This window comes from Telopea speciosissima, chromosome 4 (genome assembly GCF_018873765.1).
Source record: "Telopea speciosissima isolate NSW1024214 ecotype Mountain lineage chromosome 4, Tspe_v1, whole genome shotgun sequence".
NCBI lineage: Eukaryota > Viridiplantae > Streptophyta > Magnoliopsida > Proteales > Proteaceae > Telopea > Telopea speciosissima.
This window is the reverse complement of record NC_057919.1, coordinates 71,837,690-71,959,585: the sequence shown is the minus strand read 5'-3', so window position 1 is coordinate 71,959,585 and position 121,896 is coordinate 71,837,690. Positions and strand designations below refer to the sequence as shown.

At 42.5% G+C, this 121,896-nt stretch overlaps 1 protein-coding gene, 1 long non-coding RNA gene and 2 pseudogenes across 2 annotated transcripts; all 4 read right to left on the bottom strand.

The window, feature by feature from the left end:
• Positions 1-932: 932 nt before the first annotated feature.
• On the bottom strand, positions 933-71,712 carry LOC122658344 (DEAD-box ATP-dependent RNA helicase 3, chloroplastic-like). The gene is made up of 7 exons (XM_043853261.1): positions 71,176-71,712; positions 45,847-45,983; positions 45,344-45,758; positions 40,842-40,940; positions 29,437-29,661; positions 20,992-21,355; positions 933-1,156 (listed from the first exon to the last, which is right to left on the bottom strand). Exons 1-7 carry the CDS (start codon positions 71,623-71,625, stop codon positions 1,119-1,121), a joined length of 1,728 nt encoding a protein of 575 aa, XP_043709196.1. The 5' UTR covers positions 71,626-71,712; the 3' UTR covers positions 933-1,118.
• A 36,318-nt stretch (positions 71,713-108,030) lies between these two features.
• LOC122660668 lies at positions 108,031-108,134 on the bottom strand (annotated as a pseudogene).
• A 76-nt stretch (positions 108,135-108,210) lies between these two features.
• Positions 108,211-108,272, bottom strand: LOC122660669 (annotated as a pseudogene).
• A 3,228-nt stretch (positions 108,273-111,500) lies between these two features.
• On the bottom strand, positions 111,501-112,005 carry LOC122659752. Its single transcript, XR_006332538.1, has 2 exons — positions 111,826-112,005; positions 111,501-111,741 (listed from the first exon to the last, which is right to left on the bottom strand). It is a non-coding gene; the product is annotated as an uncharacterized LOC122659752 (long non-coding RNA).
• Positions 112,006-121,896: the final 9,891 nt, after the last annotated feature.

The window sequence follows — 121,896 nt, the reverse complement described above, 5'->3', positions numbered from 1 at the left end:
AAACATGGGGGCAGTGTTTTACATGATTTTTCATTTTTCATAGACCTGGGCATAGGGAAGCTGCAAAACTGGAGAAGTCTCATTTTGCCTAGACCTCATGGTTCTTGCATCAAATCGACAATTGATATTCATAAAAGACTACTACTAAATTTCATTAAATGTAGAGCATTGCAAAGTTTTTTATTAAAAACTGACATGCGGTTTCTTTCTAATCAGGAAATCATGGGTAAGTCACAAGAGTCTCTCAAGTCTCAACTCCAAGTAAGTTTCTCACAGAGAAGGTAGTTGAAAATGAAGGGGGCAAATGAATTTTGAGTCTCTAAGTAAGTCGATCCTCGAAGGAGATGGAGTGGGGAATGATAGTGAAGAAGAAGATGGAGTTCAAGTGTTTGACAGACTTAATCCTTGAAGGAGAAGTCCATAAAATATTAATATTGAACCAAGGGGATTCAGAGCAGCATTGGAGGACAGGAAAGGAAATTGAACTTGAAGGCAAGGATACCTATATGGCTGTATACCCGCCCTGAAAATAAGACAGCTATTCCTTTTCTATGACTTCTTTTCACATAACCTTCTTTTCCATGTATTCAGATTTGTAGGGACATTTTTAGAATCTCCTAACCATCCTCCAAAAAGCGATCAAAAGTTTTAAACATGTTTAATAAGCACAATTTTACCCCGTGAAGAGAGGCCTTTCGACTAAAAAGAAAAGGTATACGAGCCGAGCCAGACAGGTCCACAGGATTTGAATTAATTTATATAAAAGGTCTCTCTCTCTCTCTCTCTCACACACACACACACACACAAAGATATCTAGAAAATATGTATGCCAGTATCAGGGAAAGAGGCATAAATACCTTTCTCTACTCCCAAAAGATGATGAACGATTTGATTGTCTACTACTGATTAGCCAATTATCATTATTCCTTCTTGAGTTCCGAGACCAACTGTCGTCAGTTCTGTAGTTCCTGCCTTTGCGCCGGAGGACATCCTCGTCATCAGAATCCCAAGCACCTTCCAAACCACGGGAACCTCTAAATCCCGCCCTTTCTCTTGAACCTCCTCGTGAACCACGTCCTCTGTTAGAAAACCTACCATAATTATCACTAGGCATGTCATCAACTTCCAACGCAGGCAACTGCAAAAGCATGCATTAAAGATGAAAAAGACTCAGTTAGCCGCCAGTGGAAAGGTGATTTTAAGAGATGTATCATATTGTATCGGAGAGGCGCAACACAAGATACACTAAAGATACACATGCAAATGTTTAGGATACATGCGAAATACAGTTTTGAAGCATAAAACATAATAATTAAGTAATATGTAAAATATATCATGTATAAAGAGGAGAAAAAAGTACGAGACAAGTGCATTCAATTGATTATGTATAAAGGATGAAGTTTTTTACTCTGCACTAATACAAAAAAAAAAAGTCATTTTCAGTTTAGGGAAGATTTAGGGTTTAGATACACACCTCATCGCAAAAGAAAACCTTGTTTGATGCAATCATTCAGGTTGGTTTTCAATAACCTAGTGACCCATTGCAAAAAATGACAATAAAAAACAATAATGGAGCAAAAAATTCAAAGTTTTCATATAAAAATATTTTTGTGTAAAGATGATTTTGATCCTTGATTGCGAGTTGTTTAATTACCAAATGATGATGAAATCAATACTAATAGAGTTGCTTTTGGCAGTAGAAACAAGGAATCAAATTGATTTTGCCAAAACAAAATTAATTACAATGCCTTACAGGAGCTCTTGGTAAAAGTTTTGACTTTTGAGTCAATGATCGAGTCATATAGTTTATAAGAGATGTAACAAGTGTATCGACAAGTATCAACCATATCGGTTCACATATCAACCCCATACAGTTCATACTTTTTTAGGTATCGTAACGGTACCCTAAAAATAAGATACATATCGGTTAGTATCGGCGGATACGTTAAGATACTTAAAATCAACAAAGCAACCAAGGCGCCTGGACGCCTAGACGTCTCCTAGGCGACGCCTCAACAACTATGTTTAAGATGGTTAAGAGAGCCTCTGGTGGATCCATCATTAACTCATTAAAGGGTTTAGCATAGTCCAGGGATGCTCAAAAGGCATTAACATTTAGATTAGGAAAGAAGCAACTCAAAGGGGCAAAAATGCTATGTTTCCAAAGTTGGAAGTTGAAGAATGTAAAAGAACAAGGAGAAAGATGAAAGTAGAAGGTTGGAGAAGAAGAGAAAAGATGGTGCAATGTTGTGTGTTGGAGAGATATCTCCTCCACACTTATATTACTTCACTAATAACATGAAAGATATTGCATACAACTCTTCACAATGTTGTATTAAGATGGTTGCCAAAGATGTGCTAGGGGAAGCGAAGGGTAGTCGTCAGGCCCCTAGGGAAACTTGGTGGTGGAACGATGAGGTCCAAGCAGCTATTAAGACCAAGAAAGTATGTTTTAAAACATGGCAAAGGACTAAGGAAACAAAGGATAAAAAGAGGTATAATGATGCAAGAAACGAAGCTAGGAAGATTGTGGGGATGGCTAGGGCAAAGAAATATGAGGATCTCTATATCAACCTAAAAACAAAAGAAGGAGAAAACACTCTATATAAGATAGCTAAGATGAGAGAAAGGAAGAGTAGAGATTTCAATTAGGTGAAGTGTATAAAGATTGATGACAGAAGATTTTTGGTAAAGGGACGAGGACATTGTGAAGAGATGGGATGAGAATATTTGTGACCTACTAAATGGAGATAGGTCGAGTAGAAATGACCTACACGATTACATTTTTCAACAAGACACCACACGTCATAAATATGTACGAAAGGTTACTGTAGCGGAAGTTAAAGAAGCCTTAAGAAAGATGAAAGCAGGCAAAACACCAGGCCTAGATGAGATGGCAATTGAAGTATAGAAGACCCTAGGAGGTTGTGGGGTTTATTGGTTAACCAATATGTTTAACAGGATTATGAACACAAGGAAGATGCCAAATGAAAGGAGAAGTATTGCAGTCTCGATCCACAAAAATAAAGAAGATATCCAAAACTGTAATAACTATAGAAGTATAAAGCTAATGAGTCACACTATGAAACTGTGAGAAAAGGTTATTAAAGCATGTTTGAGAAGATAGACTCATATATCGACGAACCAATTTGGTTTTATGCAAGATAGATCCACTACAAAACCTATTTACTTATTAAGGAGGCTCATGGAAAAATATAGACATAGCAAGAAGGATATCCATATGGCCTTTATTGATCTGGAAAATGCCTATGACCGAGTCCCTAGAGATCTAATCCAACATGTGCTAGTGAAGAGAAGGGTGTCAAGTAAATATGTGGATGCCATTATAGATGTATGATGGCGTGGTGACTAGTGTGAGATCTGTGGGAGGTCGGGGCAAGGAATTCCCAATTTCAATTGGGTTACATCATGGTTCAGCCTTAAGTCCTTACCTATTTGCGCCTATCATGGACGATCTAACCAAGAGCATTCAAGACGAGGTCCCGTGGTGTATGCTCTTCACCGATGATATCGTTTTGGTGGATGAGACAAAAGAAGGGATTACCTATAAGTTAGAGCTTTGGAGGTTAACCTTGGAAATAAGAGGCTTTAAGATCAGTAGAAGGAAGACGCGTATATGATGTATAATTTCCGTCACTATGATGGATACTAATATGGTGCAAATTGAGGAAAGAGAGATACCGCATAGTGAGTCTAGTGACTATTTTAGATATCTGGGGTCAATCATAAATAAAGAAGGTGACATAGAGGATGATGTTTCGTAGAGAATTAAAGTGGGATGGATGAAGTGGGGAGGTGCGTCCAGAGTGCTGTGTGACCGACGTATTCCTTTAAAGCTTAAAGGAAAGTTCTATAAGACTGTTGTACGACCGGCCATGATGTATGGGGCAGAATGTTGGACAGTTAAGAAGTGTCATATTGAGAAGCTTTGTGTAGCAGAGATGAGGATGTTAAGATGGATGTATGCAAAAACAGGGATAAAGTACGAAATAACCGTATAAGAGCGGACTTGGGAGTAGCCCCGGTCAATAACAAGCTTCAAGAGAGTCGTTTAAGGTGGTATGGTCCTATCCAACGGAGGACTAGGGACGCCCCAGTAAGTAGGAGTGAAATGATTCCGATTGAAGGAGCTAAAAGAGCTAGGGGCAGGCCTAAAATGACCATAGTAGAAGTAGTGAGGAAGGACATGCATAGGCTAGGTCTTGTACCAAGTATGACCTTGGATAGAGCCTATTGGAGAGCAAGGATCCATGTAGTAGACCCCATTTAGTTGAGATTCTTATGACGTCCTGGGCTATGCCTCTTTCCTCTTACTATCTCTCATCTTTTATTTTTCTATTTATTTCCCAACTTTCATTTGTCTTTTTTCATTTCTCATCTCTATCCCCATCTTTTCTTTCCCTTTTTGGTCAGAACTCTATTTTCTCTGCTTTGTTTTGGTTGTATCCATGTAGTTGACCCCATTAAGTTCGAATAAGGATGAGTTTGTTGTTGTCATTGTTTTTAAAATTACATGCACCTCCCTAGGGATGTAAGTGGTAACAAATCAACTTACAATATAAGGCAACTAGACAACAAAGTAGTTCCTAAAGTACCCTTACAACATAAACTAACACTCCCCCTCAAACTAGAGAATAAATGTCATGCATTCCCAACTTGCATAATAGGGTCTCAAATTGAACAGAAGTCTATCCCAGCTTGCATAATAGGGTCTCAAACTAGAGAGAAGTAAGCCCTTTGGTGAACATGTGTGCCAATTAACCACCAGTCTTCACAAAAGGGGTACAAATGCAACCAAAGTCTATCTTCTCCTTGATGAAGTGCAGGTCCACTTCGATGTGCTTTGTTCTGTCATGTTGTACCGGATTCTGAGCAATGCTTATAGCTGCCTTGTTATTACAGTAGAGCCGCATAGGTCCTTCAGTGTTAAATCCCAACTCCTGGACCAATCGTCTCAACCATGAGTTCGAAAACTCCATGAGCTATATCTCAAAATTCTACTTCTGTACTGGATCTAGCTACCATAGGCTGTTTCTTGCTTCTCCATGTGACTAAGTTAAACCCCTCCCACACACACACAAATGTGCAATAACCAGATGTAGACCTTTTGTCTGAGATGGATCCAGCCCAATCGGCATCTGTGAAACCTTCGACTCTCAAGTGATTGAGCCTGGCATACAATAGTCCTTTCCCTTGAGAGGACTTCAAGTATCTAAGAATGCGGTATACAGCATCCAAGTGCTCACTCTGGGGAGCATGCATAAACTGACTCACCACTCCTACTGCATAAGAAATATCTAAGTGAGTCAGTGATTCTGCTCAATAGGAGAACTTGTTGGTTTGCAGCCTAACATCCCTATCTCTTTCAACAAATCAAGAACAAACTCCTTTGACATATGTTGATTCCTCTCTTGGATCTTGACACTTCAATTCCCAATAAATACTTCAACGGACCCAAATCTTTAATCTCAAATTGTTGAGCCAGGTAGGTCTTCAACCTAGCTATCTCAGCTCTGTCATCTCCAATCACTACAATGTCATCAACATAGACAATAAGGGTTGTAATAGTACCATTACCTCACAGGGTAAATAAGGATCAGCTTGATTCTGTGAATACCCATTCTTCAGATTAGCCTGCCTGACCCTCTCAAACCAAGCTTTGGAGACTATTTTAGACCATATAAGGCCTTCTTGAGAAGACACACCTTCCCTTCCGCTAAAGGGAACTTGAAGCCAGGAGGGGGTTGCATGTCCACTTCCTCCTGTAAGTCACCATGGAGAAAAACATTCTTCGCATCCAACTGATATAGTGGTCAATCTCTATTTGTTGCCAATGATAAGAGGACCCCTTATAGAATTATGCTTAGTTACAAGAGCAAATGTCTCTTGATAGTCAATCCCGTACAATTATAGAATTATGCTTAGCCACCAACCTTGCTTTGTACCTCTCAACCGCATCATCTGACCGATACTTCATTGTGTATATCCACCTGCATCCAATTGGAACTCTCCTCCTGGGAAGATCTACCAATTTCCAAGTACCATTCTTTTCAAGAGCCATCATTTTCTCAGACATTACTTGCTTCCGCTTTGGGTCAAACATAGCCTCTGTGACATTATTGGGAATGAAAGCAGAGGAGAGGGCAATAGTAAAAGCAAGACCTGAAGGAGAGAGGACATCATAGGAAACAAACTGGGAAATAGGATTAATGCAAACTCCCTTCCCCTTTCTAACAGCAATAGGAATGTCTAAATCAGAAGGAAGAGAAGGGATGTCACCTGACTGAGGAGGATGGAGCTCAGGATGTGGATCCAAAAAAGACTCTTGGCAGGTCTTCTTCCTCCAACAACCTCTTTTGTATACATTTAACTCCTTCGTATTGTCAAAATCAACACTTGATTGATCATCAATATCAATAACAACCCCTTCTTTGTGTTTCCCAATATCAAACAGAAATGGAGAAGTACGCAAAGGTGGAAGGAAAGGGATATCAACAGCCTCTTCATTCCCACTATTCTCCCCATAAAGAGGATGCTGATGAGAAGTAGTGAAGAAAGGTATAGATTTAAAGAAGGTAACATCTTTGGAGAGAAGTCGCCTTCGGGAAGAGGGATGGTAGCACTTATACCTCTTGATAAAGGAGGAATATCCAAGAAAAAGGCATTTGAGTGTCATGGGGTCAAGCTTAGTCCTAGCAGATTTATTGACACGGACGTAGCAGACACACCCAAATACCTTGGGAGGAAGAGAGAAAGCAGATGTCTAAGGAGAAAATGTTTCAAGACGGGATTTGGAGCCAAGAAATTTAGTGGGCATGTGGTTGATTGAAAAGGCAGTTGTAAGAAGAGCTTCAAACCAAAAACAATTTGGAACATGCATGCCAATTAAAAGACTTTTAAACTCCAATAAATGACGATTTTTCCTCTCAGCTACCCCCATTCTATTGGGGTGTGTCAACACAAGCTACCTGATGAATAATGTCAGAATCAGTGGAAAAGTTTTGGAGGCCACCACTTCTTTACCAGAACGAACAATTTTGATTTTAGTTTCAAACGAAGTACGAACCAGCTGAAAGAATATTTTCAAAGGCGTCATATACATCACTCTTATGTTTCAGCAAAAAAATTCAAGTGGACCGGGAATAATCATCAAGGAAACGAAATAACGATAACCAAATAAAGTAGTGGGAAAAATTCCCCAAACATCAATATGTACAATATAAAAGCGAACGATGAATCTATTGTCATGGTAAGGATAAGGAGAACGATAATGTTTAGCAAACAAACAAGGTTCACACTGAAATACATAGGAAGAGGGAATAGAAGAAAACAATTGTAGCAATTTGTTTCTTATAACACCAAAATAAGGGTGCCCATATGTTGATGCCACAACATCACAGAGTCAACGGAACTGTTGTCACTACACCAATACGCATAGGACTGAATAGTAGGTAGAGGGGATGTTCCTGGATCAAAAAGGTAGAGTCCATTTTCCTCGCGTCCCCTGCCAATAATCCTCTTCGTCAGCAAATCCTGAAAAGCATAATGAAATGAAAAAAAAAGTGACAACAATTCAAAGATTTGGTTAGGTGGCTCACAGATAAAAGGTTAGCGTTAAACTAAGGAACATGAACAGAGTCAAGGGAACCATCAACAACCCTAACCTTTTCCTTACCGGAACAGATAGAGTAGAAATCATAACACTGAGATATGCTATTCAAATGGTTAGTGGCTCCAGAATCAATGACCCACGTAAAGGCAGTGGAAGGAGCAGATGTAGAGGCATGTAAAGTGGAAGCTGAATACTTCAGTCATCATAGTGTGGGCTCTGGCTCCCCCTCTCCTGCTGCCATGCATACTAGGGTAACAACCATAAAGTATCCAACATCTCTCTCGAGTGTGTCCAGATTTCCCACGGTGGTCACAGTTGAATATATCTCTGTCATTCCTTTGGGGTGGAACGTGGGCTCATCCTCTAACAACTGACATAATGTAGGAATACATGAAAAAGTGGGGATGATACCTAAACCAAATGGGGAGTAACCACTCTACCCAAACAGAGACTATTCTTCCCAGGTAGGACTTCTCCAAACAACCCCTTTCAATCCACTGATCCTAGACATGATGAAGAAACAAACTTACAAAGTGGGGTTAACACCCAAAGTCAAAAAAATTCAATTGCAAATAAGGCAAACAGCTCAAAGAAATTCAATTCCACCTCAGTAATCTGTTTTCAGGATTATCAGCCTACATTGTGGATTCTGACCTGATTCTTACTGCAGGTGGGGGGAACTAAAAGGAACAAGCAACGGTTGAAATCAGCCAAAAAATTAGGTCGAGTGACCAGTATATAAAGATCTTTGAATGCCCTAAAACTTCAAATAAACTTTATTGCCAGAGCTAGGGATATTCCAAAAAAACTTCCCGCCAGAAATTTTGAGAGAACAACCCAGAAATCTGAAAAACTGAAATTAATAGTTGATGGAGCCATGGATGAGCCAGTAATTGCAGTCGAAGGATCAATATAAAGAGGGCAATAATGCCTGAGACAATTGAGATAATCAGGTGGCAAGGTTAGGATTAATTGAAGATCCAAACAGCACCAAAAAACTGTGAAAAACAGGGGAACCGCAGCTTCAATGAACAAGGGAGAAGTGAGTTGTGGCACACAAACTCTTAAAACCTGGCGCAAGGCCATAGGGGGTTAAAGTGCACCCTAGGGCGATCCAAAAGATTCTAACCACATTGATAACGGCTTCTTTATCTTCAAATTTTCTGATGAGCTTGACAAATCTCATGTTCTCGAAGGTGGTCCATGGAATGTTGGTAAGAAACCAATCTTCCTCAAGCAATGCGATCGATACCTGCAACTCAACAAACTCGACCTCAGCTCTATCCCTCTCTGGGTTTCTCTGCCACGGGCCCACGGCTTCCACTTCACTTCTAGTGTGAGGATGGACTCAGCGTGGTGGGCTCTGTCCTTGGGAAGCCTCTCTACTCAAATGAAAGAACAAAGACACAAGATAGACTCGCCTTCGCCAGAATCTACGTCGAAGTTACCGCGAATGTCCCTTTACCGTCCTCTATCACCTTCACTGATAACAAAGGATATTCCTTCCAGCAACCCGTGAACTTCGACTAGTCTGCCCCCCCCCATTGTGCTTCCAGCAAAATCTTTGGTCACTTCCCTAGCATATGCCAGCCCCTACCTTCTCCTCCTTCCATTTCCCTTACCTCTGAAACCATCCCCCAGCCTCTCTTGAACCCCTCGATCCCATCGCTCCTTCAAATTCTAGTCCCTGCCATCGCCTCCCCTAGTAACCCTATCTTAGGCTCTCATAAGTCCCTTTCATCCCTCTACCCCCCTCCCATCATCTCCTCCCTTGGTGGTGATGGTGCCCCCTCTTCTTCCCCCTCTCGAGGTCGTCGCCAGCGTCGGACTCATAAATTCTGCTCGCCACTGTGTCTCCGCCTCTTCCCCTTCCGGTCTCCTCCCCTCGATTCTCCCTCCTATCCGTTGGTCTCTGATGGCCTTAGGGCTGCTGGTCACAACCGTTTCCTCCCCTTGGAAACTTTGCCTAATTTTTCTACTGCTCCTGCCATCCCTGCTCTTCCTTCTGAGGCGTTGGCACTGAACCCTTCCATCGACATCGTGTCCTATCCCAGGCCTGACCCTTTGAGCCTGGGGATTACCAATTTCCTCAAAGAGCAAAAGAAACCCTTTTTGGCCCCTCATCCCTCTCTCCCCCCTCTCTCTTCTTCCCCTTGCGTTACCCTTTTCGTGGGCTCCACTATGGTCCCTACTTTTCTTCCCTTTCCCTCTATGCCCACACCTCTCCTCCCCCTCCTCTTTGGCTGATCCCTCTGGGCTTAATGGGCCTGCTAATTTTTCCCTTTCAGCCCATTGCTCCAACCCTCCTCTCCTTGCCCACCCTCGTTTGGGCCTTAACTACAAGACTAGATCGCTCCCCTCTGTGCCCCAGCCTATTGCCCCCCTCCCCTTCGAGTCTTTCGCCGTCGCAACCCCAGCTCCCCTCCTTTCCCTAAGAATCGCCCCTATATAGCCTACTCCCTTCCCTGCCCAGAGAAGGTTTTGCCTCTGAGCTGGGATATCAAAGAGTTGGAAATGGTGTAAGGATCGATTCAAGAGAAGAGAGGAGAAGGTAGGAGGAAAAGAGAAGATTTGGAGGGAAGAGAGAAGATGTGCAGCCAAAAGTTAGGAAGAGAAGATTCCTCTCTCATATTTGATTTTCTAACATGAAGTGAGAATTACATACATCTCCCTAGGGAGGTAAAAGGTGAAAAAGTAGAATTACAACATAAGACAATAAGATACTAAACTAGTGCCCAAACTACCCTTATTACATAAACTCTAACACTCCCCCTAAAGCTGGAGAATAAATGTCATACATCCCCAGCTTGCATAAAAGGGCACTAAACTGAATAGGGATGAGCCTCTTGGTAAAGATGTAAGCCAATTGATCGCCTGTCTTAACAAAAAGAGTACAGATGTAGCCAGAGTCAATCTTCTCCTTGATGAAATGTTTGTCCAGTGTCCACCTCAATGTGGTTTGTCCTATCATGTTGCACGAGGTTGTGTGCTATACTTATGGCAGCCTTGTTATCACAAATCACAATAGAGTCTCATAGGTGCCTCAGAATCAAATCCCAACTCTTGGACCAGCCATCTCAACTATAGGAGTTCACACATTCCTTGAGCCATAGTTAGAGTTATGTAATAAGGGTAATTTAGGAATCCATTGTATTTTAACTTCAAAGCTTCACATACTATAACCAACAACAGACAACCACTGAATAACTCACGCACAACACTGACAGTCCAAACCTGGCAGTAAAATAGAGCAGCAAAGTTTGGTGTTGCAGAGAATGAGGGATAGATATTACCAGCTGAGCCTATATAGGCTTGAAAATAGACCTTAAGGCGACTCCAAGGGACCTGTTCCAACCTCCATAGATCTCAGACGAAGGAGAAAAACTGACCCAAGCCAGTTTTTTTCAGAATTGGCGGTACTGTAGCAGTGGCAGAAAAACTGAGTTGCAGACCATGGGCTTCCCTCCTATGCAACCAAGCTTTTGGGGGCTTGAAACAGAAGCCTAAGGCGACTTCAATGAACCAAGTCCCAACTCCAACAGATGCCAGATGAGAGAGAGAGAGAGAGAGCCAATCCAACACATAAATCACTGCTCACGTGAACAGTATTTTGAGCTCCTATTGCTTTGCATACCTCCTTTTGATGTTCCTATGAACCTCTTCCAAGTTATCTCATAGTTCCTTTGAGTTTTTTCACACAATGGTCCCTTCTTTTGGAACTCCTTTGTAACCTAGGATTCCAAAGAGAGAGAAATGGAAGTAGAGTACCAGTAGGATGACTCTCAAACCAAAGACCTGCTCTGATACCAAGTTGGAAATGGTGTAAGGATCGATTCAAGAGAGGAGAGGAGAACATAGTGATTAAGGCGTCGCCATGGCGGTAAGGTGGTTTTATGAGGGTAAGGCGAGTGGACGCTTTATGGTATGTCACAAAGGCGTGCGCTTTGGTATCTAAGGCGTCACTTAGGGGTTGCCTTGGGCGCCTTAGGACGCCTAATCCTCTGGGCGGTCGCCTTAGGCTCTTCTTGTTTTATAATTTCTGTTTTTAACTTTTTTTATGTTGTTTAAGTTATTCTAATTGCCATAATGTTAGGTCTATGGTTTTGTTCCATACTCTGAGAAGCATGGAATCATATGTTTAAAAAAAAAAAACAAAACCTAAATCGATTTCACTCATGAATCACCTTCTCACTCTCACCCATAACCCATTTGATCGAAAAGAGAAAAGGAGAAAGAAGCAGCGGCGACTCCCGAGTCACGACTGTGGCGACCTCAGTCCTCAGTCCCAGAAAGTATCACTGGCGTCCAGCGACTCCGGCGAGGCGGCGACATCTCCAGCCTTGTAAGTATTGTGCTTTTATTTTTTCTTCTTTCCTTTTAAACCGAAACCCCTTCTAACCTCTCCATCCTCCATCGACGTCTCCATCTCTAGCGGTCCAGCCTCAACCTCCACCGGCGTCTAGCAAGGAGGCTACATCTCCAACCTCCGGGTAGATTCGTTCAGGTATGTTTCGGCCTCCATCTCCTTTTTTTTGTCCTTCTTCTCTGTCTGCTTCTCCTCCTCCTCCTCTGTTTCTGGCTTCTATTTTTTTGTTTCTGTTTTTCTTCTTCTTCCGGCCTCCTCGTATCTAGTTGTTCATGTTTTTTTCTTCTTCCGGTGTCCTCCTCTTCTCCTTCTAGTTCCTGGATTCTTTTCTTTTCTTTCTTTTTTCTTTTTTTCTTTTAATACTTCTTCGGATACTTGGGTGGCTCCATCTGATGGCACCCCGGTGTTCCTCCTTGAAACCCTCTCTACTCCATCTCCTCCTTGAAATCCTCTCTTCGTCTTTTCTTTTTCTTCGGACAAGAAAACCCTCTTTTGTCCGAAACCCTCCTTCTACCTGAACGTCTGAAGCTTCTTCTTCTCTGGCTGGCTTTGGCTGCTGCTGTAATTTCTGTGATTCAATGTGAATTGTGCATTTCTTAGTATAATTTATGAAATGCATCTGTTATTATAAGCTATGTAATCTGTGATTATGTAACTATTGAATAATGTAAACCAGAATACCGTGGGGGTATTCTGTCTTTTTACTGCTTTGTTTTTTATGTTTATGTACTGCCTAGCTATGCTGGCTATGTTGGGAGTATTATTGTCATTAGGGTGTAACTCTTCATATTATAAATATATGGCTTGTTTGATCATATCGATCATTCAAGCATTCTCCTATTTTTCTGTTTTTTAAACATGATATCAAAGCCAACTACTCTGATCTAGGTTTTCAAAACCCCATCCCCTCCATCGTTTTTTCTCTTCCACCCTCTTCCACTCGATCTTCTATTTCTCCCTTCTTTTTTCCTTGGTTCTCTTCATTCACTAGGGCAGCACTTATGAGGTGATCATACGATCTAGCTGCTGCCCCCAATCCAACCTCTTCAACTAATGGTTTAATCACATATCAAGCTCGAAGGCTGCTGCCCTGGGTCTCTGCTATTTTTTGGAGTTCTCCCCTTCTTGAAGATCGAGCCCCTTTTTGCATTGGAAGCTGATTTTCCCTATTGGAGATCCCTCATAGCAGTATTGGACAGAAACTATCACAGGAATTTCAAGTTATTTGCAGGCCATACCCATTATCGATCTCACTTCAGGGTTTTGAAAAACCCTGACTTTTATCGATTTTTGGGTTTCTCCTCTTTGCTTTGGCTGATCTTTGGAGATCTTCTTCACACTGCTTCAAGGAGTACTCGACAATATTATCACCTACTTTCAGATTGTTTGAAGACCCCTAGCCCCAATCGATCTCTTCTTTCAGGGTTTTCTTCAAAACCCTGAGCCTTATCGATTTTTTAGAGGAGCTGTTTGCTACTGCCTTTTTCTTCACACAAGTTACTGCTGCCAAGAGTATTATTAGCCCTATTATTCAGCTTCTATTTCTGATTTTTCTGCCAATCCTTTGCCATCATCATGCCAGACTGAGGTTACTACAGCTACTGAAGGAGATAGTCAGTCCAAGACTCGACTTCCTCCCCTATGTCGCTGCCATTAAACTTGATGGAACCAATTATCTCATGTGGACCAGATCACTCTCTTTAATCGTGGCTGGTAGAGGACTTATCGCCATCTTACCGCACCTCTAAACAGCCAATCAAGAGGGTAACCCTAAGGATCGATGGACCGCTAATGATGCTATGGTTATGTCCTTCGTTTCTACATTCTATGCAACCTAACTTCTCTAGTCAAGACTTTCCGACATCGCCACACGATATGGACTATCACAAGGCAACCTATGGCCGATTGGGTAATGGTGCTCGTGTTTATGAGATCGTGAAGACACTCCAAAACACTACTCGTAAGGAGTTGTCTGTCAAGAATATTATGCTGTCCTCAAAAGTTTATGGCAAAGAATCGATCACTATGCTCGATTTCAGCCTTCTACGATCGCCGACATCACCGCCATCGACTTATGTGGACCAATTTCGGTGTACGATTTTTTGGCTGGCCTTAATGCTGATTATGATCCCATTTGTGTGCAAGTTTTGGGTAGGGTTCCTTTCCCCACATTGGAGGAGACCTTTTCTTATGTTCACGGTGAAGAAACACGTCGGGCTGCTATGATGTTGACCCTCACGGTTGAGAGATCAGCTTTACAGGCTGCTGCAGACTCCAGCCCTATTCCTACTTTAGAGAGTACTGCTTTTGCATCTGCTGCTTCAGCAAAAGAGCCTGTGAAGTGTGAATATTACAACAACCCATATCACACTAAGGCTCAGTGCAGGAAATTGCATGGGAAACCCGCTGAATTTGAGGCCAAACGTGATCGTGCTACGACTATAAACAACGCTAATCACACTGAAAGTGTAACTACTGCGCCCACTGCTGAAAATGGTTTTTCCAAGGAAGAATTTCAGGCTCTCCGGTGTATATTACAGACCTCCGCTGCCTCTACTACATCTGCTGCCCGTTAGTCCAATCCCTCAGGTTCCCACTTTGCCCGTTCAGGTATTTCCTTTGCTGGTCATTGTGCATCAGTTGTCTCCACTCCATGGATTATCGACTCCGGTGCCACTGATCACATGACAGGTTCTTCTAGCCTTTTTCACACCTATGCCCCTACTTCTAGCAAGGATAAAGTAAAAATAGCTGATGGATCCCTCTCATCCATTTTAGGGAAAGGGTCCATTAGCTGTTCCCCATCTCTTACCTTGTCTTCTGTGTTGCATATTCCCAATTTCACTACTAATCTTCTTTCTATTAGTAGTATTACTAAAAATCTGAATTGTAAAGTGACATTTTTTCCTACCCATTGGGTCTTTCAGGAACTGGACTCGGGGAAGATGATTGGATCGGGTAAAGTGCATGGTGGACTGTACCTGCTTGATGGAGACCCTCTTGCTACGCAAGCATTACCTTCTCAGCTCTGTCACCCTGCATCTTAATCCTCTGAATTACACCAATGGCATTCCAAACTAGGACATCCCCCATTAGGAACTCTATCCCATTTATTTCCAGCATTAGTTAAAAGTTGTAATAAGGAAGATTTTTTTTGTGAGTCTTGTGTCTTGGCCAAACAGACACGTTCAAATTATCCAGTTTCTAATAAAAGATCTTCTTCCTTATTTCATTTGGTTCATATTGATGTGTGGAGTCCTAGTAGAAAAGCTTCTATTTCTGGTCATCGGTGGTATGTCACTTTTATAGATTATTATTCCAAGTTCATTTGGGTCTACCTCCAACACTCCAAAAATGAAGTTTTTTCCTGTTTTCAGCATTTTCACAAGATGGTTCAGACCCAATTCAGTGCCACTCTCCAGGTCTTGAGAAGTGACAATGAGACAGAGTATATGGAAGGTCAGTTCCAAAGATACCCTGCTGCCCATGGGATCTTGCATCAGACCAGCTATGTTGATACTCCAGCCCAAAATGGTGTGGCTGAGAGGAAAAACTGTCATCTCTTGGAGGTGGCTAGGGCACTTATGTTTGCTCGCAATGTTCCTTCTTTTTATTGGGGAGTTGTTGTCCTCACTGCAGCCTATTTGATTAATAGGCTGCCCAGTCGGGTTCTTGACTCTAAGTCTCTAAGTCCCTTGTCGAGCTCTTACTTGGCTCTTCTTCCTTTATTGTTCCCACGAAGGCGTTTGGCTGCGTTTGTCATGCCAGGGATACAAGGTCCCCTGGTAAACTTGAACCCCGTAGTCTCCGCTGCATTCTCTTAGGATAGTCCCACCCAGTTGGAGATCCGGGGCTGGTCTCTAGATCCTGTGCTAGTAGATTGGGGCGAATCCACACCAGTGGTCTAGGTACCAGCAAAAGCAAGGGCATTGGAAGCGGGAAAAGAGACAGCATGCTAAAGAGATGGCCGACAGGAAGCAAAGGTGAATTTCAAAATTGTTTTAATTTGCAGCCTGGCGGTATGCGAGCGCAACAACTGAGGGGGTTTCAGTGCCCGTGATATCCGTGCCATTTTTTGGCCCAATGGTAGAACAGTAGGAGGACCTTGAGATAAGAGATGCTATCCTTAGCACCTTAGAAGAAGTATCCTCAGATCAGCACACAAACAAGGCGATGAGCAGCCTAGCCTATGGTGCCCAGAAAGCAAGACAAAGAGTTTGAGATGGGGTGAACATTCACTGCTGAGGACGCTTTTCGGCGGGTCACCATTACTTGAGTTAGAAAGGCGAACATCTGGGCAAGGGAAAGCGTAGTGCACCCGGTGCAAATTGGCTTTTTGGTTATTCATAATCTACCAATCAGAATGGAGGGTCCTACCTACGTACATATTTGATAAAATCACTATGTAGGGGGGCGGTCAACTTGATGTGGGAGAGACATGAGTGCAGTTCGATCTTGTGGTGTATTCGTTTGTAGTGAGTAGGGCTTTTTGCTTCTCGGGTGGTGGCGAACAATGTTGCTTGCGTTGCGGGAGATGCCCGCCCGTAGGGCCCGGAATGCTTCCCGCTCGAAAGAATCGCTCACCAGCTAGCCGGACTAGTGGGAGCGGGATCCGACCAGAGAAAATCCTCCTGCCAAACGTACATTGGTCAATATGGATGTTGTTTTTCATGAGACTGTTTCTTATTATTTGTCCCCACCTCTTCAGGGGGAGAGTGTTAGTGAAGATGTATTGACCATAGAACCTCCCCTCCAATCTGTTTACAATGAGTCTGTTCCTGTTCCTCCTACTCCTAGTCCTCCCTCTGCCTTAGGGGGAGAGGTTCCTATACAGGAGGAGACCATCATAGATAATGTTGTTGACATTCCTATTCAAGGGGAGCAAACTCTGGTCTAGAAAACCATTAGTGACTTTTAGAGGAAGATTAATGAATCTAATGTGCAGACTTATACAAGGAAACAGAAGCAGCTTCAATCCATTGTTGCACCAGTACCCATTCAATTGCCGAACCTAGTTCCAGAACCTGCCTCTCCACCTGGTAATGTTTCTTCTCCTGATTTACCTATTGCTCTTAGCAAAGGTGTCAGGGCTTGCACCAAGCATCCTATATCCCATGTTGTTTCTTATGACTCCCTTTCTCCATCCTTTCGTGCTTTTGTTTCTTCTCTTTCTTCTGTTCGTATTCCTAACAATTGGCAGGAAGCTCTATCAAAAGGTAGATGGCATTGTGGATAGATACAATGCACAACTCGTGGCAAAGGGGTTCACTCAGACATACGGCATTGATTACCAGGAGACCTTTACCTCTGTTGCAAAGCTGAATACTGTTCGAGTTTTGATATCTTGTGCAGTCAATCTTGGATGGGAATTGCAACAGTTGGATGTGAAGAATGCCTTCCTAAACGGAGAATTGGATGAGGAGGTGTATATGGACATTCCACCTAGGTTCTCTTGTGACAAAAACCAACGTAAAGTGTGTAAATTAAAGCGTGCACTTTATGGGCTGAAGCAGTCACCTCGAGCATGGTTTGGCCGATTCCACAAAGCCATGATTTTTGTGGGCTATAAGTAGAGTAATGCTGATCACACTCTCTTTATAAAGAGGGTTGGTGGAAAACTCACTATTCTTATAGTCTAAGTTGATGACATAGTGGTTACTAGCAATGATGGTGATGAGATCAGTCGGTTGAAGACCTTTCTTGGGCAAGAGTTTGAGATTAAAGATCTAGGGAAGCTACGGTACTTTCGTGGGATTGGGATTGGGATTGCCAGATCCTCTAAAAGCATCTTTCTCTCCCAAAGGAAGTATGTCCTAGATTTATTGGCTGAAACTGGTTTGTAAGGATGTCACCCTTCAGATACTCCTATAGATGCTATTGTTCGTCTCAACGAAAAAGAGGGTAAACCTATTGATAAAGGTCGATACCAAAGACTAGTGGGGAAGTTGATTAATCTCTCACACACGTCCTGATATTGCTATTGTTGTGAGTACTGAGAGTCAATTTATGCATGATCCCTACTCTTCTCATATGGAGGTTGTTCTTCGTATCCTTGATAAAGGCCGATACCAAAGACTAGAGGGGAAGTTGATTTATCTCTCACACACACATCCTGATATTGCTGTTGTTGCGAGTACTGTAAGTCAATTTATGCATGATCCCTACTCTTCTCATATGGAGGCTGTTCTCCGTATCCTTCACTACCTGAAGTCAGCTCCAAGAAAAAGCATTCTCCTATCTCCTCATGGTCACCTACGAATAGCGGCATACACTGATGCTGATTGGGCTAGTTCTACAGATCACAAGTCCATCTCTGGGTATTGTTCTTTTGTAGGTGGCAATCTTGTCACTTGGCGTAGCAAGATGCAAAATGTGGTTGCTCATTCTAGTGCTAAAGCAGAATTTCATGCTATGGCACAAGGTATTTGTGAGTTACTTTGGCTCAAAGGATTGTTACAAGATCTTGGTGTTCCTCTTCATCTTCCTATGATGTTGTACTGTCAAAACAAGGCTGCAATCAGCATTGCACATAACCCGGTACATCATGATCGCACCAAGCATGTTGAAGTGGATAGGCATTTCATCAAGGAGAAATTGGAAGAATGGCTAATTTGTGTTCCCTTTGTGAAATCTACTGATCATCTTGCTGATATTGTCACCAAGGGATTATCTGGAAAGCTATTTCATCCTAGTTTAGTCAAGTTGGGCATGATTGACATTTTTGCCCCAACTTGAGGGGGAGTGTTGAATAATGTAAACCAGAATACCGTGGGGGTATGCTGGTCTTTTTACTGCTTTATTTTTTATGTTTATGTACTGCCTAGCTATGTCGGCTATGCTGGGGGTATTATTGTCATTAGAGTGTAACTCTTCATATTATAAATATATGGCTTGTTTGATCATATCGATCATTCAAGCATTCTCCTATTTTTCTATTTTGTTAACAGTAACTATTTATTCTGTGATTATGTGAGTCTGTAATTCTGTCATTATGTGAGTAAGTAATTATGTGATTCATTGATTTTGTAATTATGTGATTATGTGATTCATTGATTTTGTAATTCTGTGATTATGCTATTTTGCAATTCCTTAATTATGTACTTCAATTCTTTCATATTTATTTAGTATATAAGTAGCATTATATAAAAATTAATATGCTATTTGTGCTTAATAAAATGGTTATATAAAAAAAAAATAACACTAGAACACCTTGTTCGCCAAGGCGACGCCTTACGGCCGCCCTATTGCCAAAGCGCTTAGGAAGGCCCTCAAACACCACAGTCGCCTTGCCGCCTTGATAACTATGGAGGAGAAGGTTGGAGGTGAGAAGAGTAGAAGAGAAGATTTAGGGGGAAGAGAGAAGAAGATGTGCAGCCAAAAGTTAGAGAGAGAAGATTCCTCTACCCTATTTGATTTACTAACATGAAGTGAGAATTACATACACCTCCCTAGCAAGGTAAAAGGTGAAAAAGTAGAATTACAACATAAGACAATAAGATACTAAACTGTGCCCAAACTACCCTTATTACATAAACCCTAACACAGCGATCATGCTTTTTGCCGCGAGACTATCGACCCGGGATAGAGTGAGTTCGTCGAGGCTGCTTTGGGTGTCTTTTGGAGTCCAGAAATTTGCCCTTTCTTTAGCGCATTGTTTTTTGATGGGGCTATTGCCCTCCTTTTTTCAAGTTCTTGCCATTTTTGGTAGGGCTTTATAATTGGTTCGTGGTTCATGCTTGCTTGTATCCTCTCCCCACCCCCTTTCTTTCCTTTGGTAATGAATATTTTATTCACCCGAAAAAAACTAATTAATTTATATGGGTCACTTATCCCTCATATATGAGCTTTCAAAATAGGCCCACTTCAATAGAAAACATGAAAATTCCCAGATCATGACCCGTGTAACCCATTAGATTAGGATTTGGGCTTGTTCCAGCGTGAATACTTGTGCTGGAACCTCTATACAAGATTCTGTTGATCAGAAAAGTTCATAACAAATTATTTTAGTTATTGAAAACAAGGGTATCGCAGGTCTGATCACTTTTGGGTGTCGTGATCCTGTTATCTTGGACTGTTCTGAACTTATTAGAAGGTTAGGCCAGACTCCACTATTAACAAGTTAGAAGGTGGGATGGTAACCCAAAACCCCAGAGCCCCACCTTGTTCTGCAGAACCACAATCATTCATATTATAAACTGGTAAATGAACTAAATGCTTCTAGGGATGGGACAGATATGCATTTTATGGAGATTTATTCCATTAGCTATCACCTGTACGAAGAAATAGTGTTTGGGGGATAAAGATAAACCCTTATTTATTTGTTGTGTTACAAAAAAAATGCATACGAGTGAGATTGGTGGGATTGCTCAATGAATGATATCCTTCACCTTGTAAATTTTGTTTTGTTGAGAAAGAGAGATATTTCTTTGGCATTTGCTAGTTTGTAAAGAAACCATGCGGCAGTAATAGAGAGTGCAATAAATTTTGGCTCTAAGATTTCAGAGAAAAATAGATGAGTAAATACATTTCACTCCAGAGTCTTTAGCTTACCCTGAAATTGCAACTGTTAGTGAGTCTATGGTTAGTAGGTTAGGCAAATTTATCAAATGAAGACATTGTGCCCACATGATAATATACTCACTTAGTAATGAAAATATTAGGAGAAAGCTTCCAGAAAAGGAAAATATCAACTATCCCAAGAAGAATGTCTATAACTGGAATCCATTAGAACTGAATCAAACGTTTCGCAGTTACAATTCTAATGAATGCTTTAACATAGTTTATATACATAATTTTCAATGAATGTTCTCTACCAATCCTAGGTAAAAAGAGAGATATTCTCAACTAAGAATTGGACTACACATAACCTCCTCCCTCTTTCCTGTTTTTATTTCAAGGTATGAAGCTCTGATGACCAACTACGATCCTAAAGCATAGAAGAGATTATGTTTTTAAAATGGAAAAGTAAAGGATGATGGTCTATCACTTACCTTAAGAGACCTAGATGAAGGGGGTTGGGAAAAACCACTCAAGTGTGCCAGTGCTGCTGCAAGAGCACCTGTTCCTCGTTCTCCAATCAATTTTTCTGCAGTTGGGATGAAGAACCTTACAGATTCTGGATGAACCCCATCGAGAGTAGCTACAACTTGCTCAGCAGAAGACTCTAAAACTTCTTCAATTGCTGGCGGACTGATAAACTCAAAACTGCAGCCCACATCACGTTCAAGGGATTTGACAGTTCTCCTCTGGCTACCAGTAAACATCAGAATAACATTACCTTCCTTTCCGGCACGCCCTGTTCGACCAGAGCGATGCACAAAAGTTTCTGGATCATTGGGAAGCTCATAGTGGATAACCTGGATAAAAGGAAAACCAGCAAAGAGGGTCACAAGCTTCTCAATGTACAAAATATGAGTTTGACTTTAAGAATCTGGAAATATAAAAGAGGTCAACTCCATGTTAGCACTGAATGTTCTAAATTAATAATAGATCCAAAATATTAAATCATTAAGTTGGCAATAACCATTATACATAAACTGCTCTCTCTCTCTCTCTCTCTCTCTCTCTCCTTTTTCTGCATAACATCATGTCCAACTTTTTCCTTAAACTACCGTTCACTCAAGTCCTTTATCACATGAAGACAAATTAATCAAATAGGCTATAGTGAAGGAATAATGATGGTTTGTGAACATAGTAATCAAGGCGGAAGGCGACTCATGGCATTTTAGAGGGGAAAAATCAAGGTGACACCGCCATGGCGCCAAGGCGTCCAAGGCGACCAATGAGTCTTGACGCCATGGCGATGCCTTGGTGACACCTTGATAACTATGTTTGTGAAACCAGAGGAGTCCTACTAGCAGGAGTACATAAACTACATTTTTTGATTTAGGGGTGTAACAGTGTTAACTTGATAAATCATTGAACAAAGAGAGGAAGAAGAAGGAGAACCGAAGGGAGAAAGGAGAGAAAATAAGAGAGAGAGAGAGAGAGAGAGAAGAAGAAGAAGAAGAAACAAGTCACTCAAATGTGGTTTTGTTAAGTTTTATTGCCAAAAGACAAAAATACCCTCACTCACTTAAGTGAAGCTGGTGTTTCTACGACATTCTCCCAGAAGCATTTCTCACATACAGAAACACCAATTTGGTGTTTCTCAAATGTGGATCAAAAGTGTGCCAAGTGCCCAGTTCTTTTTTCTTTTTTTTTTTAAAAAAACAGAGAATCAAACAGGACATACCACACAGTTTTCACACCGATTATGTTCCAAAAAATAAAAACACCAGAATTGTTATACAGAGCCTCAGAGTCCAAAGATTCACAATTTTGAATCCCAATTCTACTCAATAAATCCTCATTGTGGTTCTAAAATTCAATTTGGCCTTGACAACTATGCTTAGAACAACTTCTAGAAACCTTTTTTTCCTCGTTTGCCTTGTGATAACTTGATATTTATTTTGAACATGGACACTGGAAGAATTCACCAACCGTGAGAGGATGAGCTTCTGTCTCTGACGATGACCTTCAGTCTTCGGCGTTAACCTTCTTCTTTCCTTTCGGCCTGCCTGCCTGTCCCTCCTCCTCTTTGTCTCGAGCCTTGCTGGGGGTATGCAGTCATCCCCCAGAACCTTCCACCCCCTGCCTCTCCGTCACCACCACCACCACGGCAAGCCATCCTTCTCCACCTCCGCTGTCATCAACGGCTCCCCAAACTCAAACCTTATCTGAGGCCTCTTCGACCTGGTCAGCTCTATTCACCCCCCCTCATCCTCTCACGACAGCCTGGCTCTGCACTTTATCGCCCCTTCAACTGTTGGTTCAACAAAAGTAGCCCTTTGCCCTGTGGGCTTCCTTGAAGATGAGGCGAAGCTTTGGGAAAATTGTCTGGTTGGCAATTTCCTTGGCTCTAGGCCACCGTTTCACACTATTAAGCTCTCGCTCTCCAAGCAATGGAGACCAAAAGGAAATAACGAGACTTCACTTCTAGACAATGGCTTCTTTATTTTTAAGTTCTCTGAGGAACTTGACAAGCTGCGTGCTCTGGAGGGAGGTCCTTGGCTAGTGGGAAAGAAGCCAATTTTTCTTAAGCAATGGCACCGGCATCTTCAGCTCCGGTGGCTGGACATCTCTCCTCTTCCTCTTTGGGTCTCTCTTCCCGGTCTTCCCTTGCATTACTGGTGCTCAGAAGGCCTTAGCACTGTGGGTTCAGTTCTGGGAACCCCTCTCTTTTTTCACCTTCGAACCTCCAGAAAAGATCAACTAGCCTATGCTCGTGTCTGCATAGAAGTCTCTGCTGCTGATCCGCTTCCTTCTTTCATCACGGTTCATGAAGGTAACAATTACACTTTTGAGCAAGAGGTCCACTTCGACTGGAAGCCACCTCAATGTCTCTTCTGCAAATCCTTTGGTCACGACTCTAAGATTTGCACCCCGAAAGTTGTAATCCCTAATCGTGAAGTTCAGCCCACTTAGCCTTCCTCTTCACCGCGTCCTCTGCCATCTGCGGTTCGTGCTCCTTCTCATGGTAGGACTCGAAACAGGATCAGGCGCCGGAATCCTCATCGGAAAAATTCTCTAGCGGATGCTTCTCCTGGGTCTTTACACGCTGGTCACAACAGGTTCTCTGTGCTAGCCCCTTCTGACGATGCAGCTGAAATTGATGCCTGCCCCGAGGTGCTCCAATTCCAGATATCGAATCCCAGTCGATTTCGCATGTCATCCAATCCTCACGCTATCCCCTCTGCTCAAGCTCCGTTTGATCCTAATATTGCCGACCCCCTGTCGGCGATTCAGACTGGCGATGGCGTAGGTCCTCTCGTTGGTCTCCCCTCTACGAGTTCCAATCTCTCACCTCTTTCTTCTCGACCAGGTACTTCACCAAAAAGTCCTTCGCCTTTTCCCCCTTTTGGTTCAACCCCCTCTTCTCTCCCCTCCACCTGTCAACCTGTGATCCCCACTACTTCTCAAAACCCTTCTATCCTTGGACCTGGACCTCCTATTCCCCTTCTGGGTTCTCGGGTATCCTCCCATATTCACTTGAACTGTCTTAACCAAAATTGCACACCATCGTACCACCCAATCCCGGTTCACTCCATCTCCCCTTTCAAACCCTGTGAACCAAAACCTCCCTTCCCCCTTGGCCAATTCTACCCCTGCTTGCTCTTATCGTAGGAGGCAACGAAGCTCCTCTCAGCCCCTATCTGTCCTCTCTAGGCTTTGTGAGCCTATGATGCCCTTTCCCCCTCTGTCCAAATAAATCAAGGCCTCCTCTGGAATACTAGGGGCTTAAATTCTTTGGCTAAGCAAGCTGCGGTTCGTTCCAAAATTAACCTTTCTCATGCAAGCTTCTGTTGTTTAATTGAAACTCATATCAAGGAGTCCAATTCTGCTAGTATCATGGCCTCCATTGCCCCTGGTTGGTCCTCTCTCTCCAACTATTCTCACCACCCAAATGGCAAAATTTGGCTTTTATGGGATCCTTCAAAGTTTGTTATCTCCCTCATCTCCTCTTCCTCTCAATTCCTGCACCTTAAATTCCATGATATCCTTACCCAATCTTTAATTCTTTTCATTGTTATCTATGCTTCAAACTGCCCCTCTCAAAGACTCTCTCTTTGGACTGACTTGCGCTCCATTGCAAATCTGATTGGAACTGCCCCTTGGGGGCTTGGGGGAGATTTTAATGTTATTAGATTCAGTCATGAGAAGCAGGGTGGAGTTCATCTTGACATGGATGCTATTAATTCTTTCAATGACTGCATTGAAGACATTAGGGTTAATGATCTAAGATGGACTGGCCCTCCTTACACTTGGAATAACAAAAGATCAGGCTCTGCTCGTATAACTTGTAAGTTGGACAGAATTCTGGTCAATGAAGAGTGGCTGTCTTCCCTCCCTTCATCTCTTGCCACTTTTGATACTCCAGGGATCTCGGATCGCTTCTCTATCACTCTTACCATCCAACACATTTCCTTTGGTCCTAAACCTTTCAAGTTCTTTGACATGTGGACATCAAATAACAATTTTTTGCCCACAGTTCAGGAGGCTTGGAACAAAAATGTAAATGCCTTCTCCTCCCCTCTTGTTGCTTTTGCCAGGAAAGTTCGCAATGTAAAGGATGCCCTCAAAAGTGGGAACAAGAGCTCTTTTGGCAACATCTCCCAGCAGGTCTTGCTTTGCAAAGATAAGCTCTCTACTATTCAGCTGCAGTTACAATATGATACTCTCAATGTCTCCTTGGCTGAAGAAGAAAAGGAGGTTTCCCTTGAGCTCTCATCCCTCCTCTCTCAAGAAGAATGCTTCCTTAAGCAAAAATCCAGGATCAAATGGCAGGATTTGAGTGACTCAAATTCAGCTTATTTTCATCGGTCCTTGAAAGCCAGGACAAATGCAAATTCTATCCTCATGCTAAGGGCTCCTGATGGTTCGGCTATTACTACTGTGAAATATATTAAGGACACGCCAGTCAATCACTTCAACGATATCTTCAATGGTCCATTAGATGATCCGGGCTCTTTCCCCAACAGCCTGCTTAACAAGTTCATCCCTGAGGAGCTGCTCCCTTCTCTTCGGGCTATTCCTGATAAATCAGAAATTGAAGCAGCTCTTAAAGTCAATGGGGCTCCTGGCCCAGATGGTTTCAGCATGGGCTTTTACTTAGCAGCTTGGGATATAATTAAGACAGACCTCATCAAAGCTGTTCAGAGCTTCTTCTTCAATCCGTGTCAAATCAAAGGGGTAAACCACACTTTTCTTTGCCGTATTCCCAAAAAGGAAGGGGCCTCTATGATGTCGGATTGCAGGCCCATTGCCCTTGCAATCTGATATACAAGTTTATTGCCAAAATCGTTGCCATCAGACTCATAGGTGGTGTGGATTTGCTTGTCAGCGAAAACCAGTCGGCTTTCATCCCAAGCAGATGTAGTTCGGACAATATCCTCCTTTGTAATGAGATTGTTAGAGGTTTTGAAAGATCTAGTCACTGCCAAGCAGCCCTCATGAAGATAGATACTCACAAGGCTTTTGACTCTCTAAGATGGGACTTCATTATCAATGTGATGAATAAGATGGGCTTTCCTCCTGCTTTTATTCACTGGATCCATGTTTGAATCTCCACTACAAGGCTCTCAGTTCTAGTCAATGGCAGCCCAGCAGGTCACTTCTCAACCTCAAAAGGAATCAGACAAGGGTGCCCCCTCTCCCCTTACATCTTCACTTTGGCTCTAGAAGTTCATTCAAGAGACATTTAAATATGCACGAACAAGAATCTTATATCTCCCATTCCCAAGTGCAAAGCTCTCAAGCTCTCCCACTTGGCTTTTGCTGATGACCTCATGATCCTCTCCAAGGCCCCCATCAGTTCCTTTGAAACGATTATGGCTTGTCTGCATCGCTGCAAATTGATCTCAGGGCTGTGTATCAACTCTTCTAAATCCCTTCTTTTCCTTGTTGGGGTTCCTGACTTAGACAGAGCACCCCTGATTGAGAAAGTGGGCTTTCCAGTTGGCCAGTTCCCTGTTAAATATTTGGGGCTCCCTCTGATCCTGCCAGGCTCTCAGCCCACCATTGCACTCCTATGTTGGATCTTATCAGGAAAAGACTTCAACTCTGGAAAGGAAAGCTTCTATCTTATGCAAGTCGGCTAGTTCTTATCAAATCAGTGTTGGAATCTTCCTACATCTACTGGTCGGGTATTTATGGATTGCCTCATTCTACTATCAAGGCATTGGAATCCCTTATGGCCTCCTTCCTCTGGAAGGGCACTGACTCCTCTAGATTCCTCCATCCGATCAGCTGGGCTTTAGTCTGCCTCCCAAAAGAAGAGGGTGGCTTGGGTATCCAAAGAATCAAGGAGGTTAACTTGGCCGGCATCATCAAATTGATTTGGAAGATAGTCTAAAAAAAAAGAAGTATTTAGGTTGATTGGATCTACTCAAGGCACCTTCAGCAAGACTCTATTTGGACCGTCTCCTCTTCCTCTGATGCTTCTTGGGTCTGGCGGAAGATTTCAGCCACTCGTTCCCTTGTTCAATGAGCTATATGCTCCCGCATTGGGGATGGTTCCACTACTTCCCTCTGGCTGGATTATTGGCATCCTATGGGCATCCTTCTCCATCTTGTTAGCCCTAGAGTTATCCGCAGTTCAAGCATCCCCAGAAATGCTCAGGTTGCTGATATCCTCGACCCCTCTGGTTGGGACCCGCCACCTTCTTCACATCAGACTCTCTCCAACATTTGGTCTACTCTTCCAACCATCAATCTTGGGAGAGGTAATTGTGTCATGTGGGTCGCCTTCCAAGACGGGTTCCTTCTCCGCAAAAGCTGCCTGGGATCATATTCGCATCAAAAGTTCTCCTGCTCTTTGGAGAAAGCTTCTTTGGTTCAAGCATCACATCCCCCGTCACTGCTTCACTGCCTGGCGAGCGCTCTCCAACTGTCTTCCAACTCAGTTCTTCCTTCGTCATCGCTAGATTGTTGCTTCTCCTTCTTGCTGCCTTCGCTAGAACAATGTGGAAGACACTGAGCACCTTTTCTTTGCTTGCCCCTTCTCCTTGGCTATTTGGGAGGGGATCTTAGCAAAATGTTGGCCTAGACGTCGTAGAATTTTGCCATTCAGTAGAGAGTGGCTTCGGATTGATAAGACTTTTGCTGGTTCTTCTAGCTGCGACACGGTGGGTAAATTAGCTTTTTGTGCCGCGCCATCCATCACATCTGGATGGAGCGAAACCTTAGGAAATGGACCTCCACATCTCGTACTCACCAGCAGAGTTGGGATTCCATTTCTTACGAAATCTAACCACGCTTATCTTTGGTCCCTCCCCCTTTTTGTAATGACACCCCAAGGAACAGGCTTATTGTTGCCTCCTGGGGTCTGTCCTCCATTTCTCTCCAGCCCTCCCCTGTTTGAGGAGCTGGCTTTTCTTTTCTTTCTTCTCGCTCCCTAAGGGAGCTGCTGTATCTTTCTCTCTTTGGTAATGAATTTTTTTATTCACCCAAAAAAAAAACTTCTAGAAACCTATGAGAACCCAATTCAACTACTGCTGCTTCTAGAAACTACTCAAATCAGTGGTCCATTTGGAGAATGTTCCTCATCTTTCTTCTACCGACTGCAACAAAGTCCAAGATAACAGACACTTGCCAAAATTCCACTCAATTCTATAAATATGAAATGGCATTCTTGTGATTCTATGAAACTCAACCCACTACCCATGTTTGTTTCAAGGAACAATTTGACCAATAAGATGAGTGCAGGATCCTGTCACAAGGATCACCACATCTGCGACATGACAAAGATGGATGGCCATGTGACAGGTAAACGTCACTAATAAAGGGAGTATCCAGTGCACGAGCGTCCCGCCACTGCAGCATCTGGGGAGGGTCATAATGTATGCAGCCTTACCTTATGATCCTCCCCAGAGCATTTTAGACATGTGACCCTTTTACACAACAACGCTAACTCCTATGTCCTATATTCCAATTACCATACTGCCCTTGAGTGAAATTACCAAATACTCTTGACCCATCCAGTCTTTATTTTCCCCTCCAAACTCTTCTAAAATGTATAAAAGATCCTTCACATGGATAGTACAACCATTAGTCCTCTAACATGGCTTTCCAATTATCTTAAATGAATTCAGATTCAGATTCTCCTTTGGATAAGGATAATGAATTGCATATGTGGCATGACACATAATGCAGTTCAAAATTCTAGAAAGAATCTGGAGCCAAAAATCTGCTAACAGTCCAGATCAATGAAGAATCGATAAAACTAATATAGGACCAAAATAGAATGGTAGGAGAAATTATATAACTCTCACAAAGAAGAGAACTAAAAAAAAAAAAATCAGAGAAGAAACTAAAGGACCTAGAAGAAGATATTAGAGAGTAAGAAGAACAGATAAGAAGAGAAGAAAGATCACACCTGATCTCAGAAATGAACAGAACTAGGAGGAGGGAGATCAGATCTGAAATACCAATCCCATATGTACATCTCAACAGCTTCAAAATTCATAAGAAAACTAAATATTCTTTACTCCAATCATGCTTAACTGATAGGTGTAATACATATATAAAGAAATTTAGAAATTATACAGAATCGTATTCTGATGTAACTGCATCATTTCCCCTGGTGTAAGAAAAAATTCCTCGAGCTTTAAAGTATGGGGACAATGTCCACCACTCGATTAACATCTACAATGAGTCACCAATTTTGGCTCATGATGCATCTGTTAGCCTCCATATCAATTTAATGTAAGACAACTTTCAACGAAAGTTTTCAAAAAGTCAAGATATTGTTAAGGAAAAGCAAAGCATCCCTTCAATTTCATCACATAAGCAACTACAAGTGTAGACAGCATAGACAATATTGAGGTTACCAAATCAACATTAGGGATGTCAATTAGAAGGACCAATAAACAGCAGTGTAGACGTGTACTGAGGTTACCAAATCAACATTAGGGATGTCAAGCCCACGGGCTGCAACATCTGTGGCAACGAGGACAGTGAATTTTCCCTGCCGAAAACCATTTAGTGTTCTCTCTCTCTGATGCTGAGATATATCACCATGCAGTGCCTCAGAAACAATATTGTTAGTTAAGGTCATTGACACCTCATCAGCATCCCGTTTCGTCCGTGTAAAAACAATGGTCTTGCCACCCTTCGCATATACCTGAAAATCATTAAAAATCCCAATTTTTAACAATATATCAAGAAAAAAAAATTTTAAGGCCAACATTAGCTAATGTCTATTCAGGTGGTCCTCCCACACCATATATGGGCCCATAAACTAAAATTTAGATATATATAAAAAAAAGGGTGTACCCAGTGCATGAGGCTCTGATTGGGCCATTAATCCACAAGAGATTGGGAGGATCAAAACAAACCAGAGAAATCATGCATCATCACAGTGATGGTGTAACAACTAACAACCATAGTTGCTATGATGCCAAGGTGATAGCCAGGCACCATAGCAAATAAGTGAGCACATAGACATTGCCTTAACACATAACACAACCCATTAATATAAAAGGATATTTCATAAATACAATGATTCAATTGTAGTAATTTTTAGTGAGGTGTCTATAGTTTTGGCAATGTGCCCATATAAGTAGTACCGTACTTCTATTTATATTTTACATACTATTATAGAAGTGCGAAGCTAGAAGGTCTGATAGATTGCTATGTAAGGGCTGAAAGGTTATACCAGGGGAGAGCCCATCCACAAAACATAGATTAGTGGTCATGAATATGTGCCTCACTACACAGAATCGTAAGAAAGGAGAGCTTATTTGTCCTAGGATAAGGTGGTGGAGCTTAAAAGGAGATGCTTTGAAATCATTTACTGACGAAGTGGTCAAACAAGGAAAGTGGGACTTTGAGAGAGACACTAATACGATGTGCAATGTAATTGTTGAAGTGTATCGAGCACATAAGAAGGGGGGTAATCTCGATTAGAATATTCCATTATTCTGATCAAGATTCCCCCCCTTATGTGTCTCTTCTATTTTGGTAATCCTAGTTCTAATTCCTGTTTGGTTTCTATTTTTTTATTATTATTTCAAGACTGCAAGGTTATACCAGGGGAGAGCCTATCCACTCAACATAGATTAGTGGTCATTGTTATGTGCCTCGTTTTACAAGACCGTAAGAATTGGGAGCTTATCTGCCCTAGGATAAGGTGGTAGAGCTTAAATGGAGATACCTTGAAGTCATTCACTGAAAAAGTGGTAAAACAAGGAAAGTAGGATTTCAAGGGAGACACTAACATAATGTGGAACAAGATGACAACCTGTATTAAGATGGTTGGTAAAGATGTCCTAGGATAATCGAACGGCAAAAGTCATTCCAGTAGGGAGACTTGCTGGTGTGGTGATGAGGCCCAAACAGTCATCAAGACTAAGAAAGCTAGTTTTAAGACATGGACGTTGAGGATCTAAGAAGGCATAAATCTACCAGAAATGAAGCGAAGAAGACTGGGGAAAGCAAGGGCAAAGAAATATGATGATCTCTACAACCACCTGGGCACAAAGGAAGGGGAAAAGCTATCTATAAGATGGCTAAAATAAGGGAAATTAAGAGAAGAGATTTCGACCGTGTTAGATGTATTAAAAGTGAAGATGGTAGAGTGCTAATAAGGGAAAAGGAGTAAAGGACATTAAGAAGAGATGGGAAGAGTATACAGCCTACTAAATGGAAACATTACGAGTAATAGTGACCCGGAAGACTGCATTACTCATCAAGACACCACATGGAATAGATATATACGAAAGATTAGGGTGTCTGAAGTTAAAGAAGCCTTAAGAAAGATGAATGTAGGCAATGGGGTGCCTACATAAGTGTGGAAGAGCTAAAGATTATATGGTTTATCCTGGTTAACCAAACTGTTTAACAAGAATATGAGCACAAGGAAAATGTCAGATGAATGGAAGAGAAGCATCGTGGTTCTGATTTACAAAAATAAAGGTGATATTCAAAGCTACAATAACTATAGAGGCATAAAATTAATGAGTCACATAATGAAATTATGGGAAAGGGTTATTGAAACCCACCTGGGAAGAGAAACTACTATTACAGCGAACCAATTTGGTTTTATGCCAGAAAGATCCACAACAGAAGCTACTTACTTAGGAGACTCGTGGAAAGATTTAGACATTGCAAGAAGGATCTTCATATGGTTTGCATTGACCTAGAAAAAACTTATGACAGAGTCCCTAGAGAGTTAATCTAACAAGTACTAGAGAAGGGAAGTGTTTCAAGTAAATATGTGGAAATAATTAAAGATATGTATGATGGTGTGGTGACAAGTGTGAGAACCGTGGGAGGTCAAGATAGTGAATTCCCAATTACAATTGGGTTACATCAAGGCTCAACTTTAAGCCATTATTTGTTTGCGCTTATGATGGATGATTTAACCAAGGACATTCAATAGGTGGTGCCTTGGTGTATGCTTTTTGCTGATGATATTGTTTTGGTGGATGAGACAAAAGCAAGGATTAACGCTAAGCTGGAGTTATGGGGATGAACCTTGGAATCAAGAGGTTTTAAGATAAGTAGCTTAAAGACGAAGTATATAGCGTGTAACTTTAGTTACTCTAAGACGGATAACGAGATGGTGAACATTGATTAGAAAGAAATATTGCAAAGTGAGTATTTTAGACAGGTGGGCTCAATCATAAATAACAAAGGTGAAATAGAGGATTATGTTTCACATAGAATTAAAATAGGATTGATGAAGAGGAGAGGTGCATCCGGAATGTTGTGTGATCGATGTATTACTTTAAAGCTTATAGGAAAATTTTATAGGACAGCCATACGACTGGCTATGATGTACAGGGCGGAATGTTGGGCAGTTAAGAAGTGTCATGTAGATAAACTGTGTACTAGCCACTAGGAAGGATAAAGTACGGAATGACCATATCAGAGCTGATTTGGGAGTAGCCACAATACAAGATAAGTTACATGAGTCGTTTGAGGTGGCATGGCCATGTTCAACGGAGATTTTGGGATGTTCCAATTCAACGGAGACCTTGGGCAGTTAAAAAGCATCATGTCTTTCAAATTTTAAGGAATTAGAAGGGCTAGTGGTAGGCCTAAAATGACCCTCGGAGAAGTGGTGAGGAACGATATGCATAGTTTAGGCCTTGCATCAAAAATTACCTCGAATAGAATTTATTGCAGGAAAAGGATCCATGTAACCAACCCCATGGAACCATGTGGAAGTGACAGCAGCTGCTGTTTTTCTTCTCCCTTTTCATTTTCCCCCTTCTTCCTCCTTCTTCCCCCTTTCTTCCCCAGGATTTCCCTTTTCTTTATGTTTATCCCACTTTCCCCCTGGATTTTATGTCTAACTGCCTGGACAACTTGTCTAGGACCTCGACAACTACCTTGTTGCCTAAGCAGCACCGAGGTGACACCTTAACAACTATGGTAATGACAAATGACAATCAAACACAATTCTTCGAATTTTTCCACTTCCTGGTCTTTCCTTCCACTTTTGGAGCCCTAAGTGCCTCAGGATTTCATCCCGAGATGAGCTCTCCTCCTTCCCCTCCCTCCCTCCCTCCCTCTCCAACCTCCACCCAACCCCCTCTACCTACCGCCTCCAAAAGTTGGTCCTCTCTTTTCACACCTTCATCCCCCTTACCATCTTGCTCTGGTCTTTCCCTCCATTTCGTTAAACCATCCTTTGAAGGCTCTTCCAAGGTTGCCCTTTGACCCTATGATCTTCTCTCCCCTGAAATTGCTAAATGGAGGTCTTGTCTAGTCAGCAATTTCCTTGGCTCTAGAGCATCATTTAACATCGTGAAAGCATCTCTTACTAAACAATGGAAAGCTCATGGAGTCTTCGATACGTATCTCCTGGAAACTGGTGTTTTCATCTTCAGATTCTCCTCTGATGAAGTCATTACTCAAGCTCTTGAAGGTGCTCCCTGGTTAGTTGGCTCTACTCCCATCTTCCTCAGGCAATGGGAACCCTTGCTGAAGCTCCAAAGGGTCGACCTCAGCTCTTTTCCCCTTTCACCTCTGATGAAGTCTTTGCTCAAGCTCTTGAAGGTGCTCCCTGGTTGGTTGGCTCTACTCCCATCTTCCTCAGGCAATGGGAACCCTTGCTGCAGCTCCAAAGGGTCGACCTCAGCTCTTTTCCCCTTTGGATTACACTTTATGGTCTTCCCTTCCACTTCTAGAGCCCCGAGTGCGTCAGTATCATTGGCTCTGTTATTGGTTTCTCTCTCTACTCTGATGCTCGCACTAAAAGGATGGACCGCCTCACCTATGCCCGTATCTGCGTCGACATCTCAGCAGATTCTCCTCCCTAATCAATCTCCGTCGTGGATGAGGATGGTTATAGCTTTGAGCAACCAGTGCGTTATGAATGGATGCCCCCTCATTGCATCTACTGCAAAGTCTTTGGCCATCACTCAAAATCCTGTTCCGGCAAAGCTTCTTCAACTTCTCCAAATGTTGAAGACCTTAAGGACCCTGGTTCGGCAACGCTTCTTCAATTGCTCCACTCCCAGAAGACCCTGGTACTTCTATTTTAGCTCAAGACTTTGAACCAGATGTTGAAGGCTCTACCCCTGTACTCCCTCAGGACGTTGGTTGCCCTACCTCTGTGCATGGTAGGGTGACTAACCCCTCTGGACGACAGAAGACTCGCTGTCACAATCATCACCACCATGGATTTTTGGCTTCAGGTTCTCCTGGGTGTCTGTGAAGTCCCCTATCTGCTCCCGAGGTGGGTACGATTCCCAACATGGGCAACAGTCAGCCCCAGCTGGTTGGACCTACCACAGCTCATGCTCCCCTGGTTTTATCGCAGTCTGGTGTGAACTTGCAACAGTCGCTGCTACCCCCGAGGTCATCGCTAGATTCAATGGTCCTTGCCCCTAAACTTGCTACACAACCTCCTTTACTCGATCTTCGGTTCCTCTAGCTCTTTGTGCTACAGAGGGACCAGGTTGGACCTCCACTATGCCCCTGTTTTATCGCGACTCTCTGTGAACTTATGCTTACCCCGAGGTCATCGCTAGATTCAATGGTCCTTGCCCCTAAACTTGCTACACAACCTCTTTTGACTCGATCTTCCGGTTCCTCTAGATCTTTTGTGCGCTCAAGCAGAGAGGATTTGCAAATCACTACAACAACTGCCCTTCTGGCTCCTCTGGCCCCTCTAGCCCCTGGCACAACAGTTCCTGCTGGTCGTCATAGATTGCCTCGATCCAACCAACGAAAGCTTTCTTCACGAGGGTTTCACCTCTTTGGTAACCTACGATGTTAAACCCCTGCAGAACCTGTCAACTTCTACCTTTGTTTCCCCTCCAGTTACAGTCGCCCTTCACCCATCTCCAACTCCCGTCACTTTCAACCCCTCGTCCTCAATACTTCCCCCTCTTCTCCCTACCCCCCCATTTAACCTCACACCCTCTGTCGCGCAATACCCCTATTGGCCTCCACCCTATCCTTATCCCTTCCCAATCTCATACTTCCAACCGTTGAACCACCTAACCCGACCCAATCCCCTCTATCTTTGTTCCCATCCTTTAACCTTCTAGACCCGGTAAACCCATCCGAGAACCAGGCTCTTAACCCCCTGACTGTCTACCCTGTTAACCCTCCATATGTTAACCCAATTGAACTGGTGAACTGGTCCCAACCCCCTCTATCAGTGAACCTTGCTCTTAACCCTATGAACCATTGCCCTCCTATCCTTCCCCTGCCCAACCCTCCCCACCCTGAACCTTCCGGTTCTCTCCCCACCCTGTCTAGGTCTTATCCGATGGATGATCACCACCCCTCTCCAACCGGTCCCAACCCCCTCTATCAGTGAACCCTGCTCTTAACCCTATGAACCATTACCCTCCTATCTCTCCCCTACCCAACCCTCCCCACCCTGAACCTTCTGATTCTCTTCCCACCCTGTCTCGGTCTTGTCCGATGGATAATCACCACCCCCTCCCCTTGAGAGGCCCTTGCCTTCCCTCCTTGGCACCCTTCGTAGGTCCACTCTTGCTACCCCGTCCTCGGTTCTCACTATCAGAACCCTACTATTGCCTATGCTTCAAAGTGTTACAAGAGTCTTCCCCCTAGGGGATTGTTGCCCAACCCCTTCTAGTTTCCCATGTCTTCTGGTTTTCTTTAGAATGTCAAGGGTCTCAATTCCTTTGCCAAGCAAGCCTACATTAGGGCTCTCATCACATCCTCCCATTCTTCCTTTTGTGCTCTTCTTGAAACCCATGTCCTTAGAGAAAGCCTCCCACATCGTCTCCTCAATTGCCCTTTCCAAGTCCTTCCATGCTAATTATGACCATTCTCCTAATGGTTGCATTTGGATCCTCTGGGACCCCTCCAAACTCCACAGCTCTATCTCTTTCTCTTCTCCCCAACTCCTTCACCTTCATCTTTCCCCCCCTAATGCCCGCTCCTTCTTTCTCTCAGTTGTTTATGCTCATAATCGAGCTATTGATAGGACGCCTTTATTGGCTGATCTCTCCCTCCTTAAGTCCCAAGTGGATGGTTGCCCTTGGGGTTTGGGAGGAGATTTTAATGTCGTTCGGTTTAATCATGAGAAAGTCAATGGTAGGCCCTTTGATCTTCCCTCCGCCAATGCCATCACTGATTGTATTGATGTCCTTGGCATTTCTGATCTGAGATGGTCGGGTTCCCTCTTACATGGCATAATTGTAGAGGGGGCTCAGATCGGATTGCCTGCAAAATCGACTGTATTCTTATCAATGAGGCTTGGCTCTCCTCATTTCCCAACTCTCATGCCTACTTCCTTCTCCCTAGTATCTCTGATCATAGCCCCTGTCATCTCCTTATCCAGCCCTACATCTCTTTTCGGCCTAAACCTTTCAAATTCTTTGACATGTGGACGTCCCATCCCCTCTTTCTCCCTTTGGTCCAAGACTCCAGTGAAAAGCCGGTCCACTGTCCCTCTCTCCCCCCTTCTTGCTTTTGCCAAAAAGCTTCGTAATACCAAAATTACCCTTAAATCTTGGAACTCATCCACTTTTGGCAAAATCTCTTAGCGGGTATCCTCCTGCCGCTCTTGTCTTGCCCACGTCCAATCCCTGATTCAATCTGACCTTTCTAACCCTTCCCTTACGGAGGAAGAAAAAAGGCTTTCCCTTGAGCTCTCTTTTATTTCTCCCAATAAGAGAGTTTTCTTCGGCAAAAAGCTAGGATTAAATGGTTAGAGCTTGGAGACTCCAACTAGGCTTTTTTCCATAGATCTCTCAAAGCTCGTGCTAACTCCAATTCCATCTTCCAGCTCCACAATAGAGATGGCTCCCCTCTCTCCTCTGTGCATGACATTAAGTCTGAAGCCATCTCTTATTTCTCCTCCCTTTTCTCCCCCTCTCCTTCCCCCCTCCCCTCCCCTCTCCCCTGGCTTAATCAATAAATTTGTCCCCCATTCTCTTGTTGACTCCCACCAATCAATCCCTTCGATGATGAGATCCTCAAAGCGATCCTCTCCCACAAATCTAATCGGGCTCCTAGCCCAAATGGCTTTAGTATGGGATTCTTCCCCTCCCCTCCCCTCTCCCCTAGCTTAATCAATAAATTTGTCCCCCCTTCTCTTGTTGACTCCCACCAATCAATCCCTTCTGATGATGAGATCCTCAAAGCGATCCACTCCCACAAATCTAATCGGGCTCCTAGCCCAAATGGCTTTAGTATGGGATTCTTCCCCTCCCCTCCCCTCTCCCCCTAGCTTAATCAATAAATTTGTCCCCCCTTCTCTTGTTGACTCCCACCAATCAATCCCTTCTGATGATGAGATCCTCAAAGCGATCCACTCCCACAAATCTAATCGGGCTCCTAGCCCAAATGGCTTTAGTATGGGATTCTTCCCCTCCCCTCCCCTCTCCCCCTAGCTTAATCAATAGATTTGTTCCCCCTTCTCTTGTTGACTCCCACCAATCAATCCCTTCTGATGATGAGATCCTCAAAGCGATCCACTCCCACAAATCTAATCGGACTCCTAGCCCAAATGGCTTTAGTATGGGATTCTTCCCCTCCCCTCCCCTCTCCCCCTAGCTTAATCAATAGATTTGTCCCCCCTTCTCTTGTTGACTCCCACCAATCAATCCCTTCTGATGATGAAATCCTCAAAGCGATCCACTCCCACAAATCTAATCGGGCCCTTGGCTTTAGCATGGGATTCTTCCTAGCTAGCTGGGACGTCATCAAAGATGACCACATCAAAGGCATCCGTAGTTTCTTCTTCAATCCTAGTCAATTCCCCCAGATCAATCAGGCCTTTCTTTGTCTCATTCCCAAAAACGTGGGGGCCTCGGCCTAGTCTGATTTTAGACCCATCCCTGTGCAATCTCCTCTACAAATTCGTCGCCTAAATTCTTGCTAATCGTCTCCAATTAGTGGTCCCCTCCCTAGTCAGCCCAACCAATCGGTCTTTATTTAGAGGAGAAGCATAGCTGATAACATCCTCCTTTGCTTGAAAATTGCAAGACGCTTTGATCGCAAATTTCATTCTCCTACTGCCCTCATGAAAATTGATATTCACAAAGCCTTTGATTCCATTAGTTGGGACTTTATTTGCGATGTCTTGGGTAAGATGTCCTTCCCCCCTAATTTTATTCAGTGAATCCACTCCTATATCTCCTCCCCCCTCTTCTCGGTTAACATTAATGGCTTCCCGACTGGGTTCTTTCCCTCTAATGTGGGAATTCGCCAACGATGCCCTCTCTCCCCTTTTCTCTTCTCCCTTGCTCTTGAGATCCTCTCTAGGAGTATCCAATCCAAAACTGACCAACTCCTCATCTCCCCCATTCCTAAATGCAAGGCTCTAAATCTCTCCCATCTCGCCTTTGCTGATGATCTCATGACCTTCTCCAAGGCTGATCCCATCTCCATCTCTTCCATTATGTCCTCTTTTCACCTCTTAGAAAGCCTCTCTGGCCTTAGGATCAATCTCTTAAAGTCCCACATCTTCCTCTCAGGTATTTCTGATTCCGACAAGGAGCATCTCCTTTGCCTTACGGGATTTTCCCTTGGTTTCCTTCGAGTCAAATATCTTGGCCTTCCTTTCATTCCCGCCAGGCTGACTGGTCATCACTGCACCCCTATGCTTGACCTCATCCGTAAGCGCCTCCAACTTTGGAAGGGTAGACTCCTCTCCTTCGCTGGTAGGGTGGAGCTAATTAGATCCTTCCTCCAACCCTCCTACATCTATTGGTGCGGCATTTATGTACTCCCCAAATCCACAATCAAAGCAATGGAATCCCTCTTCTGTGACTTCCTCTTGAAAGGCAAAGAATGCTCCAAATTCATCCATCCTGTTAGTTGGGCTTCCATCTGTCTCCCCAAATCTGAAGGACTAGGTATTCATAGGATCAGCGATTTCAACACCGCAGGCATCCTCAAGCTTATTTGGAAAATTTCCTCCAAACAAGACTTTATCTGGGTCAACTTACTTTTTCAAAAATGACTCCCTCTGGTCGGTCCCCATTCCTGCGGATACCTCTTGGGTTTGGCACAAAATTCTCGTCTTTCATCATTTAGCTCTTGGAGCTACCTCCTTCAAGATCACTAATGGATCTTTCATTTCCTTCTGGCTTGATCCCTGGCACCCTTCTAGTGTCCTCTTCAATCTCGTAGGAGCCCGCTCTGTCTACTCCTCTAGCCTTCCCAAGCATTCACCTGTCTTCTTTCCCCCGAGCCTCTCCCAGGTTTGGGCCGGCCTCCCCCCTCCCCCAATGGCCTCTTAAGCTTCAGATCTGCATACAATTTTGTTAGGATCCATGCCCCCATTGTCCTATGGCATAAACTCGATTGGTTCATAGGTCACATCCCGCGTCACAGTTTCAATGTATGGAGATCCCTAAACAACAGCATTCCCACCCAAGCCTTTCTTATTCACCGACATATTCCTGTCTCCCCAGCCGGTATCCGTTGTTGGGATGGTATTGAGGACGTTAACCATCTTATTTTCTCTTGCCCTTTCACCTCCACCATTTGGAAAAAAGCCCTTCACTCCATCTGGCCCCGTTCTAGAAGACCTTTACCCTTCGCCCGAGAGTGGCTTTGGTTGGATATGACTTTTTCTGGCAACTCTATTTCTGACTCAGCGGGTAAGCTTGTGTTCGGGGCGGGTATATCTCATATTTGGATGGAGAGAAATCTCAGAAGATGGACCTCCAACTCTCGTTCTTTCAATAAGATTTGGAAAGTCATCTTCTTCGATGTCAGCTCCAAGCTTCACTTGCTCTGCCATGGTTCTCTCATGGACTCTCCCAGGAACAGGTACATTGTTACTTTCTGGAGTCTTGATATTTCTTTTCTTTCAGCTTCCTAGCCCGCCCCTGCAGGGCTTGTAGGGATGGAGTCTTTGCATAGCTTCTCCCCCTCCTCCCTTTCCCTGTGCATCCTCCCCCCCCCCTTTTTTTTTTGCTCTTCCCTGTTTTGGTAATACATTTTTATTCACCCAAAAAAAAAAGAGTTTGGTTTTTTTTTTTTTATTCCATTCATCACTTACCTTCAGCCAAGGGGAGGAAGAAGACATAAAAACAAAGATAATTATAACAATAAGCCAAACCAGAGAGCTCAACTAATATCACAAGGTAATGACATAATGATCTTGCAACCAAAAAATATTTCCTGTAATTTTCCAACCAAAACGGATCTAAAGGTGTAAACACAAATATGGCTATAATTATGACATAATCCCCAACATTTTAGCTTGTACTTGTAGAGTTAGACTAATGAAGAAAAACAAAGGACAACCAGATGCACATCGTAGAGCTTCACAAGACAAAAAATAAAAACCAATTAGTAAGTTTTAAACCAAGACATGCATCAAAACAGAAAAGAGTTCAGAAGTCAAAACAGGAGAACCAGGTTAAGCTTTGTTCCCCATTGCATTTAATATTTTACTAACTCATTACTGTTAGTATCAAAAAACATTTTCACAAAATAACCTGGTCCCATCATTATAATTAATTTGCACTTGTACACACACACAACCAGACAAACAGATAAATACGAGATGACATATGTAAAGATATATACGATAAATTTATTGATAAGAAAATAGAAATAAACAGCAATACATAATTAGAACAATACAAGAAAAACAAACAGCCCTTGGGGGCATAAAGAAAGACAAGGAAAAAAGAACAAGTGGGGAAAGGTGGTATGGCATATTAAGTTCTAATCACAATGACCATGCCCAGGACACAGGACTAGTTGCAAGATGGAAAAAAAACACACACAAAGTAGGACTGTACATGGCATATTAAAGTTCTAGTGCATCATCATACCATAGAGCACCACTCCCAGAAAAGAACAAAGGAACAGTTGCAGCAGGAGAAACACATAAATGCATACCATAATCAGGTCACTAAGAATTGTCCGTTTTGAAGTTGCAGTTGTTGGAATGGCGTAAAGCTTTATTCCTTCTGCGAGCTTTTCATCTTGATCACCAACCTACATGAACAAATAAATGATTTAGAAAAACCCAAGATTTACTTTTGTAGCGTACAAAAATAGCTTGCAAAATATGTTGGATTTCAATTGCCTTAGGCAAGGTTCGAACACTCGGGTGTCGGAGGCATCTCGGCCCAGCCAAAAACCAAAACGAATCGAGATCTCGGCGAGTTACTGCATTTTATTTTTTTTTTGACTCGGACCCCCAACTCGGTGGGTTTTACACATATTTTGGGTCTGAAACTTTAGGCCATTTAAACACAATGGCATGCCCAAATTTCCCAAAAACAAGTCCAAATATGAGTTTCACTTTGGACCATAGGTTGGTAGGCAACAAGTCGTACTAAAACAACCTACTCTACACATAATTTAGTAATACATAGCAAATTAGCAATCAAAACATTCAATTTAGTACATATCAATCAAAACATTCAAATAAAAAGTACATTACATCAATGTTCTCTGAATTTGTTACATAAAATGTGATCGAGTAATAAATTCTTCACCATATTGACTGCCCAAACTCAACTGCTGGAGTTGAATCTTCAATTTAGTAGTTGAATCACACTTGAAACCATGCAATCCATCCAAGATTTGAAGCAAAGAAGAAGAAAACGGAGGTAGATGGGTGTTTTTCTATTTTTTAGAGCCTTAGGACAGAACTCGCCAAGATTTGCGAGTTCTGTCCATGTAGGTTCTTTTATAAATGGGAGTAGATGGATTAAAATGGGTTAAAAAATGGGTCAAAACCATATCCAGACCCAATACCGAGATCTCGGTGAGAAATTGTAAAATTATAATGTAAAAAATCAGGAAAAAACCTTAAAAATATGGGTCAGCTGCATGGTTCGAGAAGATACCGAGATCTCGAGATCTCGCCGAGAAAGTGTAAAAAAATAATGCACATCACGTTTCGACTTGGTTTTTTGAAATACCGAGAAACTCGGCAAGATCTCGATGAGTTCTCGAACCATGGCTTTAGGTAGAACTAACAGCCTAAAAAACAACTATGTATCCACAAATACAGCATAAAAGAGACATTCCAAAAGAACCAAGTAAAAGCGAATGCTTGCCCTTGTAATTTATGGCTTAAAGCCCACCCCCCTAATTTCCGCCCCGGGGGGGGGTGTGTGGAGGGTGAAGGGTGGGGGGAGAGGGGCAGGAGTAAACAGAACACAACAAAAGAAATATAGTGAACTAACAGAAGAATGTAAGAAATTCTTTGAATAACCTCTAATTACTAGGTCACATTAGCACTCCTTGAAAGACATAAAGGCTTCACGGAAGATGCATCTATCAATAGCAACTGAAGCAAAGCAAAAAAAATGAACACCTCCCATTCAAAACATATCCCTGTAAAATGACCTACAATGCCTTAAAACAGAAATAGACCAGCCTACTTGCCACAAGTAAAGAAACTTGAGCTCCAAGTTATAGATCAAAAGACCCAATCAAAGAAACCCAAAAAAAAAAAAATAGAGAAAACCAATAAACCATACTGATATCACAAAAAGCAAAACTAATCAGCATCAATAAAAAAAAAATCTAATTTATCAAACTCAAGCCACTGCCCACATAGTTCAACGTGGAACATTAAGCTGCATCTTTACATGGACCCTGGTGGCCCCAAAGACGGAAATAAAGATTAGCCGCCATACCACCATCCCGCAGGCTTTCAGATCTGCATCAACTTGTCTGCTGCCTCTCCACCACAAATGCACAATGTTAAAACTCTTCAAAACAGTATGTGAATGGAAACTGGCTATACTTCTGCCTTAAGTGCACATGCTGTGACTTGTGAGGCCAGAAGATCATTATCTCCAACAGATTATTCCACTCAACAAGTCGATAAAATTGTGGGTACATTGTCAAAGGTACCCTCCTTGCGGAAAAAAGAGTACACAGTTCAACCAAGAAAATGTGTACAAAATAAAAAAAAGAGAATATGACAGGAAAATTCCATCAGCTGCATCTTCATTCAGAGGCTTAAAGACAGCAGTCCACTCTTACAAGGACTTTGCATAACCCTCACCTCAAAACCATATTCATATGTCAGATATTTATATGCAAGTGAAAGTTTTTTTTTGGGATGAATAAAAGAATTCATTACCAAAGGACAGAAGGGTGGGGGGGGGAGGAGGAAACAAACAAGCACGAACCAATTACAAAGCCCTGCCATAAAAGGCAAGGACTGGCAAAAAGGAGGCCAAGAGTCCCAACAAAAACATCGCGCTAAAAAAAAGGAGAAACGCTTGGACTGCAAAAGACCCCAAAGCTAGCCTCGACGAAATCACTCCATCCCGGATCCATAGTCTCACGACAGAATGCATGACCTTTGATAACCAAGCTCAAAGGAAAAATCTTCTCCGGGCAGGGAAGGGTGTAGGCAATGTAGGGGCAATTCTTAGGGAAAGGAGGGGAGTTGGGGTTACGACGGTGAAAAACTCGAAGGAGCGGGGGGGCATTAGACTGGGGCACAAAAGGGGGTCGACCCAATATTGAAGCAAGGTCCAACGATGGTGGGCTAGGAATGGAGGGTTAGACCAATGGGCCGAATGGCAAGAAGTAGCTGGACCATTAAGCCCAACAGGATCAGCCATAGAGGATGGGGTGGTGGGGCGGGGTATAGAGGGAATGGGAAGAGGAGTAGAGACCACAGGGGGGCCCACCAAAAGGGTTGCGTTATGGGAAGAAGAGATTGGGGGAGAGAGGGTCGAGGGGCCAAAAAAGACTTCTCCTGCCGTCAGCAAAAATTGGTAATCCCCAGGCTCAAAGGGGCAGGCCCGGGAGAGATTAGAGGAAGGTTGTCAAACGAGGGAATAACGAGAACAGGAGAAGGAGGGGACACGATGTCGATGGAAGGGGTCAGACACCACAGGAGTAAAAGCTGGATTGGCAGGAATAGCAGAGATTCCAAGGGCAGAAAAGTCGAGCTAAGATTCCAAGGGGAGGAATCAATTGTGACCAGCGGTCCTAAGGTCATCAGAGACCAATGGACTGGAGGGAGAAGCAAGGGTGAGACCGCGAGGGGAGAAGGAGGCGGAGACACGGCGGCGAACAGATTTACAAGTCTGACGCCGGCGACGACCTTGAGAGGGGGAAGAAGAGGGGGCACCATCACCACCAAGGGAGGAGGCGATGGAGGAGGGTAGAGGGAGGTAATGGAGTTATGAAAGCCAAAGATAGGGTTACCGGGGGAAGCAATGGCTGGGGTGAGAGAAGCTGAAGGAGCGATGGGGTTGAGAGGTTCAAGAGAGGGTTGGGGAAGGGTTCCAGAAGTAAGGAGAATGGAAGGCGGAGAAGGGCGGGACTGGCATTTACCATGGTAGTAACCAAAGACTTTGCAGGAAGCACAAAGGAGGAGAGACCAGTCGAAGAACACGGGTTGCTGGAAGGAAAACCCTTCGTTATCAGTAACGGTGGTAAGAGGACGGAGAAGGGACATTAGCGGTAACTTCGACGCAGATTCTAGTGAAAGCGAGCCTATCTTTTCTCTTTGTTCTTCCATATAAGTAGAGAGGTTTCCCAAGGACAGAGCGCACCATACTGAGACCATCCTCGCATCAAAAGTTAGAAGCCCTAATAACTCAACAACTAAAATAGCCTAAAATGACCACTTATTAAATATAGAGCTCAAATGAAACTTAGAATTTGTATGACACTTTCCCCTTTAAGATTTTTTACCCCTATAGATGTCCTCCTATTGGGCACTCATGTGGACAAAGCTCGACACTTGTTTAGACAATGCTGTAACTTTTTTGCATATAAGCTACCTCAACATGGTCCTACTAGGAGGAGAACTGATAGCTAGGTTGGGGCCTTGAGCGGTAGAGTGCAGCGTCCCGGGAGGTCTCAGGTTCGAGCCTTCTGTCCTCACCTTGCCCCCCCCCCCCCTTGTATCCCCCTTTTTCACCCCACCTGATCCCCCTTTGTATCATCAAAAAAAAACATGGTCATACTAGGATGTTTGCTTTCTGTAAAGAACCAGGAGCAGACCTAAAATGACCATAGGAAAAGTGGTGAGGAAAGACATGCATAGCTTAGGTCTTGTATCAAGTATGACGTAGAATAGAGCTGATTGGAGGAGGGCAAGGATCCATGTAGCCAACCCCATTTAGTTGGGATAAAGCTGAGTGTTGTTGTATTAAATGAACAAACTTTATAAGCAACATAAAATATAGATTATTCTTTGAAAAGCATAAGAGATTAACAGTTTAAAACCGAAAAAACATGTCAGAAACAGGTGGGCAGATTTTTGTCGAGACATAGACATACACCTGACACACATAAAATAATATCATAACAAATGAAACTAACAGCAATAAAAGAGAGATATAAATACATCCAAAGCAGATTCATAGTCATAAGAGAGACATATAGACGGATGAAAAATAGAAGGATACCAAATCAATTGTCAAAGGATTATCCAAGTATTTCCTTGCCAATTTCTTTACCCAACCAGGCATTGTTGCAGAGAAAAGCATGCTTTGTCTCTCTGATGGAAGCTTTTCTAATATCACTTCAACATCTTCCTCAAACCCAACAGCAAGCATCTGGTCGGCTTCATCAAGGACCAAATATTGAACTTCAGAAAGCTTAAGACTGTTATTATTGATCAGATCAATAATGCGCCCTGGAGTTCCCACCACAACATCAACTCCACGAGAAAGTGCATTTTGCTGGGTACTGTAAGAAACCCCTCCATAAACACAAACAGTGCTCAAGTAAGTTGCTGAATCCTTGATTTCCTTTTCAACTTGCTTTGCTAACTCCCTAGTTGGTGCTAAGACCAGAAACCTAGGAAGACGACCTAATCGCCTTCAAACAAACAAACAAACAAATAAATTAAACCAATGAAAGAAAGCAGAAATGTAGGGGCATCAGATGTTCAGCATGACAGTTGTACCTCGACAACCTTAGCCCTTCGCCATCCACAGTAAGACATTTGATTATTGGGATTCCAAAAGCCAGTGTCTTCCCCGTTCCAGTCTTTGCACGTGCAATAATATCTCGGCCTTCCAATGCTGGGAGTAATACAGCTCGCTGGAGCATTAAGAGAGAGAGGTCTAATCAGAAATCATAGTCAGCAAACACAAACTAACTCAGAGTAGCAGATCAAGCAGTTAATCTTGAAACAGATAGAACAGAGACAAGCAAGAAACACTATAGTTTTGCAGGGCAGAGTCCACAAATACCATAGCGTTGCATTGAAACAAGAGCAGGTTAAATCCATGATGACCTCTCAATAGAGGGCATTAATTTACCAGCCACAATTAATTACTAGACTTGATGCCCCGCAACACCATAATTTAATTTAGGATCGCATTTGGGGGAAATGATTTGAATAATGTCAAGGCAATATTTCCAAGCCTGAGCAAAGTTTCAAGTATAGTATATCGGATTCGACCCCTTACAATACGAAACAGAGACGTATAGAAGGAAAAAATAACATGGCATGTGTTTCAATCTGTATACATATGGTTATGTACCAAGTAAGGTCCTAAATCTCAGTTTCGAGGCCGGTTTCGACCCTGGCCGAAACCGATATTTCCCAGGTTTTGACCAAAACACGGTTGATTCCTGGTATTTTTCTGGGTTTAACTCGAAATGTCATGGGTTGGATGAAACTGGTCAAAACTTGGTATTTTTTTGTCAAAACTGGTTGAAACCTGGTACGCTCCAGTATCGATCTTAGGCTTCATCTTGGAAAGTGTCAAAACCGAGATTTAGTTCCATGGAATCCAGACCATGATTCAAGATCTCGGTATCGCAACAACCCAAAATAAAACCTAGGCTTGAAATGGGATCGTACCAGGTTTCGATAGATTTCAACCAGGTTTCGACCACGGCCAGGGTATAAAAGGCTTCATTTCGCACGAAACTTGTCTGTTTCGACAGGTTTCAACACCCAACTCCACTGTTTTGCTGGTTTTGACATAGGGGAGCGGTTTTCGCCAAAAAATTTTGATTTGTTGCCTAAATTAGTTCATTAAACACCAATTTTTTCCCATTAAGATTCAACCCTTCTACACCTTGGATTGGAAGATAGGAGCTTGAAGGTAATTCCTTTTTTCCCCAAATCTAATTTTTTGGTAGAATATACTAATAGACATGGTAGTTGTGTTTCAACTTTTTGTATGTTAGATAGAATGGCCTGATCTACGATTTCACAGAGTCAGGTTTTTTTTTAGGTTGTTGAATTATTTAATAACCTTTTGTATTAAAATTTGATTTTCCCACCATATTTTTTTTAAAAAAATGGGGTTAATGGATGGACTTCAACTTAATATACATTAGACAAAATTGGCCAATCTACGGCTTGACGTAGTCAGATTTTTTTTTTTTTTTTGGATGAAAAAGGGTGGGGAAGGAACATACAAGCACAAGCCAATTACAAAGCCCTGGCTATAACCAGGCAAGGACTAGCAAAAACAAGGGGAAGAGCCCCAACAAAAATCGCACACTAAAGAAAGGGGAAATGCCTGGACTTCATAAGACAACCAAAGCCAGCCTTGACGAAAGCATTCTATCCAGGATCCAAAGTCTCACGATAGAGGGCAAAACCTCTGATATCCAAGCTAAGAGGCAAAATCCTCTCCGGCAAGGCAAGGAATAGCTAATGTAGAGGGGTGACAAAGGGGGATACAAGGGGGGAAGGGGGGGCAAGAAGAGAGTTTTCTTTGGCAAAAGACTAGGATTAAATGGTAATCGCTTGGAGACACCATCTCGGCTTTCTTCCATAGATCCCTCAAACCCGCTCCAACTCCAATTCCATCTCCCTGCTTCACAGTAGAGATGGCTCCCCTCTCTCCTCTATCCATGACATTAAGTCTGAAGCCATCTCTTATTTCTCCTCTCTTTTCTCCCCCTCCCCTCTCCTCCTGGCTTAATCAATAAATTTGTCCCCCCTTCTCTCTTCGACTCCCTCCAATCTATCCCTTCGAATGATGAGATCCTCAAAGCGATCCTCTCTCACAAGTCTAATCGTGCCCCTGGCCCTGATGGTTTTAGTATGGGGTTCTTCCGAGCTAGCTGGGACATCATTAAAAACGACCTCATCAAAGCCATCTGTAGTTTCTTCTTCAATCCTAGTCAGCTCCCCCGGATCAAGTAAACCTTTCTCTATCTCATTCCCAACAAAGTGGGGGCCTCATCCTTGTCTGACTCCAAACCCATCTCCCTCTGTATTCTCCTCTATAAATTCATCGCCAAAATTCTTGCTAATCATCTTCAGCAGGTGGTCCCCTCTTTAGTAAGCCCTAACCAATTGGCCTTCATTTCTGGGAGAAGCATAGCTAATGACATCCTCCTTTGCTCGGAAATTGTTAGAGGCTTCGATCGCAAATCTCATTCTCCCACTGCCCTCATGAAAATCAATATCCACAAAGCCTTTGACTCCATTCGTTGGGACTTTAATTGCGATTTCATGTCTCAAATGTCCTTCCCCCCTGCCTTTGTTCGTTGGATCCACTCTTGCATCTCCTCGCCCTTCTTCTTAATCATCACTAACGGTTCCCCGGCTGGGTTGGATCCACTCTTGCATCTCCTCCCCCTTCTTCTAAGTCATCATTAACAGTTTCCCGGCTGGGTTCTTCCCCTCCAAAGTGGGAATTCATCAAGGATGCCCTGTCTCCGCTTTGCTCTTCTCCTTTGCTCTTGAAATCCTTTCTAGGAGTATTCAATCCACAACTGACCAACTCCTCATCTCCCCCATTCTTAAATGCAAGGCTCTATATCTCTCCCATCTTGCCTTTGCGGGTGACCTCATGATCTTTTCCAAAGCTGACCCAACTTCCATCTCATCCATTATGTCCTCCCTTCATCTCTTCGAAAGCCTTTCTGGTCTTAGGATCAATCTCTTGAAGTCCTACATCTTCCTCTCAGACGTTTCAAATTCCGATAAGGAGCATCTCCTTCGCCTAACGGGATTTTCCCTTCGTTCCCTTCTAGTCAAATATCTCGGCCTTCCTCTTATTCTTGCCAGGCTGACTGGTCATTACTATACCCCAATGCTTGATCTCATCCGTAAACGGCTCCAACTATGGAAGGGTAGACTCCTCCCCTTCGCTGGTAGGGTTAAGTTAATTAGATCCATCCTCCATTCTTCCTACATCTACTGGTGCGGTATCTATGGGCTCCCTAAATCCACAATTAAAGAAATGGAATCCCTCTTCTATGCCTTCCTTTGGAAAGGTAAAGAATGCTTATTCATCCACCCTGTTAGCTGGGCTTCAATCTGTCTCCCCAAATCTGAAGGAGGTCTAGGTATCAGTAGAATCCGCGATTTCAACACCTTGGGCATCCTCAAGCTTATCTGGAAAACATCCTCCAACCATGACCCCATCTGGGTCAATTAGGTCTACTCTTACCACCTAAAAAATGACTCCATCCGGTCGGTCCCCCTTCCTGCAGATACCTCTTGGGTTTGGCGTAAAATCCTCCTCCTTCGTCCTTTAGCCCTCAGAGCTACCTCCTTCAACATCACTAATGGACCAACCATTTCCCTCTAGCTTGATCCCTGGCACCCTATTGGTGTCCTCTTCAATCATTAAGGAGCCCACTCTGTCTACATAATGCAAACCCGGGTTCGAATAACCCTTATTGGGTTGCTTGCGGGGCCCATCCAAACAAGGAAACTCTCAATTCAAAGGTTTAGTGGCAGAATAATAAATAACTCAAAATTTAAAAGAGGGGTGGCAATTTTGTAAATAAGTTGAAGTTCATAAGTGAATGGCAGAGTTGTAATTTATTGGAACTCCAAATCACAAGCAAAGGTTTATAATGTACCTAGTGTAAAGGGTATACATGGAACTAAGAGTAAAATAAGAACGTGAGAGATTAAAGGACTAAGGGAAGGGCATTATTGGAAAATAGGGCAATGAAATAATAGAAAGAAGAATCATGTAAGAGGGACTTTGTCTTCAACCTTGGGAAAGAGTAGCAGACAGTGCAACCAGCGGAATTTCAAAGGAGAGATCTCCTTCGATACTTCTCTGTTTGGTTTTAGATTTTCATGGTAGGTAGTCGATGGACAGCCTTCTTGAATGCAACTGATGATCAGCCAAAACAGTGAGTGAAGAGAGGAATTTTACCCTCTGAAATCAGATCTGGGCGGTAGTTTGAAGCAATCTGATTTGCAGGTTCAATTTCTCACATCATAGATGGTCTATTGCCATGAAGCTCTAGGGGTTTGGTCGCCCAGGACAGGGGTTCCTGCAACGCTAATCACAGGGAGAAAAGAGAGGAGGGTAGAGGTAATGATGGACCCAAACAGGACCTGCTGTTACCATCAGAAACAGGGGAGAAACCAGGAAAGAAGAAAAGATGCAAGAGAGAGGGAGGTGGATTTGGTCACACGACCTTGTTGTACTAACCTGGTAACAAACAAATCAAAATTCAATTCATCAAATCTGAAAACTGCAGGTTACAACCATGAATTTAAAGAAATAAATAAAGACTTCAAACTAAGACTGATAACTGAAATAAAATCCTATCTAAAACTCTATCAATAGCAATAAAAGAAAATTATTAATGACTCAAACTCCTAATCAACTCAATTTCAGATAAACCCACCTAATAAAACAAAAATATCCTACTAAACCCAAAACTTAATTGGACCCGGCTCATCTTCATATCGGTTCTCAAATGGGTTTGGCCCGGCCCATGGAACCTCAACTGAAGATTAAAGCTTGGAGATTCAAGATTGAAGCTTCAACATCAGGAGAGGGAGCTGCATTGCATCTCAAGAACAGTTTTAAGTACACTTGTATTTGTTTAATCTATGTCTCTTTCCAAGTTTCTAACAATTATTAACAAACCGTCAAACCATCACCATGTATGATTATGAATATGATGCCTAATGCTTAAATGGCTTATAGTTTGATGTTTTTTAATTCCTAATGCTTACTTAAGTTGTTGTACACCTCTACTTTAATTATATATGTTCTAAATATTGTGTGGAATAGCCTAGGGTCCTCACGTACGCCGTAGACTACAAACCTAGGGTCCAAAGTCAAATTACTATTTTGGGTTTGAATTTGTAAAAACTAATGTTTCCATTGTGTTTAGAAGGCCTACAATAGGTTGGATGTCAAGTTTCAGGACCTATTTTGGCCATATGGCCACCGAAACCCACCACCAAGTTGAGACGGGAAAAAATACAATATCTCGAGATCTCGGCAGAACTCTTTCGTGGGCTGGTGAAACCAGGGGCGAAACCGAGACCTAAAACCTTGATCCCAAGTACCAATACAAGAACATTCTTGCAATGAGACAATATCTGTTAGATGCAATTCAAACAATGGTTGAGAGGCTTGAGACAAATGCAGATGCTCAATCGGTTGTCAATCAAGAGGTGAGACTAGAGCATTGTTTGGTACTTACGAACTTACGCAATTATAAATTTGGTATTGATGCTAATACCGGTACCAAAATTAAAATGGATACAGATGAAAGCCTTCAGGGATGGCACTGGGAATTTCGGCCAGGCAGCAGCCGTTTCAGGCCGGAATGGCACTACTGCTGGTTGGTCCAATCACCATTGGCTTTTCATTCATATTTATGTATGGATCATCGTTTACCATAACCTAACAATACTATTTAATGCTCTTATGCAGCTAAATGATGGTTGCTATATGGAAGAGACTCACCCAATCTGACCAAGATAGCAGTTAAAGTGCTCTCCCAGACATGTTCCGCCACCGGGTGGGAGCACAACTGATGCAGGGCCATCGGCAGCCCCTGCCAAGCCCAACCTAGGCCTCCTTGGGCCCCTGACTAAGCCTGCAGGCTAGGAGAACCAGACCTTGAGTGGTTTGGCCAGGCCTAGCCTGCGTGGGATATTTTTGTGAGGCCAATGTGGGCCAAACTTTATTTAGTATGTCTTTTTAAATTCCTAGGCAGCATTAAGTGTTTTAGTTAGTTGACTTTTAGTTAAGCGTCTTTTCATGTTCCTAAGCAATTTTAATGTTTTCTTAAATTATTCTTATTTGTAGTTCCTATGTCTTGGGAACATTTTTCTATTTCTTGGTTTTAGTTTCTAGGTCTAGGTTTTATTTTCAATGCAATTGTTTTTGTTTTCTAGGTGTGGGATTTCCATCTAGCTTATTATTGGGTGCCTGTAACCAAGAGTTCAGTTGAACCTTTTCCTCCCCTATATATGTAAATCTTGGAGGCTGCTTAGCCAGACCAGAATTTAACCAAAAAAAAATAATCAGTGTCTCTTTCTTTGAAAGACTATATCTTGTGGATCTCAAGTGGGCTGTGGACTCGGCAAATTACATCCAAGGAGGATCTCCTTGGTGGTGGCCTAGGTGGGACTCCAGTTCCACATCTACCTATCCATCTCCATCATCATCCATCTTCATCATCACCACCACCAACCTTCATCATTCCTCCCCCTATTCTCTTCCAGATTCGATATTGGCTTGCTTATCCTCTCAGGTTTGCATCAAATTGGTATCAGAGCTATGTCTGGTCAGGAGAATAACCCCCAATCACTTGAAGAAATTTCTGCTACCATGAGACAAGTCCTTGACTCCATACAAGCGTTATCAGCCCGAATGTTAGCAGTGGAACAACGGCAGCTCCAACAGCAGATGAACATCGTGCGTAAAGAAGTAAGACTTTTGGAGACTCGTTTGACTCACTTAGAGCAGACCTTTAGCACACCACTCAACGTGATGCAGCTCTAACTACTCTCTGGCAAGTGGCAACAAATGGATTTTTATCATCCCGTTCCCATGGTTCACCCTGAAGATGTTGGTACATTTTAAAAGGAGAGGGAGATGGAACGTGTATACGATTTTTTGACTGGTTTGAATCCTAACTATGATCAGGTCCGGGTTCAGATACTAGGGCGTGATTCATTCCCTACTCTTCTTCAGGCATATAATTTTGTTCAATCTGAGGAACATCGCCGGACTGTTATGATGCCTCCTGCTACTCCTGTAAGGTCGGCCTTGCTTACTACTCCACCTGCGCTTCTCACTATGGATACTTTCAAGGCCCTTTCCCCTGTACGAGAACCTGTGAAGTACGACTACTGTGGTCATCCTCGTCATACACGGGAAACTTGCTGGAAACTTCATGGGCGCCCTAAGAATGGACACAATCCAAACCAAGCAGTACTCGTTTCCAGGCTCACCTCTCTGATGCAGCTGATAATTGCCCTGCTACTTCTACACCAGTACCTTTCTCTCCGGATCAGATGGTTGCCATCCAAAAATTGGTGACACAGCTGACTAGCTCTTCTTCTTATGTCTCCAATCTTGCCCAGTCAAGTAATTTCCATGTCTCTTCTTCCAGTCCCTTATGGTTAATAGACTCTGGTGCTACCAACCACATGACAAGTAACTCAGAGGTATTCCTTACCTATTCTCCTTGCTCTGGCCAAGACGAGGTACGTGTTGCCGATGGGTCTATGTCTTCCATTTTGGGTAAAGGTTCAGTCTCTTGATCTTCCCATCTCTCTCTTACCTCTGTTTTACATGTCCCAAAATTATGTGCCAATTTGCTATCCATTTATCGTTTAACCAGTGAGTTTAATTGTTCGGTTCACTTCTTTTCCACTCATTGCGTGTTTCAGGATCTAGTGACGGGCGCAACGATTGGGTATGGTCGGGTCCGTGATGGTCTCTACTACTTGGAATCCACACCAACAATACCTCTCTCATCTTCAGCTCACACTCTCCTTTTTGATAGCGCATTAACCAAGCTTCATCACTGGCATCACCGTTTGGGACACCCCTCTATTCATATTTTACATTCTATGTTTCCTGATTTAGTTAGAATTTGTGGTTTGGAACAGTTCCATTGTGATGTGTGTGAATTTGCAAAGCATACACGAAACTCTTACCCTATTAGTGATATTAAAAGTGATGTTCCTTTTTTAATTATTCATTCTAATGTTTGGGGTCCCTCTAGGACCGTTGATCGTGATGGTTTTCATTAGTTCATTACTTTTATTGATAATTGCACACGCCTCATTTGGGTTTACCTTTTACACCATAATTCTGACGCCTTCTCTTACTTTCAGTCTTTCCAGGCCATGCTTAGGACTCAATTTAATGCTACCATTCGCGTTCTTCGTAGTGACAATGGTACAGAGTATATTGATAATAATTTTTAGCAGCACCTTTCTTCCCATGGTATCCTTTCCCAAACATCATGTGTTCAGACAATAAAACAAAATGGCATCCCCGAACGGAAAAATCGTCATCTCGGACGTGACTTGTGCCTTGATGTTTACTACTGGTGTCCCAAAACCTATTGGGGAGATATTGTCCTTATTGCTGCCTACCTTATCAATAGAGTTCCCTCTAGTATCCTAAATTTTAAAACCCCTCTTTCCTTTCTCCCAGACCCTCCTATTGCCTCCTCACTTCCTCCCAAAATTTTTGGGTATGTCTGTTTTGACCACAATTCCTCTCCCAACCGGTCCAAGCTGGATCCTCATACCCTTAGGTGTATTTTCCTTGGTTATTCGGCCTCCCAAAAAGGTTACAAGTGTTATCACCCTCCTTCCCGCTGTCTTTATATCACCATGGATGTAACCTTTCATGAGTTGGAACCCTATTTTACGACCCCTCTTTAGGGGGAGAGTCGTGAGAAAGAGTTGTCATTACCAGTTGCCCCTATGATAATTGATAGTCTCCCAGTTCAGGGGGAGCTTCCTGTCTAAGGGGAACCTATTACTGATAGTATTAGTGGTGAGGGGGAGACATTGGTTCACTTTGTTCCTGATCAGGACCCAATAACTTACACTCGGAGTACATTGAACAAAAAGGGAACCGTGAACGACCAACCATTACCCACAGTGGCGCCTCCACCAGATTCGCCCATACCATCAGGTAATACTTCTCCCTTTGATAATGTATCTGATCCTACTATTCATGATGACCGTCCCATTACTATTTGAAAAGGTGTGTGTTCCTGCACACAACATCCCATTTCACATTTTGTCTCTTACGAATCCTTATCACCCTCCTATCGGGCCTTTGTTTCCTCTTTGTCTTCTGTGTCTATCCCACAGGATTGGAAAGAAGCTATCAAAGATCCAAAGTGGAAGGCTGCCATGCTTGAAGAAATGCAAGCCTTAGATAAAAATGATACCTGGGAACTTGTCCCTTGTCCTGAAGGGAAGAGGTTGATTGGATGCAAATGGATGTTTACAGTCAAGCAAAGGGCAAATGGCACCATTGAGAGATACAAGGCACGTTTGGTTGCCAAGGGCTTCACCCAAACCTATGGAATTGATTATCAAGAAACCTTTGCACCTGTTGCAAAGTTGAACTCGGTTAGGGCGTTATAGTCAAGTGCTGCCAATTTAGGATGGAAACTTAAACAATTCAATGTCAAGCATGTTTTCTAGAATGGAGATCTTTAAGAGGAAGTGTACATGGACTTGTCCCCAGGATTTTCTCCCTCATCTTCTACTGGTCATGTTTGCAGACTTAAGAAGTCCCTTTATGGACTCAAATAATCTCCTAGGGCATGGTCTGGTCGCTTTCTGAAAGCCATGCAAAAGTTTGGGTATCTACAAAGCCAAGCTGATCATACCCTGTTTGTGAAGAAGAGTGGTACCCAAATTACAGCCCTAATCATGTATGTAGATGATATAGTAATCACTGGGAATGATAATACTGAAATCCCTAAAATCTCTTCTAGCAAAGGAATTTGAAACAAAGGATCTGGGACCACTCCGGTACTTTCTTGGGATAGAAGTTGCCAGATCAGAAAAGGGTATCTTTCTTTCCCAACGAAAGTACGTCTTGGACCTCCTTGAAGAAACAGGAATGCTTGGATGTAAGACTGCAGATTCTCCTATTAAGCCCAATCATCAACTATGTAGTGCCATGGGTGACTGAGAGCAATATCAAAGACTGGTTGGCCAACTAATTTACTTGTCCCATACTAGACCTAATATCACCTATGTTGTAGGCATTGTGAGTCAGTTTCTCCATGATCCTAGGACATCCCACCATGATGTAATGTAATGTATATTGAGGTACTTGAAGTCTACCCCAGGAAAAGGTATCCTCTTCTCTAACAATGGGAACCTAAGACTGGAAGCATTTACTAATGCTGATTGGGTTGGATCTGTTGACGATCGGCGATCTACTTCTTGTTATTGTTCCTTTCTTGGAGGTAATATTGTTACATGGTGAAGCAAGAAACAATATGTGGTATCCCGGTCCAGTGCTGAAGTAAGGTATCATGCCATGGCCCAAGGGATATGTTAACCCACGTGGCTTAAGGGGGTTATTGAGTGATCTGAGACTTACTTCTGAAGGTCTTAAGTGTCTCTACTGTGACAACAAGGCTGCCATTAGCATTGCACATAATCCAGTACAGTATGACAGGACGAAACATATTGTGATCGACAGACACTTCATCAAGGAAAAACTTGAGCAAGGGATTGTTTGTATCCCTTTTGTTAGTTTTATAAATCAGCTTGCTGATGTGTTTACAAAGGGGTTGAATTGTAAGGTGTTTCACCCACTGGTCTCCAAGTTGGGCATATATATGATATATTTGCTCCAACTTGGGGGGGAGTGTTGAGAACCGTGGGTTTAGTATCTTTAGCATCTTACATTAGGTTTAATTAGGGTTTCCCTTTATTTGCCTTTTTTACCTTTTTACCCCTTGGGTTGTAATCCTATTATAAATAAAGAGGACCTCTGTCATTAATGACAACTCACATCATTCCTAAAATCTCTGATTCTGGACTCTACTCAACAACTAAAAAAGGAACTTAGTTTGTGGCTCAATTTTCTACTCCATTTGACTTGATATTGGGAAGTAAATCCTTAGCCAAAAATGACTTGAATTGTAGACCTGGCTGGGAGATCTAAGGTGGTGATGGTGGAGTTTGTAGAGACCCTTGTGACGGCTAGAAGGTGTATATACCTACCGATGAAAAACTGCCTCTGCTCATTCTGCGGCCAACCGAAAACTCCAACAGAACGGCAGAGTAATCCCTCTCCAGGCACAGCGGAGTCATTCCTCCCTGAGGGGAACGGAAACACAATCTTACCTCCTCGCATGTGGGGCAAAGTACTTCCGTCCCTAAAGTTTCAACTTTCAAGAGATTTGGCTGATTGGTTTGATTGGCTGGATCCAATTGCAAGGTGGGCTGTTCTTCTATTACCAAGTTTGAAGACAATCCGAAACCTATAGAAAGGAAAATTACAGAAAGGCGCCTCTTTGGAAAATATTGCTATAATAAGTGCATTTTAAAAGTTTATTTACAATATGGTCCTTGATCAAAGTTCGTTACGAAAACGTCCATAGGGAATGATGTAGATTACAAGTCCATGTGTAGCCGCAGGAAAAGCCCCAAAACCAGCCAGTGTAGTTGTGGGATTCAACCGCTGTGAGAGGCAGCCTGGTCTGATGATGTGGCAGGTTTTTGTTGGTTCGATGGAGCATCACATAAGGCAGCCCCACTCCAAATAGAAGCATACAAGGGGAGGTCCCATAGTGTATGATCTTTGCAGATGATATTGTTTTGGTAGATGAGACAAAAGCAGGGATTAACGCCAAAGTGGAACTATGGAGATCAACCTTGGAATCAAAAGGTTTGAAGATAAGTAGAACTAAGACCGAATACATGATATGTAACTTTGGCAGCTCTGGGTCGGATAATGAAGTGGTGAATATTGAGAAGGAGATCCCAAAAAGTGACCACTTTAGATATCTAGGATCAATCGTTAACAAGAAAGACGATGTTGCCCAAAGGATTAAAATAGGATGAATGAAGTGGAGAGGCGTGACCAGAATACTGCGTGATCGGCCTATCCCTATAAAGCTGAAAGCAAAATTTTATAGGACTGCCATTAGACCAGCCATGCTGTACGGGTCAGAATGTTGGGCTGTGAAGAAGCGCCATATAAATAAACTTCGAGTTGCAGAGATGCGAATGTTGAGATGGATGAGTGGGAAAACTATGAAGGATAAAGTAAGGAATGATCATATTAGAACTGGGTTGGGAGTAGCTCCGATACATGATAAACTTAGAGAGAGTCGTTTGAGGAGGTATAGTCATGTTCAACGGAGGCCTTCAAGGGCCCCAGTCCAGAAGAGCGACATGACCCCAATGAAGGAACCAAATGAACCAGGGCAGGCCTAAGATAACTTTAGGAGAAGTGGTGAAGAAAGACATGCTTAGCTTACGTCTTACCCCTAATATGACCTCAAATAGAGCTGATTGGAGATCAAAGATCCATGCAGTCGATCCCATTTAGTTGGAATTTGTTGTTGTGATGCTGTTGGAGATCAAAGATCCATGCGGTCAACCCCATTTAATTGGACTTTGTTTTGTTATTCACACCTCTACGAGACCTAGAGCAGAATGTTGGGCAGCTAAGAAACGGGATTTACCTAAGAAGGGCCGATGCCCTAGAGTTTGTGTCGATGTTGTATGTCCCCCCCCCCTTATACTTCTTTAATTTTATTCTATCAGCACCCATGCAGTTGTGTCCATGTTGTTTCCCACCCCCCACCCCCCTTTTTGCTACTTTATTTTTAATCTACTGTCTTTTATTGGATCCATGTAACCGACCCCATCAAGTTGGGATAAGGCTTGGGTGTTGTTTTTGTTGTTGTTGTTGTTGTTGTTTGTTAGTTCACCTTGTTTCTATTTTTTGTTTCCAGTTTGGTTGTAATAGGAGATTAGATAGTTTCTAAAATCAGTTTAGCAAGTCAGATTTAGTTTCTATTTTCGTTTGGTTTCTATTTTGTAATCCTTCCCAATAGCCAAAAGGGGAGTTACTATTTTGTTACCATGCTTTAAATATAAACAAAGGCAAAAGGCTGTATTGATCAGCCAACAATGAGATTTAAAAAAAAAAAAGAGTGGTTTTTAGCCATGTAGCTGTGAGAGGCCGTCCCGGGAGAGGGTGAGAGACCCGAGAGAGAGTGAGAGGCTCAATCCAAACTATCCTTCTTCTATCCTATATTCTATTTTTCCTTTTTTTTATTTTCATTGTGTGATCTGCTACAAGTTCTGCAATCGATTAAGGAATATCTGCTACAAGTTCATCAATTTTTGCCCATTTTTTAAGGCCAAACCATCATTAAACTTCGTTCAAGAAGTTCCTGCCAGGGGCTAGGTCCATGAACAAGAGGTCTGAGCAGCAAAATCTTTCTCCAGACTCGAGGCATCAGATTTAGCAGGAGCAGTCCAAATGGAGTCGATGTGAAGGAGACGAGAATAGACCCAATCAACCCATATACTCTTCCTCTTAGCCGCTAGCGTCCAAATTAATTTGAGAATTCCCGCATAATTGACATCTTTAATTCTTCTCAACCAAGACTCCCTCCTCTTTGGGGACAAGACAAGGCCCAACTAATAGGGCGTAAGAAACTGGTGGCATCACAACCCTTCCAAAGAAAGGCACTTCAGAGATTCCAACTTCGAAATGATGGTCTGGGCCAGCCAAAAGATGTCGGACCAGTAGATATAGGACTGAAGAATAGACCTGATCAACTCTAGACGGACGGCATATGAGAGGAGCTTTCCCTTCTAGAGTTGGAAACTTTTACGCAAAAGATTCAACATGGGGAGCAGTGGTAAGCAGTCAAAATCGTATTGCTAACTTTGTTGCCTAAAAGTCTTTGTCCCCAACCTATCGTACCTTTGTTTCTTCTCTGTCCTCTATGTCTATTCTGCAAGGCTGGAAAGACGATATCTCTAATCCCAAGTGGAAGGAACCTATGGTAGAGGAAATGCAAACTTTAGGGGAAATTGGCACCTGGGACCTTGTTCCTCTTCTAACAGGGAAAAGACCAGTGGGTGTAAATGGGTGTACACCGTAATGCAAAAGGCAAACACCAATATTGAAAGTGAGGTTGGTTTCAAAGGCTTTACCCAGACCTATGGTATTAACTATCAAGATACATTTGCTCCTGTAGCTAACATGAATTTGGTTTGAGTGCTATTGTCATGCATTGCCAATCTTGGATGGAGTCTACAACAGCTGGATGTTAAATATGCTTTCCTTCATGGAGATCCTGAAGCACCACGAGCTTGGTTCGGATGGTTCCTAAAATCCATGCAAAAGTTTGGATACCCCAAAGTCACGCTAATCATACCTTGTTCATACAGAAAAATGGCAGAAAGGTTGTTGCTCTTATTGTATATGTTGATAATATAGTAGTAACAAGTAGTGATGACACAGAAATATCCAAGTTGAAAGCTCAGTCGAAGGAATTTGAGATCAAGCATTTGGGACCTCTCAGATACTTCTAGGGAATAGAGGTAGCAAGATCCAATAATGGTATCTTTATTTCCCAACGAAAGTATGTTCTTGATCTCCTCAGTGAGAGTGGTTTGCTCGAATGTAAACCTGCAGGATTCCCCTATAGAAGTCAATCATCAACTAAGCAGTAAGGGTGGTGATCTGGTAGATAGGGAAAGATATCAGAGGCTTGTTGGACAACTGATATACCTCTCCCATACTCGACCGGTTTCTACATGATCCACATACTACACACCTCAAAGCAGTATATCAAATTTTAAGATACTTGAAATCTACCCGTGGAAAGGGAATTAAACCATGGCAATCGGAAATTGGAAGCCTTCAATGATGCAGGCTAGGTAATGTAGTCCTAGGTTTGAATAGCCAAACTAGGAACCAAACCAGGATCTTCTATCAAAAGGTGAATCAGTTTTAGGGTAAAACCAGGAGAACAATGGGCCAAGATATCGTATGAGGAAACCAAGAGAACAATGGGAATTAAATCATATGAGGAAACCAAGAGAACAATAGGAAATAAAACATATGGGGCATAGTTATCAAGGCGTCGCCTTGCGACCAAGGCAAGCGCCTTGCCACCATGGCGATGTCGCCTTATTCTTTTACCCTCTAAAACGTCATGGTCGCCTTCCCACCTTGATAACTATGATATGGGGATACCAAGAGAACAATGGGAACCCAATTATATATTCGGTTAAGGATGGGGTAATAAATCATAGATTTTGTTAGCAAAAGTATTACCGCCAACCTCAACCATAGAGTCAAATTCAAGTACAACAATAATGGAGAGCTTCAAAAGAGAACCAAAACAAACCACCTTGGGTTTCCCACCACATGGTGTCAATCAGATCAAACACCGATTCCTTCAACGAACCACCCAGGCTTCCCACCGCAAGGTGTCGATTGGATCAAACACCAATCTCACCAGCCTTGATCAAACACAACACGATGTTCAATGGAAGAGAGCAGCAAAAAGCCTTTTCATTATCAAAATTCGTATTCAATAATTGCCCCCCTTACAAACTTATATAAAAGACTCAAAAATAAACTCCTACACTAAAAAAGAAAGGCCAAACCAATCCTACACATTCGGTAACCTAAACTGACTAGGAAAGTGAAATAACCAAGGAAATAGACCCAAATTATGGCTGGATTTATAGAATCCTAATCCAGCCCAACTTACAAAACAATTAAATAGTCACATGACCACTTAACCAAGTCACATGACCACTAATTACATAAAAATATAACTACGGAATTAAAACAGCTAATCCCGTATGCAACCCTATTACCCATACTTTAGGTCTATAAAAGTAACCTATTACATTGGAAACCTATGGGATCAAAGGCCCAACATGTATATAACCCAACCTTGCACTTATTCCTAATAAAACAAGCTTATTTTGGTGATGAGTCTGCATGACTAGGCTGGCTCTATAGATAATCAACGGTCTACTTTCGGATATTGTACTTTTCCTTGGAGGTAATCTAGTTACCTGGAGAAGCAAGAAGCAATCAATAGCATCCAGATCCAATGCAGAAGCAGAGTACTGAGCAATGGCCCAAGGTGTTTGTGAGCTTATATGGCATAAAATATTACTTGATGATCTGGGGGTGATATATGAAGAACCTATGAGACTCTACTATGACAACAAGGTAGCAATCAGCATAGCTCATAACCCAGTTCAGCTTGACAGGGCCAAGCATGTTGAGATTAATAGAACCTTCATCAAAGAGAAGCTAGGCCAAGGCTCAATTTGTATTCCATTTATCAATTCTGAAAATCAGTTAGCTAATGTGTTTACAATTGGTTTAAATTGTAAGGCATTCCATCTTTCTTTTTTTTTTGGTAAATGAATATATTACCGAACCCCAAAAGGGGGCAGGGGAGAGCAAACCAAAGAAAATAATTACAAGAAGGAGAAGAAGGAGAAGAAAGGAGTGGGGACGATCGACCAGCCTACGCAGAGGAGGAGGGCCGAATCAAGGCCCCAAAAAGTCAAAATGTGCCTATTTCTATGGCTGTCCAGGCAGGGTCTCTGACTGATACTACTGAGCTTGGTGGACACATTGAAGGAGATGGCTTTCCAAATCACATCAAACGATCTAGCGTTGGAAGTCCATCACCTGAGGTTCCACTCCATCCAAATATGATGAATAGCGGCGCTAAAGACAAGCTTCCCGATGCTGTCACAAAAGGAGTTCCCAGGAAAGGAGTTGAGCAACCATTGCCATTCGCGATCAAAGCTTCTGATCCTTCTATTACGCGGCCAGATGGAGGATAAAGCCTTATGCCAAATGGAGGAGGTGAAGGTGCAGTCAAAGAAGAGATGGGGGATATCTTCACGGCCAATCCAACAAAGGTTGCAAGAGGGAGGGACTGGGATAATGCGGTGAATCAGGAAGGCTTAGGTGGGCAGGCAAAGTCTAAGGGCTCTCCAAACAGTAAGGCTATGGCGGAGAATGTGGCCTTTAAACCAGACTAACTTGTGCCAGGGGACAGAGGGGCAGGGGACCCTGGAAAGGTTCCAAGCAGAGGAGGAAGAGAAGGTGCCTGAGGGGGAGGGGAGCCAGGTGACCTTATCCGCGCGGGCGAGGGGGTTCTGAGGTAACGAGGGGAGGGTAGCCCAGATCTGAGAGGTGATGACAGGGTTGAGGGAAGGGTGAGGAGTCCAAGAGCCTGAGTAAATGAGGGAGGAGACAGTGGCGGCCTTGGGGAGGCCCGAATAAAAGATGGCCCTGGGGCCCAGCAAATTGAAGAGGATTCCTAAGGGGTGCCAAGGGTCCAGCCAGAGAGAAGTGGAGGAACCGTCAAAAATGGAAGAGGAGATAACACGAAGGGCTAAAGGGCAGAGGGTGAGGATTTTGCGCCAAATCCAAGAAGAGTTGGCATGGATGAGGACAGTCCAAATGGAGTCAGATTTAAGAAGATGAGAGTGGACCCAAGAAACCCAGATAGAATCTTGGCGAGAAGAGATTCTCCAGATGAGTTTAAGAATGCCCGCCGTGTTGGAGTCACGGATACGGCGGATCCCTAGGCCACCCTCAGATTTAGGGAGGCAGATGGACTTCCAACTGAGAGGGTGGAGAAACTGGGGTATCGTTGCCTTCCAAAGGAAGGAGTAGAAGATGCGCTCAATGGAAAGAAAAATTTTGGATTTAAGGAGGTTGACACGGAGTCCGGAGAGAGACTCAAAGAGATGAAGGGAACCCATAATGGCAGAGATGGAGGAGTGGGATGCCTTAGAGAAGATCATCAAGTCATCAGCAAAGGCCAGATGAGAAAGATTGATTTGCTTGCATTTAGGAAGAGGGGAGATGAGGTGGAGATCGGTTTTGGTTTGGAGGCTCCTGGATAGGACTTCCAGGGCAAGAGAGAAGAGGAAGGGGGAGAGGGGGCAAACTTGGCGAATTCCAATTTTGGAGCGGAAAAACCAGTGGTGGATCCATTGACCAAGACTGAAAAGGAAGGGGTGGAGATACAGGCAAAAATCCATCGAATGAAAACTGAAGGGAATCCCATGAGGGAGAGCACATCACAGATGAAGTCTCAACGGATGGAATCAAAGGCTTTGTGGAGATCAATTTTTAAGAGGGCAGCCGCGGAATGCGATTTGCGGTAGAAGCCTCTAACGATCTCAGAGCAAAGGATGATATTGTCCGCAATGCTTCGGCCGGAGATGAAGGCCGACTGGTTGGGACTTGGGACTGACAAGGGAGGGGATGACCGCCTTGATCCGGTTGGCAAGAATTTTGGCAATGAACTTGTAGATGAGATTACAGAGGGAGATGGGCCGAAAGTCAGTCAAGGAAGTGGCCCCATCCTTTTTAGGGATAAGGCAGATGAAGGTTTGATTGATCTGAGCTAACTGACCAGGCTTGAAAAAGAAACTGCGGATGGCTTTTATGATCTCTCCTCTAACAGAGTCCCAACAACTGAGGAAGAAACCCAAAGTGAAGCCATCAGGGCCCAGAGCCTTGTTGGACTTATGGGAGAGGATAGCCTGGGAAATTTCGTCATCAGAGAGGATGGCGATGAGAGATTGGAAGAGGGAGGGGGTGATGAACTTATCAATGAGAGCAGGGGGATAGGGGAAGGGGGGGAGAGAGGGACTGAAGAGGGTGGAGAAGAAAGAGGAGGCAGCCTCTTTGAACTCAGAGGGAGAGGAGAGAGAGGACCCGTCAGCAGCAAGAAGGAGGGTGATTAAATTCGAGTTATGCCTAGCTTTAAGGGAGCGGTGGAAATAGGCAGAGTTCGAGTCACCCAGCGCTAACCATTTGAAACGGGATTTCTGGCGGAGGAAGCTTTCCTCGGGGAGGGAAAGGGAGGAAAGCTCATCGGCGAGGCGCTTCTCATCAGCAACAAACGTCAAGTTAAGAGGGTCAGATTGGAGCTTGAATTGGACTTGAGAGAGATCAGAACGGCAGGAAGACAGCCTGGAGGGGATATTGCCAAAGGTGGAGAGGTTCCACCTTCGGAGAGCAGCCTTGGTATTGCGGAGTTTGCGAGCTAGGGCGACCAGAGGGAGGGAAGGAGAAGAAACCGGGAGGCGCCAGGCTTTCTTGATGGTGGAGTGGTAGAGGGGAGGGGAGGTCCACATATCGAAGAACTTGAAGGGTTTGGGGCCAAAGGAGGAGTAAGGCTGGAGGGAAATGAGACAAGGGCAATGATCAGAAAGGTCTTGGACAAGAAAGGAGGCATGGGAATGGGGGAGAGAGGAAAGCCACACTTCATTGGCGAGAAAACGGTCAAGCTTACAGGCGATGCGATCAGGTCCCACTCGACGATTGTGCCAAGTAAAGGGGGAACCTGACCACTGGAGATCATCTAGACCTAGATCATCAATGCAGTCATTGAATGAATTGACTGACATGAGGTCGTTGGGCCTGCCACCCACCTTCACGTGGTGAGAGCGGACAACATTAAAATCCCCTCCGATTCCCCAAGGAAGAGAATCCAAACTGGGCTTAAGGAGGGAGAGGTCGGCCCAAAGGGGAATACGATCAATGGCTTGATTGAGAGCATACACCACAGTAAGAAAGAAGGGAGAGGGGGAGCTGTGACAAGAAAGGCTAAGATGGATAAATTGGGACGAAGAGTGGGTAGAAGAGATATAGAGTTTGGAGGGATCCCAAAGAACCCAGATCCGACCAGAGGGCGAGTGGATGTAATTGGAGAGGAAGGACCGGGAGGGAGCAACAGAAGCAGCAATGCGGGCTGCGTTTTCCTGGAGAACACGAGTCTCAAGAAGAACACAGAAGGAGGAGTTGGAGGATTTGATGAAGGAACGGAGCTCGAGGTGCTTGGCCAAGGAATTGAGGCCACGGACATTCCAGATAAAGCCAGACAGCATGGGAACTAAGTCAAGGGGGGCAGCACAAACCTAGGAGGGGAGCTCTTGTGTCTCCTACAAGCATAGGCGACCGCCGGGCTGGGAACTAAAGGCCCACGAGAGGGTAGGGGCAGCGCCACCCCAGGAAGGAAGGGGTGGAATCTAGCGGATAAGGCCACCTGGGTGGGGGAGGGGGGACACAGGAGGCGACGCAAGGGGGTGAGGGGGCTCAAAAGGAGAAAAGAGGGGTTCTGAGGTGGAACGGGAGAGGGTCGAGTAGGAGGAAAAGGGAAAGGGGAGAGGGTTGGGGTAGCATTTTTGGTAGAGATGGGCTAGGGGTTGAAAGATGGGTAGGTCATAGGTAAAGAAGGATTTGGGCTGGGTGGAAGGGATCAGGTGGGCCAAGGGAATGGACAGAGAGGTGGAAAAGGGCCAAGGAGATGGGTTAAAAAGGGGGTTTGCCAAGGTAATGGGCTGAGGGGTGGATGTGGGCCGTGAAGACTGGTTTAGAAGGGGGTGGGTTGTGGAGGGTCCAATTAGGGGGGATAAGAGGGCACGTGTGGCCGTGTGGGGAGCCACGTGGAGGGGTGGGGGTTAGGAAGGAGAGGGGTAAATTTGTAATAGCAGGTGGAGAAGGGGGAGGGGGCTTAAATAACGACAAAGAGGGGGGGTTATACCTTTGCTCAGGATCTAGAAGCTTTTCACGGGAAAGGCAAAGTTCTCGGTTAGAGGCGCTCGCGGAAACCAAAACAGGATCGCAGTTCGCCAAAACCAAAAAGGAAGGTGCTTCGATGGGGAAACCAAGCTCAGTCGAATCCACAGATCGCGATAGGAGAGGCGACAACAGCGTCAAATCAGGGATCACAGGCAACAGGTTCTCAGCGGCCTTGTCATTTGCAGGTTAACCGAAGCAGCAGTCGAGAAGGGTAGCAGGGCCAGTCGCAGGTGCGTTTTCAAGCAAATGGCAAGAGGGGTGCTCTTTCTCAATCCCAGGGGCGATAGCAGACCTGCCAGGAGTCAATTCAGGCAAGGAAGGAAGCGCAGGAAGCGAAGTCTCAGAGGGCAGGGCAACAGGGATAGAAGCGGCGACTCTTGTGTGGGCCAACGGTGGCACAGACGAGGGAGGAAGTTGCAGCGTCGAGTCACGGCGGTTGCAGTGATGGTTGTTGCGGCGGCAACGAGAAGTTGATCGTCCATGGAACTGCAAAGCAACCTTTGTGGCCAAAGGAAGTCGAGGGGCAACGAGAGAAGCAGCAGGGGTTGCGTCGAGAGAAGCAGCAGGGAGTGCAGCGAGAGTAGCGGGGTCTTCATGAGCAGCATCGATGCTATCTGCCGAAGTTGCAGCGGTGGCGTCAAGGAGTGAAGTGGTGTGGGAACCTGTAGCAGCGATAGCAGGGGCTTTACTGGAGCAGTCTTTGGAGTGGTGTCCGAAGACTTTGCAGTATAAGCAGTGAGGGGGAAGCCATTCGAATTTAACAGGTTGCACGAAGCTGAAGCCATCTTCTTCGACGATGGTGACAGAGGAAGGCAGAGGGCTATCAACGGAGAAGTCGATCCAGATCCTTGCGTAAGAAAGTCTATCCATCTTGCGGGTGCGTGCGTCGGAGTAGAGTGGTGAGCCCAAAACAGAGCCTATTCTGCTAAGGTTGTCTTGGCTCAAAAACTGAAAAGGGAGACCAGGCAGGGTAACCCACAAGGGAAGTGAGTTGAAGTCGACCTTGTGGATCAGAGAGTAACGGTCCCACCGGCAAAGGAAAATGGGTTGGGGTCCAACCAGCCATGGGGCACCCTCGAGGGCTCTAGCCATGGCAGAAGTGGCGAAGAACTTAACCACGAAGATTCCGCTGTCGAGCAGGAAGATGTCTAGAGAACCCTAGGCTCTCCATTGTTTGGTTAGAGAGGCCTTGACAGTGTTGAAAGAGGGTCGCGAACCAAGGAAATGTCCTAAGAGGCAAGAATGCCACTTGGCAATTTCAGGGGAGAGAGAGGAGGAGGGGCAGAGAGCGAAGGAATCACCTTCTCCAGAAGTAGGTTTTATGTAATGAAGGGGAAGACCAGAGCTCGAGGAAGAGGGTGGAAGGGAAGCAACCGAAGGCCAAGCAAGAGGGTGGATTGTGGCCTAAATTGGAGGTGGTGGAGGTTGTAGTATGGATGATGGCTGGGGTGGGGATGGAGGTGGTTCCGATGGGAGGGGGGTTGGAGACCGAAGAGGGAGAAGAGGTGGAGGTTGCAGAGAGGTTGGTGGTAGGGGTGGAGGAAATGGGGTAGGAGCCGTGGGGGGTAGAGATGGTGGCGGTGGAGGTGGACAGGGGAGGAGGGGGGTCCAGCGAGCTCATCAAACAAATTTTCCTCCAGTTGTACCCTACGCAACTCTCAGATTTGATGTTTTCTCAAGGCATTCCATCTTATTGTATGCAAGTTGGGTATGAGAGATATCTATGCACCAACTTAAGGGGGAGTGTTTAAGGATAGGAATGCCACATCATAGGATAAGGATACCACGTTATAGTCTAGTACTCCCTGTCATGTATGGAGTTGTCCTACATACCATATTTATTTCCTTTGTAGTCCGTATCAACATTATAAATAAGAAAGGCCTTTGTCATATTAGACAAACCAAATCATTCTCTAATCATCTTATTCTCAACTGAATTCAACAATGATACGGGCTGGAGATTGGACTTCTCAGGGAAGGCCATTTAGCGTTTCCCACTAGATGAAACAGCCCTATATAATCCAGATTGAGCATCTCATTCATGTGGATGGTAAGGTCAGCTAACCCTAAGGCAATGACTTGCCAAATCTAAAACAACATGCTACGGGACAGCATAGCCTGCAGTTCCATCTCTGGTTCACCAAGTAGTGATGCAGGGGAGTTCATAACATACGCCCGTTAGAAGCATAAAGGCAAACAGGCCTTAGTGGCTTTTATTATTTCTCCAGGCTTGGGTTGTCCAATCCATACATGTGCTAGCTATTTTAATTGCTTTTAGTTCTTTTTTTTATCCATTATATTGGCAGTTAAGACACATCAGAACTTGTCTGGTTCAATTGCCCCTTGGCACAAACTTGTCCGATTCAAATTCCACATCCCACATCATTGCTTCACTGTGTGGCGGGCTCTCTTCAACTGCCTCCCAACACAATCCTCTCTCATTCATGGTCAGATTGCTGTCTCCCCTTGTGCTGCCTCTGTTGGAATGCTATGGAAAATATTGACTATCTCTTTTTTGCTTGCCCCCTCTCCTCTTCTGTTTGGAAAGGGATCCTAGATAAATGTTGGCCAAGGAGTCGTACAATTCTTCCTATCAACAGGGAATGGATTTGGGTGGATATCAGGATATGTCTTTTGTTGGATCTTCTATTTGTGATATTATGGGGAAGCTGGCCTTCTATGCTGCCATCAATCAAATTTGGATGGAGCATAATATCAGGAAATGGAACTCCAACTCTCGGCCTCTTAGTCAGATTTGGGATTCCATATCCTTTACATTAAAGCCAAGCTTTCCGTTGTTCCATCTTCTTTTATTGACTCTCCAAGGAACATTGTTGTCTATTGGGGTCTCCCTTCCTCCTCTCTTCAGGCCTCTCCCCACTCTTCTCCCTGAGGGTTTGGTCTAGTTTGTGTATTTTTGTATTTGTTCTCTCTTTCCCCCTCTTTAGGGGGCTGTTGTATTCCTCTTCTCTTTGGTAATGAATTATTTATTCACCCAAAAAACAGACACATCAGAACTCCCCCCCACATTAGAGTTCCTTGTTGACTTGTCTTTTCAGTTTCCTAGTTGGTTATGACTTTGCTTTTCAGTTTCTTGGTGGATTACTCCACTCTAGTTATAAGTTGCATGAGCCAAGAGCTCCCCCGCATTTTTTTATGCAAAGAAAGAATTGTTTTGCTTCAATGGAGCTGCTGTGAGACTCAGTTAAGGGTGCGAAAACCGTGGGATTATGAGATTCTGATCTGTGGCTGGTGGGAAGCCAAAGGTCATATCCTTCCTTTCTATGTTCTGTTTTCCTTCTCAAGTAAGTATTGTTATCATCTATTGTTTGTGTGCTAGCTGAAATTCGATTTAACCTGAGATAGAGAGGGACTTTCATCTCCTTTGAATATTGTGTTGTTACTGCTGGAGTCAAACTCACAGCAAGAAATCACCAAGATAAACCTAGTGGCAGCCCTTTTTTGGGCCACTTTTGCGGACTGACTGTATTGGAGAATCTGACCATCAGATTTCTCCCATGTTTTGGGGCATCTAAGGGCCACCCAAGAGGATTTGGACCAAGCTTTAAGGCTGATCAGAGCCTCTGTTTTATGGTGACTGAAAATCTCCTAAATTCTGGTTTTTCAAGTTCAGATTTTACTGTATGGGTAGTTGTGCTCAATCTCACCATTGAATCATTGCAGTACTTTGGGGTTTTATTATCCTAACATCATCCCATCTTTGACCAGAATCTGAGCCCCATCTACAAAGGTTGATTTTGACTTTATTAGTTGACCTAATTTCTGGTTTAGGGATTTCTTAAGATCCTATTAGGAGGGTGTAATTATGAATCTAGAGTTCATCCAACCTACCCCCCACCATGTAGTTACTCAAAATAATATTAATACCTACAACAATAACAATAATCTTAATATTAACAACAATAAAACCTAATTTGGCATACAAAGATAGGTTCTTTGTCCTATTGCCATTTATGCATGTAGATGGCTCATTGGCTTGTGCAATAACTGGATAGATAGAGCATCCTCCGGATTGGCCATCCATCGAATTTAGTGGCCCATATCCATTTGTCTGACTCACCATGTATTTCACTCTAGTAATGTATTTTAAGTTGTTCAAATGAATCCAAAAAAAATTGACTATCCTCAATCAATTTTCAAACCATAATTACGAAAGATATTAAGGTCCAATTTATGCTCTAGTGATAAAAAACGCCAGCCCTACTCTTAATTAAGGGTACTCCTATACCTTCCAAGGTTCACAACTCTAATATTAAGGCTGAGAAATTTTTTTAAAAAAAATTTAGTCGATAATTAGAAAACCTTTTATTGTTTTTATGATTCAGATGAAATATGAACAATAATAACTAGTGGTTGATATGGACAATATGCCCACAAAGTTTGATTGCCAGCTGCATTGTCATGTGAACTCATACCTGACAATAAAAACTTGTTCCTAACAGCAACAACAACAATCATAACAGTTACGAATAATGTGATAATAAAAACAACGATGGCCAACAACGATAAGAAGAAGAAGAAATATCATTCCAAAACAGCCAGCGGAATTAGCCATTCCCAAGTCAGCTCCTAGGCACCCAAGCAAGAACTCTCCACAAGTTAAACACAGCAATAGTCTGAAGAGAATTCAGAATTGTATGTAAGACTACGGTTTACTAACGATTGGTTTCTAATTTAATTGGAAAATAGAACAATTAGGTCAACTGTACATTGTCCCTTCAGAGTTGTATATTCACTTCTCTAAGACTGTACATAGTGACGGTGGGTATGTAGTCAACTGGTCATGGCACTAACTTGCGGTCTCTACCGAAAGTATTCAAAAATTATATCGTGGAGCGATAGATAAAACCTGAAAGATTGAAAAAGAGGGTAGGAAAAAGGAAGGAAAGTTCGCTGAACAGTCTTACTTGGATGGGAAAGAGATGTGTAATCCCTCGTTTCTCAAGGGACTCGACCAGCTGCGCTGGTAGACCCAAATTGGCGACGGAAAGTTCGTCTTCTCCTCCTTGCTCGCCCCCAACCCGACGTGTTTCGGGTGGGTAGTCGTCGTTCTCATCTTTCACTTCCAGAGTCTTCTGGGATTGAGAGAATCCGCCAAAACTTTTAAAAGCATGTCCACTCGAGACCGAGTTCGGGGTGGCAATTGCATAAGGAATGAACTGAGGAACAGGCCTTGAATCCCTTAGGCTTCTCAGAGAACAAGAAGCAGCAGCTTCGAAGCTCTTGTTGGAGGACTTTAAGCCTCCAAAACAGTGAAGCTTCTCAGACACAGGTAGAGAAAGAACAGATGATTTTTTTCTGCAAAGTTCAAATGACAGCGTCTGGTAAATGGACGACACACCTATGGTAGAAGTCATGGTTGTATTGGCGAAATGTGTTCCCAAAGCTCCAACGGAATCTGGACGAGACGATGGTGTCGATCACTTGAACCACTGTTTTCAGGGTTCGCGGTTCTCCTCTCCCGTGTTCCCTCGTATAGTTATTTGGAATTGAAACGGCTGTCGAGTGGATAAATATAACAGGGAACTAGGCGGGTTGACAGCAAGCAAGTGACAAGGGCGGCGCCGGTACTAGTTACGACAGCGGAGATTTCCAGTAGCGTCGATGCTCGTCAGGGCAGAGGACTTCGATAAGGCCGGCTCCTAACGTATGGCCTAATGAACATCCACCTAGGTTTGGCATATGGTATATATATCAGGCAAATTGAGAGGATAAAAATTCTCAGTAGTAGAGGGGAGGGTTCCCGAACTCGAGTTTCCCAACGATTCGGCACGCATGCATAATATTCCCGTACATGCACGGGAATGAGTTGGGTTGAGATTTTTTTTTTTTTTTGGGGGTAGGGTGGTACTTTCACGTGCTCAAGTGTCTAGGTGCAGGTAGGGGTGTCAACCGGCCGGGTTCGATCAGTCTCGGTCGGGCCTAGACGGGCCTCACCAATTTTATAGGCTGCATCGTGTCCGATCGTTTAGGTGTTCGGACTTGCATTGGACGAACATGGTACTGTTTAATTTCGGTCGGTCGGTGTTCGATCTTTAATCGAGGCAACCTTATTCAAGGGAAACGGGTCTTAAACGGGCCTCGGTCGGGCTAATGGCCTATTTAACTCTAAACGGGCACTAAATGGACACTAAACGGTGTGGGTAGAATTTTTCAATTTCAAACCATGGTCCTTTGCCCATTGCTTATAAAATAATAGATTCTTCATAAAAAAATAATAGATTCATTATTATGGTACCTTTCACTTCTTTCTTCTTCTTCTTCTTCTTCTTCTTCTTCTTCTTCTTCTTCTCTCCCTTCTTTCTTCTTCTTCTTCTCTCCCTTTGCTGTGTGAGACTCAGAGACTGAAACTTGACTTTAAGAGACTGAAATACTGAATAGAAAAAGAAAAAAAATAAGCTGGAATTTGAAAGGTTAAGTAGGGTTGCCGTGTGAGACACAGAGACTTAAATCTTGACTTTGCAAGACAGCCGAGACTGAATAGAAAAAAGCAATAAAAAGGTGGAATTTGGAAGGTTAATTAGGGTTAAATGGTTAATGGTTACTTAGTTAGTTGGGCCTTTTGGCCGTTTAGACTTTAGACATGGTCGTGCCTTGGGCTTGGGGGTAGAATAGGTAATATACATCGGCCTTAGAGGGTCGGGCTTAAACGGGGCAAAGAGGTCGGGCTTGGTCGGGGTTTTAAATGGGTGGGCCGGTCGGGGCACCCGACGGTGTCACCTCCAGCACCGGGACCGACCATTTATAAATGGGTCGGGCTAAAGCCCAACACGTTTATTAATCGGGTCAGTTCGGTTCGGTCTTTATGCGGTCGGGTGGGGTCAGGTCTGCCGGTGCGGGCCTGGCATTGACACCCCTAGGTGCAGGAGCCACGGTCACCATTAGATGACGGTCACGTAAAACCCGTAGATGATACGCACATAGCCACGAACATGACGAAGGCCCCCATAACTTTCTCTATTCCACTATTCCCTTTGGTTTTGAGGCGAACTAAGGGGGGGGGGGGGGGGCAGGGGCCAAGGGCCAGGGCGGATTGCAATTCTAGTGAGGTTAATCCTTTGTTTTAACCCGCTTGGAGGTTGGGGAAAGGGCACTAACCAAGACAAAATTCGGTTGTAAAAACCAAGATACTTTGAGATTGGAATCTTAAGCTCACATGGAACACACTTGGGACTCCCCAGGAAAACCGTCACCTAGAACACGAGCCCTAGAAGGATCCGGTAAAGTGACCCGGACACCCGAAGTATCCAAATACATCCAAGATCCAAATGTAGTAATTACATCTCACAAACACACACCATTATCAAAGATAAAGATATTACATTGATCAGAGTGCACGAAAAGATAAAATTCATAAGATAAGTTATATCTACATTGTTTTCTCTTGTTCTCATAGCCTGTATTACACCACAACTGGGCAAAAGGGCAGCTTGCAAACCTAACTAATATTTACAGTGGAACCTTATCCACCAAAAAAATGTTGTAAAAACATAAAAAAGAAAAGAGTTTTCAACCCATCATATCTCTCAGAAAAAGACTACAGTAATCACATGCACAATCGGGACCATGTCCATCGGGGTCCATATCAGCATGGACACCTTCACCTTCAGCTCCCGGCTCGTAACAATCCTCCCCAGTAGCAAAACATCCATCTGCATGATCATCTAAAAAGAGAAATTCCACGGGCATAAGCTCCACTGAGCCCAATGAATGAAGATAAACCACACAAGCAGTTGCAAAGCATATGATCCTAAATGCACTAGTTCAATTTTAATCTCTTAACCACATAACATCAATGACTAATTCCCTAGGTTTATGCTACAACAACAACTCAGGGAACAAACACCACTTCTTCTCGTCCTCACCATGTTGATACCTTAGATGTTACCCTAGAGCCCGCTCAGGTCATGGCATCGCATACACCCATTGGCAGACCCCCATAGTTATAGTCAACTCTACCCTGGGTAGATGACAACTCCTCAGCCAGTAAAGAGCTATGACTACCCAACACCTAAACCCCTATTGGTAAGGGTTGTAGCATACGGGAGTGTCCAATCCTAACCAAATGCTCTCTATATGAAATAGTATGAGTTGAGTGGTGCCAACCGCATCCCATACTACGGGCCACCACACACCTCATTTCCAAGCCAGCTACGGCATCTAATCTAGTATTGTTTTGGCATGCATACCAACACCACAACATCCCAACTGTACCAATTTTCAATTTCATACAACATATATAGCAACAAGAATGAAATATAATTTAACAAATTGAATTCTAACAACATGTATAAAAGAAATCATTCATGCATGAATAGCACACAATAAGAAATTAAACAAACACTCTAAAAGAATATCAATGCTTATCCCCACTCATCTTTCTATATATACGATCGCGTAATCGAATTGGTTCTCGTAGTGGTTGCCGATAAGTCTCACCGATCGATCGGTTATATTCTACGGTTGACAAGTCATACATATGAGTTAAATTGTGTTTAAGTGAAGGTAGGGCCCTAGGATGCTCATAGGGTTAGGTTAGTTTAGGTTTTAAAACAAAAAATGGCTTGACAGCAACTTTGGTCGGTGTGAGTGGTCGATCCTGATCGACCAAAGATTTTGCAGCAGTAAAATCAAAGGGGAAAACAGGGGTTTTGGGGGGGGGGGTTTAAGCCTGGATTCACTCAATTGATCCTAAGGATGATGTTTAACCATCCCAATTAAGTGATTAGCATCAGAATTGAGTCAAGAATGATGGGAATTTTGCGAATTAGAGATGGGATCATCCATGCATGGTGGGTTTCGGTTTAAGTTTATCAAATCAGTCATACATGGTTGAAATTTATTTCTAAATGCTTGATTCTTACATGCAGGATGAGGTTCGGCTAGAATTTAAGTCAAAATAGGTTTAGGTGTAAACTAATGGTTTTGGATTAGACATGCATGGAGTGATTGGGTTCTAAATCATAAGTTCTTAACTAATTTATAAACAAGCTTGGTAGATAACAATTTCCAACTTTTAAATCTGAAAATAAAATTAATTTTATGCCTAAGAAGAATTAGAAGATGGGAAAATTGACTAAGTTGGATGTTTACCTTGAAATTGGAAGCAAGAGAATGGATTTCAAGTTTGATCCCACACACCCAAGCTAATCAATAGATGAAAAATCAGATTCAGCATGAGACCTATGGAATTATACAAAATTGAATAAGAAACAAAGGGACATGAGGTCTCTTACCTAATTAGAAGTCTAGGCCTCTTATCCTTCTTCTACTTCTTCGTCTTTCCCTCTTCGCTCTTCTCCTCTTCTTTTCCTTCTTTCCTTCCAACGATTTGAACAGTAGAATAGGCTTAAGAGCTTAGCTTTGGTTATATAGAAAATGCCTTAGGGTCTGGTTGGTTGGGGGCTTGTTTGTCAAAAATTGATTATTAAACCGATTTCATGTACACAGGTCGATTCGCAGGTCCCGCTTACCTACATTGTCTGGGAAGTGATCCTACTAGGTAATTGAGACACGACAATGAGATCCCCGACTCGCGACACCGGGCCCCACACTCTCAGAACTCAATTTACACAGCACAACAGCACTGGTCGATGGGATTGATTGATCCACATTGACCAGAGTGTGTTTCTTGTTGAATTACTGTCGGATCACCCCCGGTTATTGATGTCTTCGCACCCTAACTCCATCAACATAATTTCCAAGCTAAATATGCTCAATACACAGCTAGGGTTAACCAAAAAGGGATTACCTACCATGATTGGTACATCTGATGATGGACCTTGCAGTCACATGGGGGAGGTATTCGTCTTTTTGCCAACAATTGAAACTTCGTTTCTAGGGTTCCTTCTTCTCGAACAACTATCTAGTCAATACACCATAAGTTATTGGCGGTTATGACCTCGGGTTCCGAAAATACAATCAGGGTTCTGGTTTGGTTCAGGTTAGAGTTAGGCCAAACTGTAACAAAAATGCTCTACCCACAAGGGTGGAATTAGGGGTGTAAGTTTGGCCGCCCTGAGCCTGAATAGGGCCTGGGATGGATTTTTCAACCCTGAGGGTGGGCTAGGTTGGATTTTTCAAGCCCTGAGTCGGGGCCAGGGTTGAAGCCTCGGGCTCAGCCCGACCTTGTATTTCATTTAACTATATTTATTTACTATTATATTACATATTGGGTATTTTTGTGAAACCCGCCTCTAAATCGAGCCTAATTCAAATGCCGACCATTAGGTACAAATCTTCTCCAATTATTAAAGCCAAATTCCTATCATTCGTAATCCGAGTCGATTGGCTGTGTTCATTGGACTGCCACTATAGACTGGCCATGCTGGCTTGATATCCAATTTTACCTTACGAGCCTCGCACATCCTAATTTTGCTGGCGACCCTGCAATACCCCGACCCAAGTACTCTCTTAACATTAGTTTATTGTTTATTTTATAAAGTGACTGGACTGGATGGAAGGAGATCAATTCTATTATATGATATTGCTTGATTTTGATAAGAATTCTCTTGTAATTATGATTTTTACTTGTGTTAAAATGGTTCATGGGCTTATTATTGATTAATGGTTAGGTATGGGCCCTATGAGATTTTCTTTTAAAGCCCATGGTTTTTATTTTATTTATGGGCCTAGTATGTAATGTGTTTGATTTTGGGCTCATTTGTGAATTTGAGTTCATTTAGGTTCATTTGGTTTGAGCTAATTTCATTTATGAATTTGAGTTAATTTAAGTGAATTTGACTTGAGTTAATTTAAGTGAATTTAGCTTGAGTTAATTTAAGTGAATTTACCTTGAGTTAATTTAAGTGAATTTGACTTGAGTTAATTTAAGTGCAATTGGTTTGAGTTAATTTACGTGAATTTGGCTTGAATTAATTTAAGTGAATTTGATTTGAGTTAATTTAAGTGAATTTAGCTTGAGTTAATTTAAGTAAATTTGGTGTTGAGTTACTTTTAACCTAACAATGAAACTAAGGGTATTTAATTAAAAGACTTTAGCTAGATATTTTTATCTTTGAGCACTATTGGATGTTAGGATTAGGGCATAGGTTTTTGACATGATTTTTTGGGGTATTTCTAAATGGAGACTTGATATTTACCAAAGTGTCATGGATTATATATAATCCTTATAGAGAAGAAAATTCACATTTTTTAGTTCTCTTCACTTAGCTAAAGAAGAGAAAGAGAGAAAAGTAGAGAAGAAGTGGATTTTACTTTGGATTAAAGATTTGAAGGTTTTTGTGGTGAAATTGAAAATGATTGAAACAAGTTTAGGGATGTAATTGAAGGATTTAAGCTTTGATTTGAAGGAGCAATCTCCTACTTGAAATCTAAAGGTAAATAAACTTGATTTTAGTTTTAATCTTTGAATTAAAAGTATAGATCTAGAAAATTGATTGTTTAAACCTTTGTTTAGGTTGTAAGGAAGTTATATTTATGTTGATTTGAAGGAATCTCTTGATTTGAAAAATGGATCAAGTGAAAAACCATGCAAATTTGGGGGTCTTCCATTTGAGAAGAAGGTATCTCATTTTGATTCATTAATTGATCAAATTATAATAAGTTAGAGCTTTCTAAGTGAATTTGGAAGCTTAATTTGATGGGTATTAATGATGGAAAGCATGCTTGGGAACTTAGGTGAAATCCCCAATGTTGGAATGAGTTTTCATGAATTTTCTTCAATTTCGGATTTCATGCTATATTTTTCCCTGGACAGAATGGTCCTAAATATTGAAAATGTGATTTTTCAAAAAATATTTATACAACTTTGTTCTATATTTTGGCTAGTCCTTGGACACCAGGAATAACATAAAAATGGATTAATTTGATGACCCTTAGGGCCATTCAAAGATTGGATCTAAGTTGAAAATATTGGGAAGCGTTGGAAGGTAAGTAATGATACATGATCATATTAAAATTTATGGTTATAAAATAAATGTATTTTTGAATGATCAAATAAACAAATGAATGAGTGTGATTATGCAACTTATAAATTTTTGTATGCATAGTATATGAAGATATGTATGTTAGAATGGAAGTGAAAGTTTTATTTGATTATAGAGAAAAATGATAATTAGTATTATATGTACAATCGAGAATATGATTGAGATAGATGCATGATGATGGTTTATGAACGTTGCATGTGAATTGAATATTTATGTTTATGTTGTGCCTCGCAATTATGTTATACTCCTATGTATTACTCACATGTTCAAAATAGGGCTAAGAGTGATTAAGGGAAAGGTACATATATACATAATGGAAGTCAAATGTTTAAGAAATAATGTAAAATGTAGCCTAAGTAAATGGATGACTCGGAATGGTAATTAATGGTGTTTTGAGAGGCATTGAGGCTAAGGCCAAGACATGACCCGACACAAAAAACTTAGAGAGGCGTTGAGGCTTTAGCCAAGACATGGTCCGATAAGAAAGGAAACTATTTCCAATGAGGAATAGAGATTAAGATTAAGAATGTTAAACAAGTATCGTGTGAACGATATAAAGAAAGGTGAAAATAATGAAAGATGCATGTTACCCTAGTTTTGATTAAAATAAATAGTATGTTTAATTATGAATGATTGTTTATCTTGTTTACTGGGTTGTCAAGCTCATTCCATTATCATAAATATTTTTACAGAGAAAGGAGCCAAAGACAAAGGAAAGAGAATCGTGATCGAGCAGGATCACTTGGATTGAAGGGAACCTTGCTATTCTTAGAAGTTTAGCTAAGGTTTATGATATGCATATTTAAACATTTTATTATAGATGTTTAAGAATTGTACTTCTTATGGATGACTGTATTAAACAGGGTTGATGCCAATAGTGTTACCACCCAATGAATGGGTTTAAGTTTAATGGTTTTTAATTTGATGTCCTGCTATGACTCTGATAATTATCTTGTTATGGATCTAAGGAATGGTTTTACTATGTTAGGTTTGGAGTTTTAAACTTCATCAATGTTTAAGATCCTTGCATAATATGTTTTTAATCAAACTATTTAAGCTTTGCTTGCAGATTCCTAGTTAGATCTGGTGTCATGGGCCCCACTAGGTCTAGTCATTCTGAGGTGTGATAGACCCCGTGTTTCGTGTCCGTGTTATCCAAACAACACCCGATACGTAATTTTTCAATTACGGCATCGGAACCCACTTTGAATCAAATGAATAAAATTCCTAAAACTCATTTCTTATTTGGTCCCTAGCTAAACATGCCCTAAGAGCTATGTTTATAAGTAAGATTTGGCTTTGAGAATTCATTTCTCAAAGCGTTATAACTAAATCGGTTAGGAGAAGAAGAAGCTAGGAGAGGGGTTTTAGCTTGATGACTCTTGTAGGCTTGCATACTTCAAGTTTCTTCTAATTCTCATACTAATCCATCCATAAGTAAGTTCTAATTCTGAATTTTATTGTAAATCCTGTTTGAATTACATCAATTTAGCCTATATGCTAGTGTTCTTGAGTCCTCTAACTCAATTGCTCAATTCCTCTTTATTCTTGCAAATTCTGTTTTGGTATGCCATTGCATGTGTAATCCTTTGATTATACATGCAATTGGACGCAATTGATCTAGATTTATGTATGCACCATCTCCCCCAAGCCCCTTAATCAATTACCTTGAGTTTGGATACCAAACTCAACCAAAATCCTGCAATTCTAGGCTCCAAACTCAGCCAAAATCCTGCAATTCTGGGTTCTGTCAAGGACCCGAAGTGTCAGGGCTGGTTGACCGGATTTGGGCAGGGCCTGAAGATCCAGGTCTGTCATCTTTGGCCCAGTTTGGGCTGAGTTTGGATGCATATCCTATATGACCTATTCTAACCCTCTGTAATATCCTTTTAGGGCCTTTTGGTTGCCTTGAATCATCTCTTTAAGTTGAAGAACCTCTTCTAATTGCATGGCTCTTTCCAAAGCTTAAAGTGAGTGGGGTTTGATTTGTTTTTAGTGTGTTTCATACATTGCTGCCTATATTTGTATGATACTCTTACATGCACTATGAGTAACATCTAATTCTGGTTTCTTATGCTATGATCATATAATCTAATACTAATTCTAGGATCCCATGTGTGTTTAATTAGAATACTATTAATACTACATGGTTATTATGCTTGCTAAAATTATTTGATACGAAATGCTAATTTCCTATGGATTACTTTTGTTAAGAATGATTGGTTGTTGATTCATATATCGTGGATAATTGTTATGAAATGGATTATGTATTGATGTATGCAATAAACCATGTGGGGGGGGGGGGGGGGGGAGAAAGGGGGAAAGGAAAAGAAAGGAGAAAAGGGGGAAAATAAAAAAAAAAAAGTAAAAAAAAAAGGGGAAGGGGGGGGGTTAAGAGGTGGGGGGGGGGGGGGGGGGGGGGGAGTGGATACAATAAGTAGGATTATAAAACATAAGAGGAAAGAAACTACATCAAAACCTAAAAACTAATGATAAAATTCAGCAGTACACACCGTTGATTACAAAATTCTTTCAAAAACAAAATAATAATAAGCGATTGGTAAGTTGGACTGCGGCCTCTATTTTGGTCTATTCCCTATCTCACCAATCTCTCTATGGAATCAAGACGGTCCATGAGTTGGCTCCACCTCTGGTTCTCATTAGTAGGAAGTGGAGCAGAAGAAGTAGATGCATTTGCATGTGAAGCAAAGACACGGGGCTGAATACTTCCTTGGAAGCCACCCTGTGTTTCCACCTACGGTTCTTCAACCCTGAACTCAATCTCATGTCCTTCCTCTTCCCCCTCCTCTATATCCATTGGAAACCCCTAGTATTGTTGCCAACTGATTTGTATTGAAGGTGATAGTTACTCCCTTCATGTAACTCTTAAGAACAAACTCTCCATCTTCATGGGTAGAACTTAGGTTGTTGTAGAAAATCCTCACTAGCTTAAGGTAGCATAGTTCATCAAGCTCTAGTATAGGACCCCATCCTAGATTCTCAAACCTCTCTTGAATCCTAAAAAATTCCAAGTCCTGAGTTATTACTCTACGCTCTAGTTCGATTGGTTTACCCCCAAAGTGAGTTACAAACCGATCTTCTTCTTCCTCACTAGTAAACCAAAAGTTGTCGTATGGGAGGAAGAGACCCTCATTCTCATTACCCATTTCTTATAGCCTACAACAAGGAGAATAATAAAGAATTTCAATTCAGCAAAAGAGGTGAAAAGAACCTATAATAGTTTATTAGGATATATAAGAATAGAAAGATTGGTTAAAAACAATGTATAAAATGTTAAGAGAATGAAGGACTATAAACCCTACACAAGGAAGTAAAGAGAACTCATGAAAAACCATGTAAATGTATAAAAAGGGAAAATCTAGTAATATGGATAAGCCTAAGACCAGGGATAGGCCAATAATGAGGAGTTTAACAAAGATAGATGCATATATAGCCTTAAACAAAGCTCAAATGGGGCTGCCAAATAAAGTACAACAAAATCTTAAATAGAAATTTTAAGGATTTAGCCTATTTTAATGGGAAAATGCATTGGAATTAAACCAAAAAAAGTACAGCACCATTGGTGACTAAATCCCTATGAAAATAATCCAAGAGACCATAGGAAATGTGTGGAAGTAAATAAATAGCATTTGAAATCATTAAGCTAGGCTTACCTAAGGCCTAGGATTCATATATAAAACAAAAAACCAATCAAATCCAAAATAACCTAAATTATTAATAAGGGTTCATAGAAGTTTCGTGAAAGTGGATAACTAGTATAGGAAATCTGTGTGTTGACAGTGATCAACCTCAAAACAAGCCAAGCATCATTAGGAGGGAACTTTCTAAACAAAAAAATGATGGTCATACAAGAAAGCTTATAAAAAAAATCTAAGTATTGAGAAGTATAAAGAATTTTAGGAATACTATAATGAAACACCTAGTGGTGCTAGTTCAAGTATTTTATCAAACACCTTACGTGCATTAGGACAGCAATGGACCTTCCCAAAATTTGAATAGATAGAGAGAGGAAAATTAATAAACACGAATAACTTATTAGGACATATTTGGGTTAAACATGCAATTTGATGGGTCCAAATCTTTGAAATTTTATGATAAAAGTCACTAAAGTTAGGTCAAGCATTATGTCAAATAGTTCATGGGCATGTGGAGTAAAGAAAAACTTTCAAAATGCTCATAAACCTTTAATTAAGTAACATTTCTACTTAAAGGAAACCTTGGAGTGTTTAAATACTTAAGGCAATCTAATACATCAACTAAAACAACAAACTAAAACCCAAAACAAAGCAAAAATGGGAGAGAACTTGAGAAAGAAGAGGAATGCTGAAAAAAAAAAGATGAAAGTTCACAACTTGGAGAAGAGAAAAAGAAAGATGAGTTAAAAATCTCACCAAAGAAGATTTAGATCCTTAGAAATGAGCTTTAATCTTTAAACTGTGTTTAGGAAGCCTTAGATGAAGTTTCCTCAAGCTTGGAAGTCAATTGGAGCTCTTTGGAGTATTAAACAAAAGGATACAACAAGAGAGAATGAGCCCTTGGCTCGATTTTAAAACCCAGTACATAGGAGCCGGTCGACCAGGTTACCCGACCCAGAAGATTTGGGTGGCCTGGACTAAAAATTTGGTAATTTTTTGTCACGCCCCCATTCCGACAAGGAGTATAATACAATAAAGAGTGTGACTAGGACGACATGTGTCATCCCATAACACTATCAGGATCACAATGCAGTGTCCCGAATCACAATCATAAACTAATATTAAATCACAATAATATCAGAGTGCAGCAGGGGAAAAATATTACATTTCCAAAAGAGTCAAAAGTTATCGGAAGCGTTTAACTATTATTTACAACATGTTCAACTGACTAAAAGATACATAATAGAGTTTAAAAGTTAATCCCACTAACCATAATATGACTACCCAAATATACTTGTGTAACACTAAAATGTTAAAATACAAAGGCACAAGGCCCCAAAAGGAACAAAAAGGGATCAAGTCCCAACTCAAGGTGCCTCGTAGGCACAGTCATCACGAGGACAGCCATTGCTGTGCTCTCTTGTCACAACCTCCAGTCCTTAGTGTCAAAAGAAACATAGTCCAAAGGATGAACCTCAAGACTCGTAAAATAATCATCATCTGCATCAACAACTAAAAAAAGTGTGCACAAAGGGATAAGCTCCACTAAGCCCCACGAGGGGATGGGGAATGCACATATAAGCAATTCACATATAGTCCATGATGCATATAATTATTATCCATTTTCCACTTATCACACAATTTAAGTCAATGGGTATATGCTACTATAACAACTCAGGAGACACTGTGGGTCACTTATATTATCACCATAGTGAAACCTCAATTGTTATGAGGGGGCCCGTGTCGTATCCACCAAAGCCACCCAGAGTCAGACCCCGATGAACAATGATCATCCCTGACCTAACCTCTAACCCCCATTAGCAGCAAGGAGCCCGGATCACCAATAGTTTGGGCTGCTCTAATTCTCTATTGGATAACACTTCGTCGTGGAACTCGAAAACCACAAAGTAGAGGTGTTTCTAAGTCAAAAACTGAAGACTAGGATTCAAAGGCCAAGTAAGGACTTAGAGAATTATCCAAAGATCCTCCTCAATGTGAGAGGGAGTGTGTGTACTCCCAAATTTGTGCACGGTGGTGAGGTTTGATCCGGCTCGTTGGTGAAGTATTGAAATGGTTGTTTGTGCATCGATAGTGGGTGTTTGGTCAAAGTTATGGCAGATGAGGTGTGGGCAAGTGGTTTGTTGTCAATGGAGGAGTTGTTGGGGCCTAAGAGAGCCAAAGTTAGCATCCAAATTTCCAAGTATAGGCTTGGGTGTGAAAGGAAGTGAAATCGAAGCGAAATATGGCAAGATCTGCGGTCTCGGATTTGCCCACAATCGACATAGAAGTGAGGTCGAGTTAACATTGAGGGGGTAGGTCGACATTGAGCTACTTTAGATGAACAATTGTCAACATCAGCAAGGATGTGTCAGGTGTTGGTATGAAAGGTCTGAATGTCGATGGGAAATAGAAATTTAAAGGATTATGTTTGAGATTTAAGGGGAATGGGTCGATGTCGACTCGGGGCCTTTCAATGTCGGCTCTAGGTATGGGTGTCAACAGGGCTTCTTGAGTTACATGGGTTAGTTCTGTGCTGGTCAGGATGGTTCTAAAGGTGTATGGAATGGGGCTAGCTTTTTTAAGGGTGCTTTGGAGTGTACATGGGCTCTGGTTTTGGCTCCAATAGGTACTAACGGGGGGTTTTTTTTTCTCCCTCTAAGGGGTATTGAGGGTGAACTAGGGGTGTTAATCGGTCGTGCCAGGCCTCCCTACTTTAACCTCGCACCGTGATCGAACCAGTTTAATTAATCGTGCCTCATATATTTGATATGGTCCCGTTTATAAACAGTTGGTTGGGTACCAGTCCTTAATCGGAATATACTGGCCTGCATTAGGGCCTTAAATGGGCTAATGACATATTTACCTCTAAACGGGTTATAAAATGGGCCATAATTGGGGCATAAACGGGCTTTAAACAAGTTGGGCTGAGCAAAAAGGACTATAAACGAGTTGTAAACATGTCAGGTTGGGTCGGGCTATTAGTCAGGGCGACTGTTAGGCTGGACTCATGCGCTGGGAATAACTGACTGTTATTTGGCCTAAGCTCAAGCCTAACACGTTTAATAAACTGTCTGGGCCGGTCTCAGTTTTTCCCGATCGAGTCTGTTGTTGCGGGCCTAAAATTGACACCCCTAAGGTGAACGATCTGTGGACGGGTTTGGAAAGTGCAAACTTATGCTACATCTACAGATACATCAATTCAACGTCTTGGATGATGCTCATAATCGACATAGGAAGCTTCTAGGGGGAATGACAAAATGAGGTGTTTATAGTAGGGTAATGACATGCTGTGAGGACAGTGACATCCCATGGAAGGGTGATGACATCCTGTGTGGTGTGTATAGCAGGGTGATGAAATGTTGAAAGGGGGTAGGAGGGTACCGTCATGTGCCCTTCACCTCGTTCCATCTTTTTGGGGAGAAGAGAGAGAGGTGATAATGTGTGTAGGAGTTGCTACCTAGAGGAGGTTGGTCTAGGACTCATAATGTAAAATTGACTTTCTAGTGATGCCCTTTGGAGACTGATCGGTCTATTGGTCTGGGTACGGGTCAAGTTACGGTACAGGGAAGGTATTAGGCACTCCAGTTCGCCTGGTTAAGCTAATCTTTCTATTACTTGGTTAGGCTTGTGTGTGACATGCTTTTCGGGTAATGAACTAAAGTACAAAGAAAATTAAAAACTAAAGTATTGGGAAGGTAAGGAAAAATACTCGAAGGTTTTGTTGTAAATAAAGGGTCAGTATACAAGAACGTAAAGATAGAAGTTGATGCAAAGAGAGCCTAAATGTATGGAACATAGATAATGACATACATCAGTAAAAGATGATAAAGAATAGAATGTATAATCAACAGTGAGGTCCATGTGGAGGATTTTGGGGGTAAACCAGACCTCGGGGTCTTACTGATAAGGAGTCGCCACCTAGATTAGGGTCTAGAACCCATGCTAAAAATAAAACTCCGATTGGAACTGATCCAATCCAAAGGTTTGGTTTTGTGTCAGGCTGCGGCCCAGGGAAGGTGTTAGGTACCCTGGTCCACCTGGTAAAACCAGAATTCTACCCTAGGTTGCATGTTACTTGGGTTGAGCCAACATTAATATAAACAAGAATGCTAGGAATTTACACACAAAATCACAAAAGAGGAAGGATGGATGGATGACATACCTTGATCCAACTTTACCCTGCACGGTTAGTATACTGGAATGTAAAGCATACAAGGTAATATGGGAATGTAATTCCTATACTAAACATGCTTGAAATTACAGAATTGCTATTTAGAGCATCAAAGCATAGAGATCGGCAATATAGAGCATGGAAATCATGGCAAGCATGGTAGACATGAATATAAGCATTTTAAACATGATGAAAAACATGTAGGACATCAGGAATAATATAAATAAACAAGGGTCATTTTGTGAATGGAAATTTATAAAAATACCCCTAAAGTTATAATAGCCTAAAAGGGTGAAAAACATGGAAAAAAGAAACAGGAGGTGATAAACCCAAAATCACCCTGACCAATCAGGGACTGCCATATGTCCTAACCCAAGAAGGAGGGCCAACTCAGGACTAGAACCAAATAGGGCCAACCAAGGAGGGATTCAACCCAAATCGGACCACGCACCTCGGGCGCGGACCGTAAGACCCCGGGAGCGGACTGATCCCTGGGCGCGGACTGAAGACCCCGGGCGTGGATCTCCTCGGGTGCAGTCATCCCTGGGCGCAGTCTCGCTTGAACATGGTGACCACCACCACCATCAACAAGACAGGTCACAAAGGACTCTAGGCCACACCCTATTAGTCACGTAGTCTGAACGGACTCATACACCGGGAACCTCATCTACCACGAAGATAGGTCTATCCACTAAGGAAACCAAGTCTATCATGACACTACGTCTCACGGGAAGACAACCAATCAAAGATGAACCCTGCCACTCAAGGACTCTATCAACTACGAAGACTACTTACTATCAACCAGGACTCTCCACACCGCCATGCTCTACTATAAAAGAAAAGGTACTCAACCCCATCAAGGGACATCTTAACTCATCTTGAATACTATTATTCATCTGTTTGCTTACGAGATCTGACTTTGGCATCAGACAGTCCTAGGCCGGAACCACACCGGTCTCCTTTGTCACCCCCTGGTCCTTTTGCAAGTTACGGCACCCGAAGGACTGCCTGACGATTTCTTGACGCAACAGATTGGCGCCGTCTGCGGGAACGACGCTAACCATTATACCTACTAGCTTGTACTCATAACCATTCCATAGCACCACGAGGCAAAAAGATCGTTCCCTCCACCAACAATGCTGCGAGGGAGGGGAACGGATCACCTCTTCCAGAGAGTTCACATCACAGAGGCACTGACCATGTCTCTCAGGAGAGGGAGGTCCCCGAGAACCAACAAGTTGGGGTTATTGACCTCAACCCTGATGTAGCCACTGAAGCCGTCGTGGAGCCAACACCTGACCCCAACGCACCAGCGATTGTGGGTCAGATCAATGACTTGCAGTAATAGATCCTCCATGACAAATAACTCTTCCTCGACTACCTGAGGCAGCGTGCAACATCCCACCATCGTAGGACGGATCCTCAACAGGAGCGGAGCCCTAGGAGATCACCTCCCAGGGGTGATAGGTCAGAGAGGCACACGAGGCAGTGAGGGGAGCCATCCCAACCTCCCAGAAGAATAGTGGACCTTCCAGTACGATCAGACCGTGGGAGAACACCATCATACTGGTCTGTTGTACCCAACCCAGAAGGGTCCATCAGGAGGTCGGTGTTCCAAGGTCGACTAGGAGGAAGTCACATTCCAAGGCGGAGCCAGACCGACTGTGAAGAAAGCCCCTCACGATCATGCCAGGATTCATCGTGACGTGACCATTCACCATCCCGCTAATACTCAAGGCGGGGGGACTTTAAGGAGAGGACATGAACGAGGTCGTGGAGAATGTCCTGCTAGGCATGAGGGATAGACATGGGATGAAGAGCTCGACAAGAGACATCGAGATCAGGACTAGAAGCTGAAAGGGTTGAAAAAATAGACCAAGGATGAGACGCACTCAATACCCGAGCAATACCCATTCTCGACAGAGATCATGTCAACCACACTCCCCTCAAGGTTCAGGTTACCCACCTTCGAACTCCACAGTGGTACCACGGACCCTAATGACCACATTAACTATTTCAATGGTATGATGACACTATATGGTGGATCGGACGTGGTCTCCTGCAGAGCATTCCCTACATCCCTTAAGGGTGCAGCTACTTCCTGGTTCTCCAGACTACGACTGAGGTCAATAGGTTCATTCGCAGAACTGTGCGAGCAATTCGTTACCTGCTTCCAAAGCAGTGTTAAGCAGAAGAAGTGACCACAGTCAATATACTGAACGTGGTACAGAACCCTAGGGAGTCCCTCAGGGAGTATATCAACCGACTCACCAAGGAGTCCTTGGAGGTCTGAGATTTATACGACCAGACCCAGCATGCAACCTTGGCAGGAGGCATCAGAGACCTGGACCTGATCAAGGACTTGGCACGTCATGAGAACAACACTATGAAGGAGCTCCTAGAGCGATGCAATGAGTTTGCCAATATGGCCGAAGTACTACAGGCTAGGAAGAAGGTGATCGAGGCCAAGCCACAAGACAACAAGAGGTCAGCAGCAGATGACCGTAAAGAGAGTAAGAGGTCGAGGACTGAACGTCGACAGAAGAAGGGTGACCGCCCATTGGGAAGGACTGACCGTCGTCCAGAGAGGAGTGAAAGAGCAAGCACTCAGAAGTTCACACCACTGAACACCATCAGGTCTCAGATCCTTATGCAGATTTAAGACCGTGACCTACTCCATTGGCCACGACCCATGCTAGCCGGACCTGAGAAGCGTAACCCTAACAAGTACTGTCTCTTTCACAGGGAGAATGGGCATGATACAGAAGACTACTACCAATTGAAGAGGGAGATAAAGCAACTTGTAAGAGCAAGGAGCTTAAACAAGTACGTGAAGGGGAGACGAGATGGTCGTTCGGGTCAAGGAGACAGAAGTCGTGACCGAGAAAGAGAAGAACCCAAAAGGGAAGAAAGAAGGACAGATCGAGAGAGAGACCGCCCAGAGGAGCGAAGGGATGCAGCTGAGCCTAGTGGCACGAAGGGAGCCCCCATCCTCACCATACTTAGAGGACCAGGGCAAGAGTCCACTAAAAAGGCCAAAGCCCATGCCAGGTTCGTGGGAGTAGCGGAGAGCCCAAGCAAGGTAGCCAAGTCTAAGAAAGTGATCTCCTTCTCAGATGAAGACTTGGAAGGACTAAGCTTCCCACATGAGGATGCCCTGGTGGTGCAGGTGGAGGTAACCAACCGACCTGTACACAGGGTGTTGATAGATACAGGAGCATCAATAGATGTACTCTCCCTGGAAGCCTACCAATAGTTCGGGTTCGGAGACGATCAACTTAAGCCAGAGCCAACCTACCTCCATGGATTGTCGGGCGCCACCGCCTCCATCAAGGGTACCATAGAGCTACCCGTCACCTTCGAAGTACATCCTCACCAAGTGACGATCATAGTAAACTTCATGGTCGTCAAGTCCGTGGTGTCATTCAACGGCCTCCTAGGACGACCATCTTTGATAGCCCTTAGAGGAGTCGTGTCTCCACTCCACCTGAAGATGAAGTTCCCCACTGACAATGGGGTGGGCGAGGTCCTAGGAGATCAGAAGAAAGCAAGGGAGTGTTATGTGACCTTCATCAAGAAAAACAATGGTAATACCCGTGGGATGATACTATACATGGAGAACCTGGTCAGCGACCAGAGAGATGAACTGACAGAAAGAAGAGGAAGGTAAGTGGAGGACCTCGTCCCATGGCCACTCAGCATGGATGACCCCTCCAAGGTCGTACAGGTTGGCTCACTGTTGGGCAACGAGCAGAAAGATGAGCCTGGACGTCAACTCCAAGCAAATATAGATGTCTTCGCATGGTCGACCTCTGACATGCCAAGCATACCACGGTCCATAGCAGAACACCGGCTACATGTCGATCCAACCAGGAAGCCCATCCAATAGAAGCGGTGTAACTTTGCCCTCGATCGACAAATAGCTATCAAAGAAGAGTTCGAGAAGTTAAGCCGATAGGGGTTCATCAGAGAAGAGAAGTTCCCTACTTGGCTCGCCAATGTAGTCATGGTACCCAAGCCCAATGGAAAGTGGAGAATGTACGTCGACTACACCGACTTGAACAAAGCATGCCCAAAGGATGAGTACCCGTTGCCCAGGATAGACCTATTGATTGATGCTACTGCAGGCTATGAGATGCTGAGTTTCATGGACGCCTGCTCAGGATACAATCAGATCCTCATGCATGAAGATGATGAGTCTTACACCGCATTTCGAACGGACAAGGAGAACTACTGCTATCGTGTCATGCCATTTGGACTGAAGAATGCAGGGGCCACCTACCAAAGGATGGTCAATAAGATGTTCGAGGAATAGATTGGGCGTAACATGGAGGTGTACATGGATGACATGTTAGTGAAAAGCGTCCAAGCGCACCAACACCTATCCGACCTGGAGGAAGCATTCACAGTACTGAGAAGGAACCAGATGAGGCTAAACCCCCCAAAGTGTGCTTTCGGTGTAGCGTCAGGAAAATTCTTAGGGTTCATGGTCTCAGTACGCAGAATAGAAGCCAACCCATCCAAGATCAAGGCCATCCAAGAGATGGCGCCCCCTTGGACAGTCAGAGAAGTGCGAAGGCGGAATGGAAGGGTCGCAGTCTTTTCAAGGTTTGTGTCACGATCGGGAGACAAGTGCCTGCCATTCTTCAAGATGTTGAAGAACCTCCGAAGTCCAAAAGACTTTGCATGGACAGAGGAGTGCCAGAAGGCCTTCGAAGAACTAAAGGAGTACCTGGAGAGCCCACCACTGCTTGGGCGACTAGAGCCCAATAAAGAGCTCAGGTCTACCTAGCTGCCACCCCAGTCGCCGTAAGCGTCGTGCTATTGAAAGAAGAGGGTAAGGTCCAGAGACCCATTTACTATGTCAGCCATGTTCTGATCGATGCAGAGACTAGGTACACAAGGATTGAGAAGGTGGCCTATGCACTGGTAATTGCAGCTAGGAAGCTAAGACCATATTTTCAGGCCCACACTATCACAGTACTCACCGACCTACCACTAAAGAAAGTACTCCACAAGTTAGACGTCTCCGAACGACTGATAGCCTGGGCGGTAGAGTTGAGTGAGCATGACATCAGATTTCAACCACGGGTTGCCATCAAAGGCAAAGCTTTGGCGAACTTCCTCGCTAAATGCACCCTATCAGAGGTCGAACTAGAAGCAGAACCAGAGGAGCATGATCGAGGATCGTGGGAGATGTTCGTGGATGGCTCGAGCAATGCAGCAGGAAGTGGGGCTGGCTTCATACTCACCAGCCCCGAGGGATTTCGAATCTAGTATGCTCTCTGATTCACCTTCCAAGCATCCAATAATGAAGCAGAGTATGAAGCACTACTAGCTAGACTCCGGGTAGCCAAGGCCATCCAAGTAACACACCTATCCGTCCGGAGTGACTCCCAGCTTGTGGTGAACTAGGTGAATGGAGAGTATGATGCGAAGGAAAAGCGAATGGAGTCATACCTAGCAAGCGGTTGAGCGTTGATCGAGGGGTTCATGAGGTTCGAGTCCCCAGGATCGAGAATGCCAATGCTAATGTCCTATCAAGGCTAGCAAATGATGAGCTCTGAAACTTGGCTAGTCCAGTCTACATCGAGATCTTGCATGAGCCAACGTATCAGGAGAAACAGGTCAATGAGATCGAGGAAGGGCCTAGCTGGACGGACCCTTTACTCAACTACCTACAGAACGACATCTTACCAGAAGACAAGGTCGAGGCAAGGAAGATAAGGATGAGAGCTGCAAAGTACACCATCCTTGATGGAGTACTATACAAGAGGGGGGTCACAGCATCACTACTCCGGTGCTTAGGGCCCAAGGGAGGGAGGTACTCCCTGCCAATGGTCCATGAGGGGATTTACGGAAGCCATATGGGGGACAAGCCCAAGCCTACAAAGTCCTCCGCCAGGGGCTCTACTAGCCACTAATGCAAGAAGAAGCCATATAATACGCCAAAAAGTGAGAGCAATGTCAGTTGTTCGCCCCAATACCCCATCTACCCGCCACCAAACTGACATCAATCCTCAACCCCATCCCCTTCGCCATGTGGGGGGTAGACATCCTAGGCGATTTCACTGCAGCATCAGGGAACAGGAAGTACCTGGTTGTCGCTATAGACTACTTCACCAAATGGGTCGAGGCTAAGCCATTGGCCAAAATAATAGAGAATGAAATGGAGAAGTTTATCCGCGATGACGTCATCTACAGGTTCGGGGTGCCAAAGATCCTAGTCTCAGACAACGGCAAGTAATTCAACAACCTCAAATTCAGAGCATTCTGTCGGAGCTACAACATTGACTATCGGCCTGTCTCGGTAGCATACCCACAAGCCAATGGTTAGGTGGAGGTGACCAACAGAACACTGCTAGAAGGGGTCAAGAAAAGGCTAGAAAGAGACAAGGGGAAGTGGATCGAGGAACAACCAAGCGTCCTGTGGGCATACCGAACCATAGTAAGGACACCCACAGGAGAAATCCCATTCCGCCTAGCATACGGTACGGAGGCACTGGCACCAGTAGAGGTCCTCGCCATGTCCCACAGACTACTACACTTTAACGAGCGCACCTATGTCGATGGACTACGGGCGAACCTAGACTTCATAGATGAGGTCTGAGAGAAGGCACTCCTAAGGAACGTAGCATACCAACAACGCACTACCAAGTACTACAATGCCAGAGTGAGAGAGAGGCTATTCCATCAGGGAGACCTAGTCCTAAGGAGGGCAAGTGCATCACAGCCACGAAAGGAAAGAAAGTTGTCTGCCAATTGGGAAGGACCGTACATAGTTTTCAAGCAGATACGTCCAAGGACCTACTGCTTAAAAACTTGGGGGGGCAAGAAGGTAGACTGTACCTAGAACTCAGAACACCTGAAGAAGTACTATCAGCAAAAGTAGCAGTAGCAATAGAAGCACTGAAGCAGCACCACCAGTAAGAGTAGTAGTAGCAGTAGCAGTAGCAAAGTCGGTTGTCAGCCATGGTACACAATAGGTTGCAATTTGCATGGATAATTCAAAACTTTTATTTGAAGTAACGTAGATCACCAAGGCTCAATGCCACTAAGGTCCGTTGACCACCAAGGTTCGTAGACCACCAAGGCTCAATGCCACCAAGGTCTGTTGACCACTAAGGCTCAATGCCACCAAGGTTCGTTGACCACGAAGGCTCAACGCCACCAAGGTTCGTAGACCACCAAGGTCCGTAGACCACCAAGGACCATAGACCACCAAGGTCCGTTGACCACCAAGGCTCAACGCCACCAAGGTCCGTCGACCGCCAAGGTCCAATGACCACCAAGGTCCGTCGACCGCCAAGGTCCATTGACCACCAAGGTCCATAGACCATCGAAGCAACAAGGATCAAATAACTATTGAAGGTATGTCATACACACTAGGAAGAAGGTAAAAGGTTAACTATACCCAATCAGAAAAGGGGTCACAAATATTACAACTCAAAGTTCAGAATCCAAAAGTTCAACGTCTGGAACACTTATAGAATCAAGGAGCATCTGATGGAGGGGTCACATCCGACCCTGCAGGGGACATCATATCGGCCTCAGATGGGTGAGCAACGCCCTCCTCTAGCAAGATCGGGCCCTCCACTATCACCACGGCACCATCCTCATGAGAGACACGAGCCACCATAGCGGTCGCAGGTAGTAGCGCAGCGACCTCCGAGAACCCCGGGAAGTCATAATCAGGGGTCTTCTCCAGAATGTGAACTGCTAAGTCCCGGATGCCCGCATCATATTTCTCCTGGTTGTACTTGTAGAAGTACGCAATGATCTCAGGAGACTGTTAGTACGCTACCACCGCTCGCTCACCAGCCTCAGACACCTTAACCTCATGACTCTGTCGTAAGGCGCGGAGCTCCTCCTCCAAGGCACGAACTCTAGTCGAGCTCTGGGCTGCCGTAGCGGATGCCACCCAAAGCTCCTCAGCCATATTCCTCTTACGAGCCACGACGTCCTCCCGGACAACCTTGTGCCCCTGAAGCTCCTTCTCTTGGCCCTGCAACTTACGGTTCAGCTGGATCTCCCAAAAAGCAGAGCTCTCAAGGTGAAGCACCGCCTCCCTGGCATGATGCTGGACCTACAACCAACATGACCGTTAAAAAAACATTCCAAGTACAAGAAAAGCAACAACACCACAAGCGAAGGATCGAGAGTCATGACACACAGAAGCCATGTCCTGATAGAGGGTCTGTGCTAAGAATGTGTCACTAAACCCCTGTATGGTCGAACGCTCGGTAAGAGCCTTCCCATATCCGGCCACTCCAGGGACACACCATAGCTCGTCAACGTCGCTCCCTCTTGAAGATCCCAAGGAAGCACCAAATGGGATGAGGTTGGCGGATCAGCAATCACGCCAGCAGAAGAAGAGACCTTCCCTTTGCCTCTGAAAGGGGGTGGAGTAGAAGACTCAGAAGCAACGGCAGTAGGAGGTGACCGCGGGAGGATGACACGTGGTCCAGTCCTCACTGAACTAGGAGGGTCCGGACCCTCCTTCTGCTTGGTCGCAGTGACCACTGAAGGAGAAGAAGTCAGAACCGGAGGACCGATAGCATAAGAACCATCCCCAGGGGGAGCAGTCTGAGTACCTCTCTTTCGCAAGTTAGAGCGGAAGACACTAAGATCTGATCATATGTCCATTGCACGACACCCAATCAAGAACACAAGACAAGTCAGATAACGGGTACATTAGAAGAAAAATACAGATGCAAACATCATATACTATAAAACCAAGGGACTCAACTTCCAAAGACATAGGAAAGGCTCGAAATCCAACTCACGAATGTCGAATGGATCGCATCCCAGACATCGCTTGTGGGAGTCGCGCTCAAAGTCGCTTAACTCAAGAGAGTGGCTCACCCTCTTGATATCAATGGCCTTCCAGGTAGACCGCAGTGCACATCGAGGGACCATGGCAAAAAAGGAGCGGTCCCTCCAGTACTTCACCGAGCTAGTGATCCCCACAAGAGGATCGAGCGTGGCAAGAGACCCCCTAGGAAGGTGACGGGCGAAGTGGTAACACCCACCTTCCCCCTTCTTCAACACGTAGAAGTACGAGAACAGGGGAACGGTAGTAGTGCGCCTCATCTGGGCAAAGAACACATAGAAACCCAGGATGACCAACCAAGAGTTGGGCAACACCTGCCCAAGGGTGAGACGTCAATGCTCCAACACCAACTCCACAAAATGGGAGACAGGGAAGCGAAGATCATGGGGGAAGAAAATGCGATAAAGGCATGATCTCAGAAGGTATATGAAACTCTCGGCGAAGCAACACCAAGACCAAGGTGGTCATGATACTAGGGATGTGAGCCAGCTTACTCGTAGGATCCCCAACAGAAGTAGAAGCCCTGGAGACTCTGTGACCCCTGCTAGGGGCGGGGTCTCTAGAAACCTCCTCCTCCCCATCACTAGCAGTAGGGGAAGACAATGAGGGAGAAGTGTCCATAGGGGAAGACGACCCGAAGAGGACTCCCTAGAGGACTCAATCGCAACAGTGGTCGGATCAGAGTCTCTAGACGATGACATGAGTAGACAATGAAGCAGGCTAGCTACTTACTCAGAACAACGGTCTCCAAAAGTCAAGCAACCAATGCAAGAAGAGGGATGCCAACCTGCAACCGTTAGCATGCAAACCCATCAGGAAGGGTACGAAAAAAAAAAGAGAGAGAGAAGAAGATGAAAGAGAACACACGGGCGCAGATCGAAGCACGGGTGTGGATCGAGGCCCAAGCGTAGATCAAAGCTCAGGTGGGGATCGAGGCCAGGCGCAGATCAAAGCTAGGCGCGGATCGAGGCCAGGAGCAGATCGAAGCTCAGGCGTGGATCGAAGGCCAGGCGTGGATCGAAGCTCAGGAGCAGACAAGGCCAGGCGTGGATCAAGATAGGAGCGGATCGAGCCCAGGCACGGATGATGAAGCACAGGTGCAGATTGAGCCCTAGCACAGATCGAGGACGCGATCGAGCACAAACGCGGATCGAAGCACAGGCGCGATCGAGCACAGGCGCATTGAGCAAGGGTCGAGGCACGAGTGATAAACACGTAGCACAATGGGCAAGACTATGAGCACGATGCTAAGCAAGCCACCAAAGCAAGGATAATGGTCAAGTGAAATCAAGCAAACAAGCAAAAGACACTACTGTTGATTATGACCCAGGAGCAAACACATGGGGGGGCACAATGAATAGTAACCAAGCTCAAAGCCCAAGCAAAAGGGGAAGATGCAAAAAATCAAGAAGTGAAAAAGCAAGAGAGAGGAAGAGAAATGAGAAAGAAAAGAGAGACAAGAGCATATATCTACAAAAAAGAAAAAGAGAAGAGATAAAAGACAAAAAGATGGCAGAGGAGAGGTTTGAACCCACAACCTCTCCCTCACCAAATAAATTACAGGCACACCCTTTGAGAAGAGATTATTTGCCGTGAACCCCTTAATTAGTACAAAAATGCAGAGGATACTCTCTTGAGCACTCCATTCCAAGAGAGTGGGGGGCAAATGATAAACGCAAAATCACCCTGACCAATCAAGGACTGCCACGTGTCCTAACCCAAAAAGGAGGGCCAGCTCAGGACCAGAACCAAACAGGCGAACCAAGGAGGGATTCGACCTAAATCGGACCACAGACCCCGGGCGTGGACCGCAGGACCCCAGGCGCGGATCTGCCCTGGGCGCGGACTGATCCCCGGGCGTGAATCTCCTCGGGCACAGTCATCCCTGGGCGTAATGTCCCTTGAACACGATGACCACCACCACCATCAACAGGATAGGTCACAAAGGACTCTAGGCCACCACCTATCAGTCACGTAGTCTGAACGGACTCATACACTGGGAACCTCATCTACCACGAAGATAGGTCTATCCACCAAGGAAACCAAGTCTATCATGACACTACGTCTCACGGGAAGACAACTATCAAGTCTATCAGGACACTACGTCCCACGGGAAGACAACCAATCAAGGATGAACCCTGCTACTCAGGGACTCTATCAACTACGAAGACTACTCACCATCAACCAGGACTCTCCACACTGCCATGCTCTACTATAAAAGGAAAGGTACTCAACCCCATCGAGGGACATCTTAACTCATCTTGAATACTATTATTCATCTGTTTGCTCAGGAGATCTGACTTTGGCATCGGAGAGTCCTTGGCCGGGACCACACTGGTTCTCCTTTGTCACCCCCTGGTCCTTTTGCAGGTTACGGCACCCGAAGGACCGCCTGACAATTTCTTGACGCAACAGGAGGGAAGGGATCTAAAACCCTAAAATGAAGAAAAGCGATGAAAACATAAGGGAGACATCTAAAATATTAGAACACATTGAAAGAAATCAAATCAAAATATTGAAAAAATGTTAAAATTGATGAAAACTTCATTTATGCAAAAACAATTAAAACAACCTATGCTAAGAAGAGAAAATCGATAAAAATATAGTAAAACAGTGACATAAAATCCGGTAAAATCAAAGAAGATAGCGTAAGGGGTTGGAAAAACATGGTGAAAAGGGTTCTTTGTGAAACCCATCCGGCAAAGCAATGTAACTGTGCATCGTACCATTGTCCAATGGAGGGCAACAATGAGTCATGCTAAGTATAAAAATGATAAGAAATCGTAAAAAAATATGAAATCAGAACCAAAAGTACGAAGACTCACCTGCCTACAACTTCATGAAGGAAGGAAAATCGTTCGAGTGCCATAGACTCAGCTTAAAGGGGACATCAAGTATAAACTGACAAAGCAGCACAACAACTTATGCTCCAAAATAGTCCAATACACTTGTAACTAATTGATCTTCGTATCGAAATTTGTCAGAATTTTATCGAAATCCCTCAAAACATGTAAGGGATCACATATTTATAGTGCAAGGGGTCCCAAAACTGTGCAAGGTATGGGTTCTAAACTTCCATTAAAGGGAGATCTTCTTACCATAAGAAGAAGGCTTGTTCTTGCTTGGGATGAAAGAAAAATCACTTTGATCCATCCAAGGAAAGTTTCTAGAGTCTTATGAAGTTCTTTAAAGTCCTAAAAGGTGTCTAAGCCGGTGCTAAAGTCGTCAGATCGAATTTCGCACTAAGATTCACCAAATCCCTAAGTTTTTGCCAAAATGGCATGAGATGGGAAAAACGATATAGGTTGGAGTTCAAACGACACCAGAAGAGGTGCATCGGGTGCCGTTTTGATGACATTAAGTGTTATTTTGGAACATGATGTACCTGGTCCATATGTAGCACCAGGGGGTATTGTAGCCGGTTCTAAGCCTATTCAACTAAGGTCTGGGACTATCATAATGCGTCAAAATTGTTGACCATTATATTGAAAATTATTTTGGGTTCATTTTAACCACCTATACCATCATGGGAGTTGAGAACACTGCCTAGGGGCAAGGGGGACACTTCGAACTATAACGAGGGAACCACTTCCATACTTTGGGTAGATTTTGAGCTCATCATCATCTAGGACCACTCGGGGCGACAAAAAGGGGTGTCTACACCAACATGATGAATGATGACTAAGGAGATAATCCAAGTATGCTTTCATGCGTGGGGGGAATCATGATGTGGTGACATTAGAGACATGTGTGATAAATAGAGGATAACAAGGGTTTGGGGGTCATGGATAATAATGGTTGAACATGCTAAATATATAAGAAAATTGAAGAAAATGAGAATAAGGTATGCAAGCATGAACTTGTGCAAATATAATGGACAAGTTGCAATAAAAGGGAGATATGAATGAAGGAGTTCTTAGTCTAAAGGGGATAACGTTCATACGTTGAAGATAATCCAGACAAGAAGAAGATAATAAGGGGTTGTGTGTGTGATCACCATCTAAAGAGATGGGATCACACACCTTTAGTGTAGATGCAAAATGAAAAAAAGAAGAAAAAGGCGATAAAAACTGGCTAAACAAATGTAAAATGGGCGGGTCTTACCTAGTAGGAGACTGCTCAAGAGGGTGGAGGCTTCCCTTTGTAACTTAAAAGAAGAGTGTTTGGAGGTTGTCACGTCGCTTGTGGAGGCTAAGTCAACGCATGTGGAGGCTAAGTCAAACCTCCCTTGGATAACATTTCGTCGTAGTACTCAAGAGTGGCTCTAAGATGGGAACCAAGCTCTTGAACTCTAATAATTCAGTCAAGAAACTAAGTGTGAGACCCTTCTCAATGTGAGAGAGGGTGTATTTATAATCGTAGGGGGTGTGCATTCCCAAATTCATTCATAGAGCGATGTTTTGATCTATATCTTGTGAGGTGTCTTTGCATCGACGATGAGGGTTTTGCCAATAATTATGGCGATTGGGTTGTGCACGATTATTGTCAAAATTATGTTTTTTGAGTCCTAAGGGAACCAATATTCGGATCCAAGTTGCCAAAATAAGGCTTGATCGTGAATGGAATTGCAATTGAAGCTAAACATAGCAAGTTTGGGTGTCTTGGATTTGTAGAAAATCGACGTTGAACTAAGGTCGAGTCAATATCTACCAGGGGCAGTGTCCACATCGAGCTGTTGTCGAAGAACTTTGGTCAATGTCTACGTGGCTGTTATTGAGTGTTGGTGGAAATGTGTCTGAATGTCGAGTGTACATTGGCATTCAAAAGGCTCTGCTCAACATTCACAGGGGGTGAGGTCAATGTCGATGGAAGGGTGGCTTAAGGCCGACTCAGGGCTTTTGATTGTCTACCCCAGGTTTGAGTGTCGACAATGGCTTTTTGGCTATTTACATTCATTTTGTGTGGGACTAGGCTGGTTCAAAAGTGAATTGGGTTGGGTCTAGCCCTTCCAAGGGTGGTTTGGAATGTCTAGGGGCTCATGTTTTGACTCCGATGAGGTTTGCAGGACTCTCCCTCTAAGGGGTATTTTGGGGGAACGATATGTGAATGAAATCAGGAAGTGCTCACTTGCCCTACATCTACAGACACATCGGCTCTACATCTTAAAGGGTGCTCATCGTCATCTTAGGAAGCCTCCAGAGGGATGGCAAAATGAGGTGTCTACACATGTGGAGGGGATGGGGGACATGGAAGACAATAAATATATATATATATTGTTAGTGGCGGCAAAAGCGATGGGATTCTCATGTAATCACAAAATTTTATGAACATGCAAGGATCATAATAAACACATTAATGTACTAACCTCAAGGGGAGAGCAAGGTCAACTAGAACACTCAAATGGTGTGTTCCTCCAAAGGAATGCAACACTTGAAGAAGATCTCCAAAGCTTGCTTCACCTCCAATGATCAATAGTGCTTGAGGAAGAAGAAGACTTTTTTTCCTCTCTCTAAACTCTCTCAAAATTTTGTGCAAATTGTTTTAATGATTTTTTCTCTATCATCATCAATCGTCTTTGGCCTTAGGTCTCTTTATATATATAGAGACCTAATTGAGGAGGTGGCAAATCTACGGTCCAGATCTAACCAAGTGGTGTGATCCTAAAGGGTAGCCCCTAAGATTATCCTAAATTGCACATAAGGATAATACTTATCCAAAATCGTAGTAAAAGACAATCCTACCAGAGCATAACCTGAAAAACCCTTTGCGGTAGGTAATTTTATTACATTTTCTCCCCACACTACTAACACCTATAATGGGCCATTGCAACCATGGGATAAATGTCACCGCCACAATTCCGGTCCATTATAATTTATCACGAGAGTATGGAGGACTTTGATTGGTCATAAAACTCTTTGAAAACTCTTTTCCAAAATACATTTAATTTAATAGTAATAAAATAAAATACTCTTTGCAAACACTTTACAAAATACCAAAGCCTTGGATTTGGCACAATCAAACCTATTCACTCTCTTGTTGGTGTTCTCCCTTTACGGGCAGTGGAAACTTTATTAAGCATCACATCCATAACTATTTACATTATGCACACCTAGCGGCCGATATTTAGTCAATCCTTTCGGTAAACATCAACCATTGACACACCACAAATGTACAGAACATAAATAAAATGGTAAGTGTCTCTCAAGTACAGAGAAAATAACTACCAGAGATTCCCATTGCAACTACAACATGACGGTGAATAATTCGGGAATCCCCGTGGATCATGTTCAATACGAAATGTGTCTATATAGCAACCATAGAACAGATTGTCCAAATCTATCCGTAGTTGTGAACAAAACGGTTTGAATTGGGTAGATGCAACATATAATTATAACAAGCACATAATTAAATAGAACTAAATTAATTAATTTAATCAAATTAAATTGGGTTTGATGGACAAATAAACGTTACATCCAACATATATATATATATATATATATAGGATGGCAAAATGAGGTGTCTACACATGTGGAGGGGATGGGGGACACGGAAGACAATATATATATACTAGTAAAATCGCACGTGCAAATGCACGTGTGGACAAAAATGTGTGTGTGTGTGTGTGTGTGTGTGTGTGAGAGAGAGAGAGAGAGCGTACGAGAGGGATGTGGGGTGAGAGCTGTATGGAGAGAGGATGAATTTGACCTAAGGGTGTCAATTTGGGACCGGAACCGGGAACCGTCCCGCTAAAACCCGATACCGGACTGTCCCATTAGTAAATGAGATGGTACTGGTATCTAATTTTGGTACCGAATAATAAATGGGACCGGTCTGGGATGGGATTCCCAACGGTACTAGTACCGAAATACTAATTAGGTACCGGATGGTACCGAAACTACTAGTACCGTTTAAAAGGAAAGATTATATAAGATACATATATTTTTTTAAAGAAAGGGTATAAGAATTACGTCTCATTAGGGTTTCACTAATTGCCTTTTGAATACGAAGAGGAACAACAGGTCAACAGTCGTAGCTTGAAGTCTCTCCTCACAGAACCTGCTACAGTGCTACTCCCTCCTCCCTCGACCAACTACATCTACCAAGTTCTTCCTTTTTGCACTTCGTACTTCGTACCATATTACCATGTGACGTGTGATAAATAGAATTTTGTTTGGAAAAATCAAAGAAGAAACACAATGGGATTCTTCCATTTTGTAAGACTTCTCTAGATTTAAAAAAATGAGAAGCTTATTACATGTCATCTTAGGGAGTTTGAAGAAGTAAAACTATAATTTCAGAATTTAAGTTGCTTTATAAAAACCAGTAGACAACTTAATTTTCATGATAGTGAAAAAATTCCACAACACTAATAATCCCGCCTTGTTAGAAACAATTAAACTTCTTCTCCCTTTTTCTACAGTGCCTAGAGCCGTTTCAGAACTGGTACCATCCCGTCCTGCTAGTAATCGGGACTGGAATCTAGATTTGGTCCCGTTAACTAAATGGGACAGTACCGGGATTGACACTTTTGGTACCATTACCGGTACTATCCCGTCCCAAATACCGGAAACCGTCCCAATTGACACCCTTAATTTGACCCAACATTTTCTCCTGATTAGTTTTGTAAAATCTTAATTGACTAATCAGCAAATTGCTACCCATATGTCTGAAAAAAGTGGACTTAACTATTTTTGTAGCTTTCCCGTTATGTGTTTGGGGCACAATGCATTATATTACTTGTTACCAAAAACATTTAGGCATGTGTAGCAATTGCAGCCTTGCAGGTAACATTCAGGCATGTGTAGCAATTGCAGCCTTACAGGTGTTGAATTGTTCTTTTTTCTTTGCGTTGTATTCATGGATCGAGGAGAAGAACTAATCAACCCAACCTGTTTTGATTACAAAATAAGTTACCAGTTGTGGGGTGTTTTTGGCTTTGTATTTTTTTTCTTGAAGAATCCAAAGAACATTTGAATATATTGTCCCAGGACTGAGTTCATGAATTTGTATCGTGGTGTATTTCTCATCAATATTTTCTCTTATTCAATTCTCGTTCAATAATTTTTTCTTTGATGCTATCCATCCTAAAAGCAGCATATTGTCACAGAACAGTATCCATGGTCGACTTCAGTTGGGAAATTTCCATGGTGAAGATCAAAACAATCTCAAAATGCCAGAAAACCCAGTGATTATCATCAGCTTTTGAAGATCAGTTCGATGTGGTAATTTAAGCTACCTTATGATCCATTAAAATCTTCAACCAAATAGGAAAAAAATGACCCATCAAAACTATTGATCTGGCCAAAATTGTCCCATTATTTATGACATAATCCTTCCACAAGAAGCAGAACCAGCTTAGGTACATAAGATGGGAAATGTGCAACATTAGTGAAACAAAACTATGTGAAGATAAAAATTGATTACAACCTTATAAGTTCTACAGAGCCACCCCACTTTGTGAAGATAAAAATTGATTACAACCTTATAAGTTCTACAGAGCCACCCCATTTCCTTATCCTAGATTATGCAGGCTCAGCTTGTAACCGATACAGAAAGAAATCATTACATTTCTAAAACTTAATCATAAATATGAATAAGACATTAGGACTCTTACTTCTCTATCATGTTCTTCAACAACATTCTTCCCAGCTTCCACCTCCAATTCACAAGCTTTCTCTCCATCTAGCAATTTCTTATTCAGCTGCAGTTATTTCCATTATGAGCTCTTCAACATTGTAGAAAGAAAATAAATGAAACTGAGGATAAAATAGGGAATAGAGCATGACAGGAGAAGCATCAATCATCTTATGAAGGTCGTCTTCTGCCTCTTCCCATTCCATGTCCCACGCTGTCAACCTTAGGTTACAGAATTTTATCGACAGAGTTATTGAATGCAATCGGGTACTTCAAGCTTTACAATTCATCCATTCTACTACCAACTTACCAATGAATATTTTGAGTAAATTCATTATCTTCATGCATGACCAAGAACCATATTTTTTCTCATTAAAAACTTGGTTCAACCTTTATCAACCATGTTAAGGTGTGAGGTCTTATGCTTGATGGTAGGTGCTACTTGCCATAATACAAGCCCATTCTATGAATTTTGATGGTCGTCTCAACCCCAAGTCAATAGGGTTATGTTAATCCAGGCAATTGAGTGCAATATCTCAACAATTTGTTTGGGATTTATTTGTCAACTGAATTTAGATGACACCTCCCTGAAGTCCAGTTAGTAGATCAGCTATTACACCTATTTAGCTGGGCAAGAATTACATACTTATCAAATAAAAACAACTAAACCGGAGACATAAACCTAAAGTTAAAGCTAACTTGTCCACATCCCTTGCAAAACCTGTGACCAAATAGTCCCCATATGTTGTTGTATGAATGCTCTTGGTATTGGATAAGAACCAAAGGGAGAGAGCGCACACACAAGAAACGAAAAAGAGGTATATACAAATGGTGTGAGAATATGGGAACCTAGAGGCAGAACTCATATGGAATGAAACCTAATAAACTAAACCCATAAAACTCACCGTATATGATGGATCACATATATAATCCCCCAAATGCATGCAACATTTTATGAATCCAAATATGTTAGAACCAGGAGAAGGGGACATATAAAGTAATGCAGAATGTTAGTGGTTAGCTTTAGGGATCCCATAAATTATTTAATATAAATATTCAATGTGAATACAATATCGGAGGATTAATACTTCAAAAAAATGGCAAAACTATGCAAAACCATGCGTGTGAGTACACGTGAAAAAGAAAGCAGATTTTACAAACAAATGGTCTTAGCTGATTCCAGCAACAAGATATATAAGATGTACATTACATTACATGGGAGGAAAACTTTTATGCACGCTAACTTGAAGAGGGTTCTTTAGGCGGTCTTGGTTTTGTCACGTGATACGTGAGACAGGGCCACAACTTATTTAAACCAATAGAGAAGGAGAAAAAGTGACAGACTTACTAACCTTTTTCTCTTATTTGGCTGTGTCAATTGGTGAGATTAAGAAGTTTCCTATTGTTGTAGAAAATCTAAGAAACAGAACAATAGAAACAAATTTTGATTTCAGGTAGCACCAGAAAAATAATTGATCGATTTAATGGACAATATCAATTAGCATCTAAGAGCTAAATATCCCCAAATGGAATCAGATTGTAACTACAATAGTTTACTAAGGAAATAGCAGAAATCAAAGATTTCCAATTGTTTAGACACCTTATACCAAAGATTTTCTATCCTAAACAGTGGTATTAGTAGACAAAATTTCTCAAATCCGCTCTTTCAATGGCCATATTTGGTATGGAGTATGGGAAGGAATCAGTACAGGGAGTCGTGTGAGAGTGAGAAAGGAAGAGATGAGAGAGAATTGATCAAAATTAAGCCTAGAAATCAAGTGATACATCTGTGTTTTGAATTGAGAACTTAAGCTACTGAATAAAATTTAAAGAGTGGCACAAAGGATTGGCGTAACTATGATGATGAGAGAAATGAGGTCTATGATGAATATCAAGTACTCGACCCTCTTTTCCTGAATATTCACGGCATCTACAGGGTATGAAAGAAGCTTGGAAAGTTGAAGCCTTATCATCTCACCCTGATTTTACCTTCCTTTTTGTGTAAGGAATCCTTTATTCAATTTTTGTATGCATGGAAAGTGGAAAAGAACAGTAAGCGATGGCCTTCTTCAAGAGAAGGAAACCAACAGTAGTCAACCCACTCACGATGGAGAAAAAAATAACAAAACAAACATGCAAGAACACGCCAACTTGAAGTGATTTCCAGTTGCACTATATTCAGAGATAATTCAGTCGATTGATGGCCTTAATGAATGGTCTTGCTATTAGTAAAAGAATTCAACAAAGAACAATTATAGGCGCAGATGGATATTTCTAAAACTCAGAGAGAGAGAAAGGCACCTGTCGCATTAATCAAGAATGATGAATGTTTTTCTTTTTCTGCAATGCAGAATTGTAGATTTCAGGGCAGCATCATCCTAGAAACTGTTTGTCTCCAAGAAAGGGACGTGAGAAAGTAAAAGATCAAAAAGAGTCCTCAAAACAGAGAAAGTCAATATGCAAAACCTATGGCTGCAGAAAAATAATGACAAATGGATTGGAAGAAAAAAAATAACAGAAACTCCACGACTCTGGCTTCTGGAAAGACCTGGTAACCGAGATTGCCATAGTGACCACATTCAGGTGCAGTGAAAGCAAATTGTCCAAACTCCACAAGATCCCGAAAGTGATAATTGTTGCCATAAAAGAAAGTAACCTGAGAACTCCATCACTACAATCACTCAAACCAAAACCAAAGAGAGAACAAACTAAAATTGCAAACAAATCATAAGAATTCAAAACGAATATGAGATCAGGGACTTGGGCATTATGATATATCATTAGATACTTACCGCTCATTCAAATTAACACTACTTTATGATTGTCATGACATTGCTCTTGATATCTGTTGAAAAGGGATTGAGTGGTTTTAACATTTAGATACAAAGACCACATCTTTTGCGAAAATATAATCTAATTTTCAGGGTAGTAACACTATATGGTACTAATGTAGAGGTGTTGGATCAAATCAAAGACCAATAAAACATTATGACAAAAAACTCTATATAATACCAAGCCCCAAAAATATGCAACCCCAAGTAGCAACACAATGTCAAAACACCAGAAAATCAAGTATAAATGTACACACAACAAGACTGAAAGATTACCTTAGCTTGTTAACCCACACAACTGGATCACAAGGTTCTGTTATCTGCCTCCATTTAACAGCCAATGAATTAATATATTGCCACGACTGGTATTTCTACAATGACTTCTTATTTCATTCTCAAATGAATTCTTATTAAAATTTGATACACATCACCTTGATTTCACAAGAAATGGAATCCAAAGCATCAACTTATGGTGCAGCAGGAAATCTTACCTCTACCAATTCTTAGTTCACCAGTACAAAAAATTAGTACAGTAGAATAAAGAGTGAGCAATAGGTCAAGATTTTAAACAATATTTCACCATAAAAAATCGTGACCATTCAACAAGCATGCACGAACACATGGCAATGAGCCAATGACCTTACCCAAGAAAACAAAAATGTACATCGGAATTATCCGGACATGACAACAAGTAAAAATTACCTTGAACGCATCAGTTTTGCCTTTGGTGATTTGATTTCTACACATGCAGCATTGATAATATTCCCTCATGAATTCATCCAGTTTCTTCCCATCATGGATTAAACTAAAACACCAGCAATTGCAAATATTTTCTTCTACACATTAGCTTACAAATACCAGCAAATTATATAAAACCGATGAATTAATAAAGAACAATAAACCACTGCTTCCAAATCCAAGGCTACAATATAACACAGAAACTAAAAGTGAAGGCATTTGAATGCATACGAAGAAAAAGAATCAAATGATTAAAAAAAAATAAGTTGGCTAGATCTGTGGTATATCTATTTACAGGCGTTGCAGGGAAGGGGGTTGAGAAGCCACGCTTAAAGAGGAAACAATGAGGTGAAGCTAATGGAGAAGACTAAGAGTCTTCTGTATAGAGTTGATGACTTGGTTGAGGTTCTGCTTTGGATCATGTTGGTTTGGGTGATAGCGCCACTCCCAGTTGCAGCCGCAGAAGACAAGTTTTGTGAAGAATTCATTCTCCTGATTGTGAACTTGGAGAAGGTTGAGCGAGGTCTTCAATGGAGAGAGAGGATTACAATACAACATCAAGAAAGTCATTGTCCATAGCTTCTCTCCCACGGTTTAAAAAATTAGGAATGATTTGTTGATCGACAAGTTAGATTAAAATTGGTTTTGACCAATCAAATTCTGGCTGAATCAATACTGTTCATGCCAAAAATTAATAGAATATCTAAATTTTCTAATTTGAAAGAGATTCTAATGTTCAAGGAGATGGAACTTGATCTTTCAAACCCAAAACTCCAAGAAGAAGTTTGGAAATACCAACAACATATCTGAGCTTTTTGTTCGATGTTTTACCCTGGAATATACAAACACTTTCAATTGGTTGCTCCAGTGTGGTAAGGGAAAAATCTCCCCCTCCCCCTGTCAATCCAATGCAAAGAAATTTTCTTGATTCAAAATTCACAGGAAGATTGATAATTCCAATACAACATAAACCATCAAAATTCAAAATTGAGAATGCTTAAAACCATTGGAAAGGATCAGAAATCTGGCTTATAAATCTCCAAAGATTTGGAGATGATTAAACAGAACAGTTTGAATCAGTGTCAATAATATGGGAAAATTGTCATCACCTCCCATCCATTCGTTTCAGATTAATTGACCTAAGCTAATGAAATAGAGAAGAACAACTTAAAAAAAAATAATAATTGAAAAATAGAGATAATAGCTTAGTATCATCAGAGTCGAGCAATTGGGGAAAGAATCATCACTTCCATCCATTCCATACAATCTCATTTTTTATCCCAAATTAAAAAAAAAAAATCATATAAAAACAGAGATTCAAAAAGTGATAAAATGAAAAGATATAAGAAAGAAGAAGACAAGCTTGAAAGACCTTGGCTGGTATCACCTCTGTTTCCTTGACAATATACTGAACAAAAGTTCCCCAAAACCCTGGAATTTTCAATGAAGATTCATCGTAAGAGGGAACCTTTGCCTCTCGATGAGACTGAAGACAATGGTATTTTCCTATGTAATTGAAGACTGCCTAACTCATTCCAAAATCAATGCGTATGTTGAAGAATAAAAATTGTTTCGCTAAAAACACAACACCACGTCTCCACCAAAAGTTTGAAACATAACTCCCGCACATGACATAGCTATCGAAGAAGCAAAACCCTAAGAATTTCAACCTGAGGACTCATTGCTTATTAGATCAAAGAGAATGGACACAAGTAAAGAAACAAAAAATGACTCGAAGAAGGGGGGGGGAAGACTAACCAGATTGCGCTTATCAAGAACATATCCGGGCTCAGATTTAGGTATACGAGCAACAGGAACCATAGTTGTCACGGCGGTGAGGCGATCCAAGGCGGTGGAGAGGGCCAAAGTTCAAGGCGACACCAACTAGGCGAACAAGGCAAGGCGCCCAAGTCGACCAAGGCGCCTGGACGCCTAGGCGACGCCTTGACAACTATGACAGGAACTTCCTGGATGATGGTTGTAAGTTTGCAACCTTCAAGTGAAAATTTTGCACGAATTCAACAGGAACTAACAAACATGTACCCCTTCAAGGAACCCCTATTAAGACTTAAAACATGAAAGCAACTTCTTTATTCTTTCTTGAGTAGTAGACGATGAAAAAAATTCTTTTAAACAGAGAAATGTTTAGTAGCTTTGCAAGAGAAAATAACAATTTCCTGAACTGCCAGACATGTACCAGCTATAATAGAACTGAAAGAGCTCTCTACTAACAGGAAATGTAGTACTTGGGCCACACCCTTGAACATCATTTCAATAAGATTTAAAACATGAAAGAAACTTCTCTTCTAGACCCATTATGCAACTGAAAAGCACATTTCATGAAACAAACTGAAAAGCACAAGCAATAGTGATCTAAATAGAACTGGAGACATAGCATGAAAAAAAATTTAGTAATTAAGTTAATTATTGACTATATACTATTGATAACTTTATAAGCGAGCATAAGCTACCAATAGGATACCTAAAAGAATGAAGAGTGGTATAGATTCCTATTATATATTGTAATGCAATGAGTTAAAGATCCAACAATCTTGGCTCCTACCATAGCCTAATCACATGGACATACCATAAGAAAAATTCCTCATCATAGGAAATGGGTATCAATTTTTTTTCAAGAATGGATATGGTTTACTGTTTTGAGATTCCGTAGGCATCATCTTATTCAGATCTCTGTATTCTTTTGCAATTTGAGTTCTTTTTATCTCTCTACTAAACCTGTTATTTCTGCTATCTGAACACTGACCAGAGCAGCAATTTGGCCCAATTGGACTTGATATGAAAGTTGAGAAAATGGCCCTAACTCAACTTCAAAGTTCAGACCACCTATTAGTTTAGTCAATTCAAGTTTGGCATTAATCTAAATTGGTGTTTGAGAGTTACTTTTCCTTGTATCCTCAAATTGTCTTCTTATTTGCCCAGAATTTCTCTGCTACTGTTTTGTTCGTGTCTCTTCTGATCCCTGGCAAGTCCTTATTACCTTATTCTTATTGTAATTTGGTGCAAGGGCCTAGTAAGCTTAGTTTGGGTATTGATTTTGACCCCTGTGTACATTAGAATGTGGCAATTCAAGCTGTGGGACCATATGTGGATTAACCACCATCTGTCAAATTTTGAAGTCAAATTTCAATCATATGGATCACTGTATATACAATATTTTTCCTAGGTGAAACTTGACAGAACTTGACTTGTTGATTGTGCCACATGGTATAATTCTAGCAGCCCTTCAATTGCAAGCCACAACCCTCATGTCCTATATGAGCAAAAGCCAAAAATCCCCACATAAATGCAGGGACTCCAATGGCTAATCCCAAATTTGCTTCCAAAATAAGTTTTACTGATTGTTTCTACCTCAGCACTTCCATGTGATTTACATTTACCAGTGTCTTTAGTAACTCCTAAACCAGTTTGCCTTCATAAATAGACCAGCACCACAACCCACAGACATATGATAATGATAACACTCTTGCTTCTTAATTGAGCCTGATTGTGAACTGGTTCAAAATCCATCCACCTTGAATACAATTGATTGGTTTGATAATTTGACAGAAAACCAATACCTGTTTGGGTTATCCTTTTCCTACAGATTAAAAAATGTGTAGAACACAAGGGTTATACTAAGAGATTCACAATATGGTATAAAATTGTACTTTAAACGATCCATCGACTCACTTCAAGATTAGTTTCATGAACCTTTTCTCATGAGTAATGATTCTAAAGCTTAAACAGCACCTTTTTCTTGAAAAAGTTTAAAAAAACAAAATAGAAATGAAAGCATTGTTCGTTATGACCCAGAGCACACAATAAACATTCCTGCATCCAAAACCCAAAAAAGAAAAAAAAAAAAAAAAAAGACGAATATACATTTAAAATGAAAAGAAACAGGAATATCATAAGCATTTTCTACTTCTTATGGTTAAGACAGAGGAGGGATCAATATTACAGAACATAATGAGAGGAAAAACCAACCATATGCTATTGAAGACTACTTTTAACTTTTAAGCATTTGAAGGTAAAGAAATAAATGCAGGAAGAAAAAGAAAATCCTCAAATCATACGAAGAGGTGTGGAAGAATAAAAAAAGGGCTTCTGGGACTAGATAAATTAAGAAGTAATTCAAAGGTTAATTCATGGAAGAATACCCTGTTCAACTCTGAATATTCAAATGGTAAATAAGATTGTTCGCTGACATAATGCTCAGATTAGAAAAATGATTCCAGATTGCAAGTTAAAGAAATAGTAAAATATTCAGCCTAGAGCCACCACAGAGGAATCACCGATCAAAGTTAGTGAACAACAACGATTTTGCCAATTAGGGAGAGGAAAAATTGTTGCAGAAGACATATTACAGTAATAGCAAATGAAAGAATTACATGTAATCTTAAGATTATTCAATGGCGCTGATGCATAATAACAAAATAACCTTTTATGGGATGGGAGAAGCCAAATGCAACTTGGATTTCTTACTTCATCACATCGGACCCAAGAACTTCATATAGATGAGCATAAGCCAGCTCAAATGGCAATTGAAGACAAATTATACTTGAGATAACAATTGCATCATTTCTGAATCGTAGAAGATGACCAAACCACTTGTCTCTTCGAAAAGCTTCTTTTTGGTTATTGGTCCCTGATTTCTTCATGAGCTCCACAGAGGACTGGACGGAGTTCCTTTCCACTTCCGCTAAATAACTTTTCAGCCATCTTAACAAGAATTTAAAAGATATTAGCCTTTATTGATGAAAATGTGACCTAACAGCTAGGAAATAGATGGTGATAACTAAATACTTGGCTAAAAGAGCAGAGTTCTTACGCTTCCAGAACTGGAAGAACAATACAGGCCATGATGTAATGCATATGAAGAAAATTGGAAGTCCCAATAGCTGCCATGATCTAGAGAAGATACAAATCAAGCACAACGGGTTAAGCAACACAAGACAAAATTGAATATGCTAAAACAAATTTTACAGTATTTATCAGCACCAATAACATCGACTATTGCTACATATATTGCGGACATACAATCTCTGACTTGGTTTTAATCCATTCGTGAAGCCTAGATATCTCCTTGGACCTTTTTCTTTGTTTCCTACCTTTACATAATTGCAGGTCTCAAATAATTGATCTTTAGGTAGCATTTAATGTTTTATTCTATGAACATAGCATCCTCTATAGTCGATAATCAAAATGATTCCGTTGATCTAATAGGTAGGATCAAAAGACCCACATCTTGAGCTAAACAAAGCCAACAGGTTAGATATTCATTTGGAAGTCCCACATCATCCACCAAATCAACTTAAAAACAGGAAAAATTGATGTTCTGAATAACACTATTGTAATAAACCTCAAATTCATGAATACTAATATTTAGGCAACCAGTCAAGGATGGAAGGGGGAGAAAATGGAAAGGGAAAAAAATGCAAAACCATTACAAAATGGTAAGCATAAATTGAGTTCTTCAGCAACACGTTAAACTTCCAAAGAAAAAAAAATGTAAACGTTTAACGAACACAGAAATTGCAAAATGAGACACTCGAATCATATTCAGAAGAGAAAACACCTTATGAACCTTACCGTAGAAAAAGCAAAATCTAATCAGGTAATTTAAAGGAACACAGTTCAGATTGAAAGAGAACCTAAATTGATCAATCTTGATTTTCATATTTTAGAAAACCAAGCAAAAGAATACCTGAAATACAAGGAAATTACTCCACCAAGAATTGTTGAAGCATGAAGATATCAAAATCACCATTCCACCCAGGAAAAAATAAATTAACTATAGCAAACCAAACAAGCAAAAAACAAAAAAATCAACATTCCACCCAAAAACTAGTGAAAGCCAAAAGCAAACCAAACAAGCAAAAGAATACCTGAAATACAAGAAAATTACTCCACCACGAATTGTTGAAGCATGAAGATATCAAAATCACCATTCCACCCAGAGAAAGAAAAAAAATCACTGTAGCAAATTGAGAAACATTAAATATAGAAGATTGGTATAATGTACCAGCTGAAGTTTGGAATACATGCCAAAACCCATATAATACTAATATGAAATGAATAACAATTGACCGGTGTCCAACCACTAAAAATCAAATATTGAAATCATTGATCCCAATAATCTTTAAAATCACAATCGAACTCTGAAGAAAACAATCCTATGTGAGAAAGCAGAAAGAAGATGGATGTGTGAGTTATAATAACCCTAAATTTCCTAGGACGACGACGGTACCTGGTTCTTGATCGGGACAATGGGAGCCTTATGAGCATTGACAGGTTGCCTCCCCAAGACGAGGTAATGGCTCTTAACTGGGAGAATGGGAGCCTTATGAGCATCGGAGGTAGCCTATTCAAGACGAAGTAATTCGCACAAATCTGCTAGGGTGGAGAGAGAGAGAGAGAGAGAGAGAGCTCGCCTTATGAGCATCGGAGGTAGCCTATTCAAGAAGAAGTAATTCGCACAAATCTGCGGGGGTGGAGAGAGAGCGAGCTCCACTTCGACACAGATCGGCGGGGAGGGGGGGAGAGAAGGAACGTATAAAGAGAGACTACGAAAGAAATCGTGAAGGGAAGAAGACGGTTCGATAGGTTGGGATTAATTATGGGAAATTTACACATACCACCCCTGAGGTTGACGAAAGGATATTTTCACCCCCCAATTTTGGAAAATTCTACGTACCCTGAGGGTTATAAACGATAACAAATAAGTCCATTCCGTCAGTTCATAACTAATATTGTTAAAAATTAGACTTGAACTGACGGAATTGCCCTTACAAGAAAAAAAAAAAAAAAAACACCTGCATCTCATCTTCCCCAAATTGGGGAAGATGAGTTGCAGGCATCCCTTTCTCTCCTCCTTTCTCTCTCTCTCTCTCGTCAGAACGAGAACTCCTAGCCAGAGATTTCAATGGCCTTCACCTCTGGCTTCTTCACTTCTTCCTTGAGCACAGTAACAGTGAGCACTCCATTATCCATGGCAGCCTTCACTTGATCAATCTTGGCATTCTCTGGCAACCTATACCTGCGCAGGAACTTGCCACTACTATGCTCAACTCGGTGCCACTAGTCACTCTTCTCTTTTTGCTCTTTGCTCTGCTTTCCACTGATCAGGAGAACTCCGCCTTCTTCCACTTCAACCTTCACTTCTTCATTTTTGAGCCCAGGAAGATCAGCTTTGAAGATATGGGCTTATGGGGTCTCCTTCCAATCGATTTGGGCATTGGCAAACGTAGTTGTTTCATTGGCAAACGTCACTGCGCCCACCAAAAGGTCCAAGAACTGCAGGGTCTCTGATAAACAAAATAAGGATCCCCAAATGGATATGGCCGTAATCTCATTGGCCTTATGGTACCCATCCTCCTCTTCCTCATCTTCTTCTTCTCAAAAAGTGAAGCAAACTTCTTCTTCTAGCTCCCTCCAATTCCCTCTGCCACAGAAAATCCAAACTATTTTGCAAATTTCTGCTTCCACAGATCATCGTTTGATGATAGGTATCACAGTTCAAAACAAATACAGCCAATCTTTGCTGTATCTACACCTGGAAGAAAATCCATAATTTGAAACTTAAGTTCAGTCAGGAGCAGCATGAAGCATGGTGGAGAAACTAATCCAGTTTTCTCACAGAGATCGACAAGGAGAGGCAATGTCAGTCTGTCCTTCACCATTTTACAAAATTCAAACAAAGAAGCTTGGGATGAGGAATAGATAGGGAGGTTGAGAAGGGAAAGTTGTTGAATGGATCATAGATGGTTCGTCGGCCATCAAAGAAGGTTGGGATGATCGAAATTGCCACTGATTTAGGTTTTGTTTAGGGATTGACACGAATTGCAGAGAACTCTTCACAGATTGCTTGATGGTTGGCGTAAAACTTCTTGAACATTGTGGAGGAAGGACACAGATTCCTGTATGTATAGAACAGGGGAGGGAGGATTCTAGTACTTTCTCATGTTTTCCTTCACCTGGCTTTAAAGTTTCTTGTGAATCTATTGGAAAAAGAAGACCAGGTACTTCTTTTTCCCCATTAGAGATTTAGATTTAGGGAAGAGAAGACGGTAGAGTACTTGACAAGAGAGGGAGAGAGAGAGAGAGGAGGAGAGAAAGGGATGCTAGCAGCTCAACTTCCCCAAAATCGATGGGGGAAGATGAGTTGCAGGTGATTTTTCTTTTTTCTTTTTCTTTTTTTCTTGTAAGGGCAATTCCGTCAGTTCAAGTCTAATTTTTAACAGTGTTAGTCATGAACTGACGGAATGGGCTTATTTGTTACCGTTTGCAAACCTCAGGGGGGTACGCAAAATTTTCCAAAACTGGGGGGTGAAAATATCCTTTTGTCAAACCTCAGGGGTGGTATATGTAAATTTCCCATTAATTATTAATTATTTCAATTGATTTTACATAAATATTTAAAAAAAAAAAAAGGGGGTACCACAATGTATGGCAAAATAATAAGTAAAGACAAGAAAGATGAAATTTATACTAAGAAAGAAGGATAAAGTGGACCAGTGAAAAAGTAGCCAATTCAAGAAGGATTCTTATAGAATATATGAGATAAAGAATGAAACGTGAAAGATTTTATTTTATTTATTTTTGGTAAAAAAACGTGAAAGATTGAAGGTAATAAGGGGATTAATTTTTTAGTAGCTAAGTTTTCCAAAAAAAATAGATAAAAGGGAAAGGAAAAGGAAAGTGGGATAGAGAAGAGAAAAAAGAGAGGAAAATAAGGAAACGTGAGAGATTCGATTTACTTTTGGTAAATCTAATTTTGTGGAGATATTTACTTTAAATAATAATAAATATTATTAATATTAATTAATACTAAGGGTATCTAAGATTATGAAATTATAAGAAAGAATGACATAAAGATTAAGAATTGAAGAATGGAATTTTAGATAAGAATGAAGGGTAGAGTAGGTAACTGAAAGATTTGCCACAACGTGCTTTTATATAATAGTATGATAGGATATGATATGATATATACTTTGAAAATCATTTTGAAAAGTTATGGAAGTGCTTCCGCATTACCATGACTATTTTCGGTAAAAACAATCTTATAGGTGTATGAAAATGTAGGTATTTTTCAAATTGGCATCATAATGGCATGCAAGAGATTTGAAAACTGCATATATTAAGTCTAACCCATTATAGAAGTATAAACATGGCAATGGCCTAAGTAGGGCTATAAGAGGGTCGGGTTGGGCTGGGTTTTATAGAACCCTAGCCCAACCCTAAGTCCCTTTAGCTGGGCCCAGGCCCGACCCGACCCCGACTCAGGGCCAGAATAATTCAACCCTGACCCGCCCTTAGGGTTGAGTCGGGCTGACCCTGATTGGCCCTGATCATGGGAAGGGGGAAAGAAATGCATGGGTTGGGGAGAACATTATCAATTTTACATAAAATAACACTATAATAAAATGAATTATATCACTTATTGTCTTCATATATAGTATATTATATAAAAAAAAATGTGGGTGACGTTTAAAGTTTATAATGTATGTATTAAATCAATATATATCTTATAGTATAACTTAAATCAGGATCGAGCCGGGCCGGGCCAAGCTTAGCCCGATACCTCAACCCTAGCCCGACCCGACCCTGACTCAGGGTAAAAAATTTCCAACCCTGACTCGCCCTTAGGGCCAAATATCTCAGCCCAGGCCCTGTTCGGGCTCAGGGCGGGCCAGGGCAGGTTCGGGCCAACAGGGCCAAACTTGCACCCCTAGGTCTAAGCATAACCCTGATTAGGGAAAAATGCCTTAATTCGAGCACAATTTGCAAAACCGTCTTCATAGTCACAATCTATGTGAAAAACTGATTAAATACATGCAATAAGAGATGGGAGAGAAAAATACCTTTTTGGGGCCCAAATTGGGCTTGACGGTGGAATTTTAGGAAATTTCGGCACTTCCACAGTGATCCGAGATTAATTCGGCACTTCTCGAACCAGTAAAAGATGAGAAAGGAAATCCACTTTTTGAGACAAAAAATAGGCATATGTGGCGCTTACTATAGATTTTGGGCACTTTTGCTGCAATATGGGACCAATTGGACCTTCAGGTGAAATTTGGGAGCAAAGAGAAAATTGACTTTTTAGGGCACAACCGACAATTTTTTTTTTGGGAATTTCGACACTTCTGGGTTGTTTGATAGTAATTCAGTACTCCTAGGAAAATTTGAAATTTATTGTAAAATTTCTGCTCTCTCTAGCTTTTTGTGGGCTTCCCTCTAAATTTCAATATTTCTCTAATGGTTTTTGGCTTTTACGCGAGACTATCGATGGACTAAGCCATGAGAGAGGACAGAGCCTGATCTTGAAGACTCATAAAATCAGAAACTTATAGCTCTGAGGGATAATATTTCAAATGAACTAAGGACCCTATTTATAGGGAGTGAAGAAATATAGAAGGGAGAAAGAAAAAGAGGGGAGCATCTGTGGAGCCACTTAGGGCTAGGCGGCACCACCAATTTCTAGGTCTGGGATGCTACCACATGGTAGCATCTCAAGTGCCCAAGAAATGGGCCCTGTGCCTTGGTGGCTTCTTCGTCTGACTTCCGAGGTTGATTCCAGATGATTTTTATGATATGTATATTGTTGGAAAGAATTTTGAGTCTACTTTCCAATGATATAAACATAAACCATAGATTCTTCCGGGAACATAGCGTGATTTGTGCTTATAGCGGGCCGACTCATAGTATGATTGCTTTTTTCAGCAAGCTTTTGGGAGATCCGACTGTCAGATTTTGACAATCCACACATCATTGGAAGGAATTTTGAATGATATAATCAATTATGTAAAGATACACCATAGATTGGATAGGGACACAATCAAATTTGTGCCCCAAAGTAGGTAGGGCCCACATAATTAGGGTTTGATGTAATGGTGGCCAAATAGTGTTTGATTTGCACAAAATTTTAGGAGATGCATTAATAACATATAATTATGTTATCCAGAAAGTTCCAGCCTGTTTTGGAAATGTTTGGGCCTCCTATACATTACAGGGGAAAAATGTTAATTTTCCACAGTACAAAACACTATAAAATGCTTTGGACTCCAATTACTAGCAGCAAGGTGGGTGGTCTATAGAATGCCCCTCTTTGAGTATGTAGTGGACGAAAGTCAAAGAAAATAACCATGAATTTTTTCAGCACAATATATTAAAGGAGTGCCCTATACACAGAATTGAGATGCCAAGGGAATTGTCATGTCCTAAGAAAATGAGTGGAAGTCAAATAACCTGGGAAGCGGCTACCAGGATTATGTTCTATCCTAATCAAACGCTCATGCGTAAATGTTTCCAAAATAATGTGTTGTTGGGAATCATTTTTATCTTGTGCACAAGATTAACAACTAAGGGAATGTATAGTTTTAAGCAAATGGAGGTTTTTGGAAAAGGTGCAGTAGGGAATTAATCTTGTCCTATGCACGATATTCAAATGTTGTGGGAATGTTATTGTCCTGAGTAGTTGAATAAGTTTGGGAGAGTTTGCTTATAAGGAAGTATAAACCGTACTAGTGACATAAAATTGGAGTAGACTTGAAGGGGATGAAAGGGGTAAACCGCACTATTGACATAAGATTAGAGCAGACTCGAGGATAAACTATACTAGAGACATGGACTTGGATGGACTCAATTGGGGAAATGAATGGGTAAACCGCATTAACGTCATCTTACTGAAATGGTCTCAAGGATGGATGAGTGTGAGGACAAAGGGCCGCGGCGGGGGATCGCCATGCGTCCTCCACCTCATCCCAACCTGTTTTGTTTTGGAGGAAGAGAAGAGAGAGGTGAAAAATGCATGTAGGGAGTCTTCACCTAGAGGACGGTCTAGGACCCAAAATTGTAATGTAATGACTCTCATGGATACGCCCTTTTGGGGACAAATGGTCTGTTGGTCTGGGTACAAGTCAAGTTATGGTATGAGGAAGGTATTAGGCACCCTAGTCTGCCTGGACTTGCCGGTTTTCCTATTGCTTTTGGAAGAAGTAAAAGTGAAAGAAAAAAAAAGTAAGAAAGTACAGTACAAAGGAGGATGAGAAACACATACCCGGAGGACTAGTTGCAAGGTAAGGGTTAGTATACGGGAAAGTAAAATAAGGGACTCAAATCTATGGGATCTAAGCATGAATGACACTACTTTAAGCATGGCAGGATGATGCATGTAATGAAAGTTGTAAGAATTAGAAAATAAGATGCATGCTGGCAAACTTGCAAACAATGGCTAAGAATATGCATGACATGCATGTACGTAGATATGCAAGATTCATGTCATGGATGTAAACATGGAAAAGCTTATACCACGGGGATAGGGATCATGGACTATTGCATGCATGCAAGTATAATAAGTAAAAGAAAGAGAAGAGAAAGAAAGGAGATGGAAGGTGTGATCACCATCTAGAGAGATGGGATCACACTCCCTCAGAGATGCAAAACAGATGAGAAGTGGAAAATAACAAAACTTTATTAGAGTATAAAGAGAAGAGATCTCTTACCTAGTTAGAAGACAATCAATCAAGGGTGTGGAGGTTTCCATTTGTGACTCAAGAGATGTGTACGTAGAGCAAGTTTCGTCGCTCATAAGGGGGCTTCTCTTGTCTCTTTGTAAGTGACACTTTGTTGTCCAAGCACCAAGATCATCTGGTTGATGTCTCTAAGCTTCAATCTGAAGGCCTCAAGTTGAATTGCAACCCTCAAGAGGTGGGAGAGGCAGTAGAGTAAGGCTATGTGGAAGCCAAAGACTAAGGACTCAAAGCAATGGAGTAGGGAACTGAACTAGAGCTTGCAAGCACTAATTGAAGTGAAAACCGAGAAAGGACCTCTGTGGAAAACTTGTGTAATCCTCCTCAATGTGAGAGAGGCAGTATTTATAGATGTAGAGGGGTGTGTCTACTCCCAAATTCGTGTTAAGGATGTTGGGTTTGATCCTGATCGTTGAAAATTGGTGTATTTGCATCGATGGTGGGTGTAAAGTCAAGGTTATGACTAATAAGGTATGGGCATGTGTTTTTCTTGCCTTAGGGAAGGTTTCTTAGGGCCTAAGAGAGCCAAGATTGAGATCCAAGTTGCCAAATATGAGCTTGGAAAAGAAAGGCATCGAGATCGAAGTAAAAAATGACAAGGTTTGACTTCTCAGATTTGCACAGAATCGACAGTAAACTGGGGTCGAGTCGACATCAAGTGGCTGTCGATGAACGACACTCAACATCGAGGGAAATGACTCGGTTGTCGATGTTAAAACTTTGAATGTCGAGGTAATATAGACAGTAGGGACACTCTGCTCGATAGTGAGAAGGTATGTCGATGTCGATGGAAGGTATGGTCGATGTTGACTCTGGGTCTTTGAGTGTCGAATTAAGGTCCAGTGTCAGTAGGGATGGAATTGGGCTATTGAGCCAGGTTGGTTTCTAGGGGATCTTGGAGGGCTTGGAGGCTCTGGTTTGGGCTCCGACAAGGGGAATCGACGATCAATAAATGGATTTGGTCAGTGCACACTGATGCTACATCCACAAAGACAACGACTCTAGGCCTTGGAGGGTGCTCATCATCGTCACAAGAAACCTCCGAGGGGGAAGACAAAATGTGGTGTCTTCAATGAGGCAAATAGCATTCACGTCATTAAACTGAAATAGATTCAGATATTGAAGTGGATAAACCTATATCAGCGTCATTGTATTGAAATAGTCTTAAAGATGGATGGGGGTAAACCTGTATCAATGTCTGAAATAGTCTCAAAGGTTGAGGGGGGTAAACTCGTATCAAAGTTATCTTACTGAAACTGTCTCAAATACTGAAGGGGAGTAAACCCGTATCAGCGACTTTGAACTGTCCTTCACTATTTCCAAGGTTCCATTTAATTGGAATAATGACCAAAATGGTGTCACATAGGTCCACATAGTAAGACACGGTGTCAATGTGGAACCGGAATTGAAAATCGAATCTAGATCCGGACTGAATAACTTGAACCAATCTAGACCTAATATAATCTGGTTAAATCCCGGATTTGAAATATGTGTTTATAATGCGATTCGATCCGGATCTAGCCACTAAATCGAGGGATCTAACCGAATTTGAACCGAATTACCCGCCTCGCTAAAACCCTAATAGCTTTTATCTTTTAGTTTTCTACTTCCTTAAGGCTTAAGCCTTAAGTTAACCCTATGAATACGATTCTACGAACTTCTTGTCTACTACTTTGAAACTATAGTTTCAATTTCAATGGAAATCGAGAGCTACAAATGAGGTGATTGATGATTTGGCAAAACCAGGGTTGTTTCACCAAGACTTTGATTTGGAGATGATATTCCATTATGAATATTCATTTCTCTACTTACGTGTTGAGTGGTCTCTAGTCTACAAGAGCCATAGTAGCTATTGTGCATTTGTGCTTAATCCTTGTATGATGTATTGTTGTTGTAGTAGTATCACTGAACTAGACAAAGTAACCAGATAAGAACCGAATACAAGAACCAGATTCGAACTGAACCTACCAGGTTCGCTTAGAGTATCAATTTCTTTATCATGTGATGGGGGAGCTAATATTGGTGATGGGGCTCCTCATCTTGGTCGGTTGGAACGGAACAGAACCCGAGCACCTTGGCACCTCAGGCAACGATACTGCTGGCACTCTTGATTTCTTCGATTGTAAGGCTATGGTTAACCGCAGGGTGCCTTACGACACGGCTTGGGGGGGCACCGATACCTTCTCCGCCGGTGGCTCCGATGGGGTTTTTGACCGGCGCAAATTTGGGGCTGAACCAGTCTTGTGAGGCTGAGTTCAAGGCCAAAGTTGAGATGGCCTCCAAGGGTTCCACCGTGCTTCTGTTGATGAGTGGTGGCCTAGTTCTGTGGGTGATTAGGGTTTTGTGC

Coding starts and splice junctions, on each gene's coding strand:
- LOC122658344 (XM_043853261.1), bottom strand. CDS start 71,625: ATGACTTCTACCATAGGTGTGTCGTCCATTTACCAGACGCTGTCATTT. Junction 45,984..71,175: donor CACATCTCTTTCCCATCCAA/GTAAGACTGTTC, acceptor TTAATGCTCCAG/CGAGCTGTATTACTCCCAGC. Junction 29,662..40,841: donor TTCTTAGTGACCTGATTATG/GTATGCATTTAT, acceptor AATGATTTTCAG/GTATATGCGAAGGGTGGCAA.